The 139,528-nt window shown below is 40.5% G+C and overlaps 2 protein-coding genes and 1 non-coding gene across 11 annotated transcripts; 2 read left to right on the top strand and 1 right to left on the bottom strand.

Moving 5' to 3' along the window:
• Positions 1 to 30,599: 30,599 nt before the first annotated feature.
• Positions 30,600 to 49,019, bottom strand: IDH1 (isocitrate dehydrogenase (NADP(+)) 1). 2 transcript variants are annotated; one of them, XM_047872819.1, is made up of 10 exons: positions 48,880 to 49,019; positions 47,757 to 47,822; positions 44,984 to 45,168; positions 42,067 to 42,358; positions 39,185 to 39,290; positions 37,268 to 37,445; positions 36,098 to 36,249; positions 34,031 to 34,171; positions 32,740 to 32,902; positions 30,600 to 31,546 (listed from the first exon to the last, which is right to left on the bottom strand). In XM_047872819.1, exons 3-10 carry the CDS (start codon positions 45,103 to 45,105, stop codon positions 31,456 to 31,458), a joined length of 1,245 nt encoding a protein of 414 aa, XP_047728775.1. In that variant the 5' UTR covers positions 45,106 to 45,168; positions 47,757 to 47,822; positions 48,880 to 49,019; the 3' UTR covers positions 30,600 to 31,455. The 2 variants fall into 2 exon arrangements, with proteins under 2 accessions (XP_047728775.1, XP_047728776.1); XM_047872820.1 differs by lacking the exon at positions 48,880 to 49,019 and adding an exon at positions 47,992 to 48,205.
• On the top strand, positions 40,845 to 40,949 carry LOC125174167 (U6 spliceosomal RNA). The gene has a single exon (XR_007155297.1). It is a non-coding gene; the product is annotated as a U6 spliceosomal RNA (small nuclear RNA).
• A 152-nt stretch (positions 49,020 to 49,171) lies between the features above and the next one.
• On the top strand, positions 49,172 to 138,859 carry PIKFYVE (phosphoinositide kinase, FYVE-type zinc finger containing). 8 transcript variants are annotated; one of them, XM_047870417.1, is made up of 43 exons: positions 49,172 to 49,521; positions 58,989 to 59,169; positions 61,452 to 61,604; positions 61,871 to 61,906; positions 65,099 to 65,217; positions 65,925 to 66,096; positions 71,064 to 71,271; positions 73,448 to 73,537; positions 76,513 to 76,651; positions 77,940 to 78,097; positions 79,295 to 79,406; positions 80,338 to 80,485; positions 81,027 to 81,194; positions 89,169 to 89,228; positions 91,112 to 91,241; positions 91,658 to 91,838; positions 92,487 to 92,561; positions 94,514 to 94,621; positions 99,329 to 99,469; positions 100,090 to 100,216; positions 100,499 to 101,658; positions 105,066 to 105,166; positions 106,438 to 106,509; positions 107,183 to 107,354; positions 109,370 to 109,548; positions 111,150 to 111,263; positions 112,218 to 112,326; positions 112,437 to 112,591; positions 114,405 to 114,495; positions 117,696 to 117,756; positions 118,834 to 118,971; positions 120,051 to 120,171; positions 122,089 to 122,184; positions 123,896 to 123,979; positions 125,064 to 125,161; positions 126,902 to 127,066; positions 129,504 to 129,563; positions 130,225 to 130,401; positions 131,386 to 131,489; positions 132,492 to 132,620; positions 133,706 to 133,967; positions 134,372 to 134,446; positions 135,548 to 138,859. In XM_047870417.1, exons 2-43 carry the CDS (start codon positions 58,998 to 59,000, stop codon positions 135,661 to 135,663), a joined length of 6,336 nt encoding a protein of 2,111 aa, XP_047726373.1. In that variant the 5' UTR covers positions 49,172 to 49,521; positions 58,989 to 58,997; the 3' UTR covers positions 135,664 to 138,859. The 8 variants fall into 8 exon arrangements, 7 of the variants coding, with proteins under 7 accessions (XP_047726373.1, XP_047726371.1, XP_047726370.1 ...); XM_047870415.1 differs by lacking the exon at positions 49,172 to 49,521 and adding an exon at positions 55,223 to 55,284; XM_047870414.1 differs by lacking the exon at positions 49,172 to 49,521 and adding an exon at positions 55,295 to 55,428.
• Positions 138,860 to 139,528: the final 669 nt, after the last annotated feature.

Here is a 139,528-nt window from a genome sequence, read left to right as displayed (position 1 = left end):
CACCCCTATAGCTATGATACAGGACTCTCAGATTGTGTTCTATTAGGTGCCCAGCCCTTAATAAATTCCCCTTTCAGAATCTCTTACCAACCAGAGACGGATTCTGGTGCTTTTGTTCTCTCCCTGCTTCTGGAGGCGTGCTGGAGCATTGAACATCATCGTCTTGGGCTGGTGCTCACAGACATCAGGAAAACACATGCCTTTTTTTTTTTTTTTTTGGTTGCTAGGAAACAACGACTGAATGAAAATAATTTGTTTTTACCCATCCCCTCCCTTCCTCCAACCCCTGCCATCCTGCAGGGGAAAGAATGTCATATATTTAGACAGGGTTGTGATCCTGACCTGGAGTTCACGTATCTTTTTACCTGAACAGGCTTCGGTTTCCCACCTAAATGATTAATCGGAAAGCCTAGAGGATGCAAGAAGTCCCCCTCCCCTCCCCCAGGGCTTTTTATAGCACTTGGCTGCAGACCCAGGAGTCAACTGACTGAGCAGGGATTTCTGGGGAACGTCTGCCCCGAAGCATTCAGGGTGGTTCCACCTGATGACAGTGCGGTGGGAGTCCTGAAGAACCATCACCTTGGTGCAAGGCATCACCATTTCCCCCCTGCTAGGGGGTCTCCCTGCTCACACACTTGTCTCTTCATCCTGAGTACTTCTTCCCCTGCTTCAAGCTTGCTCACAGTTTCCCACCGCTCTTAGCGGAAGACCAAAACTTGCCACGGTCTGTGTGCAAGTCTCCCCCATACTCCTGGACAGAGCAGAGTTTGTTCTGGCCCACTGACACCTGGGCGTCTGTTATCAGGAGCACTTCCACTCCTCCCCACCGACCAAGTCTCTTGGTTACTTGATGTCTCAGGTGTTTATGAGTGACAGTAAAAACTCTAGATCTGGACTTTTCGAGAATAGTTGTTCACTCCACAATGAATTTATGCTCTATCCAGACCTTTCCAGGTTTTATGAGCCTGAAGTTTATACAGTTTGAATTTTATGCAATTTAAGAAAAATATCGTAAAATTGTGAACACAAAATCGAGTGTTTTTTAGAACCCTTGATCACAAGTTTCACTTTTTTTTTTTTTTTTTTTTTTTTTTTTTTTTTTAGAGAGAGAGAATCTTAATCAGGCTCTATGTCCAACACAGAGCCCCACACGGGGCTTGATCCCATGACCCTGAGATCATGACTGAAATCAAAAGTTGGATGCTCAACCCACTGAGCCACCCCAGGTGTCTCAAGTTTTACATTTCAAAGAGTTGACAAATACCACACATTAAAAATATACAAAAAAAAATCACAGTATTAATATTAACTTTATTATTAACTGACATGCCCTAAAATTCTTCTTCTTTTTTTTTTAACATAATACTCTTTGATTATTTCTTTTTTTTTTTTTAATTTTTTTTTCAACGTTTTTTATTTTATTTTTGGGACAGAGAGAGACAGAGCATGAACGGGGGAGGGGCAGAGAGAGAGGAAGACACAGAATCGGAAACAGGCTCCAGGCTCTGAGCCATCAGCCCAGAGCCTGACGCGGGGCTGGAACTCACGGACCGCGAGATCGCGACCTGGCTGAAGTCGGACGCTTAACCGACTGCGCCACCCAGGCGCCCCTAATTATTTCTCAATATGACCGAGATTTTGGGGTCACCTGGGTGGCTCAGTCAGTTAAGCGTCTGACTTCAGCTCAGTTCGTGAGTTTGAGCCCCATGTCGGGCTCTGTGCTAACATCTCAGGGCCTGGGGCCTGCTTCAGATTCTGTGTCTCCCCCTCTCTCTGCTCCTCCCATGCTCATGCCCTGTCTCTCAATAATAAATAAATGTTAAAAAAATTTTCTTTAAATACGACCGAGATTTTATATTATTTTCTATTGAGACATTAGAAAGACAATTCAGTCTTGCCTCTAGTGTGGCTGTTCACAATTATTTTTAATTGTAAATAAAATACTAGAATAAACTAGAATTTGTTTTTCAGCTTACTGACTCCTGTTGGTGATGCCTACTCTATAACGTTTGCCTCAGTTTTTTGCTCCCAAGATGCTCCTTGCCAGAGGGCAAACCCTGGAGAACTCCAGCCTTGACCTTGCTAGGTCTGTTCACCCCTGCCTCCCTTCCCTTCTCCCTATCACCACAGCTGAAGTCACTGCAGCTGGTCCAATAAGACTAAGATCTATCAATTGCAGTGCTCTCCTCCCCAGCTTCAGTCCTGGAAAACCCAGATAGGGTCTCGGTGCTCAATGGACCAACAGGGATTGCTTGTTGCTAAGACCCAGCATTGGCGGAGGTAATGGTAGCAATGTGCCTTGCACCAATGCCAGGGCAGCCACCAGGAGGGCATGGAGGGTGGTGCCTAGGCTGCCTAGGTTGCCCCTGCTCACTTCCCCCATGGGGAACTCGTGCAACCTTTGAAGAACCCAAGAAAGTGAGGAGACCTCCACATTGGCTGCTTTAGCTTTGTGAGAAAACCCACCCCTTCTTATATTTCTTATTCTCAAGACATTAAAATCAAAACAAAACGCAACAGCCCAAAGCACTTTTCTACCACATCAAGAAATTCTCAGTTCTCACAGCACATCTTTGAGGCAGATATAAAAATAATATTCATGTTTTATACATAAGGAGACTAAGGGATAGAAAGGGCAATGATTTGTCGGAGGAAAAATCCACTTGGGGTCTGACTCCCCAAGGCAATGCATCTTCACCAGACTTTTTGATGTATTCTTCAAACTTTCTAAGATTCCTGTAGTATTCAAGATATCTGCATGTAATAATATTGACTTGATGTTGTGGAACATTTCCACAGAATGTAGATAGGAATTTTTCATCGTCATCAAGACTTATATTTAAATTACTGAAAAGTAATACTATTACACAATAGACAACGGGGTGGCAACTATGTGATTTTGGGTAAGCTGCTCAACTTCTGTACTTTATTTCCAACTTCTGTAAAGTGCAATGAAAATCTATCTCATAGGTTTCCAAATGTTAGAAATGTCATATATTTGGCCTAGACCATTATAGGTCTGTTATAGGTTGTTGTTATTATTATTATAGTTTTACAGCTTAATCAATTAAATTTATTCATCCTTTGTTCTTTAAAATGTATTCTTAGCAGATTTGTATTGAATCCCTTTAGATAGATGGTAAGCTCCCAAAGTGTAAACATTATGTTTTCTATCTTTGTGTTCCCCAAAAGAGAGGCACAATGATGCTTTGCACATATCACGATTCACTAAATATTGTCTGGCATGGAGAAATTTTTTATGTCTTGAACGTAATGTAAACTCTGAACACATTTAGCAAATAAAAGCTCTGCTCTCTCATCTGTAGGCATGTTCTTGCCCTTAGTGGTCGAACAACTGGGGAAGGGGGTGGTCAGCAGGCGTTGACCAGATGGTAGTGTTTTTAGCAGTTGCATTTGGTAAGGAGAAAAACCTGTATGCACATGTAAATAGCTTACGGCCAGCCACCATATGTGAGCATACAGGTTTTGCATGGGGGGGAAAAAAAGAGATGAGATTTAGTAATCTTCTCTGTGAACACAAGAGACCAGACATTGGAGAGTTACAAAGCTCTGACTCTACTCACCCTAGGATTTAGACATGTCTGAGCAGATCTGGGCAAGTCAGGAGGACCACAGATTTGTACACCAAGATTCCATTTGCATCAGTGGTTCTCAACATTGACTGTACTTTAGAATCACTCGAGGGGCTTTTAAAACTCCCTGGATCAATTAACTCAGAATCTCTGTGGGTAGGACTCAGGCATCCATATTCTTCAGATTTCTCCAGGGTTTGCAATATACAGATCAGGCTGAGAATTACTGGCCCGTGAAAGACTGAGGAATAGCCTAAGTATTTGGGGGTGCCATATTCAGATCCCTTTCACCTTGATAGTCACTGTGAGTTGAGCAGTGATATTTCCTTTGGTGGGCACCAGCTGCCATCTTTCCTTGGGGGCAGAGCCACCATTTTATTTTATTTTTAGTAAAAAATTTTTTTTTAATGTTTATTTATTTTTGAGAGAGAGAGAGACAGAGCGTGAGCAGGGGAGGCAGAGAGAGACACACACACAGAATCTGAAGCAGGCTCTGAGCTGTCAGCCCAGAGCTTGTCGCAGGGCTCAAATTCATGGACCATGAGATCATGTCCTGAGCCAAAATTGGGCACTTAACTGACTGAGCCACCCAGGCACCCAAAGCCACCATTTTAGACTTAGCAAGATATGTTATACAGGACATTCGGCTGCATGTAACAGAAACACAACCTTTACCTATCAACTTTAAACAGGTATCTTATTTCTAGACCAACATGGATCCATATCTTTTTCTTCCTATCATTAGCTTGTGAACATCACATTTATATTACATTATAATTCAAGTATTTTTGGTATTAAATTTCAACAATTAAAATATACTACCATTTTTATAAACCTCTTTTGATTTTTTTCTTCTTATTACGCTACTAGCCTCTAAACATGGAAGTGCTGTTCTATTCTGTGGCTGGCTTCATGAAAGATACACAACAACAGGGCAAGGACCATGACTTCAAGAAACATACAGTGAAGAAGTAATAGGTAATATTTCCACCTTTATTTTTTTTCCGAGCGAGGTTTTGGAAGCGTGGGAGGGATTGGGCTGACCCAGAGGTCATGGTTCTCAACCAACCTAAGGAGATAAATCATTCTGAAATACTGCCTTGGCAATAGTATTTCTTTTTTTAATGTTTATTTATTTTGAGAGAGTGTGTGTGCATGAGCTGGGTACAGGCAGAGAGAGAGAGAGAGAGAGAGAGAGAGAGAGAGGGAGAATCCCAAGCAGGCTCCACGTTGTCAGCGCAGAGCCCAACAGGGGGCTCAATCTCACCACACAAGATCAGGACCTGAGCAGATATCAAGAGTCTGACGCTCAACTGGCTGAATCACTCAGGCTCCCCTGTAGTAGTCTTTCTTGAAACAACAAACAACTTAGAAATTAATCTACTAATCCAATAAGAAGGGATAAAGATCATGCTTCAAGTTACCATTGTTCTCTCATTTAAAAATAGATACTTTATAGAACTTGGTATTTTTTATTTGAGAGAGAGAGTATGTGTGTGCACGTGCAAGCAGGGGAGAGGGGCAGAGGGAGAGAGAGAGCACGCACACGTGAAGAGGGGTGGAGGGAGAGTGGGGGAGAGAGAATCCCAAGCAGTTTCCACACCGTTAGCACAGAGCCTGATGCGGGGCTGGAACTCCTGAACCGTGAGATCACGACCTGAGCTAAAATCAAGAGTCCAACACTTAGCTGACTGAGCCCCCCAGGCACCCTGGACTTGGTTTTTAAATGTAACCTGGGTGTACATTTAACCCAGGGGCTGGGTTAAATATATTTAACAGGGGCCCCATTTAATGGGGCTGAGGTAGAGTTTGTAATAAGCTTCTAATTGTGATAAGGAGCAATGTTAATAGACTCGTTCTTTACCAGAGTTGAGGAAACCTCAGTTTCCCACAAAGCCTCCCCCCAAAGCTCATAAAGTTCCACGGGGGCCTCCTGGCTGACTTGTGTAGTTTTATTCTGCCACTTCTGCAGTTGGTCTCTTGCTTCCCTGGTCACTGCCAACGTTTTCACTTTCACCTCCTTCAATCCATGTGGCTTGAGACTCAGGTCACTCTCAGCTCCTTAGGACTGAACTGTAATGTCAACACCCTTTCCTGGGTCAGACTCATCCTGCAGTCACCTCTCTCAGGTACAGAGAAACCAGCCCACACATACCCAGGTTCATTCCTCCTCACCGCTTACAATGCGTTACAGTCTGACACTCTTGGTGACTCAGATTCTGATTATTTTTACTTTGTTGGATGGTTGGTGTCTTAAATAGCTTTCTCTTTCTAAGCCTCTGTTATAAGTCTGTGTTTGAGAGCAACCCGAGAACTCCTGGGATTATCCATGAATATACTCACGAATGACTGCTCTCCTTTTGCATGGTTCTGTGGAACCCTTGAACTAAGCTTGAATCCCTGAACCAAGTATTTTCACTTGGTTCATGGTATGGATTCTTTCTGTGGTCTCTTCCATTCCTGAAGCAATTAGATCCCAGGATCCTGGGTGAATATTCTCAGGAAACCCTAGGTATGTGTGAATTTGCCACAGTTATGTGATTTAGATTTTTCTCTCTGAGATCCCTGTTTCATAAAGAAGGTCTTTGTAGGGAAGTAAACAAGATTCGGGGAGGATAGTCAAAATAGCCAATTTAATTATTTTTACATTTCTTTTTAAAAGCTATCGGTTAAAATGCTTCAAGCAATGCTCAAACGCGCTCTTGCTAAAAACTCCAATGGCATGGAGATACATTAAGTCATGTGACACAGCCTCCTTCCATCTCCCAGCAAACTTTTTTTCCTCTAGTTGTAAGCATTATAAACATTTAAGTATGTGTCACTTGAGTCATAACACAAAGCCTTTACATACATAGGTAAATGTAGAAACACTTGTGACATGTGTCTCTTTTCGTGTAATGGGATTATAGTGATATTCTGTATAGTTTCCCCACCCCCTTAAAACCTCCTTAGAAAGCTCTCCTTATTGGGATATATAAATCTGCCTCATTTCTTTGAACTGCTGTGTACATCCCATAGTATTACATCGTAATATATTTAACAGTTCCTCTAGAAAGAGACCTTTGGGTTGTGTCTAGTTGTTTGCTGCACTAAGCAATTCTGCAGTGGCATCTTTATATAAATACATATTTAGCTTTGTGAATAAGCATGCCCTTAAGATCGATTTCTTGCAGTGGAATTGCCAACTCAAGGGATAGGTGCATTTAAATATCGATAGAAACTGTTATAATTGTTGTCTCTATTTCCTCTTCCTCTGACAAGTGAGTGTAGAGTCTATCAACTAATTCTTCTGGTGCAATTGGGGGATCACCAGGATTTTGCATGAATAGCCAAGGAGCGATTTTGGCAAATATTTCAGAGTACATTGGACTCTCGGGCAGTCTTTCAACTCCTCGGTTGCGGATTCGGATCCAGACATGAAACAGGCTTTGTGCACTTCTGGTTTCTGCGGTGAGCATTTCCCTTCATGTCTGTGAGGTTTCTTTCATAATGCCGCGTTTTATTAATAATACTTGTAAGGCGCACTTTCTAGCCTCAGCAGTAGTTTGTGTTCCGACCATAGTGTGGTTGGCAGGTCAGTTGTAAACATCTGACCTGGATTGTACTGAGAAAACCCTTTCCTTCCTTGTTAAAGACTCAGGCAGGGGCAACTGGAACAATTTTTTAATCTTAAAAATCATTCCCTTAGGCTTTCCCAGAGCTTACGAGGGAAGAGAGACCTGATCAACTCTCAGTTTACCTCCAGTGAATAGCGTCAACGCTGTTGAGTGTTGGCTTCCCGTGGCTGCTAAGTCCTTCTAAGTCTGCTGTCCTCTGGTCCCTGGAATAACCCCAGTCTCAACTCTGCAGGACCCTCCATGTTTCTTGAGCTGGGGAATTAAAATGCCGTAGCCTGTATGACGCTTTGTGCCACTTTACGACAATACATTTTCTGTAGCGGGGGAAAAAGCTGTGGAAAATGAACGTGCACTCTCTATGTTACGTGGACGGGTGATGGCGGGGAGGGGATGGCGGTAAAAATGCATGGAGTTTAGCGATACTTTAGACTCAGAAGTAGAAGGGTGAGGCAGCAAACATAACAACAGTTTAAGTGAATTAACGGAGCACTCGTCGAATGCTTGCTAGTTGCGGTATATGCTTATTTCTATTTCTGGGAACAACCTTATGAAGTAATGCCATTTCTTCATTTTGAGATGTGACACTGAGGCTCAGAGAGGCTATCTGACATGTCCAGAGCCTCATGACTAGTAAGTCATTTGCAAGAGTCACGCTATATTTGTCTTATTTCAAAATCCTGGCAGATCTCACCACAATGCAGCGTGCACCAGTTTATTGTGATAAACAATAAATTATTTTTTTTAGTATAAGTATATCCCGAATATTCCATCTGGGTATACGTTACTAAAAAAATTATTCATCATTAAAAAATTATTCATCATTTATCTGAAATTCAAATTTAACTGGACACTCTCTATTTTCTTTCTTTTTTTTTTGTTATGTTTTATTTTTTAGATTTGAGAGAGAGAGAGACAGTACTAACAGGGGACGGGCAGAGAGACAGAGACAGAATCTGCAGCAGGCTCCAGGTTCCAAGTTGTCAGCATATAGCTTGACTTGTGACTCAGACTCACAAGCAATGAGATCATGACCTGAGCCGAAGTCGGTCACTTAACTGCTGGAGCCACCCAGGCACCCCAGGACATCCTGTGTTTTCATGTGCTCCCCCAGATGCCCTAACCTATTAAGAGTCTAGCACAGGGGTGGTGGATGGGAAGGCATGGAAATCTCTCTTCCCTCTCTCCGTTTTCTCTTTCTTTCTTTTCTTTCTTTCTGTGCCCTCTTTATACGTCTTCCCCTGATTTCCTCAAGGTAGCATGACCCATACCTTGTGATATTCTTGCCTACACTCCGGGTTTTGATTATAGTTCCTAGAAAGAATGTGGCTGTTTTCACTGACTTTTACCTTAAATCAACTGGCCTACTGAGGGCGGTATGAAGCCTCTCTCACTTCCACTTCGGACAGCAAGTTTAAAGATTGCCAATCTCCATTTTAGATAATGCAAGAGAGATGTTCCTTAGGATTAAAGTTGTCAGATTTTAGCTCGATACAAAAGCTGTTCTGAAGAGAGGATATGCAAGAGACATGGGGTAATTATGCCCGACCATGATTAGATCCAGAATTCGTACTGATTGTAAATCAACCAATATCTGCAACCGTGTGGCAAGCACTGTTTGTGGCTCTCTGCAGGACTCAGAGATAACGTCCTAACCTTGAAAGGAAAATAAAGGCACTAAAAGAGAAATAGGTAGAGGGGCGCCTGGATAACTCAGTTAAACGTCCCAGTCTTGATCTCAGCTCAGGTCACGATCTCACAGCTCATGGGTTCGACCCCCGCGTCGGGCTCTGAGCTGACAGCTGGGAGCCCAGGAGTCCGCTTCAGATTCTGTCTCAGTCTCTCTGTGCCCCTCCCCTGCTCACGCTCTGTCTCTCTGTTTCTCAAAACTAAATAAACATTAAAAAATTTTTTTTAAATAGAAATTTGTGGAAAAAAATGGCGCTTTTCCAAAGCTTGAAGACATCTATGGACACCAATCTGTGTGCCACTGGCACACCACCAAGATCGGGACATTTTAAAATGGTGGCTCTGGATGTTTAGAAGCGGTGACGTCACAGACTCATGTGGTCAGGCCAGGGATGTATCTGGGTCTCAGACAAACTTGTTAGTGACGCTTTTCTGTTTACCATCAACCTCAGCGTTAAAGAAACCTTTGTGATTGCCCGGCCTGTTTTGCTTCTGGCTGCTCTTAGCCCGGTGCCGGGTGAGGCCCAGGCGGGCCCAGGCACCGTGTCTACCCCCTGTGCCTCAGGGGCGAGTGGGAGTGTTGGCTGCATCTCTGTCTGGTGCAGGGGAGTGGAGGACTGGTTGTCCAACCTCACTGCCGGTGCGCAGGGCCAAACTTAGGAAACCTGGGAAACAGGAAGTTGGTCTTCAGCCCGCCTCTGTCTCGTGCCCCACCTCTGTCCTTTGGTCTAGCGTAGCTGTAGCTGTCACGTCTCTACTTCCTCCCTTCCAGGCAGCGAGCTGGGGAGCGCTGGTCAGGGAGGGCACTGGTGGTTCACCATTTATAGGGAACTCTTGGAAGCCTAAGCATCCTAGCAATGCACAGGGAGGCTTCCTCGTGGTGGAATTTTAGACCCCGCGAAACCACGATTGACAACCTTCACGTCATCCTTCAGACGTGGAACTCAGAATCGCTTCTGCGGATCCTGAACATGACAGTCCAGGCCCTCGGGCCCCGAATGTCCCTGTGCTTCCCACAAACACATCTTTTATCCTCATCTCCATATTCCTGCTGCAGTTGGACATAAACTGTCCACCCATGTCAACAATATCAGCGTCTACGATAACATCCCTTTAGATGTGCTTCAAGAATTCCAAAGGACGTGGAAGAAACGTGGCATTCTGGTTTGGAAGGGTGCTATCAAACAGTTCTGAGTTTCCCTCTTTATTTTTGGGGGAGGGGGTCTGTGCCTCCATGCTGCCTGAAAAACTATTGGTAGAAACAGTCTTCCCTGAGTTATGATATGTGTGGACCGGTAAATGTACTTTGGCATAAGGGGCTATTATTGAAATAACATGAAAAAGGATTTGCCAGTCTTGAGCAATAATGCAAGATATTTGGAGTGTTCTGTTTTTACTCTCTTCTTTTCTTTTTTTTTTAATGTTCATTTTTGAGAGAAGGAGAGACAGAGCATGAGTAAGGGGAGGGGCAGAGAGAGAGGGAGAAACACAATCCCAAGCAGGCTCCAGGCTCAGAGCCGTCAGCACAGACTCGGATGCGGGGCTTGAACCCGTGAGCCATGAGATCATGATCTGAACCGAAGTTGGACACTTATCCAACTGAGACACACAGTCACCCCTACTATCTTCTTTTCTAGTTATAGAATTAATGCACATTTATTGGAACATTGTAATAATTACAGAAAAGGTATATAAAAAAAATTCCTGTTCTTTAAAACCTTCTTTCTTCGGAAGGATAAGGACATTGTCCAGGTGTCTTCCATGCCTGTATACTCAACCTACGAAATGTTACAGAATAGATAAAGAACAAAAGAAAATATACAAGGGCTAGAAAAATAAAGAGCTTTATTATTTTTTAATGGAACAAATTTTGACCCCCAAAATGCTTTTTTTTTAATCGTTCGAGTAGGGGAAAGTGTATTTGACACTTGACATCTCTGAAAAGATGAAATTTAGACTTTTAGATTGGCAATGAGGTAACTTTGACCCCTAATCTCCAAAAAAGGTTGTTTTCTTCAAACTAAAAACCTAGGCACTGATAACAAATAACCTTAGCCCACGTCAATCTATCTTTGGAGGTGTGAGTTTAGGAAACAAAGTTGGAAATAAATTCTGAATAACTTCAAATTATTACGCTGGAAACGCTATGCAAGGCTCATCAACAGGCTCCAAAGGGAGTTCTATAAGAATTTGCCTACAGGGGGCGCCTGGGTGGCTCAATCAGTTGAGCATCCTACTTTGGCTCAGGTCATGATTTTGCGGTCTGTGGGTTCGAGTCCCGCATCAGGCTGTGTGCTGACAGCTTTCTGTGTCTCTGTCTCTCTCTCCTCCTCCCTGCTCGTTGTCTCTCTCTCTCTCTCTCTCTCTCTCTCAGAAATAGCCATTTGCAGCAACATGGATGGAACTGGAAGGTATTATGCTGAGTGAAATAAGTCAGTCAGAGAAGGACAGATACCATATGTTTTCACTCATATGTAGAACTTGAGAAACTTAACAGAAGACCATGGGGGAAGAGAATGGGGGAAAAAATAGTTTCCAACAGAAAGGGAGGGAGGCAAACCATAAGAAACTCTTAAATACAGAGAACAAACTGAGGGTTGATGTGGGGGAGTGGGGGATGGGGGAAAATGGGTGATGAGCTTTGAGGAGAGCCCTTGTTGGGATGAGCACTGGGTGTTGTAGGTAAGTGATGAATCATGGGAATCTACCCCCAAAACCAAGAGCACACTGTATACACTGTATGTTAGCCAACTTGACAATAAATTATATTTTAAAAATAAATAAATAAACATTAAAAAAAAGAATTTGCCTACATATGTGTGATGATGGCACTCTGAGAATATTATGGCGCTGTTTCAAAGGGGTCTATTTAATTTTTTTAATGTTTATTTATTATTTTTGAGAGACAGAGCGTGAGCAGGATAGGGACAGAGAGAGAGGGAGAGACAGAATCCGAAGCAGGCTCCAGGCTCTGAGCTGTCAGCACACAGCCTGACGTGGGGCTGGAACTCACAAACTGAGATCATGACCTGAGCTGAAGTTGGACGTTTGACTGAGCCATCCAGGCGCCCCATGTTTATTCATCTTTGAGAGAGAGAGAGCGAGCGAGAGAGAAAGAGCGCAAGCATGAGCAGGGAAGGAGAAGAGAGAGAGGGAGACACAGAATCTGAAGCAGGTTCCAGGCTCTGAGTTGTCAGCCCAGAGCCTGAGGAGAGTCACAAACCCACAAATAGTGAGATAATGACCTGAGCGGAAGTCAGACGCTTAACTGACTGAGCCACCCAGTTGCCCCAGATCCTGTTGAAATAATTAATGGCAAAATGAAAGAATCTCTGTTCTTACACTAGCACCTTATCGTTGATTGACTAATAACTGTCTATGCTAGTATTCTTTATTCTTTTACCAAATTTTCTGGACTATTCTTGCATGTTTTTCTTCCCAACAGAGTTTAATTGCTTTTTCAAATTTTCTCCCCTTTTGGCTTTTGATTGAAAAATGCAAGGGGCACCTGGGTGGCGCAGTCGGTTAAGCGTCCGACTTCAGCCAGGTCACGATCTCGCGGTCCGTGAGTTCGAGCCCCGCGTCGGGCTCTGGGCTGATGGCTCAGAGCCTGGAGCCTGTTTCCGATTCTGTGTCTCCCTCTCTTTCTGACCCTCCCCGGTTCATGCTCTGTCTCTGTCCCAAAAATAAACGTTGAAAAAAAAAATTAAAAAAAAAAAAAAAGAAAAATGCATTCCACCTTTAAATTTGTGAATGCTGGACACTTTTATAGTATTGACCTACCATGTGCAAATACACTATATCTTTCCACTTATTAAAAAATCTTCTCATGCCCTGTGCCTTAAAAAAGTGAGTTCTCATTTTTAACAGCAAAAGTATAGGCATTAAAATTACTGGAAGTAACTACTATAAGAATGTGAATCTTATATAGAATGAATCTATAAGAAATGAATTAGTTTCGGATTGGAAGCCTGGAGTCGTAGGTACTAGTTCCAATTTTACCATAGATTGTGTGGCTTCAGGATGTGGTCAAAGGATAACCAGAGTTCAAACTAACCTAGTCCATTATCAGCGGCTGGACTGGAAGGAAGCTGTGTCTGTAACGGTTGGATAAGCTTTAGGTAATCATTATTTTCTTCAAGAAGAGATGAAATACCTCCGTGTCTACAATACCTCTTCAGCAATTTTTAAATCTGAGCAGTTCTGAAAGCTGAAAGGTTTTAATAATGTAATCTGAACGGATATGAGGCTATAGATTTTAATCTGTCCCATAATGAGAAGATTCATGTCTGGTTGTAAATGTTTTGTGTTTGAGTACAGGCAACGAGACCCTTTTGCAGGTGGTTTGTAATATGCAGAATATACCCCTTGTGACCTTTCTAACACCTAAAATCTTGGCTCAGGTTTCAAATAAAGGATTCAGAATCTTTAGGGGCGTCTGGGTGGCTCAGTTGGTTAAGCGTTTGACTTCGGCTCAGGTCATGATCTCACAGTCCGTGAGTTCGAGCCCTGCGTCGGGCTCTGTGCTGTCAGTTCAGAGCCTGGATTCTGTGTCTCCCTCTCTCTCTGCCCCTCCCCCACTCACGCTCTGTCTCTCTCTATCAAAAAAAAAATGAATAAACGTTAAGAAAATTAAAAAAAAAGAATCTTTAGTTTAACAGATCGCCACACTTTAAATCTTTATGATGATTGTTTTAAAACCACAATTTCTGGGAACGGCTGTTTCTTGATTCTAAAGTGAAAAATTTCATTGAATAAATGTTCTTCGACATGGGCTTTGGTAAAGTTAATGAACTAAGTCTTTTTCTGGACACAAGCTCTAAGTGTTGAGTGCTGAAGAGTGCTTAAATCAGCCTTTCTGTATAAAAATAAATACCACCCAGTCTATTCAATGCCTCCACGATTTCTTCTAGACTTGATGCTAATTCTAAAGCCACATACTATTCTGGGCAATGCTCTGAAAGTGGAATTCTATAAAGAAGATCATTCAGAAAGATGACAGAGATGATAAATACTCTACTGTAACCCTCTCCACCACAGGGTTCAGACTGAACGAACTCACTATTATAACCACTATAACATAGCAGTATACAAATTAATCTGAGGAAATATTTAAGAATTTAGTGAGAGGATTTTTTTCCCTCTAAGATTCCCATTTCCTAAGTTTCTAGTTACACATTCTCTAATTTATTATTTGTTTGGTTAAATCCAACTTCTCTGTTACCATTTTTTAAAGTTTGTTTATCTGAGACCGAGAGAGTGGGAGAGGGACAGGGAGAGAGGGAGAGAGAGAATCCCAAGCAGGTTCCATGCTGTTTGTGTGGAGCCTGATTCAGGGCTCTATCCCATGAACCATGAGCCGAAACCAAGACTCAGATGCTTAACCTACCGAGCCACCCAGGCACCCCTCTGTTACCATTTTTTGAACAGCGCTTAGTCTCATTTCTGAGTGGGTTCCAACTCAGAGTGAAAGGTTGGTAGGTTCTGTAGGTTGTTTTAAAGGATACTTTTTATTGGTCTTCAGAGTGAGAAATGGATGTAGCAAGTGATGAGCACAAGCCCTGGAATAACAGAGACTGGCATTTTCATCGTAGGTCCACCCGTTACCGCTGTAGGGTGGGGAGGCAGAGCTCAATTCAGCAGGGCCAGGCCTACTGTGATGCATATACAAGTTGTGCCTTGTTCTAGGTCCCACCTCACTGAGAGGGGTGTAGCGGGTTGAGCTGTGGTCCCCCAAAAGATGTCAAGTCTTAACTTCTGGTATCCATAAATGTGACCTTGTTTGGAAAAAGGATCTTTGCAGGTGGCACTAAATAAAGGACTTCGAGATGAGATCATTCTGATTAACTGGATGGGCCTTAAATTCAGTGACAAGTATCCTTATAAGAAGAAAGACATAGAGAAAAGAAACATGGCAAAGTATTTCTTCACCTAAAGACATGGGTGAGGACTGGAGTGACGAGTCTACAAGCCATGGAAGGCCAAGGATTGCTGGAAGGCACCAGGAGCTAAGAGGGAGGCAGGGAATGATTCTCCCTCAGACCTTCCAGAGGGAACCAGTCCTGTGGACAATTGGATTTTAGACTTCTGGCTTCCCCAACTGTGAGAATAAATTCTCTTGTTTTAAGGCACGAAGTTTGTGGCGATTTGTTGCAGCAGCCCCAGAAAATGAATACAGGTGCTTTTTCTAAGGCATTTCAGGGGGCAGGGAAGCCTTTTTATAAAATTGTACAAAAGTTTCTGTAGACCTAGCAGTGGTCCTGAGTCCCATTCTGTGACCCCTGCCCACCTCTATGGTCACTGCCTGGCATTCTCTCTCTTCGCCCCCATTCTCTTGGCTAGGTCCTTTTTGCCAGGGACTTAACCTTCAAAATTCAGCTCAGGAAACTCCTCCTTTGGGAAGTGTTCCCTGAGTGCCATTTCCCTACCTCTAGTTACACATCCCCCTGAGTACCTCCAGGTCGCGTCTGTTCCGTCATCTACTTGCAATATCGCGTTGGGTTCTCTGTTTACCTGGCTTGCTCCTCCTGCGGTCTATGAGCTCCTTATGGACAGTGTGGATGCTCTTGGAGCTCTAGCACCTGGCAAAGCTCTTGCCTCATGGTAGGCACTTCCATGTTGATGGAACCAATGGAAGAAAGATTGGGTGGCAGGGCTACCAGGATTGTGAGTTGAGCATTGGCGAAAGCAACTCCAGCATGTGTTCTTGTCTTTCCACACCACCAAGCGATTCTCCACGTCTCAGCAGACACTGACCAGGTGTCCCACAAATTTAACTCAAGTCCGATACTATCTGCCTGGAAATGGTATTGGGTCTCATAGGTTAGAGGCTTAGTCTCACAAGACTGCTGTCACTTCAGATGCCTGTCACCACTCCAGTTGTTTGTGACCTGTGCTTCTGACCGACTGGCTGTAAATCCACGACCCCCTCCCTGAATTCTATTAATTTGCCAGTGTAGCTCACAGAACTCAGGAAAACAGTGTATTTACTACATTACCAGCTTACTAGGATATAGGTCAGGAACCACCAGATGCAAAAGCTGCAGAGGGCAGGGTATGTGGGGAGAGGCACGGAGCTCCCATGACTTCTCTGAGAGCACCCCTCTCCCCAAATCTCCATGTGTTCACCAGTTGAGAAGCTCCCCAAACCAGGTACTTTGGGGATTTTTATGGAGGCTTCATCATAGAGGCATGATGGCTCATTAACTTGATTCGCAGCCCCTCTGCAGAGAATGGGGGCGTGCAGCTGAAAGTTCCAAGCTTTGGATCATGGCTTGGTCTTTCTGGGTACCGGCTCTACATACAGGAGCCCGACCGAAGTCGCCTCACTAGAACAAAAGATAGTCCTATCATCCTGGAAATTCCAGGGAATTTAGGAGTTCCTCATTAGGGATCAGGATCAAAGACCAGAATTAGAACAAAAGATGTTCCTGGTATTCTTTTCACTTATGAAATTACAAGGGTTTTAGAAGCTCTGTGCCAGGAACTGGGGGCAGAGACCAATACATATGTTTTCTATTATTTCACAGCAACAGAGGCTAAGCCATGAGATGCATCTGTCCAGTGGAAGGAGTGTCTTTTTCCAGTTCACTATGGAAGGTGCCTGTGGGCTAGAGATGGGCACATGGTGAATGGAGGATTGATTTATTTGGGGTAGTAACAATGCTGTGGCTCCAGAATTTTTTTTCCTGTTAGTAAACTATCCTGGATAATTCACCAAGCAAAGATAGGACCCTTTAGGAAATTTATAGACTAAAAGTGTGGTTCCAACTTCAGTAAGTATGGAGATTTTCCTCAGTAGTAAACATTTGTGGAGTATTTCTTTTTTTAAAAAAATTTTTTTAACATTTATTTATTTTTGAGACAGAGAGAGACAGAGCATGAACGGGGGAGGGGCAGAGAGAGAGGGAGACACAGAATCGGAAGCAGGCTCCAGGCTCTGAGCCATCAGCCCAGAGCCCGACGCGGGGCTCGAACTCACGGACCGCAAGATCGTGACCTGAGCTGAAGTCGGACGCTCAACCGACTGCGCCACCCAGGCGCCCCTCGTGGAGTATTTCTAATAAACAGAAAGTTAGGAGGTCAGAAGTTCTGTAGAAGGAGAAAGGAATGATAAGCCTTGTTTTACTTCCAGGCTGCTTAACTAAATGTTTCCTACCAGCACTTTTCCCCAGTGAGCAGGTAGGGTTCTGATGTTGCCAATCCTTTCCTATTCATCTCCAAATTCTTTAAATTAAATTAACGTTGTGTATTTAAACAGTACTTATAACCTTATTCTTCAGTTAACTTTGTAATGATTTCATCCCCATCATTGTGGCAAGAAACCCAGGTCGTCACCCTAAAAATATGGGCTCTAAGTCAAACTACCTGGGTTTGAATTCTACCTTTGCCACTTACCATCTGTGGTGGCTTATATTTTCCCAGATGGCCACAACAGTTCTTCTGTCCCTTATGCTCGTCTTAGAAGGAGATCTCAACACGTCTTACAAGGAGATCTCAACAAGACTCTCATCAAGGTTGGGTGGGGTGGGGGAGGGGCCAGGCAGAGGGCGAGGGGGGAGATTTCTCCCCTTGAATCGGGACAGGACTGTAATTATTATAGAAGTGAAATTGTATGACTTCCAAGATGAGGCCTTAAAAGGCACACATGGACTATTACTCAGCAGTAAAAGGAACCATCAGCCCTAACTATTGATGTGTGCACAGTTGGATGGATCTAAAGAGCAGTGTATGTACTGAAAAAAGTCAGTCTCAAGAGGTTACATACTACCTAATTTTATTGAGGTAACATTCTTTTTTTTTTTTTTTTTTTTTTTTTTTAGGTAACATTCTTAAAGTGATAAAACTATAGAGATCGAGAATGGGTGGTTGCCAAGGGACAACTATGGGGCTGGAGAGAGGTAGGAGAAACTATAAAGGGATACATGAGGGAGTCCTTTGGTGGAACAGTTTTTTAGGTTGACTGTGGTGATTATATACATCGTAACATGAAATCAAATTGCACAGAACACAGACATACACGCATGTACACATGAGTACACGTAAAAACTGGCAAAACAGAGTAAGTTCATAATCTAATTAATAGCATTGGGCAAATGTCAATTTCCGGGTTATGATACTGGTCCACAGTTCAAGAAAATCTCACTACTGGGGGAAACTGAGTGAAGGATTCATAGGACTCTATATTTGCAGCTTCCTGTTAATCTATAATAACTGAAAAAAATTTAAAGGCAGTACAGCTTAAAAATTGTTTTTCTTAACATTTATTCAGTTTTGAGAGGTGGGGGGCACAGAATGCTAGCAGGGGCGGGGCAGAGAGAGAGGAGACACAGAAACCGAAGCAAGCTCCAGGGTCCGAGCTGTCAACACAGAGCCCAATGTGGGGCTCGAACTCCCAAACTATGACATCATGACCTGAGCTGAAGTCAGCGCTTAACCCCCTGAATCACCCAGGCACCCCAAGGCAGCACGGCTTTTACTTGTTCTCTAGAGACGCTTGCTTTTAAAGCCCAGCTGGGATGCAATGGAGGAAGGCCAGGCAATGTGGAAAGGTCATGTGTGGGGTTCTTGATGATGACCTCATCTTAGGTCCTAGCCACCCGACGCACGAGCGCGGGAACACGACAAGAAACGACTTCAGCCACAGCCACTGACTGCAACTGCACAGCAGACCCCAAGCAAGAATCCCTAAGTGAGAGCTGCCTAGCTGAGTCCAGAGCTTTAGAACCAGGAGAGGTAACAATGAAGTAACTAATGTGGTCTTTACAAAAATGTTTCTTTATTCTGAGAGAGAGAGAATGCGGCGCGCGCACATGTGAGTAGGGAAGGCGCAGAGAGAAAGGGAGAGAGAGAATCCCAAGCTAACAGCACGAAGCCCTACTTGGCCTACAGGGGACTCACAAACTGCAAGATCATGACCTGAGCTAAAGTCAAGAGTCAGACGCTTAACTGACTGAGCCACCCAGGCGCCTCTAATCAATGTGGTTTTAGACCACTGTGTTTTGAGATAATTCACCATGCAACAAAAAGATGAGCAGAATACCATCAGTGTGATCCAGGCACATCTGTGCCTCAGTTTCTTTATTTCTGAAATAAAGAAAATAGTAGTACCTGCACCACAGGGCTATTGCAAACATGAAACAAGTAAGACTTGAAGGCAGTGTTTAGTGAGATTGATAAATATTAGCTATGGTTATTATTACTGTGGATCCAAATGATAACAAAAGGGCAAGCAAGATATGAAATAGCCCATTTCGCTCTGGGTCAGCTCCAGAATGACACTAAATGACTCGTCCTCTCTTATCCCCAGAGATTGAGAGTGAACAGAGAGAACTTGGCAATAGAGTGGCTTCTATCTTGAGCACATCCTTAGATGACCTCTATCCTCTGGTTTGCCTGGGGGATAAATATAAATATAAATGATGGTTTTATTAAGTTATCCCCTCCCCCTCAGCCTCAGAGGAAGTAACTTTTTTTCTTCTATATGGATAGAAACCTTTAGAGCTAAAAGTGTTTGTGGGTGCTAATCTGCTCCTTGCAGTCAAGGGATGTTCTTTTATGGAAAATATCTGCTGCTTGAACAACACTTGGACTATTTGGTAATACACAGCATTATGAAAGGCCTTACCAGCCTTTGCCCGATATGTCATTTTGGTTAGAGAGGGAGGGAGCCAAAACATAAGAGACTCCTAAAAACTGAGAACAAACTGAGGGTTTATGGGGGGTGGGGGTGGGCATTGAGGAGGGCACCTGTTGGGATGAGCACTGGGTGTTGTAAGGAAACCAATTTGACAATAAATTTCATATTAAAAAAAAAAAAAAGAAAGGCCTTACTTCTCTTGTTTTCCAAGTTGAGCACAGGGTGTGCTAAATAAGATTATCTTTAAGGTGCCCTCTTCACTATACCATTTATTTTAAAAGAATTACAATTCCCACCCTACCCTTATCTCCTGGCTACATAGTTCCTGCCAGTTTCCCTATGGGTCAGGCCAGCAGACAACTTTGGAGAGAAGAATCTGCAAAAAAGGGAGGCAGGATTGATTACGAGGAGCCTGGAGCCCGGGGTCCTGAGACCACCCTACCTAGGGAATCTGAATTTCCTTTCCAGGGCTAATGTCTGGTCAGAAAGTAAGGAGGGGCCGTTTCACCCAAGGGTGCTGCCTGCAGCCGTCTGGGAGGGCAGGGGTGGGCTGTAGGAGCCCTCAGGAAGCATTTGGAAAAGTACTTAGACTTCAGACTTTGGAAAATGCCCAGTCATTAATCCTTAGGTGGCAGTTCTTGCCCCTGATCTGTATGTGTTTTTGGAGGTTACCTTGGAATCTGGATCCACTCTGGCTAACTCAGGCCAGTCAATCTTCTCAGTAGTACTTAATCCCTAGATAGAAATGAGAGAAAATTGATGTGTGGGACTGAGGGGAAGTGGGGGGATGTGGAGACGAATAGTGGGGGAAGCAGAGGTCTAGACACACACACACACACACACACACACATGATGGAACAGTTTCTGCATCACCAATTTGAACCCTGTTTATCTGAGTTATCACAAGCCAACATTAAAATATAACCTGGGTTTACTACATCTTCCCGCTGTAGTTGTCATGGTATTGATAATGTATTTACTGATGTATCTTTAAAAAAATTTTTTTTAATGTTTATTTTTGAGAGAGAGAGAGAGACAGAGTGTGAGCAGGCAAGGGGTAGAGAGAGAGGGTAGAGAGAGAGGGAGACACAGAATCTGAAGCAGGCTTCAGGCTCCGAGCTGTCAGCACAGAGCCCGACACAGGGCTCGGGACCACGAATTATGAGATCATGACCTGTGCCAAAGTTGTATGCCCAACCGACTGAGCCACCCAGGCGCCCCTCCTGCTGTATCTTTGATTAATGACCATTATCATTAAGGTTTTCACATCCAAAGTGGCCTTATTTTTTAAAATTTTTCAAAACATCTTTTAAAAAGTTTAGTTATTCTGAGAAAGAGCATGCAAACAGGGGAGGGGCAGAGAGAGAGGGAAAGAGAGAAGCCCAGGCAGGCTCCACGCTATCAGTGCAGAGAGCCTGATGTGGGGCTTGATCTCACGAACAGTGAGATCATGACCTGAGCCGAGACCAAGAGTGAGATAACCAACTCAGCTACCCAGGTGCTCCCCAAAGTGGCTTTAAATGCAAATGTGCATTTTATCCAGGAGATTCGGGGGTGGGGGGTGGGAGATATCATAGAGTTGCCTGCAAATGAGGACAAATATCCCAACAGCTAGAGAATCAAGAACTCCTGACTTACAAATGACCCTGCTTTACAAAGGACCACAGCTGGCCCTGCCACTCTCCTGACCCCAGTATTGGGAGTTCTTAAAGGAATGACAGTGACACCAAATCCACTTTATTATTTGAGAGAGTTTCTGGGTCCAGAAGTGGAAGAAAGGAAAGAAGTTGAAAACAGGTTGGAAAGTGGACCTTAGAGAATCTCCCACAAACAAAAGCTGCCGATGCCAGCAGGGGGGTAAATAATACACCTTAAATCGGATCCATCAGGAATTACTAATCATCATCATCATCCTCTTTTTAGAAAGAATGCTATTAGCCAACCAAAACCTTGTGTAAATTTACTCTAGCTGGTGGCCTTTTCCTAAACCCTTTCCATAGTTCTCGAATTTTCCCATTCATAACAATCACCTAAGATGTTTGTTAACCTGGAGATTCCTGGAGTGCTGCCTTCAGAGGCTGGTTCACTAGGTGGGGCCCAGGAATCTGCATTTGTATATTCTATTGGGAGTCTCCAATTAAATTCTCCAGTTGAGTGTTCTGCCCACCCTGGTGAGTCCTCTATGGGCCTTTGGTTCGTAATTTGGGAAACGTTTTATCTAGATGCACGGAGAAAATGGTAGTTTGGCTTGTATTCTGCTACTTACTAGCTAACCCTGGGCACCTAAATTACTTTTATTCTCTGGGCTTCAGTTTCCTCCTGAGTAAAATGCAGTAAAAGATTGTGGTGGGAATGAATTAAAAATGCATGTAACAGACCACACACACAAATGTGAATTCCCTCAACCTTTACCCCAGCTACAGACTGAAGATTTACTCCACTGCTTCTGCAAGAAATGGTGTTCTAGTGCCAAACAACTGATTTATCCAAACGTTTGAAACGTGGTCTGATTGCAAGCTTGCTACTTGAACCCGGGACAAGGTTAACCTTATTTATGGAATCCCATGTGTCCAGAAACAACTTACTTTCTCTTTTTTTAAAAAATGTTTATGTATGTATGTATGTATAAATGTATTTATTTATTTATAGAGAGAGTGAGCAAACAAGCAAGCAGGGGGTGGGGCAGAGAAAGAGAAGAGAGAGAATTCCAAGCGGGCTCTGTGCCTGTCAGTGCAGAGCCCGACACGGGGTTTGATCTCATCAACTGTGAGATCAGGACCTGAGCCGAAACCAAGAATCACCCAAACAACTGAGCCACCTAGGCACCCTGAAACAACTCATTTTCTAATGCTACAGATTGTCAGCATAAATGCTGAGGGCATTTATTTTGCAAAGAACTGTCTCTCTACTGCTTTTCCATAACTCGTTTCCATGGGGCATTTCCAATTATGCCTCCCCACCATTCCCACATGCCTGGAGTTTGTCACCCTCTCCCCCTCTCAGAACTCTGTAGGGATTCACTCTTTTCTTTGTATTTCTTTCCTAGTCCACCCTATCTCCCAAAATATTAACTGATTTATTTTCCATAAGGTTAACACATATACTTAAGACATAATCATGCCAATTGAGACTAAAAGTTCAAAAGTGCCTTGTCACTTTGTAGCCCACTGCCTAGGCCGGTGCCTGGCACACAGTGGGCCCTCAGATAGTTTTGTCGAATGAATGCATAAGTTTAGAGTTTCAGTAGGAGCCAGGGTTCTCTTAAGAGCTTTATTCACTTGCTCAGGTGATGCCCTTTACTTTGTTCCCACACCGATAATGATTTATTTCATTGCCTTTGTTCAAGGTCATTCCTAATCAGAGATGGCAGAGAACGTCAGTTCTGAAGATGAGAATGTTGTAAGCTTCATACACATGAGTGAAACATTTATTTAAAAACCTTGGGATGAGGGATACAGGAGTACTGATGCATAGGGGCACTTGCACCCCAATGTTTATAGCAGCACTCTCAACAATAGCCAAATTATGGAAAGAGCCTAAATGTCTATCAACTGATGAATGGATAAAGAAATTGTGGTTTATATACACAACGGAGTACTACATGGCAATGAGAAAGAACGAAATATGGCCCTTTGTAGCAACGTGGATGGAACTGGAGAGTGTGACGCTAAGTGAACTAAGCCATACAGAGAAAGACAGATACCATATGTTTTCACTCTTATGTGGATCCTGAGAAACTTAACAGAAACCCATGGGGGAGAGGAAGGAAAAAAAAAAAAAAAGAGGTTAGAGTGGGAGAGAGCCAAAGCATAAGAGACTCTTAAAAACTGAGAACTGAGGGCTGATGGGGGCTGGGAGGGAGGGGAGGGTGGATGATGGGTATTGAGGAGGGCACCTTTTGGGATGAGCACTGGGTGTTGTATGGAAACCAATCTGACAATAAATTTCATATATTGAAAAAATAAAATAAAATAAAATAAAATGTTATTCAATTGCAAAAATAAAATAAAATAAAAACCTTGGGATGATCAAGAGTTGCCAGTGATTTTTTTTTTAGTTTATGTTCACCTCGATCTCTAACATCTGAGTGCCTACCCCTTTCTGTGTGAATTAGCTGTTCCCTTGACTTTGACACTGACCTACCCTGTCTTTCAGATTGTTCCTTCTTTGTCCTTCACAGATTTTTCTTCTGGCTTCCTAAACGTGGCCAACCAGTGACCATCTATTGTCCTTTTGCCCCTTTTTTCCTACCGTGGATCTGTTTGCAAAACTTCAACTATTGTCTGCACCTCTGGCCCTGACTTCAATCCTTCCTCAGATGCTGCTTGAAACTCCCCCGCTGGGTGTCCTGTCTCCAATTCACTGTCCATGACTGAGCTCGTCTTTGGTTTGGAAGCAGCCATCCTCTTGAGACTTCTCTTTTTTGATGGTGGTCCCTTAAGTGACTCACTCATCCAGCCTCAGAAAAACAGATCTTTAAAATGCATTTTCTTCTTTTTATTTTGAAGACTATCAGTGAAATCTCTGCTGATTAGATAATGTAGAATCTAATATACTGCCACTCCAAAGACATGTCAAACAGCTTCTACCAAGATAGAAGATGTACTGAATGTTGTATATTAACTCTAAAAACACAGTTGAAGGGCGCCTGGGGAGCTCAGTCGGTTAAACACCCAACTTCAGCTCAGCTATGATCTCATGGTTTGTGGGTTCGAGCCCCACATCGGGCTCTGTGCTGACAGCTCAGGGCCTGGAGCCTGCTTAGGATTCTGTGTCTTCCCCTCTCTCTCTGCTGCTCCCCTGCTTGCACTCTGTCTCTTTCTCTCTCTCAAAAATAAATAAACATTAAAAGAAAAAAGATTAAAAACAAAGCTGATAAAGAGATTAAACAAAATGGTTCAGAGCTCTAGACTATATAATACTTACTTCTTCCTAATATGTTTACAATAGACATAAACTAAATAAGATAGATGCTGGATGTTTCATTGGGATATATCCATTGGCAGGTTTTTAGGCTGAACAGACTCTGGTAGCAAAGAAGGGAGTTCAACAGTAATCCAACTACCCTCAGAAATCATTCCAATTGAAAGTCATTCCTACATATAGATTCAACTATTCTCAAGTGTATCAGGGCTATTTGAATATATCAATCCACTGCCTTCCAGGCTCCATGACTTCCGATGAGAAATCAGCTGTTAATCTTGTTGAGGATCCCTTCCTTATGCATGACAAGTAGCTTCTCTCTTGCTTTCAAGATTTTCTCCTTGTCACTGACTTTTGATAGATTCTTCTTAACGGGCTGTGGTTATAGCTATTGCAGGACCAGATGACCTCACAGTTATTGCAGTGGCCTTATATCTTTAATCCACGGCTTTGAACCATATGAGGTTTACATCAGAAAAAGCACACGGTATTAGCTGCATAAAAGATAACCCACTGACTGGATCCTCCTATGCTATTTACATGCAAAATAGTTAGTGGCCTGCTATACCTCAAAGGTGACTGACACTTCGTGTAATTAAAATAACCACCTGCAAACTATTTCAAGTGGAAAGGCTTACGTCTTCTGACTCTGAGAAGGTATGCCAGGCGTGTCTTTGTTTCTTATGCAAGCACTAAAAGCATTCCAAATGTACTGAGAATCCAAATGGGTTACTGTCTCATGTACAATGCAAGCAGTAAGATTCAAATGCCACATCTGTATATAAAATCACTAATGAGTCCACTGCTGGAGACTTTGAGAAAGCTGTGGCCTGCAACCATTTCCCAAAATTGGAGAATTGGACTAGGAGTAAATGTGTGGGCAGGGAAATTCCATCCTTTGTCTCAAATCTCCTCCCATGTTCAGCTTCGAGTTTATGAAGCAATTGCATCAGGCCTGACACTTTTCCAGCAACTGACTGAAGAAGTGAAGCATCACCAAACCAGGTGAGTTAGTCACAACTGTGCTAAAGGGCAAAGATTACAGCACTCATAGTCCAGATAAAGATATTGCTTGTCCTGCCATAGCTTTAGGAAATCTGGAGAATATATTCATGGAAAATGAGACCCAAGTTAACTCCAAATAAATTCTAAAAGTCATCCCCATTTTAGTAGTAGAGAATCTTACTAAGACACTGTAACAAAGTCAGTGACTCAAAACCCAAACTGCTTGGCTCCTAGAGCTAGGACAATGTGAGTACCTGGTATAGCCTGACCTGGAGGGAAGTACCCCCATCTAGAGGTTGTGGGTCTTTGGAGACACTGGTACACGAGAGATTGTCAGGATTAGAAGACATACTCCAATCTGTTTGTTGGGTGAATTGTGTTCAAAGGTATAAGAAAAAAAAAGGCATATAGAGAATTTGATCCAGATGCCAGAACCAGATGAAAAACTTTGGCTGAGATCTAAGTTGTAAGTCTGTATGGAATAGTATAAGTAACTAATTTGCAGCAATGTGTAGGCTGCCTCAAACAATAAAAAGAGCCACGTGATTGAAAAAAATAAAGTCACTGAGTAATTCTAGCAAATGGGGTGACTGCAACCAGAAGATACGGCACATTTTAAATGGGTGAAAGTAGCTCTACGGTATCAGAATCAGAGTTCAGAGTGAAGGTTAAATGTTTAGTTTCTATTGTACGATGTAAACATTTCAAGGCTTACTTGGGAAGATCACAGTATTAAAACCCTGTGGGACATGCCTGAAAGGCTCTTGAAGTAGGAAGGAAAGTAGGAGAAAAAAATTTCTAGGGATTTGAAAATAGGAAAATGGGATTCAGTTAGAAAATGTCTCTAAGCTTAGTCTCTGAACATGTAAATAGTGCACAAGCACCTTGCAAAACAGAGCAAGGCCCACCGGCAAGAGGGGAATTCTTAAAAAAACAAACAAACATTTATTTATTGTTGAGAGACAGAGCATGAGCAGGGGAGGGGCAGAGAGAGAGAGAGAGAGAGAGAGAGAATCTGAAGCAGGCTCCAGGCTCTGAGCTGTCAGCACAGAGCCCAAAGCAGGGCTTGAACCCACCAACCACAAGACCATGACCTGAGCCAAAGTCAGATGCTTAACAGAATGAGCCACCCAGGTGCCTCTAGGGTGAGATGAATTCTTATGCAGAGATCACATGAGCGCTTTACACCCAAATACTCCTAACAAGAAAGTGTCATGGATTCATCAAGGTGACAGAAGGAGGGTCCCAAAAGCCAACCAAGGATCCTCACACATATCTGCTCTTAATTCTTAGTGTGTGATCCAGGTGAAATTACAGGGAAAGAGCACCTTCTTAGAGAGACACCTCATAGCTTATGTTTGAAAAGGTTAGAGACAGTGTGACCAGCATATGTCACTCAGAGGCAAACCAGAGGCTTTGACAGGAGGGTAAGTGGACACTGGAGAAAAAGTTCTTGATTTGCCCCAGGAGAATGCGGCCCTGTGCAATTTGTCCAAGAGATTCAGAACAGGTTTCCTAATATATTTGTTAACCTTCTTATTGTGAAATAAAGTTGATAGAGTTAACCACATAAAGCAAATAGTTTATTACAAGGCACTCTTCTAATTATCACCCATGTCAAGAAACAGACACTGGAAGAACCCTTCAAGCTCTCCAAGTGCCTGCCACAATCATACTCTGCCCTTGCCCCCATTAATTATTACCCAAGTGTGCATCCCACACACTATACTTTAGCCTTGATAACAGAATTTAAAAATATACCCATCTCCCCAAAGGATCCAGGAATTAGTGACCCTCGCACTCTACTGCCTTCATTTGCTTCTAACCCACACCTGTCCCTTAATGCTAGCATTAAATTGTTAAATAGGTCTCTAGCATCCAGAGAGCCATTTTGAAAATGACAGTATTCCAACACATTCTACAGAGCCAGTGGGGGTGGGGTGCTGTGGGGTCGGGGGTAATGGAAAGGAAGAAAAGGACCAATACATTCTATTGGTAGAAAAGGAAGATCGCATCTAAAGGCCCATCTCAGAGACAGTCTCACGAGAAGTCTTCATACTGCATAGCAAGCCATATCAGTGTCTTTCTCTACTCAAGTGAATTGCTCGCAAAATGCTGTTACAATGCCAACAGGACCTGGTTTGATGAGATTGCCAATGGCCAAATCTGAGGCAATTTAAATATCAAAATATATTATGATAGTGTTAGATTATAACCCATTGAATAACATTTTATTTATTTATGGGCTCATTAGCCCATATTGATATGACTGAATGAAAAAATAAGTGGGGATGTCTGTGTGTGCCTGGGTGGCTCAGTTGGTTAAACATCTGACTCTAGATCTTGGCTCAGGTCATAATCTCATAGTTTTGAGATCAAGCCCTGCATCAGGCTCTGTGCTGACAACATGGAGCCTGCTTGGGATTCTCTCTCCCTCTCTGCCCTCCTCCTGCTTGCATGCACGCTCGCTCTCTCAAAATAAATAAACTTAAAAAAATAAGTGGGAAGAAGGGACAATTGCTCTTTACAGTCAAATGTAATATTTATAATATATATGACAATTACAGAACACATGATGGAGTTATAAAATCATCAATGGATGTTAAACTATGGGCACACTGTGAGAATGAACAGTATAGTTACATAGCATCTCCCTACATGTAACTTCTGCTCAAGAAGGGGAAAATAGTAAATTCACAGTGGAGAAGAAAGGCCAATGACTACCTTATCCTAATGAGCAAAGCCAGCTTCACCAATATTGGGACAAACCAATATATGTCCTTCTCCCTTTTTCCCACTGTAGTCCACTGTGGATACTATTATCACTTCAATGGTATTTCTGCCAGAAATGCAGAACTTGAATCTAATTACAAGGCAACATCAGATAAACCCAAATTGAGGGACATTCTACAAAATAACTAGGCTGTACTCTTCAAAAATGTCAAGGTCTAGAAAGACAAAGGAAGGCTTAGGAACTGTCATAAGCAAAAGGAGGCTTAAGGGATGACAACTAAATGATATGATCCTGGATTGGACCTTCAAAGGAAACCTGTAAAGATTATTGGAGCAGTTGCTGAGATTTGAATAGGGACTGTATCGTATTATATTAATGTTACATTTCCGGACTTTGATAATCATATTGTGGTCACATTAAGAGAATGTCCTTGGGGCGCCTGGGTGGCGCAGTCGGTTAAGCGTCCGACTTCAGCCAGGTCACGATCTCGCGGTCCGTGAGTTCGAGCCCCGCATCAGGCTCTGGGCTGATGGCTCAGAGCCTGGAGCCTGTTTCCGATTCTGTGTCTCCCTCTCTCTCTGCCCCTCCCCTGTTCATGCTCTGTCTCTCTCTGTCCCAAAAATAAATAAAAAACGTCGAGAATGTCCTTGTTCTTAGGAAATACACACTGGATTATCTAAGGGTAAAGGGGCACAATGTCTTCAAATCCCTCTGAAATGGTTCAGGAAAAAAAAAAGTGTGTGTGTGTGTGTGTGTGTGTGTGTGTGTGTGTGTAGGAAGGTGAGAAACAGAATAACAAGTGGTGCAAAAGTAAAAAATAGGCAAGAGATTATGGGACTTCCTCATACTATTTTTCTGTAAGTGTGAAATAATATCAAAATGAAAAGTTACAAACAATGCTATGCTGTCTGCATACATTGAGTCTGAGATACCATCCAGAGTTATTCAAGTTTCTTGTTCCAGAGGAATTAGCAGTTTGGATGCTGTCTCCCTAATATTAAGAACGGGGACTGTGAAATAAAATTTGATAGTAGACAGGTAATAAAAGTACAAAATTTTTATCAGTATTTGTATAAACAAAGTCATTCTTAATATTTTTTATATTAGTTTCCTATCTTACCTCCTGAACGGGAACAGACAAGACCCTTAATTTGGAAGAACTTTTCATGATAGAAATATTCAAGTGCAGGATGGGAAACCACTCGTCAGGAGTGACTTAGGAGGACTGTATGTATCCGGGAAAAGTACAGGGGAGCTGTGATTCTAACTGTGAAGATTAATTTTTAAGTATTCTCAGTTAAAATTCTACTTAAGAAACAGTGCTTGCAATTTAGGGAGTTTCAATGTCTGGAACCCCTGCTTTCTGTCCCTGCATCCTGCCGCCTTCAGTGTTCTGCAAAGCCAACAGTCATTTTCCAGGTCAACAGTTCTGATCCTGATGTTGTTACAAAATAAACCATCAGCCTCTGGATGTATTGGTCAGCAGCTGTTCATTTGCTAATTATTTTAGGACATTAACTGGTTCATGGCCAAATACAGATCCTGATAGATAGACATGGGGGCGGGGCTTTGCAGCCATGATCACTCACCTGATCTTCAGGATGTTTGTGAGTGCTGGAGGGACTCATCCAATCCAATGCCATCACTCTGTTCCATGTGATGCTTTCTTTCTCCATCTAAACCTGCAAAAGGGCAGGTCTAGGAGAAAGAGCCCGAGCTTTGCTACAAGGATTCCTGGCTTCCAGGCCAAAATGGCCATTGATGTATGGTGTAAGCCTGATCAAAGCGCCTCTGGAGGCCTGTTTCCTTCCCCATAGTACATGGGTAATGCTGGGATGCTGACCAGCCTTTCTCCAGGTGGGAAACCTCCTTTCCCTCGTCCCCTGGGACCCACCAGTCCCCATCCATTCTTTCCTCTTCTTGGAGACCCTGCTCCCTCCATCCCCAGTGCCATTGCCCCAGTTCAGAACCTCATCATTTCCCACCTGAAGTATTACAATACCCTTACAACTGGCCTTCCTTCCTTGATTGTGGCCACCACTCCCTCCTCCACTACTATCCGTTCTTCATAAAAGCTGTGCTATTTTTTTTTAATTAAAATATGATCACGTCCCTCTCTGGCTTCCTATTCACTTCACTGGCTTCCTATTAACTTACATGATCATACCTATACTCCTTACCATGTGCCCAGACTGGATTCCCTAATATTCCAGTTACCCCTTTGTTCTGTCTTTGGTCTTCTTTCCCCTTCATGGTAGGATCTACCTCTTACTGTTCACATACCCATTTTCCCCACAGTAAACTCCTTCAGGGCAGAGACTTTTTAAGATCGAATTCCTGTGCCTAGGACTTAGCACGGTGCCTGGTACCTAAAATATACTCGGTAAATAAAAACCCAAGACTAGTCGTTAGCACTTGATTTTAATTAACATTAACAGTTCAGATGAAGAACAGACTAGAATAGTGTTTAATAATCAACTTCTGAAAAATCACATTTTATAGAAGGGAAATAAAACAGGCCAACAGAAGTCCAAAAAAGGTACAGCTTGTATTATTGCACTTGGAAGAAATACGCTGCTCAGGGTGGCAGAATACTCAGGCCACACAAGGCTGGGAGGATGAGACAAACACAGGGGACAACCCCCAGGTAGTATTTATTTTGGATTACAAATGCTCCGGTGGCCTCAAAAGTATTTAGCTTTTTCCAAACATTCAAGAAGAGCTCATTACAAAAGTGACTGTGGTATCTCCAACACGTTTTAGTCACACCTATGCTCTTCGTCCCAAATTACAGCCAAGTTTAACATAACAGCTCTACCTCCCGTAATGGGACATCTGATACACCAAAACCACCCAGCGCCCGGGCCAGGGAGAGTGGAGAAGGGAGTGAATTTTTACTTCACATATGTTTTAGGGAACGATACTATGACTAGAGGTTACCCTTTCAAGCACTCTTCATTTTGGTCATTTGTATGGGAACATGAGAAAAAGTGACAATGAGTACAAATGAGTATTAAAGTAATTCCTAGGCTACTAGTAGAAAATAAAATTTAAAAAAGTCCCCTGCCACGTTCACGAGGGTGGCCTAACCATATGTGTAAGAAAAAGGCTGTAAACTTATAGAAAAGATACACTCTGGCTTCTAAACAAATTACAAAATTGATTTTACCTTTACCCTTGAGTGTTACACAGGAAAATGTAAACCAGTGGACCTAGTTACCAAAAAAACCACATATCCTCCTTAGGTGAGGGACGGCCTTAAAGTTTGGCCTGAGCTAGTTTTATATTCAAGTTTTCTCCGAGTTTGTCCATGAACTCAAACGTATTCAAGTAGTCAGAACGCTGCACGCTAATAAAGGAGGAAAAAGAAAAGAAGGTTAATTAGTTGGTCTGTGATCTGGGAGCAAGTAGAGGAAAAGTCCTAGAAATGCTACGTAGGTGACATTTTATTTATGTCTAGAAGAAAACTATTTAATATTAACAAGCTATAAATGTATGGCTGATGACTGTGCCCAAGGCAGATGGGGCTGACCCAGGCTATAGACAGCAGGCCCGCACGCACCTTCATAGGATGTCTCTTGCCCTGAGTTCTTTGGGGGTGAAACTATCAGAGAGGTTCAGTTCAGACTAATGCTTGGGAGACCGAAATCATCCCACTTGTTATTCCTCTTCTTAAAAATAACAAAACCACTGGCCGCAGTCACTTACTGGATAAGGCATGAGCCTCCTTAAAAAGAATAAAACCTATTCAGGGTACAGCCATGCTTTTATCTACATTCCCACAAATTGTTACATGTCTTGAAAAAAGGTTTAACGCTCTTATTTTTATCATTGTCTCTCTTAAAAAAAATGTTTATATAAGGGACTGGCTAACATAATCATGCTGATAGGCTACAAAGATGGGGCGCCCGCGTGGCTCAGTCAGTTAAGCATCTGACTTCGGCTCAGGTCATGAACTCGCGGTTCGTGAGTTCGAGGCCCGTCTCGAGCCCTGTGCTGACAGCTCAGAGCCGGAGTCTGCTTTGGATTCTGTGCCTCCCTCTCTCTCTGTTCCTCCCCTGGCTCGCACTCTCTCTATCCCTCTCTCAAAAATAAAGATTAAAGAAAACAATAGCCTTGGAGGTCCCTTTCTTTCAACCGCCTATACTTTCTTGTGAAATAAAAACGGAACCTTGTCATCCAGTAACTGTCAACTAGATCAGAGGTCAGCAAACTGCAGTTTGGCCCATGGACTCAATCCAGGCTACAGCCTGGTTTTGTACATAGTTTAATTGGAACACTGCCACATCCATTAGCTTCTGTGTCATTGGTGACTGTTTTCCTTCCACAGTGGCAAAGTTCAATAGCTGTATAGTTTTGAAAAGGCTCTATGTTCCACAAAGTCTGAAATGCTTACGGTAGACACTTTACATATAGTTTCTGTTGACCTCTGAACTAGGTAGTAAATAACAATTTGTATATTTCTGAAAAGCACTGATGTTTTTGAGCCCAATAAAGATAAGTGGTAATTTGGCCACGGGGCTCAGGGAATCTCATACTTACTTGGGCAAACCTTTAATACAAGCAGCCAAGTCCTTGGTCATGAAGCCAGCCTCAATGGTCTCAATACAGACTTCTTCCAAAGCCTTTGCAAAGAAGCTGAGCTCTTTATTGTTATCGAGCTTAGCTCTGTGGGCTAATCCTCTGGTCCAGGCAAAAATGGAAGCTAAAAAAGCAAAACAAAACAGCACTCAGACCAGACCAAGAGGGATTCCCAAATGTTTCACAGTTCTCAAAAACAGAACAATTATTTTTTCTTTTTGTTTAGGTGACTGATTCCATTAGATGTTATCCACATAGGCTATAAGTTTTATAAGAATTGGAAATATTTTGGGGTGCCTGGGTGGCTCAGTCGGTTAAGCACCCAACTTCAGCTTAGGTAATGATCTTGTGGTTCATGATTTTGAGGCCTGCGTTGGGCTGAGAGAGTTGGAGCCTGCTTCGAATTCTGCATCTCCCTCTCTCTCTGCCCTCCCCGGCTCGTGCTCAATCTCCCCATCTCTCTCAAAAATAAGCATTAAAAAAAAAAACAATTGGAAATATTTTACTGAATAGAAACTTTAAAAAATGTCTGTCTTTTTGTAGAGGAGATGTCTTGGGTTTTGTTAGAGCCTTAAAGCACATTTTCACAGTGTGCTTGTAGCACTTGAAGCTTAAGGGATTTACTAATTTGGAATAGGTCACAATCTCTTCTCTCTCTTGTCTATGTTGGCCTCCCTTCCTCTTTCCAAGCTTTTGGAAAGAGCTGACGGAAAGAGCTCTTTTTAAAGAGCTGCCCTTGAAACCCAGTTAGAAGAATCTATCTGTGTGGCTTTTAGATTCTTAGCCATCTGGGACGTTTCGCTGTACCAAAGGAAAAGGAAAATGCTTGCTGACAACATTCTTCTCTGTAATGTGCATTCTACCACAAAATGGAAAAGCATATACTACATTGTGTATATTTCAAGAAGCACATTCATGGGCGCCTGGGTGACTCCGTTGGTTAAGTGCCCGGCTCTTCATTTTGGCTCAGGTCAGGTTTGTGAAATTGAGCCCCATACCGGGTTCTGTCCTGACAGTGTGGATCCTGCTTAGGATTCTCTTCCCCACCCCCACTTCCCCGCCTCTCTCTCAAAATAAATAAATTAATTTAAAAAAAAAATAGTACATTCAAACAGCTCTTACTAGAACAGACCCGATGCTTGGTGAGGACTTCATACACAAAGCATTGGGTAGCCAAAGGAACATGTCTGATTTCCTTTAGAGATCTCCACTCTCTGGCTGGAAATCAACGTAGCAGAAAACACTATCTTACCAATGGGATTGGTGGACGTCTCTTGTCCTTTCTGATACATGCGGTAGTGACGTGTTACAGTCCCATGGGCAGCCTCTGCTTCCACTGTCTTGCCGTCTGGACAAACCAGGACGCTGGTCATCATGCCAAGGGAGCCATAACCTGTATGTGGCAGAGCGTGAAGTACTGGGTACAAGTGCGGGAAGAACACTGGGTCTCTCGGAGAGGAGAGGTCTCAGCAAAGCAAATAAACATAAGCATGTGTAGTCATCACCGATCCTTCTGCCTTTCAGAAAGACGGTCCCTGCTCCACACCCCAGGATCAGGGAGTCTGGAGGGGCTGCATTTCTTCCTCACTTATCTATCTCAGAAGCACCTGCCCCATGATGGAGAGCTCAGGGTCCACCTGCTTATACTGCACCCTAGTGCTGGGACTTCCTCGCTACTGGGGCTTGATTTTCTTATCTGTAAAATGGGAATAAAAGCACCTCCTTCATCGGGTTGTTGTGAGAATTAGATGAATATACATATATTTGTGAATATATGTGAAAAGACTATATATTAACATTCCTTAGAATAGTACCTGCCACAGAGTAAGAGCTCTCAGTATATTGCTGCTATTCGTATGTGCAGATGCTCTGCCGTTCTGGGAAAATAAAGATTAATGGAATTTGTGTCCTGCCATCTTTCTGCTCAGATTCACTGAGACTGGAAAGAACAGCAGGTTGAAAACAGGATGAGATGATCCAAGCACATCCCTCTTGCCCTTGCTGTCTGTAACAGCCTCACAAACAGTCCTATTCTGTCAGAGAAGGACATTGCCACTTTTAAGTCCAGAAAATTGATTTTCCATCTTTTATTCATTTTTTTTTTTACCCTTGAATTCAAAGAATATTTTTCTCCATTTTTGCTACCTCCCAATAGCCTCTGTAGAGTTAATAATGCAAATGTATCATAGGCTGTTACTTTTGTTTTCTGGCTTGACAGTACATAAATAAACAGTGGTTTTGTTTGTTTTCTTTTAAACTCATCTTTGAGTATTGTTACAGACTTCTGCAAGGGATTAGTAGCTCCTTTCATATCATTGTGTTGGTCTGAGGCTTTAGTAGACTCTAAAATGTTTATTGGTTGGAGAAGGTCAGGAACCATATCCATAGTGAGTCTGTCGATCTTTAATACTAGGAGACACTCAGTACCACCGTCAAAACTGGGGACAAGAAATGGTGTGAGTCCAAAGTAGTTCATACTCTAGAAAAGAATGCACGTGAGGACGGCCTTGCTGCCTTTTGACTGTTCAGCTGCACTGAGGTCTCATTTATCTATAGGCTCTGCTCCAGGTATCTCGTCAGTGCATTAATGGACAATACACTTCAGAAGTCCTATTCCAAAGTCCTTTGAAATATCTTGACAACATCCCTCCAGAGACACTCTTCGCTGCTACAAGGACATTTAGAAACAGTGGAGAGATTTGGGTCCCTTTCCAAGAAATCCAAGAAAACAAGGAACAGTTTCCCTTATCCACCGTGGAAGCCTCGTAAAGCACCACTCCTTCCTCTATGTACTCAGCACAAAGGGTTATGAGGATGTGGAGAAACAGAAGGAGAGTAAAGAGAGTCGTCTAAGTCATTTATCGGACATCAAACTTCTCTTTAACTGGGTTCATCTACTGATTTTCAAACTGGTAGGAGATACTTAACTTTTCATAAGAGAAAAGAAAAAGTAGCACTTCCTGGGGGAAACGCAAACATAATTAAGGTTAACACACCATTTATCAGGGAAGATTCGAGTTTGCCATGGGTAACTGAAATTGAAGGGCAACTTGGTACTGAAGCAATCGGGGCAGAGAGAGTTTCTGCCGATCTGGCCCTTCCCTCTGGCATGGAGCCCCCGGTTCTTGGAATTTCTGTGAACAGCCCGGGGGCTTCTCTGCTCAATTCCTCGTGTCAGCTGAGAAGATGGAACAGAATGGCCTGCACTGCTAACACTTCGTGATTTTACAAACAATGGGCTGCGAACTAGAGAACTACCCCGCATGACCAACATGATGCAGGCTGAGTTCCACCTCTACTTGGTCCTTCAGCTCCTTACCTTGGGCCACGGAGTCCGACTGCACATCGCCGTCATAGTTCTTACAGGCCCAGATGAAGCCCCCCTCGGATTTCATAGCTTGGGCCACCATGTCATCAATGAGCCTATGCTCATACCAAATATTGTGGGCTTCGAATTGGGATTTGTACTGCCTAAGAAGCAAGAGAGAAAAGGGAATTAAAAAGGAACTGGTTTTGGTAGGGACAGCACCTGCTTCTCCAAAGGGGGTGGGGATGGGGCTAGAAGCAGCATTTTTTAGTGGCAGCAGCACAGACTTGAGAAGCTGATAGACCTAAGCTCAAATCCTGCCCATTTTCTAGCTGTGATCCCCCAAGCCCCCTGCCTGTCAGAGCAATTTCACCTCCTTTGCAGAGATGTGAGAATGTCCCCAGCATTATTTTTAGTTTTCACTACACTGCTGATCAGATTCTAGAGACATAGCTTACTTTAAGAATGTAATAATGTATCTCTCAGGAAACTAGGACAGCTCCTGGAGTTGGTATGGATGGGTAGGAGAAGAGGAATTAAGATGTCTTAAGAAAGATACCTAAAATCTAAGCCCTGGCCTCAACACGTGCACCTGAAAGGGAGTTGTGCCATCTTAAAAGTTAACACATACTCCCGTGTTGTTGAACCTGAAGCTGTTATAAAAGTAGACTTGAGTTCAAATAGCCCCCGCAGAGTTCTAAATCACAACAGGCTTCAGAAAGAGTGAAAATGTGCCCAACTTAGAAACTCATATGTTTGAAAAATCAGAATTTTCTTTCTTTCTTTCTTTTTTGTAAAGATTTTATTTTTGAGTAATCTCTACACCCAACATGGAGATTGAACTCAATCCCGAGTTCAAGAGTTGCATGCTCCACCAACTGAGCCAGCCAGGTGCCCTGAAAAATTAGAACTTTCTATCGGGCACCTGCATTCAAATACTAAACAATTCTGGCTCTGAAAAAAATAAATGTGGGACCCTTATTTGAAAACATTTACCTTGTAAAAGCAACTCAGAAGTGCTTTTGTTTCATGTCTGTTAAATCTTAGTTTGCCCTTAACTTTATGAGACAGAGATGGTTTTCATTCCATTTGTCCCAGAATCAAAGGGATAAGGATGCAAATTCTATACTACAAATGCCAGCTTATTATAGAAAAAAGAAAAAAGGAAAGAACTGTAGTTACTTGTCATATATTTCCTGAAAGATGTCTTTAAAACGTCCATCATATTTCTTCAGAATAGTGTTTTTGGTGCTCAGATACAAAGGCCAACTCTTAGACAGAGCCATCTGGAAAGAACTGTGTGCAAAATCTTCAATTGACTTATCTTGATTGTACATCCCCATGGCAACACCACCACCTTCTGTTGGGGGGACACCAATGAGAGGAGAAAGGAGAAGGGTAAATGGGGTAGAGTTGTAACAAGTCCAAATCCACCTACCACCACCCAAGCACCCAATCCCCAGCTCCCGTGTCTGGGCCCAGGCTTCCAAAAGTCCCAGCCAGGCTTCAAACGTGAATATTCCATGAGTTCCTGGGGCAAGTGATTGCAACAAAGTCACCTCTCAGTAAGGACATTCTAACTTGTTTTGAAAGGGCAATAGAAGAGAGAAAAACATGGTCTATAGGATCCTGAAGATATCAAGATACGAAAAACTACTGATATGAACCAGAAATACACTCAAGAGGGGGTGAATATCTAGGCTGTCTTTCACACTTTTATTATTTTTTTAAGTTTATTTATTTTGAGAGAGAGAGAGCAAGAGGGAGCACGAGCAGGGGAGGGACAGAGAGAGAGAGAGAGAGAGAGAGAATCCCAAGCACTGACAGTGCAGAGCCTGATGCAGGGCTGAAACTCACGAACCGTGAGATCATGACCTGGGCCGAAATCAAGGGTCAGATGCTTAACTGACTGAGCCATCCAGGTGCCCCTGCGTTTCACACTTTTAAAATTTCATGTGTTTTAAACTCTAAGTGTGTGCTCCATCCTCAGCCATTGAAAAAAATTTGCATTTCAAATACTGAATGAGAATTCTCATAATTTCCTGGAGGACACTGAAGATTCATACCCCACTGGCAGAAATAATTATGTTACATGTAACCACTAGTGTTTCACAACTCTTTATTAGTTGAACTCTGTAATTACCAGAAAGTTAGAACTTGAATCTGTGCCACTGCCCAGGGCCAATTTAGCCTCAAAATGTGCAAGGCCAAATCCTGCAGGACTAGATTCTGTTAAAATGATATTATTTAGAGGAGGCAACAAGAACACAGGCTAAGTAGGCTTTGAGCTTTTGTTTGTGTGAGTGCTTTCAACAACTTCAATAGTGGAGAAAGAGGGTTCTCTGTTCTTTCAGCAAACTTTGGGTGGCATTTGCCATAACGAACCTTTGAGACAGCAGGTGGGCAAGAAAAGGCACAAGACAAACGTTCACTTAAACCGAATAAATACTCGGACCAAGAAGAAAATTCAGCACATCTATAACGCAACCATTTTCAATACAAACCCTACCAGAGCAAACGGGCAGATTACATGACAGGTGACATGGGATTATTAATGTCTGATTCATACAATTTATGCACAACAGATTCCTGCCAACCTTCCCTCCATGTTTTAAGAGAAGTGCAAGTATCTACCTGTCTTTGCCCACATGCGTTTCCAATTAAGTGGCTAGTGTCTCTTGTGTCTTTATTCCACACCGTGGGAAGGCACGGAAGTCAATTACTTCTCCATGCTAGATTTTGGGTCCTATAGAAATGTTGTAGCTTCCAGGTTGTATTTTTGGCAGCCACCTAAGTTTTTTTTTTTTTTTTCAACGTTTTTTATTTATTTTTGGGACAGAGAGAGACAGAGCATGAACGGGGGAGGGGCAGAGAGAGAGGGAGACACAGAATCGGAAGCAGGCTCCAGGCTCTGAGCCATCAGCCCAGAGCCCGACGCGGGCTAGAACTCACGGTCCGCAAGATCGTGACCTGGCTGAAGTCGGACGCTTAACCGACTGCGCCACCCAGGTGCCCCAGTAACTAAGTTTTAAGAAACAGCAATGACATTGTCTAAATGATCTGTAAAAAATTAAAAGAGGGAGCTCGCGACGGACCTACCTTCAAAGTTATGTACCAGGTATGTCATTTTTTTGGATCCATCACTTGACGTGTAGGTTATCTCTACTTTTCCAGGCCCAGGAACGACAAAATCAGTGGCTCTATACTGTGAAGGGGGTGGAAAAGGTATAAAGAAAATAAAATAGCCTTTCAAGAATTATAAGAAAAACAAAAATCACAGAATACAGAGCTGGAAGATACCTGGACAAAAAGGGCAGTGTGGCTCAACCTTCATATATTTGAGAGATGGGAAAAAAAAAGGTCCAGAGCTTTCCCAAAGCAAGTTAATCCTAGCGTACATTGAAAACCAGTATTTATTGGCTGCCTACCATGTACAGGGCAGTTTTCTGAGCATTGATAAAAAGAGGAGAATAACATCAAGCATTTTCTCTTAGGAAGCTTATAACTCAATAAAGACATACGAAAGTGAGAAGCAACATAAGAGCTTTCAAATGGCAGAAAAGGGACTTAGATAAGAAATGCAACACGATGACAGAGAGAAATGACCATGACCTGGAGGTCAGGGAAGTCTTCCCACAGGGGGGTGACAGCACACTAGCTACAACATTGATGGTGGTGAGACACAGCTAATGCTTTGTCCTCACTGACAGGTGCTTTAAGTGACTGACTACAATCATCTCATTTCATCTGAGTATTACATTGGTCCTACAAGGAAGGAACTGTGATATGGTAAAAACACATCTAACACATCTAGGGTCTAAAGACTTGGGATCCGATCCTTAGACCCACAGGACTCAGTCTACTATAATTCATGGTTGTTATTACTACCAACACCAGTCCAGGATTTATCCAAAAGCAGCAGTGATTGCGGAAGTAGCTGCGACACTTTGGTGGCCCTTAGGAAAGGACCTTACGAGGACAGTCATCTTGGCTCACCAGAGTGAGCTACTCTAGGGAAACACGTGGCCAGCCCATACTGGGCATCTGTCAACTTTTGCTGCACTGTACCCTCTTTGATGATTTAAATTAGAATAGTTTCACAGTCAGGTACCAGTCAACCCTACTTACTTACGTTTGTATAGAGTAACACTGACGATGGCTGGTAGAAGAGCTGTAAATATCTTTTCTACCGAGAGTGTGTTTCTGCCACGTAAAGTCCTTCCCTATGGGTGGTCATTTATTCCCATTTCTCCAAAGGAAGACATGGAGGCACCAAAGCACCACGGATACTTTGTAGAGGTTTATGTACAGTTAAATGATTAGGGTTGAATCAACCTGAGGCTTAGAATTTTCAATCTGGACTTTAATAGAGAATGACCATTCTTCCAAGTGACTGATACCAAAACAATTGAGACAGGCGGGAGGAGGGGGATGGGGGAGGTGAAAAAGACACCGCTGCGCTCAGAAGAACTTAAGAGCAGTATTCCCAGGATTGGTGAGTTTGTAGCGCTGTGGTCTACATTTTCTCTCCGGGGCCTCCAGGAGGGACCTGTGAAAGGTTTGGCCAGGACGAAGGGGTAGTTTGAACCACAGGGTGGAGCAGAGTGAACTGACCCTCAAGGACTGACCCAGTGACTCTGTCCCCAGGAACAGAGTGGTCAGCCCTGGCCACACTGCTTTTGAGGATGGCTATGTCGAAGCCTCTGGATCTCAGTGTTCGAGGTTCTTGTTTGAAAGGCTCTTTCAAGACATAAGCTGTGCCTGCTTCGGCAGTATGTATACTAAAATTGGAATGATACGGAGAAGATTAGCACGGCCCCTGCGCGAGGATGACACACAAATTCGTGAAGCTTCCGTATTTTTACAGAGGGTTTCTGGAGGGGGATGGGCTAAATGGGTAAGGGGCACTAAGGAATCGACTCCTGAAATCATTGTTGCACGATATGCTAACTAATTGGATGTAAATTTAAAATAACAACAACATAAATAAATAAAGCTAAAAAAAAAAAAAGACATTAAGCTGCTTTTTATGAAAGACTGAAACCTCTCTTTCAGCACCGTGTTTGTTCAGTTGGCAATTTTTCTGTTTAACTTGGCAATGAGCCGACTTGTGTGAAAGTACAGAAACTATACTTTTTTTGTCCCCCATGTAGGAAAAGGAATATTTTAAAGAGAATGCTTTCAACTACTGCATCAGTTTTTCTTTTTATGTATAAAGTCATGTTCAGTACAATCTTTGGTGGTTCTCAACCCTGCCTGCCTTCTGGAATCGCCTGGGAGCTTCTGATTCAGTTGGTGTAGGGTAAAACTCATGCACTGGAATTAAAACAAAAAAACCACATTTGTTTAAAAAGCAAAACAGGGGCGCCTGGGTGGCGCAGTCGGTTAAGCGTCCGACTTCAGCCAGGTCACGATCTCGCAGTCCGTGAGTTCGAGCCCCGCGTCAGGCTCTGGGCTGATGGCTCAGAGCCTGGAGCCTGTTTCCGATTCTGTGTCTCCCTCTCTCTCTGCCCCTTGCCTGTTCATGCTCTGTCTCTCTCTGTCCCAAAAATAAAATACACATTGAAAAAAAAAAAAAAAATTTAAAAAGCAAAACAAAACGAAAACTGAAAAACCCAGAAAGGGATCTTATTGCATAGCCAGGGCGAAGAGCCACTAAACTGGTTGAACCATGGGAAAGGACACAAAAATGGCAATATAATACAGTTTAAGTGCAAAAACAGATACAGGAAGAAAAAAACCCATCTGAAAAAAAAAATCACTTGTGTTGACACAGGTACCTACCTGTAAGTTTATCTATATTTAGGTACACCTAAATATGCCTAAATATACAGATATACACATACATATTTCTCAATTTGGCATCTCACTTAAAGGGACTAGACACCAAAAGAATAAAACAGAAAATCAGAACTTCTAGGCAGCCACAGGTCATGAAAAAAAAAAGGCATGGAAAACCAAATCATGCCAACACGACTTACTTGATCCCCATAAGCATGACGACCTATGATGATAGGTTTTACCCAACCGCTCACAAGACGGGGGATATTTTTGCAGATGATAGCTTCCCTGAAGACAGTGCCGCCCAGAATATTTCGGATGGTGCCATTTGGTGACTTCCACATTTGCTTCAACTTGAACTCCTCAACCCTCTTCTCATCGGGGGTGATGGTAGCACATTTGACACCAACGTTGTACTTCTTTATAGCTTCTGCAGCATCCTTGGTGACCTGGTCGCCGGTGGCATCGCGATTCTCTATGCCTAAATCATAGCTGGGAGGGAAAAACCGTGAAGTGTAACTCTCCAGGCAAACTGATGAGTGATGGAGGTACTATGGTCTAAGGTAACTCATTAGTTACCATTCTATCACCACGCACCATTCTATGCATGGTGATGGCAGGCAGAGCCTGCCCCGCAGAACGTGATGGTTCAAAACACACCCAAATCTGCCAACCTTTAGGGTCAGTGCACCCTGGACACAGAAGATGGTTGTCAACCAAACAAAGCACAAAGAGAGGCTAAGACTCTGGGCCTCACCTGCCTGTGGTGTGGGAAGACGTTTAGAAGGCACCTGAATAGAAACCATTGTGCTCTGGCCCTTTGTGTGCTCTTTACCATAAAGAGGCAATAATAGGACAGGAGCAGACTTCCTTCCATAAAATTAGCATAAAAACAGAAGCCTAAGCACCTTATTTTTTCCTTGGTAAATATTGTGTGTAAAAATAAGGGGGTCAGAGGGTTTAAAGGATTTTTTGTATTCAAGTGCTGGGAGCTATACATGTGACAGCTCACTCAGAGAGTTATAGCTTAATATACACCAACTCCCAGGCCGCAGGTTATTCAGAACTGGAAAGAGTGCTGATTGTTCATCAGGCACAGAGAACAATTAAAGGCTTATCTAAAGTATGAAACAGTTTGTCAAAAACAGGAGAGACAAAACGGTGACATAACAATTCGTGTTGTTTTCTGAGGCTTTACAAACGTTTTTCAGCTTTCAGAACTTGTGAAACCATTAACACTTTGTTTTTCAGTTCCTTTTAGTTTTTGTTTTCCTTTCCTTAGCTATCCCAACTTGCAGTGTAAACGCCAAGGTAGCAATCTTAAGGTATTTCCAAATAAAAATTATTCCAAACTGCTTTGACCTTGGGTAATTCACGGAAGTCTAACAAATCCATGGACTCTCTTATCTTCTGGCATAGGAAATGCTGAATGTTTACAAATGTCTAATCCTAACTCAACTAGGGACTGCAGTCAGCACTTTTCATGTTCGTAGGAACCATTTTTCATCAGCAGCATCTACCAGCAAAGTAGTGGAATTTTTGCTTCTCTTTTAATATTTCTAACAGAAAAGAATGAGTAAGTGGTCTGGACTCCTGTATAGCCTGCAGAAAACAAAACAAACAAATCACTCCACTCCCCTCAAAAAGAACCCATGATGTAATAATAATAGCAATTTTGAAACAACTTAAAACTTGTTTGAGCCTCCCAAAATTCTTCACTCTGCAGACAGTCACTGTTCTCCTTCTAGGCATAATGACTGTCCTCAAAAAAATTTTTATAATGTTTATTCATTTTTGAGAGATGGAGAGAGACAGAGTATGAGTGGGGGAGGAGCAGAGAGAGAGAGAGAGGGAGACACAGAATTCGAAGCAGGTTCCAGGCTCTGAGCTGTCAGCAGAGAGCCTGATGCAGGGCTCGAACCCATGAATCGCTAGATCTGAGCCGAAGTCGGATGCTTAACCAACTGAGCCACCCAGGCGCCCCCATAATGACTGTCCTTTAAAAGTCCTTATGCCCCTAAGGCTAATGAGGCTTAAAGCTTCTTTGCAGCTATTATACAATTTGCAAGAACTCTGCAAATTCACTTATTGCCATGTCAAGTCCTGAAACAGGAGAGTGCTCATAAAATGCTTCTTTAACCCACTTGGATGATGTTTTTTATGCTTCATTTCCTGTATGCTTGGTGGACCTCTGCAGGTATTTGCTTCTTCTCATGGTTGCAATATAGACCTTATCAACGGCTGAGGCTTAGAATAATTAAAAAGGGTGTCTAGTGACACCACGTGAATGAAGTATCTACACCTAAGCAAACAACAGGTCCTCAGGATACAGTCTTATGAATAATTCCGGGTCAACGCAAACACACTTAGAAGTGCCAGCAGTCCAGCTGAACTGTGTCGGTCAACATTTTGCCATGCCAGGCTTCAGCCACGGCCCCGTTGGAAAAATTCTGTCTCTACCTTGTTCAAATGCACACAGAGCATGAGCAAGGTTATGAAAAATCACAGGGAACAAAGCAGAAAGAATTCCACAGAGACTTTCATGCCTATTTCCAAACATGGTAAAGACAGGGCAAAGGCTCAAATCTTTAGAACACGAAAGGTTTAAGGGATTGTCTACTGAAAGGTGGGGGTTGTGTTAGATAATTTCAAGGGTTCTTTCTGTGCTACAGTTGTGTGAAAAGGGCAAGAGCCAAGGAATGAACAGGGGGAGAGGTCCACTGACTAGTTAAGCAGAGTGATAGAAAACAGCGACAGAAAGGACAAAACTGTGTGAACTACATTTACTTTACTGTTCAGTAGAGAATGTACCTCTATTATTTTCCTTTCCACTGATACCTTGTGCTACTCTTAACCACTGATTTATATAAATAGAAGAGGCTTAGAAAGAGCTGAGAATCTTTGTTCCCACCACAATTCTCTTCTGTGGAAAAATGACAAGTCCAGTTTTTCTAGCAATATGTTAAAATTAAAACAGAAGATTCACGCATAGGCATCCCTCCCTCAAAAGTTTTATTCCTAAGATACAGCGCTAGCTCTGTGAAACAGCTAGTTATATCCTGAAATCACTTAGATTATGCTTTCTGAGCTTGCTGCTTAGAAGACTGATTCATTTACCTGTGTAGGTCCAGTTCCACGTAGGGAAAAATGAGTTTTTCTTTAATCAACTCCCAAATGATTCGTGTCATTTCATCTCCTTGCATCTCTACCACAGAACCGCCACGGATTTTTTGAGACATTTTGACTTCAAGAAACCTCTCAGAAGAACAAAAGATAGGACACAGGTCTTCTCGTTTATTTCACTATAGTATAAAAACAAATTCAAACATTTTGGTGACTCCTAAACACGAAACTGCATAAAAAACTATAACAATATATTTACCATTAGAATTCAGCACGTTCTCTGTAAAAAGCACTGTTATGTGCTTCGTGTGTGGTTTTTGAGCCAGCCCTCACAACCCTGTAAGCTGGAAATTATCTTCCCAATTTACTTTGACAGAAGGAAAATAACTTTCTCAAGGCTGTCCCATTAGAGCGCGGGGGAACCAGATTCTAACATGTCCTTAATGATGTAATCACCACTCCTGATGGGTCATCTTATAAAATGAGATTATTTCTGCAATACCATGTTTAGTTGAATCCTTCTATCCAACTTCTTATTTTACTGTACCCTCAAAATGAGCAAAATGAGAGGTGCTAGTATTTCCCCTCCTTTAAGAGGCTATTTTATTTAAAAACAAAACAAAACAAAACAAAAAACAAAACAGAGGCACTTGGGTGGCTCAGTTGGTTGAGCGTCTGACTCTCGATTTTGGCTCAGGTCATGATCTCATAGTTTGTGGGATCAAGCCCCATGTCGGGCTCTGTGTTGACAGTGCAGAACCTGCTTGGGATTCTCTCCCTCTCTCTCTCTGCCCCTCCCCTGCTCATGCTCTCTCTTGCTCTCAAACAAATAAATACACATTAAAACAAACCAACCAAAATAAAACAACTATGATTGAAGGGATTCAATGAGTTCTTTAAACCACGTTTAAGACTAAAATATGAAAAATTTCTGGTGGAATTATGTTTTCCTAGAGACAAAATGGATATTGGGGATGTCACACTAAATATAGAAGTGATTTCTCAATTCAGAAAAATCTGTATATAGAAGGGCTGCTGCCCAGGACCCAAGCATGTCCTGTCCTGTTCCTCAGTATCCTAACTCCTGGACTGTTCCTGGGCAAATGTAAGCTGCCAGAAGGTGGGACAGAGAAATGGAAATTTTCCAGGAAGAGAGGTCTTCCTGGGATGTGAGGGTAGCAAATGCAAATTAATCTGATTCCCAGAAGGAACAGGGTACACCCTCTGGAAGAAGTCAAACTATGAGGCTTAACGGAAAACCGTGTCCTGGGTGTGTTTCCAGAGAGGAGGAGGGGCCCTGAGTCCACTGCAGGTAGGTATCTGTTCCCTTTCATGATGCTCTAATGGAAACTCTTTCCCCAGTACAATATAACTGAAAATGGCTTTTATCCTCTGGAGTTATCAATAAGACTGAGGCCTGAGAACTATTTTAAGCAACTATTAGGTAAGGGGCTTATAAGCGGTATCACTTGACAAAGTTGAACTGAAGTAATTTGACCTTTTTTTTTTTTTTAAGTTTCTTTATTTTTGAGAGAGAGAAAGCACAAGTGGGGGAGGGGCAGAGAGAGAGAGAGAGAGAGAGAGAGAGAGAGAGAATATCCCAAGCAGGCTCCACATTGCCAGCATGTAATTTACAAGTGTAATTTACAGTGGAGCTTTATATGATTCAGTCATGCTGAGCCCACTGTCACATCTGTCCTTGTATTTAAAACAAAACAAAACAAGAGGCAGGAAACTTATCTTAGTCTTGATACAGCTCCATGGCCACATTCCTACATAATATTATATAAGAGTTATGACTTGGCTATTTTTTCTTAATGGCAAATACAATTGATAGGTCATATAGCATCCTTGAAATTTTGATACTGAGTAAATTGCATTTTTAGAACTACTTCCTTCTCAGTCAAAACAAACATTTACTGCAGTAATTTTTCTGTATCTTATAATGCATAACTGAAACATTTCAGGAGTTCCTCACATTATCCATTAAAATTTTACCACGTCCTAACTAAAAAAGTAAAGTCTTTTTGGGGTGCCTGCATGGCTCAGTAGGTTAAGTGTCCAACTCTTGATTTCAGCCCAGGTCATGATCTCATGGTTTGTGAGTTCCAGTCCCACATCAGGCTCTGCACTGACTGTGTGGAGCCTGCTTGGGGTTCTCTCTTTCTCTCTCTCAAAATAAATACATAAACTTAAAAAAAAAAAAAGGTAAAGTTTTTTTTGTAGACCATTGTTTCTTTCAAGGTCGGATATTATTTCTTTTAGACTTAAATTCCATGGGGGTAGGCTTCAGGCCCCACTGGATTCATTTCTCTAACCCTTGCTCCCCAGATTCTCCCTCTCCACCCAAACCCTGACTTCAGAAGGAAGGACTTTTCCAACAGGCCAGTTTAGTGACTCTGAAAGCAGCTGAATTCCCATCTCCTGACACACTTGAGTAATTGCACAAGATACACCTGGACTAATACAGAGTAGTTTAAGGAGAAAGTTGCTTGAGCTTAATTTTCTTTTCATCAACCCCAAATTTTTAGCCACATTGTTTTTAAAAAGCAGAGTTCATGAACTACAGTAATTTCTCGGCCAAAAATTGTCTCTTGCAGAGAAGAGCTGCGCTGAAAGAAACAAGGAAGCAGTTGCAGTTTGTTGTTGGAAATATCCCTGACTCATTCCCTTGCAGTGCCTCCATCTACTCAAGACCTCCAGGACCAATTAAATGCAGCATTGTCACATCAAGAAGTACAGAAGGGGAGAAAGTACTAATTCTCACCTTTACAACTTCTAATCACCCCAACTTCCTTCAATCTTGCAGACTCAGATGAGTGCAGTTTATTTCCTAAAACAAAACAAAAGAGGAATAGAAAAACTTAACGATCAAAATACGCCTGTCAGGAGGACTTAGCTGTTTTTAATACCGGCCAGACAGCCCAGTTTATCTGGTTTAAAGTACAGAGCTGAGTGTACCCAGTGGACCAAAGGCCAGTTTTAGGCGCGCGGGCACCTACCAAATAAAGGTTAAGAGCGCACAAATATCTCTGCCTGCCCACACACTGGAGGGCACGTCAGTGGGCGCGTCCCGGGTTCGTCGTCCGTTAGCTGGTCTTGGGGTTTGCACGTCCTTAGGTGACGCTGTGACCAGCGGGCTCTAGGCCTGCATGCGTCCTTGTGGCCGTTGTGCAAGAGGGCTGCAACCACGCTTGCTCCGCTCCTCTCTCCAGGTCTGCAAGCCCACCCCTTCCTTCTGCTGCGCAGGAACCTTTAAACCTCTGGCGCCAGGAGCATGCCGGGGGAACTGGAGATCCGCTTGGGGGCGGAGGGGTCTCCTCCACCTCCACTCCACCCCCTCCACGCCCCCGAGAGGACGCTTCCACTCTACCGCACTGCTAGTTCCAGCCACCTGAGTTCGCTGCACACGCCCAAGTCCATGGCTTCCACCTTTCTTTGCATGCAGCTCCCCACTGCCGCACTTTTTCTTCTCCCTAAACCCAAAACTTAGTCTTCCACGCATACTGGCATTCTCCCACCGCTCGATTTTCCTTTCTGCATGCAAACCCGGCCTTCTATGTGTCACTGCAAGCAACTCTGTGCCGCTCAATTTCACCATTCCGAGACCAAGAGCGGGCCTTCTCCACATTCTGGCATCTAGGACCTTCTTCCCCACGTCTCTTTCCCATACACAGGGATCCAGCACCTTCCTCCTCCCCACGTCTCTTTCCCACTCCCAGCCTGGATTTTCCCCGCTTCCTTTCGACCAGGGCTCGCCGCTAAATTTCTCCCTCCAGACCCAAGATCCGAGCTTTCTTCCTTTTTTCCCCACTCCAGCTATTGGCGGGCTCTCAGAGCCTCCCCGCAAAAGCCAGGGGCCCGAGCTGCCCCTCGAAGTCTGCGGTTACCTGCAGGAGAAGGTACGCGGGAGATAAGCCGGGGGCGCCACAGCCACTCACACGTTGAAGCTCACAAGGGTCTACACTGGTAATGCCAGCTGGGCCCCAGCTGTTTCGGCTTCTGACACCGCCTCCGCACCAACCCAGGAGGCGGCCGACAGGGCGGAGCCTTGGCACGGACACGCTTTTGTCCCCTCCCAGGCCCGCCCCCTCAGCCCACCCTCCCGGAGCCCCGCCCTCTCCACACCGCCAATCATCGCGCGCCGATCGCTCTGGGTGGGCAGGGCCGGGTCCCGGAACTTCTGGGCGAGATCTGCGGCTGCCTTCTCTGTGCTCGCGGTGTGGGAAGGGGTCGCAGCGCCCCCTAGATTCGGCCCCGGAACCCGGCCGCGGAAGGACGTGAATGCCATTTGCAGTCCTGCGACCAGGGAGCGCCAGGGCTGTAGTCTAAGACCCACGCCGCCTAGGGCCTTGCGGAGTGAGTTTCCAGGTTCTCAGTGACTGCAAAGGAAAGACTTCCGGCGCTACTTCGGTGTGCGGTAGACCGGAACGAGCCTTTGGCAGAAGGAGGAGTGTGGGCGGGAGTAGGCAGTATGGGGTCGCTTTGGGGGCTTCTCGGAGCAACTAGAATGCAAAGAATTAAATACACAGGTAGGCATGCCACGGTAAATTTCCGCTACTACGTCTTCAGAACTTGTGTACCTATATTTCTAATTACTGCTAAGTACATACTATCAATAGGCCCAGGTGTCATTTGCATTAGAAGATAAATATAGGAGATTATTGTCTGGATTCCAGTGAAGTTGGAATAAAGATGCGAAGCCTTAGGAAACACTGGAATAAAAAAATTCTGTCAGCTACAGGAATTATTTTTGTGTATTCCTTACTCTTGAAAACATGGGGGAGGGGCATTTTAGACAGTGATTTGTAGTGGTTGTAATGCTTGTATATTACTGCCCAGGATTCAGTGTCCCAAAACTTATTTTAAAACATTTTCTCGGGGCGCCTGGGTGGCTCAGTCGATTTAAACAGCCCACTTTGGCTCAGGCTTAGATCATGATCTTGGGGTTGTGGTCCTTGGGTTCCAGCCCTGCGCTGGGTTCTGTGCAGACAGCTCTCTGCCCCTGCGTCGTTCTCTCTCTCTCTCTCAAAAATGAATAAACATTAAAAAATAAATAAATAATAAAACATTTTTTTCTCTAATATCGGATTACAATTACTCTGAAGATAAACCGGTATGAAGGTCATTACACAAGGTACATTTTGAACACTAGAGGGCACTGGTATTTTTCCCAAGAGAAAAGTAAAGGGGGGGGGGGGGGGGAAGGGATACATAGCATTGCATGTGCTGATTTTTTAAAAAAATATATTATTTTCAAGTAATCTCCACACCCAAGGTGGGACTCAAACTCACAACCCCTAGATCAGGAGTCACATGCTATGCCACTGAGCCAGCCAGGTGCCCTGCACTTGATTTTTGAAGTGGATTAATGGAAAGTAGCAGTTACCTCCATTTATTCTTGTAGAAATGATTATAGAGGTATATAAGCTTGTATTTTCATCTAGAATCTGAGACCCAAAGTCACCTGAGATTGTAAACTTACTCTCATTTTATATCAGGTTCACCCTTTGCCTACTACTAAAAGTATATTCTTTCTTGTTTCAGAAAGGATTTAGGGAAGCCTTCAAAATAACACAATATAGCACGATAAAACACATTGAATATATGTGAGGAAAACGACGAAAAAATAGAATACATATAGGAAATTATACAGAACCAAGATGAATTGAATCACAAAATGTATTCCATCAAATCCTAAACACTTCTGGAGATGGGCTGCAAATTTGGCTCTGAGCCACTGTGGGACACTTATGGATGGGAATCTCAGCATCCTAAAACAGTGTTTCCTAAGCCAATAACATAGGGACTCCTTTTTCATTGAAAATATTTTCTTGTAGATCCCTAGAATTGATTTTTTTACTGCAAATATGTATATGCAAAACTAGGTATATATATGCTCCTTATGCTGATAGCTCTTATACAACTAAAAAATAAATTTATAGACAAAATGACTAGAAACAAAACTATAAGATAATACATTACCCACTGACAACGTTAACTAAATGTAACACATGATGTTTGCTTACATTCTTGCTGTTTTGAATTTAGCTTGCCTATTCTGGGTGTCGTGTGAGAATTCATTTAGCACACCATTTTTCTGTTTTGTTAATATTGCATGCCTTGACATCATTTGTTTTTCATTTGGCCAATGAAAAAATCTGGATATTTTAATAGGAGCTGGTCCTATTTACTGTTGTACACACAAATAGAAACATGGGCTATGAAATTTCTGTCCGTATTTGGGTTATGAGACACTCATCCAGATAACAGGATTGTCAGAAATAGTCTAAGGCATTTGTGTTTTCATTTTGATGATCTAAAAAAAAATGCAGTGAAACATTCTACCCTGTGGAAATTCACTTTATTGACATTTATTGGCCATGAAGATTATGGGAGAAAGGACAGTAAAGGTGATCTCTGGGCATAGGGTTTGGGTGACAGGGTGCCCTTCAACAAATACAGACAGAGTCACAGATTTTCATGAGTTGAGTTTAAGATGTGTTAAATCTGAGATGCCTGTGGGACAGCCAGATAGAGATGTTATGGAGGCATTTAGCTGCATCTGCAGTTCAGGAGGGGTGTCTGGGCTAGAGAGAGAAATCTGAGACTCTTTAGCATTGTTATGGGCTAAAGTGTGTGTCCTTCTTTCCCTCAAATTCGTATGTTGTAGCACTGATCCCTAGTACCTCAGAACGTGACTGTGTTGGGAAAGAGGACCTTTAAAGAGGTAATTAAGGTTAAGTGAAGTGATACTGGTGGACCCTAATCCAATCTGACTAGTGTTTTTTTTTAAAGTTTATTTATTTTGAGGGGGGAGGGGCAGAGAGAGAGAGAGAGAGAGAGAGAGAGAGAGAGTGTGTGTGTATTAGAGCACTGTCATAGAGCACTATCAGTGCAGAGCCTGGCATGGAGCTTGAACCCACAAACCATGAGATCATGACCTGAGCCAAAATCAAGAGTCAGACGTCAGATGCTTCACCAACTGAGCCACCCAGGCGCCCCTGGACTAGTGTCTTTATAAGAAGAGGAAGTTGGGACACATGTGCATGCACGGAGGGATGATCATGTCAAGAGGCTGCAAGAGGGTGGCCATTTATTTGCAACCAATGACAGAGGCCTCAGGAGAAAGTAACCCTTGCAGGCACCTTGATCTTGGACTTCCAACCTCCAGAACTGTGAGAAGTAAATTTCTGTTGTTTAAGTCACCCGATCTGTGGCATTTTGGTATGGCAGCCCTAGCAAACGAACAAGCATGTGTTGATAGTCGAAGCCATAGAATTTAAGAGGTCATAAACTAGAAGTTTACAGTAAGAAGAAAAGTCTACCTCCGTAGAATTCTGTGGAATACTCAATACCTTTAACAGCTAAGTGGAGGAAAAGTGGCCCCCAAAAGACAATGGCAAGGATTATCTAGGAGGTGGTAGAAAAATCAGCACAGACTGATGGGAAACAAAGAGAAAGTTTCTAAAAAGGAAGGGGTACTACAGAGAGGGCAAGGAAGACAAAGCCTGAAATTAATTTTAGCAAGTGGGAAGACCTCACGAATGCACCTTAAGAAGCATAAATCTTATCAGAATGATTCTGATAGAAGCCTTACTATAGAGGATTGAAGTTTGGAAGGGAGACAAAACTTTTTCAAGAAGATTGATCATGAAGAATGCTCTAGAAAGTCTTGGCATAATTTTTAATGATTGCCTAATTGCCCATCATTTGACTATATTACTTTCATGTTATTTGTGTTCATTGGAAATTTGTTTCCTTTTTATTTATTACTGTTTTGAATAATTGTGAAAAACATATTTAGCTATACTTTGTACTCGACTCCGTTCCTTAGGCACGACTGATAGAATTGTAATTGTTGGATCAAGGAGTATGAACATTTTAAAGGCACTTGTTAGATCTGTCAAAGCATTTTCTAGGAGGGATATACCTATTTATGTTTTCATGTGCAGTGAATGTGAGTGCCACTTTCATTACTTCCTAGCCAGAACTGAATTTCATGATTTTTTTTAAATGTTTATTTTTGAGAGAGAGAAGGAGAGGGAGCATGAGCAGGGGAGGGGCAGAGAGAGAGGGGGGACACAGAATCTGAAGCAGTCTCCAGGTTCTGAACTGTCATCACAGAGCCCGACGCGGGGCTCGAACTCATGAAATGCAAGATCATGACCTGAGCTGAAGTCAGAAGCTCAACCCACTGAGCTACCCAGGTGCCCCTGAATTTCATGATTTTTAAAAATATCTTTGTGTTCCTACTAAAGAGAATCAGGGATCCTTACAGAACTAATTTTAGATGAAGGATAGTTCAAGATGAGTCTGGCATATTTTATTGGGTAAAAAAGTAAGGAAGTGCTCAAAAAGTGATGAAGGCATGTCAAATGTACACAGGAGCTGCTTGAAGGGGCTCTCACTGGGCAAATTAGGGACAACTTGACTATCAAAAAGAGTGGTGGCAGTAATGAATTATAACAGTGTAAAAAAACACAAGTCTGTACTGATACTGTTAAAAGATAAACTGAGGCATATTAAAATTTCTAAGAGTTTATTTGAGCAGGAATGGGACATTGCCAAATGCGAAATGATCGGAAGCACTCCACCGACAGAAGCTAGGGGAAAGACTTGTAGAGGCAGAAGCAAAGCAAGAACATTATTTGACTGACCACATCTTAGGCGGTTGCATATTTAGGAAAGCCTAGGTGGCTGTTGGTGATTGGTTGTCCTTAGGTTTCAAATTCATAACTTTTGAGGCATTCTAGGCTTCGGTTTTGGTTTACTTACAGAGGCTACTCAATCATTAGAACCATCTCATTCTGGGGCCTTCTAGGTTGGTTGAGCATCCCAGTCTTGATTTCTACTCAGGTCATGATCCCAGGGCCCTGGAATTGAGCCCCGAGTTCGGTTCTGCACTGGGGCCTGCTTGGGATTCTCTCTCTCACTTCATCAGCCCCTCCCCAACACATGGGCATTCTCTTTATCTCTCTAAAAAAAAAAAAAGAAAAAAGTCTCAGACTAATGGCCTGATGGCCTCCTTGTTTAATGAATTGGACAATACGAATCAATATAAAAAAGAAGAAAAGGAAAAGTTATTTTCAGTACACATACAACTAATACATAATACAGGAAGGAATATAAGCATAGTACCATCATAATAATAGACTCAATCATAAATATGTGGGAGGTTTGTTAGAGGTCACACCCAATAGCTTGTGCCTTTTGACTCAGGTAGGTGAGATTCTCTGCTGAGATCAATAGTCAAGGTAATGGGGCACGAGGAACGGTGTGATGTGGAACAGTAGTGACGGAGGGGAGAGGGGGCAGACTACCCACTCTGAGGATGATTGCGGAGGGACCCAGCTGAGGATGGTGATCGGGATTTCCCTGTAGTGGTATCAGCCTTCGGGTTTTGACGCCATTCTCCATCCGCTGAGGAGGGCAACTCGAGGAAAACTGGGTAGGGATTTGCCAAAACTTTTGAGGAAAGGGCCTGGAGAATTGAATTAAAATAGCACCTCACTTTGGGTTTCATTAACTTTCTGACCTCCCTGCCAAGTCCCACGATTGGGGTCAGCAGGTTTTGGCGTGTTGTCCTCAGCTAAGGGCACAACGCTCACAGCAGGACAAAAAGATGGATTAATGCTAGACAGGCTGAGCAAGACCAGGCTCGGTAATTTTCTTGGCACCCAGTCTTGGCAACACACAACTTGAATGAAAACACTAGCTGTAGAGCTCCCATGACTTACTCTGGGTAAGGCGCTGTGCCAAAGGCTTTACGTGCCCTGTTTTCCTTCATCTTCAAAAAAACTGCCCGTGAAGTGGGTATTGTTATCAGCCCCATTTTACAGTTAAGAGGGCAGGGGCCTAAGGAAGTTAGTAATTTGCTTAAGGTCACCTGGCCAGTTATTGACGGAGTCACTTAAGTGTGACAACAGTCGTCGCTCTCCTGAGTGTCAATCCCTAGGAACGCTGAGCGCGGTAACATATTACGAGAGCCCATGTCATCGAACACATACGGTAACCGCGGTGGCCCAGCCAGCACCCGTCCGGTGACCCGACACGCGTGATGCTCACGCATGCAGTCGCCCTGCCTTCCTCTGGGAAGGAGGAGGCGGCCTAACCAGCCAAGCTGTCGAGGACGACTCTATCTGAACTCGACTCTTTTTGCCTGGGCGTCTGATCCAAACGTGGCGCGGACGGGAAGAAGAGGGCGGGGCCGGCGGCCGGGAGAATTGCGGATTGGAGAGAAGGAGGGACAGGGGGCGGAGCCTTCGGGGGAAGGGAGAAGCCGCATCAACCATGTAAGTGGCTTTGCTTCCTGCAGCAACCGCCGGCGGCCCGAGTACCCCCGTCGCTGCGCTCCGGAGCTGGCTTTCCGCGCCTGAACGGGGTGAAGCGGCGACCGGGGTGGAGGGTGGCCGGCGGGGCCCAGGCGGGAGGCGCAGGTAAGGGAGGGGGCCTGGCGCGCGGCCGGCTGGCGCTGAGAGTGAGGAAGAAGGCCGGTTTGGGGAGCTCCGGGGCCAGAGCCGAGGGGAAGGCTGAAGTGAAGGCGAGAGCTGAAGCTTCACCACCGTGGCTGGAGGCCGGACTGTGGCCGAGGCCGGGCAACGAAGGGCAGAGAACCGGTACCCGCAGCAAGCCGGCTCCCCGATTCCCCGGTTGCCCCTGGTCTGGGAGCCGGGTGCGGCTGTTCTTGAAGAGGTTTCCTTGGAAACATTTGAAGTTCTCTTGCCCCTCTCTTGTCCCACGTCTCTCAGCTTATTTCGGAGGTGCACAGTCCCGTTCCTCCTCCCTCTCTGATGGATCAGCTCCTAGTCTGTGTGTCAGAGGTGCATCCGTAGACTGAAAAAGAAAGTTCTTGAGCTGCAGAAAACGACACCAGTAGTGGGTTTTCAAATATGAACATACCTCTTTAAAAATATTTGTTTCTTCTACTTGAGTCCATCCCATTACTACCTATGTTTCAAAGTCTCTTGAGGAGGAGACTTGATTTCCCATTTAGTATTTTACCTTTGCTTATAATGTTCCCAGCAAAAGGGTGAGGATGAAATGCGATGGATGTTTTTAGAGAATTAAGATGTGTCCAATATAGAGATTATTTTTAAGATATTCAAGAAATATGAGAAGTGCTAGAATTCTGTAGAAAGCAAGTTATTTATGTTTATCTGAGATGTGTAGGTATGTGTTAAATTATCATTTACTGATTCAGTGCATACTCTGTTTTAAAACCAGAGGTAGTGGTTTGGTTTTGCACTCTCTTATTTCAAACTTACTTGAATCTCCTTTTCTGCCACTCCAAAACTTTCATTCTACCAGGATTCAAAAATAACCTTAGTTGTTTGTTTGTTTGTTTTGGTTGGGTTTGGGCTTTTGAGAAAGATTGGGCAGGTCGTCTGTTCTGTGGAGCAAAACAACTTTCCCTTTTTCTTTTCCTGTGGGCTCCCATTTTCTGCTTTCTGGGAAGAGTAATGTGGATCACGTTGTGGTCTTCCTTTAGTGTTTCTGTTGGCATGTTGGTCAAAAATTGAACAACAAAATCTTTGTTGATGGAAACTGACAATTCTAGTATTCAGCTGGCCTGCATTATTAGATATGTCTTGAGTATTTTTAAAAACTGTATTTAGAGGGGCGCCTGGGTGGCGCAGTCGGTTAAGCGTCCGACTTCAGCCAGGTCACGATCTCGCGGTCCGTGAGTTCGAGCCCCGCGTCAGGCTCTGGGCTGATGGCTCAGAGCCTGGAGCCTGTTTCCAATTCTGTGTCTCCCTCTCTCTCTGCCCCTCCCCCGTTCATGCTCTGTCTCTCTCTGTCCCAAAAATAAATAAATGTTGAAAAAAAAGAAATTAAAAATAAAAAAGAAAAAAAAATAAGAAAAAACTGTATTTAGAAATTATTCAGCTGATACTTGGATTTTTTCATCCACTATATTTTGAAATTGGCTAGTGGATCTGGCCTGTGTTCTACATGTAATACCTGATTAGCCTTCACATTGGCTTCATCACCGAAATACTGTGTGGTGGGGTAGCCTTGAAATAAGAGGCAAAGTACTGGCATTTGGAAGGCCAGGTTAATATTTCTAATTGCCTGTCAGCAAGGAGGCCTAGTTTATATCCCAGACAGTAATTAAGCTGCCAGAGAATAAGAGTTGTAAGGCAGTTTTTTCAAGATCCTGGTGTCATTATGAAATTGTTAAGATTAGCTATGTGATTGTGTTTATGTTTCAGAGACTGCACTTGCTGAGCGTTTTCATGGTAATTTTTATGCTCACATCTCCAAAGCTTATTAATAGTTTTGTATATGGGTGACCCTCAGTAGTAGCGCTGAGATTCTTCATGCAGATTGCTAACTCTGCTTCAGATGCTACTTATGTCACAGTAGAATGTGGACTGTTTTTCCAAGCCTGAGGGTGGTTGTTGCAGTCACACAATCCTTTGTCTTTAGTACTTTTTTCTTCCCCTTTTTCTCCCTCCCCCCCCCCCCCCCCCATTTTGAGTTGACACGAATTCGTTTAGCAGCTTGCTTCAGAATCTTTTATGCTGGAATATGGATTGTCATGATGATTTAGAATTGTTGACTATTCTCCCCAATAGAAGGTGGTATTAGAGACCCTTTCTGTCTCCCTCCATCTCCCTCACTCCCTCCCACCCTCTCCTCCTTTCTCCCTCCTTCCTCTCTCTTCTCCATCTCTCTCCTTCCTCCTTTTCCTCAACACTCCTTCCTCTTTTTCTTCCTCCTCTACTCCCCCCCCCCCCCATACCAATAAACATTTACTGCCAAATCATGTTCAAGTCCATGGTTTCATTTCTGCTTTAATCAATTAAATTATTAATCAGGAATTTAGATAGGCTGGAATTGAAGTCTGTGAAGAGCTACAATAATAATTTCGATCTAAAGAGGAATTCTGGGATAAAACTTGGGGTGTAATTACAGTTCTACCACTGACTGACTAGTTGTGTGACCCTCAAGAAAGTCACTTTAGGTTCAGTGTGCATTGGTTGCCTCAAAGGCAAAGTGTAGTAAGGCCAGCTCTGTGCGCTTTCCAGGATTTTTGTAAAATTAAAACAAGGTGGTAGATACGATTTTGAAACTGAAAAGCGTTTTGTGGGAGTGTGATGTCCTCTTTGTAAGATATAAAGTAGATGACAAAAATCAAAAGTCATCTGTAGTACTTTAATGACTACAGTTATGCATAGTTCATGGTTGTCATTAATTTGAAGTGTTAAAGAGACATCAGTGTTTTTCTCTACCCTCCATCTGGTGATGTGCTTACCTTTACTACTTTGGTTGAACTATCATTTTTGGTTATTTAAAAAAAAAAGCTCTTTAAGATCTTCATTTTAATGTCTATATGAGGTTATGCTTAAAAGGAGAAAAACCAGACTCACGTGCCTAGGAGGAGAGATGACAGGAACAGCTTGGTGATTTGAATAGTTCTTGAGGAGATGAAGCATAGTTTGAAGAAATCTTTGAGGTTGTACAGAAATGTCATTAAGGGATGACTGTTTCATTTTCTTTTCTTGGAAATATTTATGTTTTATATTTTTAAAAGAAAAATTGAAATAAAAATTTTTTGAGGAATTAATATGGTTGTGTAAAACCAGTTTTCCTTATAACTTTAAACAGCTGTTGAGTTATCTCTTTTTCCAAAAAAAAATGTTAAAATGGAAAAGATATAAATTATGTGAAAATGCTTTTTATTTCTTTTTTCCTGCTCACATTTGTACCTTACCTCCAAATTACTAATAATTTTTATATTTTCTGTAGATTAAATAGCAATGTTGAAAATTAGATTGGCTGTGTAATCGTAGTTTCAGTTGTCTGACACCCTTCCTTATGATCTAGACTGCAGTGTTTTTAAGCCTTAATTTGCAATATATACTAAACTAGATTTATTTACTCTTTGGTTTCGGAGATCAGAGTTTTCAGAGTCAGATTTCCAGATATTTAGGTATGCTGTTTGGAATCAAATTTTGGGCTTCCTTAGGAACTCCTATCTTTTGTTTTTTAGACTCATGAAATGGCCACAGATGATAAGACTTCCCCAACATTGGACTCTGCTAATGATTTGCCCCGATCTCCTACTAGTCCTTCTCATCTCACACACTTTAAACCTTTGACTCCTGATCAGGACGAACCTCCTTTTAAATCAGCGTATAGTTCTTTTGTAAATCTCTTTCGATTTAACAAAGGTAAGACTTGTTCTTATGGATCAGAGAACCTGTAATTTTGATTTTCTAAAATTCTCTTGTTCAGCTCAGCTTTCATGCTGTGTCTTTGCAAGAATGTGAAATATCAACAAGGAGATAGCTTTAATCATCGGTCACTGGGGTTTGCTGCTCAAGAGAAGAAAGCTAGAATTTTCCCTGTAATCTTATTAGTTATTGGTAACTGAAGATCTGAATTGAAAAATAATGTTAAAAGGAGATCCCTCTTTGAAGGTAGCATTTTTTTTCCCTTTCTTAATATGTTTCAACTTTCTTAAGTTCACAGAATGGACTTTGTTTTTATGGGGGTAAATAGCCAAAAGATTTTAATTAAAGCCATAAAACTAGAAGACTCAGCACCTGGGAGGAAAGATTCCTATTTTTCCAAAATTGAAACTGTCAGCACGCTTTTTGACTTAAACCTGTTAGATTAAGATGTAAGTGTAACAATATCAAGTGAAAAGATACTTTTTACCTATTTATATAAGGAAATTTAACATCATGCAGGACTTTTATTTAATCAACAGTCTATTCCAAACAAATGCATTGCCCTCAAAACTTCCATTCCAGGATCAGGTCCAGGATTACATACTGCATATAGTTTTCATCTATCTTTTGTCTCCTATTCTCTGTCTTGTGAGATGGACATTTTTGTAGAGAACACGCCAAATATTTTACAAAATGTTCCTTAATTGGGATCTTGCTTATTTTTATTTCTTTAATTAAAGTATAGCTGACGCCTAATGTTACATTAGTCTCAGGTGTACAACATAGTGATTTTGACAAGTCTATACATTATGCCCCGCTCCCCCAAGTGTAGCTGTCATCTGTCACCATACAGCTTTACTGCAGTACCATTGACTATATTCCCTATGCTGTATCTTTTATATCCATGACTTCTTCATTCCATAACTAGAAGGGAAAAAGTACTTTTTAAGTGAGCTCTTTTGAAGTAAGGTATTTTTTTACCTGGAAGAAAAATTTTAAAAAATAGGGGCGCCTTGGGTGGCTCATTCAGTTAAACATCTGACTCTTGACTTCAGCCTAAGTCATGATCTCACGGTTCCTGAGTTGGAGCCCTGCGTTGGGCTCCGCACTGACAGCATGGAGTCTGCTTGGGATTCTCGCTTTCTCTGCTGGTGTTTTCTTTCTCTCTCTGTCACTCAAATTAAGTAAATAAACATTAAAAAAAATTTTTTTTAAATATGGCCTATTATCTCTGCTTTATATTTGGCTGTATTATTTGAAATGCATTAGAAAGTAATCCCTCTTGTAAGGAACTTGAGGGTTAATAGTTTAATTAGTTCAGAAGAAATTTTAATAGTATTAACAGACTTTTTTTTTTTAAAGTTTGTTTATTTATTCATTCATTCAGAGAGCAGGGGAGGGGCAGAGGAGAGAAGGAGAACGAGAATCCCAGCAGGCTCAGCACTGTCAGCACAGAGCCTGACAGGGGACTTGATCCCATGAACTCGTGAGATCATGACCTGAGCCAAAACCAAGAGTTGGAACTGACTGAGCCAACCCAGGTGCTCCAGTATTAACTGACTTTTATTAGTAGTCAATTTAAAGTTCTATGAAATCTCCTCCTGTTAGTCCATTTTTAAGGTAATGACTTTTTAGAAAAATTTTATTGTTTGCTTTTAGATTTACAGAAAAATTGGGAAGATGGTACAGGATTCTCATATCCCCCCACACCCAGTTTTCCCTGTTATTAACATCTCACGTTAGTATAGTGCACTTATTACAATTAATGAACCATTATTGACACAGTATTATAAACTAAAGTATGTGTTGTATTCATTCTTCAGTTTCTACCTAAAGTCCTTTTTCTGTTCCAGGATCTCATGTGGGATTACACATTATATTTAGTCATCATAAGACAATAATCTTTTTGTTTATTCAGCAAATATTTATTGAGTACCTATTATCCACTATTGCACTGTTTTAATAGTGCATGGGATCTATCCCATAAACAAAGCCGATAAAAAAAAATTTCGCCTTTGTGTGAAGCTTACATTCTATTTCCTTTAATATGCTCAAGGTATTTCTAATGAAAAAGTGAAACAAACTGAAGATCACATGCCAAGGAAGAAATATTGGCCCATAATTTTGCCACTTTCTTGAATATCTTTTTTTAAGCTAATTTTTAGTTATGCATATATTACGTATATACATTATCTTCAGAACAGTTTTATCTATTCCTTCTCTTTGCTGAACTCTGAGTCTTAGTTTTGCAAATAATGCCAAGCTTTCCTTTGCTACAGAGAGAGTGGAAGGGGGCCAGGGAGAGCAGCCGTCTCTAAGTGGAAGTTGGACCAGCCCTCAGCTCCCTTCAAGAACACAGTCTGTGAGGTCACCTACACCTTATAAAAAACAGCTTAATGAGGAACTCCAGCGGCGATCTTCAGCAGTATTAGGTGAGACAGTGTTCTTATTTCATTCATTTCTGTGTGTTAGATTTTTCCAGACATTGTGTTTCCCAGGTTATTTAGTGACTTAACTTTTCTGCTGTTTGGAATAGTCAGGTGCTCTTCAGAATTCATGAAACTGTTACCTAGATAGTGAAAGAATTTGTTGATACCTAAAAAAAAAAAAAATTCTTAAGCATTTTGTTAAATTTTAACTTAGGCCAAGCACAGATATCTTGACTGTTTTTTTGATTAATTACTTGCTTGGGTTTCAGAAGAGAACAGTTTGCAACATCCCCAGGAGAATACAGGTTAGTTTCAACTTTGTGAATTAATTCTGCATCTGTTCTTGGGATGGCTAGTGTAATGTGGTGTGCATGCCTCTGGCTGCAGAACTCTCAACTCCGTTAGTGGGCTGCCCCTTGCTCTTGTCCTCTTGTCCTTGTTGGGATGCGGACTGTCAATGTGGCTGGATAAGCTGAGCTCTTGCCTGTTTGTTCTCTGTCCTGGTCTACTGTAGTCATCTCCTTCATTTTCATGCTTTTCTGATGAGTATAGGCTGGGGATCAGTGTCTGAATGAGAGACTAGACAAAGTCAGTTCTATGTTAGATTCTATGTTAGAGTTCTATGTTAGTCAGTTTCTGTTAGATTATTAAACTCAGCACAGTGGCTTGCCCAGCTCAAGGGGGCAAAAGAAAGGCAGTGAGAGGTGACATAATAGAGGGGGCAGCATTGGAAGTCAAGTGTCCCTGAACACCAGATCTTGTCTTGTCTGGCCAGTCTTCCCCGTGAGATCCTCCAGTGAAAAGTGGGCAGGCACAGGTAATGGTGGTTGGCGAGAGAGCTCTTCTAGCTAGTTCAGACTCAGTTTACGACCTCCTAAGGACTGGAGTGGGGCGGGCTGCATCACCACTGCAGGTTTCCCAGAGCAGTGAGCCTCTGCCTGGGTTACATCAGCCATTTGGAAGGAAGAATCAGAAGGTGGGAAGTGGGGGAGAGAGAAAGGAGGCCATCCTTGCTTTAACCTTTAAGCTCAGTAAGCTCCTTTGCTTTTGAACCTGACCTCTGGCAAACACTACTGTGTTTGTGGAGGGGTCTGACTAAATCCTATGCTGAATTAAGCATAGAATTTCTTTATTTGTCAAACTGAGGAGTTGGGCTAGAATCTAATCTCTTAGGGGTTACAAACTGACAGCCTACCACACCTTGTCGTGGTGTTTTGATGAACTTGAATTTAAATATCACAAGGTGGAGCTTGTAATGTCTAGTTTGCTGCAATCCCCACTACTCCTTACTTTCTTTCAACTCCCTTTGATTCTTTGATTCTACCTTAGCTGCTAGAAGCATTTAAGCTTCAGAAGCCTGAGACTGACCGATCAAGTTTATTTTTCTTTCTTTCTCTCTTTTTTTTAAATGTTTGCTTATTTTTGAGAGAGAGAGAGAGGGAGAAAATGAACATGAACGGGGAGGGGCAGAGAGAGTGGGGGCCAGACGATCTGAAGCGGGATCTGCACTGACAGCAGAGAGCCCCATGTGGGGCTTGGACTCAGGAACTGTGAGATCATGCCCTGATTTGAAGTCGGACACTTCACCAACTGAGCCACCCAGGTGCCCTCAAGTTCCTTTTTCTAACAAAAGGCTGCAATTCCACAATTTACTTGCTATGTGACTTTAGGAAAGTCATTTAATTATGCAATATCCATTTTACAGGAGAAACAACTAAGGTTATTTAGGGCAGAGTGCTAGACCAGATTTCCTCTCAGATCTCTGTCACCTCCATCGGATACCTGTGATTCTGTTGGTTCCAGGAACAGTGCCGCTCTTCCTTCTCCAGTGAATGATGCTATTAGTACTCTCTTATATCTCTAAGCAGCTAGAAGGGGCTTCACGATTATTTGTTGTCCCTGCATGGGAGCACAGCTATTGGAATTCTAACAGCTTCGTCTGCCTCTTTTTTTCAACTCAAATTACAGAGAGTTGCTTTTTATTATATTGTGATATTCACAATTTTGGTCATTCTAATACTTGTACCTTTTATTCTAGTAACAACACATCTGAGTTATCTGCTGAAATTAGGGTAATACTATTTATAGAAAGGTAAAGTTTTTAAGTTTTCTAACAGGTACAGTTTCCATAATCACTTCTGTGATTCAGTTGTCTTTAGAGTTCTTTGTCAGTTTAGAGGCCAACCTCTCATTTCTTGGTAATCCTTTCTGTCCCATCCAGCCCAGACAAAGAACAGCTAAGGTAACTAGCAAATAAGTGAGTTTGAGAAGATTTAAGGTGATGTATTTTCCATCCTGATCTGCCATAGGTTATTAGGTTAATGAGTTTAAGCTAACAGAGATGTCAGCCTTTTTGTCAAGCCACCTTCGCTTGACTTAGGTTTTGTAACTGCCAGAGCCAGGAATAGGTGGTAGCTTCAGTGGTAATCTGGCTCCAAAATGAAATAACATGACAGCTTTGGTGGGCACACCCGTTTTGGCTACAAAACTGAATTTGGGTTTGTTTTACTGTTGATAGGACTGGCATAAGTATTGCTATTTAAAGTGTAAGTGATCCCTTCCAGTTGGAGATGCAGGGTTAAGGAGGTGGCAGGAAAGGGTAGGATTGGAGTTCTAGCAATTCTTTGGCATTTTTATCTGTTTAGACTTGAGGGAGGGACTTTTGTGGGTAAATTACCACCCTGGATGTTCTGAACTATGTCAGAGTCTTTGGGGGCTGGGTTATTAAACTTTCTGATCATCTGCTCAATGAGGCTTAGGTGGTTTGTGTGTAGACTGAACTGGACTGTTGCTTACTGTTTGACTATAGAGGCTAAGCTAGGTTAACTCACAGGGGTTGCCTTTTCTTCTGCTAAATTTCTAGCCGGTATTGATTATGGCTTGGGACCAAAGAGCCCAATAAATCATTAATGAATTTTGGGGCCATTTAAGCAGTACATCTGGCAGAGGCCTCAAAACTCTCAGTGGTCTTTTTAGACAGTGCTTGTGTTAGGTAGCCCTTACTGGCCTATGAAGCAATGTTTTACATGGTAGTAAGAAATACTTTCAACAGCCTCTTACCTTTATAAAGACTAGTTTTTGTTTTGTTTTTTTAAATGTTTGCTTATTTTTGAGAGAGAGGGAGACAGAGCACGAGCGGGGAAGGGGCAGAGGGAGAAGGAGACACAGAATCAAAAGCTGGCTCCAGGCTCTGAGCTGTCAGCACAGAGCCCGACACGGGGCTTGAACTCATGTACCGTGAGATCATGACCTGAGCTGAAGTTGGATGCTTAACCGACTGAGCCACCTAGGCACCCCCTATAAAGACTAGTTTTAACTCTCAATCCATATCACTGGCTGGGAGAACATAAATTTATGTTAATAGTAAAAGGCACTATACATCACATATATATCTTCATATATGCCTTGTTTTTGCATAGACAGTAAGGACTAATAACACGGTTGCTTTTTTTTTTTTTTTTTTTTTTTTTTTTTTTTTTTTGGTAAATCTGACTCAGACACAAGAAGGAAAGCAGAGCCTGCCTTTGGAGGTCATGACCCTCGTACAGCTGTTCAGCTTCGAAGCCTCAGCACGGTATTAAAACGCCTCAAGGAAATCATGGAGGGGAAAAGCCAGGTACTTGAGAAGATCATTTATCAAATATTTCTATGGGCCTCATGCCATACCCACTAAAACTGGCATAATGCTGCCTGAAAGAATGTCCAGTTAGTACTTCCTTCAGCTATGAATGTGTATTTTTACATGTAAGTTCTTAATTTTATAAATTTTTTTCTCCTTTATGGGTAGTGCTTTTTGTTTTAAGTTAGTGCTTTTCTGTTTAAGAGGTATTTATTTAGCTCACCGTCAGTGAATAGTCTTCCATAGTTTCTTCAAGAAACTTCATTATTCATGTGAAGTTTTGGGGTCAAGCTTTATTTTTTTCTCATGGATGTCTAGATGGACCCAGCACCAATTTTGGTTTTGAAAGACCATTCTTCACTGATGGCATTATAAATCTTGTCACGAGTCCACATAACATGTGTGCGGGTGTACCAGGGCTCTCTTTTCTGTTATATAGCTCCCGTTTTTTTCTATCCTTGAACTGATTTTCTGTCTAAAATTACCATAGTTTCAGAATAAATTTTGATGGCTGGTAATGTAAGTCCTTCAACTTTGTTTTTGTTTCAGATTGCCTTGGTCATTTTGGCCATTTCCATTCCCACATGAATTCTCGAAATGGTTTGTCAGTTTCTGCAAAAGAAACCTCGTAGGGTATTGATTAGCACTATATTTGTCATTGCATCTTTTCATATTTCCGATTTCGCATATTTTTATTGTTACAGGATAGCGACCTGAAGCAATACTGGATGCCAGACAGCCAGTGTAAAGAGTGCTACGACTGTAGTGAGAAATTTACAACCTTTAGGCGCAGACACCATTGCCGCTTGTGTGGGCAGATTTTTTGCAGTCGTTGCTGTAATCAAGAAATCCCTGGAAAATTTATGGGCTATACGGGTAAATGCATTTCATTGAAAGTTTTACAGTTTTTAAAGATCGTAACTGTAAGTCGTTATAATACAGGACCAATGTGAAGACAGTTTTTATTTTGGAGCTTCATGTGTGAGACATGGGGGACACAAGTGAGGGAGATACAGCTTTGTTTTAAAGGACTTTACAGTCAAATAATAAAGTAGGTGGACATGTTCATAAATAACTAGGGTAAAAGATAGTGTGCCATAGGTGCTAGCAAAGACCATAGGAGTGTTAATATTTGTTAGACAAGATGGTTAGGGGACATTACTAGTGTATATTACCACAAGAGTTTTCATTTTACAAAGTGCAGATCTTCCTTGAGTTGTATGATACTGTGCTTTAGAAAATTGCATCTTACTCATGTTCTTTCATGAGTTGTAGCAATATGGAGATTTAAAATTATATGTTGAAGCAGAAAAAAATAATGATGTGTGGATTTATACAGTGATTTGGGAGTGCAAGGTGGACAGAAGTTTCCAAAAAGAGAAACCCTCTCGGCGTCTCTCAAATTATTTTTGTTACCATGCAGATCTTCCTCTTAGCTTTACTCATTTTTTTTCCCATCGCTAAACTGCTACAGATTTCAGAGTTCAGTTGTCTCTCATCAGGTTTATGGCTATAGCCTTTAAAAGATTTTTTTTTTACCTTTAGTTTTTTGCTTTGTCTAATTCCTTTTCCACATTCTGGTCATTATTCTTTGTTAAATGCTAATTTGATCATGTCAGGATATTCCCCTGCCTGAAACCCTTTCAGAGCGACCATTACCCTTAGGATAAAATCCAGTCTTGTTAATATGGTTGGTGTGTCAGTTTCCCAGGGCTGACATAACAAAATACCACAAACTGAGTAGCTTACAACAACAGAAATTTACTTTCTCACAGTTCTGGAGGCCAGAACTACCATAATGGCTCTCACTTCACAGGTCAGGGAACTAATGTAGAGATTCTGCCATTTGCTGAGTATGTTTATTCCAATTATATATTTGAGAACTGAGGAATAATGACAGAATAACCACTGAACCCACTAGAAGATGGATCTCAGCTAAAATGCTGTTGATCAGCTGACCTCTGTAAGCCCCTACTCTGACTGGCAGACTACAGTAAAATGTTGGGTCCCTTGGAATTAGTGTCACTTAAGAGCCAAAGTCCAGTAACTTCCCCAAAGTTTGACTGTTAACGTTTTTCTCAATGCACAGTCACCCTGATAAAAGACTGTAGGTCCCTTTGGGGAAGGCTGTATACATTTTTGGCAGTGTAGCGGAGTTCTTCCTCAAGGGGACCCAGCCTTCCTGCTTCATTCATGGAATTCTAGGTCTATAAATGGCTCAAGTCTGAGAATTGAAGGGCCATGACTGTTTTTGATTTAAGTTAGACTACTGTCCACTTGATCTAGAGTTCTTCTACAAATCAAGTAAGAATTTAGTGGACTGCCCATTGAATTCGCTTCTAGGAACACCATGATCAATGCCACAGGTCACTATAAGTCAGACTATTCTGATTGCTGCTTTGACTCTACTGTCTATTGTGGTATGCATGCCCACCTTGTCATTGGCGATGAAGTGCCACCACTTGGCCCCCGCCACCCTGGGATCTAATGGTCTCCATTGCATTTAGGTTTTCCAATTCAGTGGCAGCAGTTTTCCCACTGTAATTTCTGACCTACAGAGAACAGTGACCACAAAGCTCTACAGGGATGCTGGGGCTCCCCTCACAAATTTATTTCTCATGGTCATGAAAGGCATAGGCTCCAGATCCTCCTGGGTGAGTGAGCAGGTCTTGCTCACTCTTGACATTATAATCTTGCTATTTCTTTGCATCCCTTCCTTCATTGTATACCAGGGCAGTTCTGGCCTTTCAGCTTCTTTTAGTATAAACTGCTTTTGGTCCATGTTTCAGCCAGGCAACCAACCAACCAACCAACCAACCAGACTCTTAGAGCCCTTTTTTTTACCCCTTAAGCTATGATATTCCATCCAGAATCTTTGCTTAGTGGGCTCATATCAAAAATCAGCTTGGTCCTACTTTATGTTCTTTCCACTATTCTATATCTTTGATGTCTGCTTCCACACCTATTCCCTGAGTTTCTGTCCCTGTAAGTTAGAAAAATCATGTAGTTCTTTTGGAGTGTAGTGCACCTTCTCATGGGTCGCACTATACCTTACCTTTCAGGGCTTGTGGGGACTTGAGTCATGTTATAACTCTAGAAGCAAAGAGGGTGGTGGGAGTGGGTCCTGAGGAGAATAAAGCAGTGTTTGGTAAGGTAGCAAACTCAGGCCATTTTGGATTTCTCAGGCAAAGCAGGGTTAATCTCTGACAGGGTGCGAAGGCTAAGAAAGGCAAAGAAGACTCAGCAGAATTTTGGGGTTTAGTGTCCCCTGCTTCATCAGGATCTTTTCATATATCCCCATTCTACTTTTCAGGATTCCATTCCTTCCTAATCAGTGCCCTTATTTTAGTAGCCGTCATACTACAAGATTAATAATTCAGTGTGAGTTGTAATTTAGCCACTTGCAGGATGAAACTCTTAGTTTGATTTTCAGCTCTTTTGCTATAGGAGATAGTGGTTTCTTTCAGGGAAGACATAGGAACTTCTAGGTAATTTGTACAGTTCTTGACCTGGGAATTTGACTTTCTGAGGTCATTCTTTTCTTTCCCCCACTTTGTCTAGTGCAGTTAGGAGCAACCAGTCTATCTCATTATACCTGCTAAATTGACAAAAATCTTTTAAGATAGGAGGCCCACCCACTTTATGGAGGGTAATCTTAATGTCAACAGATTGTGTACGTTAATCATATCTATAAAAACCCTTCGCAGCAACAACTAGACTACTATTTGACCAAACATAAAGTTGACACATAAAATTAACCAACCCATTGCGAATGGGATAAGACATGCTGGATGCAGTTGTATGTTGTAGTTGTGAATAAACGTAAAAGTACCCGGAATAATGTATGGCACATGGGAAGGGATGAATGAATATCGAACAGTTATTGGTGTAGTAGCAGTAATATCTCTGTATCTGTCATGTAACTTCTTCATTAGATGTGTCTTTCACCGCAGCCGACTGCGTTCTTTGGCGGGAGAGCTGTCTCATCGATCTTTGTATCCCATCACATAACACAGGCATGTGTTCAGCAGGCACTTGCTGATAAAGACTCTTCATGAAATGAAAACTTTCAAGTTCAGGCTTGGCTGTGTTGGTCTGGTCACTTTTATTCTGATCGCTGACTGGTTAAGGGAGCTCTCCTTAGAGTAAGAAACAAACCAAGCCTTTGTTGTGGGAACTTAAAGACCTTTCTGCAGGATGTGATTTCACTTCCTTACTGCAATTCTACTTTGGTCAGCTGATGGTGGTATGTCCTAACACTGTCATTTATCCCAGACTGGAGGTCACTTTTTGTAGTCCTGTTTGCAGTGGATATATTTTTCTTTAGTTTTAATGCAACAAGTGGTATTTAATTTTGCTTAAAATATATGCATAACTTAACAAAAACTGAGCACTACATAGTTGTAGTGTTAAAATGAAAAAAACCTAAAACACTATTTATTAATGTTTATTTATTTTTGAGGCAGGGAGAGAGCATGAGTGGGGGAGGGACAGAGAGAGAGGGTGGTACAGAATCTGAAGCAGGCTCCAGGCCCTGAGCTGACAGCACAGAGCCCGATGCGGGTCTTGAACTCACAAACCATGAGATCATGACCTGAGCCGAAGTCGGCCGCTTGACTGACTGAACCATTCGGGTGCCTCATAAAACACCATTTACTATACTTGGTAGTAATTATGGTAAAAACAGAGTACAGGTGCTTTTAAGAAATCTTCTGTTCCATGTCACTTCAGTTTTCTAATGCTAATGGTAAAAAAAATTAAGGTAGAATTGTTAAATAACATGTTATTTGTGAAGTTTAGTTATCTTTTTTTTTTTTTTTTAGTACACTAAACTGTTACAAAATCAATCACATGAATAGTGGTTACAGAAAATCAGGGTAGAAATGAAAACATTTGGGTGGGGCTGTGTTCTAAAAAAATTTACAATGTACGAGAGTATTAAATTACCTTGTTTGTTCTCTGAAGAATATTTCATTTCCATACTAACGTTCATTATAAGAATTTCTGTAATAGTTTCACCTATGTGCTTCATACTGTGTGTAAGCCCATTTTCTGTTTGTTTTTACAATGGTGCCCCCTTGTGGAGGCCCCTCTTAGGACTTCACAATGGAGACCTCCGTAATGCTTTCCTCTTTTCCTCTTTTCCTCTTTTCTTGCTGAGGAAAAATATGTTGTTTTCATTTGTATTGGTTATTTAATCTATTTGAATTTTTTTTCCCTTGAGCCTACTGCCCCTTGTTTCACTTTTAGAATCTTGAAAAATACATTTTTTTTTTTGAAAAATACTCTTTTTTTTTTTTAAGTTTATTTGTTTTTGACAGAGACAGAGTGCGAGCGTAAGCTGGGGAGGGGCAGAGAGAGAGGGAGACACGGAATCTGATAAGCTGGGGAGGGGCAGAGAGAGAGGGAGACACGGAATCTGAAGCAGGCTCCAGGCTTCAAGCTGTCAGCACAGAGCCTGACGCGGGGCTCAAACTCACGAACTGCGAGATCATGACCTGGGCCAAAGTCGGACGCTTAACCGACTGAGCCACCCAGGCGCCCCGAAAAATACTCTTTTAAAAATAGAGTTTTCTAGTATCAGAGTGCTATTTTCTTAACTCATTAATAAATATTTGAGGTAATTTGGATGCGTGGGTGAATTTATCATAATGATGGTTTTTAAAATATATAAATGAGCCAACAAAATTATTTTGCATTTTTAAAACCTCTTTTTTGGTGGTCTTTACTTGAAGACGTTTTCCTGTTACTCGAGTAACTGTTAACCCAAGAATTTAATGTGTTGTGTTAAATTGTTATTGTTATCTTTTGAGTTAATTTTCTTTTTTTGTTTTCCCTCTTAGGGGACCTCCGAGCTTGCACATACTGTAGAAAAATAGCCTTAAGTTATGCTCATTCCACAGACAGTAATTCCATTGGGGAAGACTTGAATGCTCTTTCAGATTCTGCTTCCTCTGTGTCTGTACTTGATCCAAATGAACCTCGAACACCGGTTGGAAGTAGAAAAGCCAGCCGCAACATATTTTTGGAGGATGATTTTGCTTGGCAAAGGTACTATCACTTAACTACAATTTTATTTATATTTGAGAGCTACAGATAGTCTTGTGACCCATGAGAGCCTTCAGTTATTATTTATCTTCTTTTATTATTTCCTACAAATTCCCCACCTTTTTCTTTGGCTTTCTTCAAAAGGATCACAGAATGTTTATTGTGATTATATTGACTAATTAGGATGTAAGCTCTGCAAGAGGAGAGACTTTGTATCATTCTTGCTCACTGTTCTACCCACTGGCACGGAGAACAGTGTAAGGTGTATATATGATCTTGATAATATTTCTTGAATAGGCAACAGAAGTTATTGGGATTAATGATTTCCTTTTGTTTTTAAGTTTATTTATTTTGAGAGAGGGAGAGGGGGAGACAGCACGAGCCGGGAGAGGGAGAGAGAGAGAATCCCAAGCAGGCTCTGCGTTGTCATAAATCTTGAGATCATGACCTGAGCTCAGATCAGAAGTCAGGTGCTTAACCAACTGAACCACCCAGACGCGCCCTGAGATTAATTTCTAATGTAGCTTTCTTAGAGAAAGAGAATGCTCTTAAGGTTTGTTTTTATAATATGTGTAAATGGAATTATATTGCCTTCCTAAGGAACATTTCATGTTTTTCCATAGGTCTAAATATGCAACATCGCCTGCTAGTGAAGGATGTTATTAACTCTTAGAAGTTACCTGGAATTGTTTGAATTAGAATCATAAATTCATCAGTTTCTGATTGTTTTTTGTTAGCTAAGTTATATTCTTATGCGTAACACTAAATCTGGCCATGTCAAATAGCTTAGAGTTTTAATTAACTTCTTTCTTACAAGTTATTTTATCAATCACCCCTTAAAGGTATGAGGAATTAATACATAGCTAATGAAGTTAAACAGAAGTCAAGAATTACTATGTTATAGCTACATTCTATGTGTATGAATCTTAGGGACATAATGTGGAGCACAAAAGAAAGGCCCATATATAACAGTGATTATTTATGAGGTTCAAGAATATACAAAACCACACTGTCTAGGTATACAAACGTGGTAAACTTAAAGAAAAGGAACAAAATGCTATATACAAAATTTACAACCATAGTTTCATTCAGAGACCAGAGGGGAACGGGATTGGGTAGGGGAATATAAGCATCTCGGAGTCAGTGCTAATGGTGCATTATTATTTGTGGCATCATGATTCTTTATACATTACATGTATTTTATAAATTTTAAAGATTGATTCTACATTTAATAGAACAATAAAAAAATGTAGGAATTCTCAGTTCTTGCTTACGTTAGCTAGTAATGCCTTTTAGTTGTACCTGGCCCTATTGTGTGAGCCCAGAATTGGCAAGTATCATCTAATAAACCAGATTTTGAAAGCTTCTTGAGAGATGTAGGATTAATGTCAAAGGTAGAATAATTTTAGTTCTGTGCTGATTGATGTTCATTCTCTTTTTGGTTTTCCCATCTCTGAGATAGGCACTGCTTTCTCCTTTTGACAGATGTAGAAGCTGAGGTTCAGAGAGATTGAGTGATGGACCCAAGTTCATACAGCTAGTCAGATGGAGAGCCTGCATTTGGACCTAGGTTTGTCCGATTCTGCAGTGCTATTCCAGTGGGTTATGGGGACTGAGAATAAAATACATGAATTCAGGATTTCCCCCCAAGGTAACTTCAGTTTTGTGTATATGATTGATGAAGGAATGCTGGGAGTACCCATCCAAGCAATGTATTATTTTAAGGGCATACTATATACTTAAACTACCAGTCTTTTGGCATTTGATGCACTTAATGTAAAAAAACATAGTTTCTACCTTAATTAAAATAAAATAAAACTGATGCATAATTTCATCATTGCAGGGGAAAACAATCAGCTTTTATTAAAAAAAAATTTTTTTTAATGTTTTATTTTTGAGAGAAAGGGAGACAGAGCGCAAGTAGGGGAGGGGCAGAGAGAGAGGAAGACAGAATCCAAAGCAGGCTCCAGGCTCTGAGCTGTCAGCACAAAGCCTGATGAGGGGCTCCAATGCATGAACCACGAGATCATGACCTGAGTGGAGCCGAAGTTGGGCGCCCAACCTACTGAGCCACCCAGGCGCCCCACAATCAGCCTTTAAATGTTAAAGCACTTCATTGAAATTGGATTTGCTTGTTACTGTCCCAAAGCATCTCCATATTTTTCTACTTTCTTTATAGTTTGATTCATCCAGACTCCTCAAATACTCCTCTTTCAACAAGGCTTGTATCTGTTCAAGAAGATGCTGGGAAATCTCCTGCTCGAAATAGGTAAGCTGCCAAATGAAAGCTTTATATTCTGTGTTTGAATTTTTCTTTTTTTCATAGTAATGAGAAGAACAAACAGATGAAAATGGGTGAGATTGATTGTTATACTTTCTTAGCTCTAAAAGCTGAATTAAACTGTTGTTTTCCCTTTTGCTAGTTAGCTCTGGCTTGCATTCTCTTCAGTGTCTCTTTTCTAGTATTTTCCACTGGCTTCAGATCTTGGAACCCACAGCCTCCTCTGTCTTCTAGCTTAGCAGATGGCCTTATTTTCTATTTCATAGGGAAGAGAGGAGGTAACAGATGGGCACTTCCTTAACTCTTACCACCACTTACCAACTTGATTACATTTGGAGCTCATTTTTTTTTTTTTTTTTCTTTTCTACCTCTTGACCAAGCTAATTCTCCATTTGTATTCTGGATCCCATCCCTGCTCATTTTTTATTAATTATCCTATTGATGTTTGTACATTAATAGTCATTTTGCTGACTTCTTACTGTTAGCATTTAAACAAACTCAGGTCACCTGTTAAAAACAAACAAAAATTTCTCCTTTATGGTTCATCTCTAGGACCTGTATTCTCAATTATTTCCTTTCTTCTTAGCCAAAGTCCTTGAAATAGTTGCCTGGATGGGGCGCCTGGGTGGCGCAGTTGGTTAAGTGTCTGACTTCAGCCAGGTCATGATCTCGCGGTCCGTGAGTTCGAGCCCCGCATCAGGCTCTGGGCTGATGGCTCAGAGCCTGGAGCCTGTTTCCGATTCTGTGTCTCCCTCTCTCTCTGCCCTTCCCCCGTTCATGCTCTGTCTCTCTCTGTCCCAAAAATATATAAACGTTGAAAAAAAAAAAAAAAAGAAATAGTTGCCTGTAGTCATTCTATACCTGCAAACTTCCTCCTCAGTTTTCACCTTACTGGATCTTACTAATGTTCACACCTCTTCACTGAAAATGCTTTCTTTTTTACAAGCTTAAGTGTTGACTAAGTAGTTATAAACCTGGAGAACTAGACATCTGAATGACTATGGTTTAACATACTTTCAATTTGTTCTTTCGACAAGTATCATTAAGTACCCATAAACTAGATAGTGGAATACAGCAGAGAGTCAAACACAAAAATTGAAAGCACAAATAAGCAATAAAACATAGGGGTAGAGGTTGAGATGTTAAATAGTGAGGTCAGGGAAGACCTCACTGAGAAGGTGACATTTGAGCAAAAACCCAAGGATGTGAGGGAATGAACCATGTGGAATGTTCACCATGTAGAAGAATGTACCGCAAAAACAGGAAACGACAAATTCCTAGAAGGAGCACACCTGGCAAAGGGTAACAAGAGGTCCCGTGTACCTGGACTACAGTGTTCTTACAGTTAAGTGTAAGGACTTTGTCATTTACTCTGGGTGAAATGGGAAGCTACTGGAGAGTCTGTTTTAAAAAACTTAAAAAAGAATTTTTTTTTTTTAATGTTTATTTTTGAGAGAGGGAGAGAGAGAGAGAGAGCATGAGCGGGGAAAGGGCAATGAGAGAAGGAATTAGAGGATCTGAAGCGGGCTCTATGCTGACAGCAGAGAGCCCAATGCAGGGCTCAAACCCGTGGATCCTGAGATCATGAACTGAGCAGAAGTTGGAGCTTAACCAACTGAGCCACCCAGGTGCTCCACCCCTTAAGTTATTTTAAAAGGATCTTTATCTTTGACCTGGGGAGAGCAGTTTTTCAGTTAACACCTGGTTTTGAATGGCAGCCTTGTTATTAGCTGAGTTCTCTTAAATTACTTAATCTCTGATTCTTGATTTCTTTATATGTAGAATGGATTTACTAGTACCTACTCCATAGTGTGCCTGTGCAGATTAAATGAGTCATATAGTATCTAACTTACTGTAGATGCTCCTGCCTTTTTACCCTTTACATAGAAGCTAAAATTCGGGTTCAGTTTTTCTAAGTAGAAGCTAACTAAATTTTTAGCTATAATTTTTTAATAAATAGAAGCCTGCTTGATGCTGTTGATATTCCACTTACAAATCATTTATCTGGTAACTTTGCCAAGAGACAAAATTAAGGATATTATGTCAGAATATAAGAGAGGAAACAAATTTTCACTCATTTTTTAATTGATCAAATTCAAAATATAATTGAAGATAACGTAGGTCTAATAAGAAAGGAATTATTTTGAGGGGGGTAACATTTGCTTAGTGGGGTTCAAAGTTAGTATTTTATCAGAACATTATAGATGTTCATCTGAAGTCACTCTTAGTTTATCAGTTATAACAAAAACCGTTTAGTCTGTAGGCCATAGTTTGCTGTCGCTGATCTGCAAGATTATTTTTGCATTTAGTCTGTGATTCTTTATATTTGTCAGCTAAAAAAACAAAAACAAACAAAAAAACCGCACACGAATTTTCAGCATTTTAACAAGAATTTGTATATGTTTTCTTTGAAATATTACTGATATATGAACTACATTTGACATTACTCTCCTGTAATCTTTTCCATAGTGCCTTTCCTTTACACTTATTCTGAAGTAGTTTTAAACTAACATAGAAGTTGGAAATACAGTATAGAGAATTTTTAGATAACTCTTCTGTCAGCTTCTCCCAATGATAATATCATACATAGCCATCATAACTGCATTTAAAAGTACCCTTAAGGGGCGCCTGGGTGGCGCAGTCGGTTAAGCATCCGACTTCAGCCAGGTCTCGATCTCGCGGTCCGGGAGTTCGAGCCCCGCGTCAGGCTCTGGGCTGATGGCTCAGAGCCTGGAGCCTGTTTCCGATTCTGTGTCTCCCTCTCTCTCTGCCCCTCCCCCATTCATGCTCTGTCTCTCTCTGTCCCCCAAAAAATAAATAAACGTTGAAAAAAAAAATTAAAAAAAAAAAATAAAAGTACCCTTAATGTTGGCAAGTAAGCATTTATTTAAAAATGAATTTTCACTGTAATTGATCGATGAAGAATTTACAATTGTGTTTTCACTTTTTGTTTTTATTTCCAGATCAGCCAGCATTACTAACCTGTCACTAGATCGATCTGGCTCTCCCATGGTGTCTTCATATGAGACATCTGTTAGTCCCCAGGCTAACCGGACATACGTTAGGACAGAGACCACTGAGGATGAACGCAAAATTCTTCTGGTACTGGTCCAGTATCTTTGACCCATTGCTAGTTTGAGCATGAAGATTGTTTATTTTATTGATTTTTCTTTTTAAGAAACCTACAAAAAGCCACTTAGCATATAAGTTAATAGAGGAAATAAAGTTTTTATTATAATCACCTAAGAAAGTGGTTAAGCATTGCATGCTCACATATTTGTATTAATATTTGCTTGACCCCTTTCATCTGGTAAGATCAGAATTCAGGTATCTATATAATAAGAGTTCCACTTTTAGTTAGGTCCCAGATTGCTTTTAAACTTTGAAAGATGTTTTGCATACACATGAAATGCTTTGCGTACATTTACTATTGTATGTTTATATGAGATAATAATCAGTTGTTTATTGAATTTATCTGTGTGTCAGATAACCGTGTTTAATCCTGTGAGTGACTTAAAGAAATGAAAATGGCTTCTGTTCTCAAGCTTACAATTCAGAAGGTAGAATTGAGGCTGATGGACAAGTCCTAAATAGTAAAACAAGTAATACTTTAGTAATAAATACAAAGATCCTTAGTAGTGAGGGAGTCAGGAAAGGCTTTCAACTGAAGGGCTTGACCCGGACCTTGAAGGATGGAATGGATTTAGGTAAGGCAATGAGGAAAATAAATCTTGTTTAAAGGTGTGACAGAGTATAGAGGTGAAAAGGAACATGACATTTTCCATGGACCAACGTAGGGTTTATAAGTTAGGTGAGGTTGGGGGAGAGATTAAGTTAGAGTCTGTGGGCAGTGAGAATGGAAGTTACTTGGGGTCACCTGGTAGAACATGGTGAATTCAGCCTTTACAAGTTTAGATTTGAATCTGTAGGTGCTGGGAGTGTTTTTGAGCAGGGAGTAATGCACTGAAGGCCTTTCTTCAGGAAAATTCACCAGACAGCTAGGTATAGGTGAGAATGGTGAGAAGCTGGTGGAGTGAAGGGCACAAGAAACAGATTAGTGTGACTGATGATTGTGTCCTCTCCCTTGCCCTGTCTCCAGTGAGGAGTATGCAGTGTTGTACTTAGATAACTAGGGGACTGATCATACACGCCATTGACTGAAAAAATTGATTAGGAATGGTGGTTTTTAAGAGAAAACGTTATGTTTGAAATTAGATGAGCTGAGTTCAAGCTGTTCCCCATGCACGTCATTTCTATTAAATCAAGGGAGTTAGCTCTGACAAATTCAAGTTGAATTTCCTTTTATGAGTCTAAAAATCACAGGAGAGAATTTGAAAAGGTATGTCATATCCTTCTCAGGAGTAATTATTTGCTTATAATGTGATTTTAGGACAGTGTTCAGTTAAAGGACCTGTGGAAGAAAATCTGCCATCACAGTAGTGGAATGGAGTTTCAGGATCACCGTTACTGGCTGAGAACGCATCCCAACTGCATTGTGGGAAAAGAATTAGTCAACTGGTTGATCCGCAATGGGCACATTGCTACAAGGTAATGTAATCTTAGGAAAGACTTTTTGACATTTATTTATTTATTTATTTATTTATTTATTTATTTATTTATAATGAGGCTATAACATTGAGATATAAGTAAGAGGAGCAAATGTTATGTTTTGTGAATAGGGTGCTATTTGTTTCTGCATTTGGTGCTTAGGGTGCTAATTAGTCACCCCTTCTCCCTCCTAGCTTTTAGATAGTAGCAGATAGATGCAAGGAGCCAAATGGGGTCGCAATTTACCTTATTTACTAAAAGCAGAAGTTTGTAGTAATTCCCACAACACAAAGCTCTCTGATTAAGCAGGATTGGGGAATGTAGCTAGATATTAAAAGCACAGTGGATTCTCCTGCTACTGTTCCCTAATCTGGACATTACAACCTATCTTGGGAATTGAGTCCATAAGTCATGCCTGGAGTATCCTAGCTCGCCTCATGATTCATTTGTGAAGAAGAGACAGGTCCTGTTACCTTTCAAGATATCACATCCCTAAGCTGTTCTACTTGATTAGATTAGCTGCTGCTCCTTTCCTGGGAAGAAACAAGTATGTAGGAAGAGAGAGTAAAAGGGTTAGCAGTGAAGCCCTGGGTTCCAGTTGTGCCTGTATTTCTCTTAGTTTTGTGCCTTTACTCAGTTTATTTAATCTCTCTGAGACTTAGAGCTCTCAATTCCAATGTGAGGAAAATATATGGTCCTGTGAAGAAGCCCTGAGGATATTATTTCATAATATGGGCTAAAGAGCTTTATAAATTGCGAAATGCCATATAAATAAAATGTGTCTATTTCATGTATTTATGTATATATATTTCATACCTATGTCTGTAATACGTGGTATTGTCATCTCATCAAGACTGTAAGCTCCTTGAGGGCAGGAACCATGTTATCCTTTTTTTTTTTATTCTAGTAAGTACAGAGGTATGCTCGCACTGAGCACTTGAGCACTTCATACATGTTTGTTGTAAATAAAATTAGTTTTTGGTAGGACTGCCTTATCAGCAGGTTCTCCTTTATTCTGGTATCTGGAAAAATCTTTTAATATAGCTCCAGGTCTTGCTTCTTTTACCCCTCACCTCTCCATGGACCATCTGAAATTTCAACTGATTAGAATGGAAAGAAAATTCATCTTGTGTCTCATCTTGTACCTGTGAAATTATCCTAACTTTTAAAAGTTTTAATTTTTTGGTCTTAATTCAGGGCACAAGCTATAGCAATTGGACAAGCCATGGTCGATGGACGTTGGCTGGACTGTGTCAGTCATCACGACCAGCTTTTCAGGGATGAGTATGCGCTGTACAGGCCATTGCAGGTAGTTTTCCGTGTCTGCCAGTGAGCACATAGCTCGCTTGGGAAGTCGTTCTTGATCAGTGGGAATAAAAAGTAGTTGAATTACTCACAGATACATTTTCCTAACATGTTTTCTCTGTTGTTTGAAAGTTAAACACAGGTTTACTTGGTAGCAGTGGTATGAAAAACCAATTGGAATGAGACACTTTTCAATTGGTATGGCTTTTCTTAAGCTTGACCCTGTATTATCATTGCCTGTTATTTACCTTTAATGGTTTTCAGTTTTACTGTGCCTGTGGTTTTAGGACTAAGAGAGAGTATACGTAATTAAACGATTGAAAAAATTTAGTATCACCCATGCAGTAGATTTTGACGCATTAGCAGTATTGTATAGCAATGGTAAAATGATGGGTGTGTATATGTCTTTTAATTAGGGAAGTGGAAATTATTTAAAATAGAACTTTTTAAGCAGATAAGCTTTCACTTTTGGTTTATGTTAATTTGTTGTGTATAATGTTTAGTCGTACCTTTGTGAGCTAAAAGTGGAAACTCAGAGGTCAGAAAAGACAAAGGTATGGTATTATTTGTTAAAATTTAACAGTTGCTTTCCAGAATGTGTCCTAGCATTGACATAGGATTAGAATAAATTCTAAGCCATGTTCACTCTCAGGACTAAAAAGGTGGAAATGAAACACTGTAAAATCTGTATATTATGTTCTGCTCATAATGTGCTGCCTAAATCTACTGATTAATGAGAATTATAATTTTAAGAGTGGAATTGTCAGCATAACGTTGGTTTGCAACTTAGTTTGTATTAATTAGCTTATTTTTATGTAAATCTCTTGAGTGGTTAGCTTTGTAGAAGTATTGGGCTAGCGTTTATTTGTAGTGTGACAGCCTCACAGCGTTGCCGTTGAAAGTGAATGACTTGGCTCTTGTCTTGATCTTTCCAGAGTACAGAATTTTCCGAGACCCCTTCTCCAGACAGCGACTCCGTGAACTCTGTGGAAGGACACTCTGAGCCATCGTGGTTTAAAGACATAAAGTTTGATGACAGTGACACGGAACAGATAGCTGAAGAAGGTGACGATAATTTGACTAGTGAGTTTAAACTTTCTAACATTTTAATTTTTATGACTCATTACTGTGTATGTCTGATAAAATGAATGTTTTGTTTGTTTAGTTGAAAGAATCCTACTTTAAGTATTTTGGCTCCAACTAAACGTAAACATCTGATAGCAATCCTTGTTCTAGATACAGTATTTTCTTAAGAAACCAACTTGTTAGGCTACTGGCGTTTTCAGATTTTGCCATAGTCTCTAGTTTGCAGCAGCTTAAAAATAACTCTGAGCTAATAATATCGCAGCAGACAACTTTCTCACCTCTTCACTATGATATCAGACTTTCTCTCTGCAGAACCTCCAATATATTTCTCCATTTAAAAAATTCATTTTATATTTAATATGTTCAAATTTTATTAAGGCTACACAGAAGTACGTGAAAATACTGTATCCATTTTGGTATTGCACATTGGGCTTGTATATTAAAAAAACATTTTTCTCCTTTCCTCCAATACCCTGATGAAACCCGTTTTTACTCCCCTCCTCTCCCTATATTTCTTTCCCCTCCCCAACACTAAAAGATTCTGCCAGTCCTAGCAAGCGCACATCAGTCAGCAGTTTCCAGTCCACAGTGGACAGTGACTCAGCCGCGTCCATCAGCCTGAACGTGGAGCTGGACAACGTGAACTTCCATATCAAGAAGCCCTCCAAGTACCCACATGTGCCCCCTCACCCTGCTGACCAAAAAGGTAGGAGGTAGTCACCGTCTGGAATCCAAGCACAGGCTGGAGAGCTGGGCCGTAGGATCTCACGCCAGCCTGTCCTTCTGGCTTCGTCGGTCCCACACGGCGGAGGGGACGTGGTGTGGGTTTTGTTCCACCCTTTCTCATTTTCCCCACACCCCCTCCCCACACTTTTTTTGGTCGGTTCCTTTTATTTCTCGTTTTCTCCCTCAGTACCACCACACCCAATTTAAATAAAGCTTGTAGTCTTTCAAAGGAACTACATCAGACTGCTCTTCCCTGTAGCATAATGTGCAACTTCCAAGGTGGCATTTCTTGGCATTTATAACATGGACGTTCTGCTCTATTTATTTCTCTTTCTTTTTTTAACGTTTTAAAGCCTATATGCTTGTGCTATTAACCAGTAATGTAGTATTTCACTAAACCTTTTCAGGTGCTTGAACTATATTCGGTGGGGGGCAGGGGGATATTCACACATTCCAAAACATCTTTCTACTAGAATTTAAAATGCTTATTATGGAAAGAACAGACCGAGGATGCAAATTTATTTCCTGATATCATTGTATTTTTTCCATGGTTTCTAACTGTGAAGAAGCTTCTCACAGATATTTGTTTGCAGGGAACGATTGTGTTGATCATACTCGCACGTGTACTTCCAGGCCACGTACTAGTTATTATTTCCCTTTGTTAATAAATATCATTCTTGTGTCCACCTCAGAAAAAACGCTTGTTATGTTTATGCCATATTTGTGAAAAAGTTTTCTTCTCTGAGTGATACAAAATGAATGCATTATTTTTAGCTGTCTTATTTGAAGCTGTATTCTACTGACTCACAAACAATAATGGCCATATTCAAAAGACATTTGATATAAAAGGAAAAATAAGGTAAAGCATTGCTAAAATCCATTAGTGGCAGTACCTAAGAAATGAAATGCTTTTTTAAAATGGATGTTGAGGTTTACTCTTTTGGATATAATTAAAGGCCAAATTTGAGGTGCCTGGGTGGCTCAGTCGGTTAAGCATCTGACTTCAGCTCAGGTCATGATCTCATGGTTTTTGGGTTCGAGCCCTGCATTGGGCTCTGTGCTGACATCTCAGGGCCTGGAGCCTACTTCACATTCTGTGTCTCCCTCTCTCGCTGCCCTTCCCCTGCTCGTGCTCTGCCTCTCTCTCTCTCTCTCTCTCTCTCTCTCAAAAATAAATAAACATTAAAAAAATTTTTTTAAAGCCAAATTAAATTTTAGCCCTAAAGAGGCATTATGTAAAAGTAAATAAATTATGTAAAAGTAAAAAATAGGTAAGTAAATAAATAATTGTGAGGTTTCATTATGTTGTAGTAACTAGAAAATCATTATTATAAAGATGAAACAATTTGTTCTATGATTTCACCTGAGGTTTGGATTTTAACATTTAGCTCTCTGAAGTTGAATTGTTTCCTCAGATTGGAAATGCTTGTGTAATTCCTTGCTACTTCTTATTTTGAGTGTAAAAATATGGTCAGAAAAGAGAAATTTTTGAACCTAAACATCTATGCTAAAATAATTGGAAACAAACCCCCATTTCTACAACAAATTTCTCATGGTTGTCAATATTTTTTTTTCAAGTTTATTTATTTAGTTAGAGAGAGAGAGAGCATAAGCAGCTCCGTGCGGTCAGTGCAGAGCCTGACATGGGTTTGAACTCACTAACTGTGAGATCATGACCTAAGCTGATATTAAGAGTTGAGCGCTTAACTGACTGAGCCACCTATGTGCCCCTCATCGTTGTCAATATTAACCATTATGCTCAAGGAGTGGTAAAATAGCGTTTAAGAGTTACAGTAATAGGGGGGAAAAAAAGGGTAGCAAACCATAAGAGATTCTTAACGATAGAGAACAAACTGAGGGTTGGTGGGGGGAGGTGGGTGGGGGATGGGCTACATGGTGATGGGCATTAAGGAGGACAGCTGTTGTGATGAGCGTTCTGTGTTGTATGTGAGTGACGGATCACTAAATTCTACTGAAGCTCATATACGCTATATGTTAACTAACTAGAATTTAAATAAAAACTTGAAACAACAACAAAAAAGTTACATTAATAAAAATGTTTGTCTTATTCAAAAATAGAAGTTTAGAGAGGATGCGGTAAAAGAGGAGACCTGACTGGCATTGAACATGAGTAAGATACAGGTCTTTATGGGAATCATCAAAAATTATAAAAATGGTGGAGAGCATTTGGGCGAGTGTGAAAGGACAGTCCACTAGACACGGACGTTCGGGTGACATGAACGGTAGTCTGGTCCCCTGGAGCACACTGGGTGATGCATTTGTATTGGAAATGACAGGCGTGGGTCAGAGGTGGCATCTGTTGTGACAGAGGATAGCTCTTCTCTGGACGAGTGTGTTGGCAATGCAGTCTTGTTTTGCTGAAAGTAGAATGTGAAATACATGTTTGACTTGATGTTGATTTCACACCTTGGAAAGTTAAGGAAATTATGAAAACCATGAAGAAAGTGACCGGTCCTTATAGATTTCATTATAGCAAAAGGTGGACTGCTGGGCAGTTAGACAATTTGCTTTAGATGCCTGACCTTGTAATGTTGGGAGAGGAATGAAATAAGAAACTTCGATAATGAAATTTGTACAGTATTTTTACAACCTCAAATTGTATCCCTAAGGAATTTTAAAGGGGAAGCATCTGCAGTTGAAAAAAATCACCATGAATCTTTTGCAACCTCTCTGCTCTCAACCCTTTAAAAAGATGGTCTGCAAAACTTGTGAGAGATAACCTTTATATGAGGATGAATCTGAAAGTGGGGGCTAGCACTTAAAAAAGGGATAGTAGAAGTCTAAATTGTGCTGATGGATGGACTAAATGCCAAGGACATCTCAGAAAAGATTTGGTTTTTAATGTTTATTTTTTATTTTTGGGGGGGAGACGGGGGGGAGGGGCGGAGAGGCGGGGCAGAGGATCCAAAGTGGGCTCCATGCTGACAGCAGAGAGCTGGATGTGGGGCTCACAAACCGTGAAGATCATGACCTAAGCTGAAGTTGGATGCTCAACTGACTGAGCCACCCAGGTGCCCCTCAGAAAAGATTTTTAAAATTGTGGTGTAAAGAAAGAAAAAATAATGCCAGCGATACGAGGAAGTTTATATAATATTAATTTAAGCTTCCCCCCTCGCCTCCATTGAGATAATCTTATCAGGAAAGAATTTACATGGTTAAAAGGAAAGTGAAGTCCAAGATAATGAGAAGATAGGGAATGCCAGGTTTTTAAAACAATTTTTTAATGTTTATTTATTTTGAGAGAGCGAGAGAGAGCAAGCACAAACAAGGGAGAGGCAGAGAGAGAGGTAGTCGCAGAGTCCAACATGGGTCTCCGTCCCACAGACTGCAAGATCATGGCCTGAGCTGAAATAAAGAGTTGGATGATTAACGGACTGAACCACCTAGGTGCCCCAAGAATGCCTGGTTATTTTAGTCTTTTGTCAGGTTCGGTCAAAATATATACTAGATTATTTAAAGAATTTAGAGCTGTGATCATGGGGGCCAGAGTTCGTTATCTTAGAATTGTGGAGAAAAGGAGAGGGTGGAGAAAAGGATGACTGTAGTGACAGAGGCAATAAACTTTTGAAAAAGTAGGTTCTTGATTTGACATTAGAAGTTGGCAAAATTGGGGGCGCCTGGTGGCTCAGTCGGTTGAGCGTCCGACTTCGGCTCAGGTCATGATCTCGCGGTCCGTGAGTTCGAGCCCCGCGTCGGGCTCTGTGCTGACGGCTCAGAGCCTGGAGCCCGTTTCCGATTCTGTGTGTCCCTCTCTCTCTGCCCCTCCCCCGTTCATGCTCTGTCTCTCTCTGTCTCAAAAATAAATAAACGTTAAAAAAAATTTTTTTTAAAAAGTTGGCAAAATTGTAGAAAAATGTAATGAAAAGAATGTACTGTTGTATTTAGAAAGGGGAGTGGTGGTGAGTGGGCACCAGTGTTGGTTTACTATAATAAGTCTTTTCAAAACAACCCTATTTCCTTCTTTTATGGTAGTAGGAGATTGGTAGGTCAGGAGACTGTGGTGGATCCTGTTGTCTTTGATGTTAATAAGACATTTAATGGTCTCAATAACTTTGTGGACAAAGAGGACAGTTTTGCACTTATATACTAAGGAGGTAGTTATAGACAATAGTCATGTTTACCTGTTAATAGCACAGACTCGAGTCTCTATGAGTCTGTGTACAAAAAACACACATAAAGAGATTAGTGTGTTTGGCAAATGTAGGAACTTAAGGATGTCACTCTTAATATAACACATGGATTTGTACTTTAATGGTTGTGCCAGATATTGAAAGAGTAACCTGATATCAACAGAAAAGGGATGCTCATAGGTTATGCTGTAGGGCTGTCTATCTGTATTCAGTTCTTGCTCAACAAGCTTGTTTTTTTTGGTCAGCACTTTTAATGTTTTCCAGATTCACAAATTTTTAAAATATGGAAAGAATAACTAGCACATTGGATAGCAGAATTTAAATCTAAATATCTTGATTTTCTTAAGCAATCGACTGAGGCTAATAAGATGAAATTTAACGCCTTTAAACGTAAAATAATGTAATTAGGCTTAAAACATCTACTATTAATACTCTGGAGAAAGTTGTCCTTTTTTTAAAAAAAATTTTTTTTAATGTTTATTATTTTTGAGAGACCAGAGAGAGCGTGAGCAGGGGAGGGGCACAGAGAGAGGGAGACACAGAATCCGAAGCAGGCTCCAGGCTCTGAGCTGTCAGCACAGAGCCCAAAGCAGGGCTCAAACTCACGAACCGTGAGATCATAACCTGAGCTGAAGTCAGATGCTCAACCGACTGAGCCACCCAGGCGCCCCGAAAGTTGTTCTTAATAGTTCGTGTGATGTTGTCTGAGAGAAATTATATTTATTTTGTATATGGCTGAAGGAGAAGCTAGGTTCAGGAGTTAGGAGTAGTGAGCTCTTGCTGCTGGGCGCTGGGGGTGCCCAGGTGGTGTTGATGTCCACCTTTCAGAGTTATTGAGGATCGATGCCTACATTGGATGAAAGGTTAGGTACCTTGGTGACTTCTAAGTTTCCTTTTAATTCTGAATCTGAAAAGAGAAATCTAGATTTGCCATTTTAAAAGAATGGTAAGGAATGTAAGGAATCCTTCAGCCTATTCAGTAAGAACAGAATAGAAGAGATTCAGCATCAGAAAGAAGGTAATTATTAAGGTCATTTGCAACCTAGAGAGTCTAAAATTTAAGGACTTTCTAGGTGTTTATGGACTTAATAAATGTTTCTGGCTTTCACAGTTCTCTCCTGTTAGTTTTTAGCATACTAACAAGAATTATCCTTTGTCTGCTTTTCTTGTGAAGTTGAAATACAGTATTGTGTTTCTTCTGCATTGTGGTTAAGATTGACACTGATTACCAGAAAGTAAATATCGTCAGAGTGAACTGGTAGTAAAGTGAAAGAATAAAACACTCCTCTCCCTCCGGTTTTCATTCCTCTAAAAATACAAATGGGAATGGGTGGTTTTTTAGCTTTCCATTGAAGTTAAAGGTAATATTTATGAACTCTTTTCTTAGGAATCATCCTCTATCTTCCGAGGCTAAGGAAATTTGGATTTCTAAAATTGATTGACATATCTGCACTTAAAAAACAATCTGCTGTTTTTTTTTTTTTTTTTTTTTTTTTTTAAATGATCCCTCCCTTCTCTGAAGGAGGATTCCCATTTTATTTTTTAATTTTTTTTTTTTAACGTTTATTTATTTTTGGGACAGAGAGAGACAGAGCATGAACGGGGGAGGGGCAGAGAGAGAGGGAGACGCAGAATTGGAAACAGGCTCCAGGCTCTGAGCCATCAGCCCAGAGCCCGACGCGGGGCTCGAACTCACAGACCGCGAGATCGTGACCTGGCTGAAGCCGGACGCTTAACCGACTGCGCCACCCAGGCGCCCCTGCTGTTTTTTTTATCTTATGTAAGCAAACCCCTCATTTTCATAAGCTCATAAAACTGAAACAGTGGGATCTTGTTTGATTAATTATTCACTGGTGGTAAAATTTGGAGAGTAGTACAATTAAAGTACATTTTATTTTGTGTTGAAGCAGGATTCTGAACGAGTCTTGACAAGTTTGTGAGTAGAACCTAGAGAAGTGAAAATCATAGCTTCCATAAGCCTCTAGATCTAACTTCCCATTTACAGGAGAACATAGCAAGTTAAACCGCCCCATGAGGAAGCATTCCGATCAGATCCGGAATATGGGACATTCCACAGGACCTTTGGCCTGGGTTCTTTCAAAATTTAATATCATGACTAAGTAAAAAGGTAGGGAGTTTGCTCTGTTCTAAAAGAGAATGAAGGGAATGCAATGTGTGAATCTTAGTGGATCCAGGTTTGAGGCAAAAAATTTATTAAAGCATTTTAGGAACAGATAAATTCAAATGTGCACTAACTTGACAATATTAAGACATTGTCAATTTTTTTGAGTGTATAAATGGTATTGTGGCTATGAGAAGAATGCCCTTATGTTAAACATTTTTTTAGTGTTTATTTTTGAGAGAGAGGGGGAGAGCGAGCAGGGGAGGGGCAGAGAGAGAGGGAGACAGAATCTGAAGCAGGCTTTGCGCTGTCAGTGCAAAGCCCGATGTGAACCCCTGAATTGTGAGATCATGAGCTGAGCTAAAGTCGGATGGTCAACCAACTGAGGCACCCAGGTGCCCCCAAGAATGCTCTTATTTTTAAGAGATGCACGCTGAAGTATTAGTGGTCAAGTGTCATGATGTGTGTAATTTCAAATGGTTGGGGAAAAACATACATATATGTGGAAAGAAATCAGATGTGGTTAAGTTAACAGTTGTTGAATCTGGGTGAAGGGTATACAGGATATTCTGTATGTTTGAAAATGATCACTCCTGGGGGGGCAGTTAGGAAGTATATATTACATATGTACATATATATAAAAGTAAATGTATATGAAAAGTAAAGCTTGCAAAGCCAATATATTAGTTGAACAAACAGGTTGGCATTATTCATTCTGTGTGGGAGGTACAGAAATGAAGTATAACATCTATTTTTATTTGTCCACATACTTGATTTATTGTATTTGAGTTGGTACACATGAATTTTCTATGTAAAAATTTTTGTCTGCTTTCTTGTTCAAAGGATGATCATATTGGCTTATAAACATAATGACTTCTGAAGCTTGTTTGTTATAAGTGAAATCTATTTAAAAGGCTTAAAATACGTTGTGGTTTAGTTTGCATAGTAGAAAGAACCTAGAAAAGTTACAGGGGAAGTGAAGAATAAGTTTCACTTGTAAGAGAAGTATTTAATATTCTGAAAGTTCTAAAAGCACACAGCATGTGTTCAGTTACCTTCTGGCAACTATTTGGCAGTGTTTGGTTAGAATTTTGAAAAACTGAAACTCTAATTCAGAAACTCCTAGAAATCCTGATGAGTTATCTCTATTCCCTGCCAGTGTCACTTGTGTATTACATTTGCTTTATAGCTTGTAGTCTGAAATTAAAAAAAAAAACAAAAACACCTTATATATTTTTTCAGGTGGCTTCTCTACCCAAGAACTACTTTGTGTATAGACAGAGTCATTATCTGTGAAATCATACAGCTGTTCATGAGAAAAATAGTGTAACTTTTTTGGCTTTTCATGCCTAAATTACTGAAGATCTCAATTTTCATAAACTGGTTCAGCTTTGATAAGGGAAAAGCAATCTGTTAAAAGATTATCTGACTTTACTGCTTCAAGGTTCTTTTGAGTTATTATTCAAGTCTTTCAAGTCTGTTAAGTTTAGTATGAAGTGTGTGGAATAAGTCTAAAGATGCTTTTTAGCCTAACGCTCTCTTGAATTGGCTGGGCAGTGTTGGGTTTAGTATGAGTAATACTTCGTGTGTAGGTGTGTTCTCTGTATAATTACGCTGGCAAGTTACAGTCATAAGTCTCTGCTTTTCTTCCCACTCTCTCTGCTCTCTCCCTGGTATGCAGAGTATTTGATATCTGACAATGGAGGACAACAACTCTCAATAAGTGACGCCTTCATCAAAGGTAATTTTCTCAAAAGCTGTACACGGGATATTGTGTCTTGTTTGTGAGGATGTGCTTAGGGCCTAGCACACTGATTGGCACAGAGTAGGTACCGCAAATAAATTTGATTGTTTTAATATAATGGGAACACAGTTTTTGATACGTATGGTGACTCTGAGAATGTTGGGAGTGAAGAATATAAACTTGGACTTGGTTTGAGACAGGCTATCTGATCTGAAGGGTAATTGTTTAAAAGCTTTTAAATAGAATTTGCATTTTATTCTTTTTTTTTTTTTAATTTTTTTTTTTCAACGTTTATTTATTTTTGGGACAGAGAGAGACAGAGCATGAACGGGGGAGGGGCAGAGAGAGAGGGAGACACAGAATCGGAAACAGGCTCCAGGCTCTGAGCCATCAGCCCAGAGCCCGACGCGGGGCTCGAACCCACGGACCGCGAGATCGTGACCTGGCTGAAGTCGGACGCTTAACCGACTGCGCCACCCAGGCGCCCCTAGAATTTGCATTTTATTCTTTTAAAGGCATACATAGCTTATGCTTTCCAAATCATGAATATAATATTAAGTATTGACATACATATCATCAAGGATTCTCAAACCTGTCAGAAAGCCTCCAAGGAGATCTCATCCAATTGAGGACGCTGCTTGCCCTGTGGAACTGGGAAGAGAAGTGGGCAGAGGAGATAAAGAACTGATTCTGCTGGTCCATATCTTGGGGACGGAAGGCAGTATGGAAGAGTACAGTCTTCTCTTACACCTTCCCTACTTAGCTTACTGTGGAGTACTGACATGCTTAATTAGTTCATAACCCTCCACAGCCTAGACCTTAGTCAGTGGGAGGGCTTCAAATAAAAGAGAAAAGGTGGGGCAGGCTGGTGCATGGGGGGCCATTCGCAGCTGATCTCAAAATTTAGCAGGGTTTCTATATTCACCTCTGAACACCTGGTTCAACCAGAAGTTGATAGGCCCGCTGTTTACATAATTAAAATGTACAGTTTTTGTTCCTCGCATGTGGACATGTTCTTTACTTTATAGTGCTGGACCATTATGTTGGAAGCTGTTTTGTTTGGTTGGTTGGCTTTAAGAGGGGGGAAGGATGAGAGAATTTCTGTAAACGTTTCCCACCTCTTTCTATTTATTCAGTCACATTTTTCAGTAGTTATATAGTGAGCATTTTTTTTTTTTTTGCCAAACTTTTAATGTTACCTATTTATTGTTTAGATCCACTTTCATTCTTTTTAAAAATTTAAAGATTTTACAAAATTTTACATAGATTGTTACCATGTTTTAATGTTTCTTTGTAGTTCATTTTTGGGTCTGACTTACAAAAATTTGGCTTAAAAAAAGGCCTTTGTTTTTTATATTGAGAAAGAAACACTATTAAGAATTGTCTGGATAAACTTTCTACACTGTCACATGCTGGTTCAGACGTATCAGAGCTGAGCTTTTCTCTTTCAAGTTCAGCACCCACGCTATCACATGTTGTTCTGCCAGCATTCAGAGTTGTGCTGAATGTAGTTTTTAGTTTGTGTTTTATAAGGAAAGCTGGCCTCCTTTTTTAATGTCCCCAGCTGAATAAAAGGACTATAAAAAAATCTCATTTGTTTCTCAGAAGCCATATTTAAAATTGTTGGCTTAAGAGTCCTAGTCACTTACGTAAATTTGCTTTCTGGTGTTCTGTCTCTGATTTTGGCTGTTATGAGTTGATGATCTAAGTCAGACTTAATTTTTTTATTTGTGTATTGACACATGTCCTTGCCTTTTTATACCAATAGTTTGAACTGACAGACTTTAAAAAATTTTAAAGGATAACTTGGCACTTTCTTAACCTGTAAGTATATGGTATAAAATGCAACAGCGAAAGACAATTTCTTATTTTATACTTAGAATCCTTATTTAATCGTCGAGTTGAGGAAAAATCCAAAGAGCTGCCTTTCACACCTTTGGGTTGGCATCATAACAACCTGGAGCTGCTGAGGGAGGAGAATGGAGAGAAACAAGCCATGGAGAGGTTGCTGTAAGGCAGTGAGCTTTTTGATTTTAATTTTCCACTTTTATAATGTTCGGTGACTTGGTGGGCATATGCATAGTAGTTTTTCTTCCTCATGAAATCAAAAATACTAAGATTACTTAGGAAATAAAGCCTATTCTGATGAACTTTCTTGTAAGAGTCCTCAACTGTGATTGTCTGTGCCCACTGTAATTTATGGGGTAAAATTTCATTGAATTAAAGGGGTTATCTTAATTGAATATACTCACAGATTTCATTCATGTGCAAGATCATTAAGGCGCAGATAAAATAAGATTGACTCAAACAGATCTTCAAGCCCTAATTCCCATGCTTATTTCTTTGTAGAGTGCCTGTTGATTTTCAGAATTCTTGTCTCTGGCGGTATTAACTCTGCAAACTTCTTTCTTGTGACATTTTTGTAGCTCAGCTAATCATAACCACATGATGGCACTACTCCAACAGTTGCTCCATAATGAGTCATTGTCACCATCTTGGAGGGACATCATTGTATCACTGGTCTGCCAGGTTGTTCAGACAGTCCGACCTGATGTCAAGAACCGGGATGATGACATGGACATCCGTCAGTTTGTCCATATTAAAAAAGTGAGTTCCGCTAATGCTTTTCTAATGCTAGGTGCTGATCGGTGGGCCTGGCAGTAATTTGGCTCTTAATGGTCATCTAAAGGGGGTTCTCGGTGAGGAGGGGAAGGTTTTTCTGCCTGATATGTTTGTTAACAATGAACTCAGTGGTCATGGAAGCCACTCATAGGAAGTGAGAGGTGAATGGAAGGGGTGAGTTGGGCGTGGAGTGAATTGGGAAACCAAGCAAATATGGTTTCTTCCTTTCTTGCTTCCTTTTGCTTGATGTGTCGTCTATGAGAAGACCTCTTCCCACAGATTACTGTCACTGTTCTGAGGAAAAGCAGTGGGTAATTGCTTTATTTAGCTGGTAATGGAGTCCTGTATGTATTTTTTGCCTATGACGTTTGACTTAGTAATGGTTTTACTTGCCAATTTGTTCGGTCAGATTAGTATTTTAGAGCACCAGCTAATACTGTAGAGAGTGGGAAATGGGTAAATAGACAGTCGTGCTAGATGCCATTAATTATTGGTTGAAAGGAAGAGCTATATTCTGGAACTTCTGTTCTGATTTGATTACATAATAGTTAAAATTAAAAATGGAACTAAATAATAACATCCAAACGACTGGATTCTAAGGATATATTATTGAGTTTTGTTTTATTTCATTAGATTCCAGGTGGAAAGAAGTTTGATTCTGTGGTTGTCAATGGATTTGTTTGTACCAAAAATATTGCACATAAAAAGGTAATGTGATCTTTTCCGACAGTGAAGGTCAGCAAACTATGATTGTGTACCAAGCCAACAAGTTGGGGTACTAACTTCTAATCATAGAAGAGAAGGAGAATGGATATCAAGGAGTAGTTTAGCAGTGTCTGCTATAGGGGTGAAATCTTGGAGGTTCAGGAAAGGTCTCCCAGAGCTGATGATGATTAGGATTTGGATAATAGGAACTCATCGGACAAAAGGAGGTAGGGGGAGGGTGGGTCAGGCTTCCAGACCAACAGAATGATAGGATACTGGTATCATTTCTCCCTTGACCCTGCCACATCTTAGGGAGACAAGGTTTCTCTAATAGCCTGGAGTCCTTCCAGAGGCCTAGAATTTTAAAACTTTGCTGTTTTAGGGCTGAGCTGCAGAATTATCACTGATATTCTGTTATCTTTCTTACCTTCTATCTCTGCCTTCAGGCCTGAGGTCTCTTTCTAGCACTAACACAAAGAAATGGGGTGAAATAACCTGGTGTGTTAAGGAATCTCTGAGATCCTAAGGTGCAAGATGAGAAAGGAGATGAGGTTGGAGGAAGCAGGCAAGGGCTTTGTATCCCAGTAGGGGCCTTGAACTTTATTCTGAAGGCCACTGATTCTCAAAGTGCATAGTACATTAGGGTCACCTGTGGACGTAGTTAAATATGTAGAGTCCTAAGCCCAACCCCTAGAAATTCTCATTCAGTATAAGGGAGTTGGTGGGGTGGGGAGGTGGGGTTGCTTTTAAAGTAGGCGTTCCAGATGTTTCCAGTGTCATTTGTTGCTCCTCACGTTTTGAGAAGCCATCAGTCTAGCAGTGCTCTCAAACTTGCTGTGCTTCTGAATCACTATGGGAGCTTACTTCAAATAGAGATAACCTGACCCCCCACCTCTGGGAATACTGATTTGGTTACTATGAGAGCTTAGGCAGATTTCTAGCCTGAACGACGAGGTGGGTGAACTGCAGTCCTATCTTCACTCTTTTCTAAGCAGAGACTAATTCATTTTTGGTAAAGGCATTAGGCTCCTGAAAATCATTAGTGACCATAGATAAATAAAAGTACGCTTGGATTTGAACTATTGTCAGTATTTATACATAGAATCTTATTAAACCAGGCACATTACCCATCAAAGTAGTAATTTAAGCCAAATGAAATGATCTGTGTTGAATTAAAAGGTAAGTATGTTGAGATTATCTCCAGAATTGAAAGTTATATGTGGGTGTGGTAGAAACATAGGCATGAATGACTGTCTTGCTCCACTGACCATATTTAGAGGTAGTCTTTAATTTGTAGTTGGTAAAAAATCCCTAAATGTAGTTCCCCAACTGATGAGTCACTGTTTCAAGATCATTTGCCAGTTTGGAGTCTACAAGCACGGTCAGTCTGAAACCTCCATTGCAGGACCCAGGCTCTTCTGCCTGTGGTTTTAGTTACATGGATAGGGTGTATTGTTGGAATCTGTGCTTCTGGATATGCTTTAAGGTTTTCCTTTTTAAACTTTTTACCCACTTTGGCTTGCCAGTTTATACTTTCTTGGAATCTATTCAGGGGGCATTTTCATTCTTTTCTCCCTCTGTCCTTGAATTTTAGAAAGGTTAAGTTAGGCTTTCAAAGTTGCTGATTTCTATGAGTTTATAAAGTATCCTGTCTTTAAGCTCCTCTCCTCCATACCCAGGGCTTGATATCTTTTCTTGCAATATTAAAAAAACAAAAACCTTTTAAGAGAGTATAGAGCCAAGTTTTTAGGAAGTCTGCATTGCTCTGAGCTCATTATTTGTTTTGAAAAAATATTTAAGAGAATACCACAAAAGAACTAAATGAGAGTATTTCATTACAGATATAAGGAAATAATCTATTTAGGAGGAATTATAAACTGTGTGAGTTTAGTGATTAAAGGAGGTCTGTAACATAATAGACTTTAAAATCTTTTAACAAACTTCATCTTTTGTAGATGAATTCTTGTATTAAAAATCCCAAAATTCTTCTGTTGAAATGTTCCATCGAGTATCTCTACAGAGAAGAAACTAAATTTACCTGCATTGATCCCATTGTGCTGCAGGTAAGAACTTCTTACTGAAACAGTGATCTGGAGGGATGTTTGTGTACTGTAGTGCCTGCAAACACTTAGAACTCTTTCCAGCTGCTTAAATTGGAGGGGCAAAGAAACTCGATTGCATTTGTTTCATTAAAAACATTTTTTATAGGGGCGCCTGGGTGGCTCAGCTGGTTAACCATCTGACTCTTGATTCCGGCTCAGGTCATGATCTCATGGTAATGGGATCAAACCTCTTGTATGGCTCCACACTGACAGCGCGGAGCCTGCTTGCGATTCTCTCTCTCTGCTCCTCCCCCGCCTATGCTCCCTCCCTTCCCACCCAATAAATAAATAAACTTAAAAAAATTTTTTTTTAATTTATTAAATCATTATAAAATACATTTTTATGTATTACTTTGGAAGCTTACCAAAACCTCTGTCACTCCTCATTTTTATTTATATTTATTGTTTTTTAAATGTTTATTTATTTTGAGAGAGTGCATGCACTTGCAAGCGGGGGATGGGGCAGAGAGAGAAAGAGAGAGAGAGAGAGAGAGAGGAGAGAGAGAGAATCTTAAGCAGGCTCTGTGCTGACAGCACAGAGCCCAACACTGGGCATGATCTCACATGCTCACATGTGAGCATGAGATCATGACCTGCGCTGAAATCAAGAGTCAGATGCTTAACCAACTGAGACACTGAGGCACCCCTGTCATTCCTTATTTTTAGAGTTTCAAAGTGTTAAGGGGAACCTAGAACTTTTTGGGAATATACGGAAGAAAAAGTGAAAATCTGAATTCTGGCCTCTGTGTGCACTTGGGTTGTTGATTTACTTCAAGTATTTTTCTAACTTACCAGATTTCCCAGTGGCAATACCTGGCTTTTCATATAGTCTGTTGTACTAAAACACTTGTTTCTGGAACACCAGTTACCTTGTACACAGCTGGTAAAGGGGAGCAGCATCAGATGGAAGTTGTGTTGGTTTCTATGTGATTTTTCTTAGCTAAGGGGACCCAGCATGGCTGCAGTAGGATCATAACCCTCATAACCCTCAACTGGAAAGAAGAATCCGCCTCAGCTTGGCTGCTACCAAGGCAGGAACCCTTTTGGCTCTTTTTAAGAAATTCAAAGTGCTCTGCTGTTGGAAGGGCTCTCTCCCTGGAGGGAAGCACCCCTAGCCCTGGGTGCTTCTTAATGGCTCCACTGCTCAGAGCTCCTTTTGTGGTTGTACCGTTGCAGTTGCTTTTGTACACTTAAAATTTCCCTTGAGGCATGAGGCAGCCTCCAGCTGTGCTGAGCTACCCATTGGGGCTGCCCACATTCTCTCTCAAGGTACTGATTACTTTTGTTAGTGCACTGGATATGAAGTTATATTGGTCTAAAAAGTTTTTTGCCCCGACTTCTTTTATACCATAAATACTATTAATTTTAATCAGCTGTTGTTCAAAATGGGAGGTTTTCAGGAATGTGTCTGTAATGTTATAGTAGAAACACATTCAGGGGCGCCTGGGTGGCTCAGTCGGTTAAGCGTCCGACTTCAGCTCAGGTCACGATCTCGCGGTCCGTGAGTTCGAGCCCCGCGTCGGGCTCTGGGCTGACAGCTCAGAGCCTGCAGCCTGTTTCAGATTCTGTGTCTCCCTCTCTCTCTGCCCCTCCCCCGTTCATGCTCTGTCTCTCTCTCTGTCTCAAAAATAAATAAACGTTGAAAAAAAAAAAAAAAAAAAAAAGAAACACATTCAGTTCCAGAAACATTTAGAGAAACTTGAAAATTCGTGGGTGATAGGCACATTTTTCTGAGAGTGGTAGGAGCAGTCACTTTTGTACTGAATTCATAGACACCAACAGAAGAAACTTCGTTGTGGTTTGTGGAACTCTGCTCTATTGCTTAATGAACTCTGTTACTTGGGGCTCTTTCCTCTTTAGAATTCAGTTATAAATAAGGGCAAATCAGGGGTTCTGCCTATATCATACCCTCCCTACTAGCTCTGATGTACTGTGCCTTCTCAGTGGTGACCTGAAATAAGGAATTAGGGGAAACACAATTACTGTTTGTGGAATCTCAGATTCTTTAATGCTGGGAATTTTCTTGATCTCAATGAAGCGGTCCGTGGAAAACTTTTATAGGATCAGATCACAACTGCATTGATTGTAAGGCTTATCCTGATTGCATTTGTTAAAATGTATAAAATTATAGGTCTTGTAATTGATCAATTGGGTAGCTGAAATCCACAGGTAATTATTTACAGAACATTTATACTTAAATTTATTCACTCCATTTTAACTCCATTCTTGCAAGTAGGTTAACATACTAAAGTCTTTTTGTGTTAGAGAAGTTTGCTCTGGGCAAACATGTATCTAAGAGACATGATTTAATTCACATAACCTAAAGCATCTTGGTTGTGCTTTGAAACATAGTTTCTTATACCTCTAATACCTGCCCTATAGAAGTTTTTAGTTTGAATTAATATAAAGCATCAGCTTATTTTTTTCTCCTTTTTTGTTTGGTCCAATCAATGTGGAATAAGCAAAGAAGAAGCTGAAATTTTGGTTCATACAGGTGTACCTCAGAGATACTGCAAGTTCGGTTCTAGGCCACTGCAGTAAAGCCAGTATTGTGATAAAGCAACTTAGGTGACTTGTTTGGTCTCTCAGTGCATATAAAAGTTATGTTTACACCGTACTGTAGTCTTTTAAGTGTGCAAATGGCATTATATCTAAAAAAAAAAAAAAAAGTATACATGAATTAAAAACACTTTACTGCTAAAAAATGCTGACCATCATCTGAGCTTTCAGTGAGTTGTTCAAAATCACGATTACAGAGTACCATAACAGATATAGTAAGAATGAAAAAGTGTAAAATGCTGCGAGAATTTCCAAAATGTGACACAGATATGAAATGAGCGAATGCTGTTGGAAAAATGGTGCCAATAGACTTGTTTGACACAGGGTCGCCACAGACCTTCAGTTTGTAAAAAGTGCAGTACCTGCGAAGCACAGTGAAGCAAACTATAATAAACAAGGTATGCCTGTAATTAGAAAGAGGATGAGTGACAGAGGCCAAGCAGGTAATTACGCTGGGGCTTTACAGTGTCTTCACAAAGCTGGCACTACTGGTGAAATTACGATATTTGGAAGTTTTGGGTTTGAGAACAAATGGCTAAGAAAGAATTCTTGAGACATTTTCGGTGTAAAGAGGTGATTTTCTTACAGCGTGGGGAGAAAGAGGGAAACAGAGGCAAAAGAAATGTAACTGAGCAGAAGGAGCTGCCCTGGAATTGTGAGGAGTGACTGATTATATACTTTTTAATTAGTGAGGGTTAGGGATAGCAGAAGTCTCTAAGGAATTTGGAAGCAAGACTTTCTGGACCTTGACGGGCTAGTTGCTATTAAGATAAGGTTACATTTAGTCTTTAGTAAACCATAAACATTGAGGCACTAAGGCAGCCCTGAGTTCCTTGAAGAAGGTCACACTCTGCATGTTCAGGTATCAGTGTGCTGTAAGCTGTTAGGAAATTTAATTTAAGTTACAGTTCTTTTGCCTTTGTTTCCCTCATCACTACTAGGTCTGTTGGTGTGCCTCTGCTCCATTCCATGCTCATGGCCTACTTCCTGATATTCTGTCCTTGCTGGGCCTGGCCCAAGCCTCCTTTGAACATGGTGCTTCATGTGCAGTCACGATAGCTGATTATAGTTGGGACTGAGAGGAAGTGTATTTGCCATCCCTGTGCCAAAGGCCAGAAATTAAAAAAAAAAAAAAAATCAACTTATTATAGTTACACTTTTGAAGCTGCACAGATAAAATCATTGAAAATGCCATTAAATGACCATTTGGTAAGTAGAGTAGGAAATTAACACGTTTCAAGGGAAAAACTCCATTTCGTTAGTAATTGGAGATGTTGAAAATGTACGATTTCTATCAGTAAACAGAAAACGGTAGAAATGTACTTCATAGTGGTGGGTTCATTGCAGGGAGTAGGCTCATCCATTGCTGGCGGCACTGACCATGAATACAGACTTGCTCAAAAGACACTTCGGGCGTGTGGAGCAGAAGTGACAGACATGCACACACATTCAAGTGTCTCCTTTCTGGAGCCCATAAATTTTATGAAACAGTCAGTGATTTGTATTGTTTTAACTCTGGTCATTGTTGGTAGTATTCATTTGCTTTGAAAATAAGCCTTCGTCAAGAAATTGTATTAAGTGGTATGTTTTAGGTCTTTATAGCTGTTCTAAGTAGAAGATGATCTTCTGGGAGATTGAAATGAGGGAGAAGCTGAAATAGCATCTGTTAGAGAGTTATTTATTCCAATACCCAAAGAAGAGCTACTCTAGTTAATTTCAGAATGTAGAAGGGGGATTCTATATTTAAAGAATGAGAAATTGCTTTCATTGGGGAGTTAGGTTCACTGAGGTTAGGTTTGTTTGTTTTCTTTTAATCTCTAAGAGCAAACTAATTGGATTCTTGGCTTTCACATTATTAGTTATTAAGAATTGAAAATCCTTCAAAGTACAATTAGTGAGTCAGAAAATGGAATTTCTCCTAAAACCCTTTTTTATTAGCATAATCAACAGTTCAGATTTATGAATAATATTCTTGGTTGTGTTTGAAGTGACTTGCTTATAGACTTATTTGGAGATGAAGAGACTTAGTCAAACCCTCCTGATGTTTTAATATTTGTAGATCTTGAATTGAAGCAGGTATAATATTTTTGATGTTTTTTTTTTCCTTAGGAAAGGGAATTCTTGAAGAATTATGTTCAGCGAATAGTTGATGTTCGACCTACATTGGTTCTAGTTGAAAAAACAGTGTCTCGGATTGCCCAAGACATGTTACTAGAACATGGCATTACTTTGGTCATTAATGTAAAATCAGTGAGTCTTCCTATTTTTCTATCACTTAAAAAAAATCTCTGTTTTTAAATTTATATGCATCATATTGATATGCAGGGATCTTTGATTATCTGTTTGGTCTTCCATATATATTGAAAGTAGGACAGTAAGCACGACAGTCGTTTCTTTATTTAAGACTAGAGAATCTCAGACTGGAGGAAAGGGTAATAAATTATATAGCACTCATTATAGTTGTAACACCAAAGATGTAATAGATAATTGGTAATGACTAGTATTTGTTGAGCCTTTGTTTTGTTTGGGGAATTGTACGAGTAGAAGATGCTCTCTCTGCTGAAAAGTTACCCTCTTCAGAATAGAGGCCACCTCTAGGAAATTTCCTGTTTCCCCCAGTCCTGTGCCAATGCACGATGCTCACATGCCTTTTAATAATGTTATTAATATGAGTCTGGTTTGTTTTCGTGGGAACATATTGATCACTGAGCAACTACTTATAGTGTAATCTAGAATCAAAAATTATTATATAATTAAAATTAAGAAAATTAATTGTGAAGTTTATGTCTAAATTTTTCCTATTTTCCAGATAAAATTTACTAAGAATTTTATCCTCTAATTTTGTAATAAAACGTTTTTCTGTGTTCTAGCAAGTTTTAGAACGAATCAGTCGGATGACCCAAGGTGATTTAGTAATGTCGATGGACCAGCTGCTTACAAAACCCCACCTGGGCACCTGTCACAAATTTTATATGCAGATCTTTCAGTTGCCTAATGGTGAGTGATCATTAGATAGATTGACCTGAGATTGGAGAATTGAAGAAATGAGTAAACTCATCAGTACTACAGTGTTTACTTTGTCCTAATTTCTAATAATCCATTAATAATGTTTAGTTATAATACTAACATCTATTAGCAGTGTTTGTTAAATGAGGATTGGTAACTGTGGTCTTACTTGAAAGTTTTTCTTTTGTAGAGGTCAAGATAATGAAATAATTCTGTCTGGGCTTGTGGAATGCCAACTATGTCTTCTTAAACTTTTTATATGTTTATTTGTAGAGCAAACCAAAACACTGATGTTTTTTGAAGGCTGTCCACAGCACCTGGGCTGTACAATCAAGCTTAGAGGAGGCTCTGATTATGAGCTGGCTCGAGTTAAAGAGATCCTAATATTTATGATCTGTGTAGCTTATCATTCTCAACTAGAAATCTCCTTCCTCATGGATGAATTTGCTATGCCTCCTACGTTAACACAAAACCCTTCCTTCCATTCTCTGATTGAGGGGCGGGAGGATGAAGGGACCGCACAAGAGCCGTTCAGCGGAAGCCCCCTCCCCCGGGAGCCTGACTTTCCTTCAGAATTTCTGCCCTCCGATGATAGCAGTTTGCTAGAATCAAGGATTGTGTTTGAGAAGGGTGACCAGGAGAATAGAAGCATTCCACAGGATGTTGCCTGTTTGAAGCATCAAGAGTATGCCACAACGGCTTGCCCCACAGGGATCCCCTGTGCTCTCTTTCCATCGGTCCCAGAATCGTTGTTGCCGCTGCACGTGGACGACCAGCAGGATGCTGTGGGCTTGGAGCAGCCGGAGGCTTTGCAGCACCCAGATGAGCTACAGGATCCCAAAAGCCAGATGAGAGCCTTTAGAGACCCTTTGCAGGATGACACTGGATTGTATGTTACTGAGGAGGTTACCTCTTCTGAAGATAAACGAAAGACTTATTCTTTGGCCTTTAAACAGGAATTGAAAGACATGATCCTCTGTATCTCCCCAGTAATCACATTCCGGGAGCCCTTCCTTTTAACTGAAAAAGGGATGAGATGCTCTACCCGAGATTATTTCGCAGAGCAGGTTTACTGGTCTCCTCTCCTCAATAAAGAGTTCAAAGAAGTGGAAAGCAGGCGGAAGAAGCAGCTGCTTAGGGATCTCTCTGGTCTTCAAGGCATGAACGGAAGTGTTCAGGCCAAGGCTATTCAAGTCTTGCCCTCGCACGAGCTAGTGAGCACTAGAATTGCTGAGCATCTTGGGGATAGCCAGAGCTTGGGTAGAATGCTGGCTGATTATCGGGCCAGAGGAGGAAGAATTCAGCAAAAAAATGCAGACCCTTTTGCTCATTCAAAGGATGTATCTGGTACTTCAAGTGGCAGATCAGGAAGCAAAACTGATGGTGACGAGGAGAAAGGGTTGATTCCGAGTGATGCAGTGTGGTCAACAAAGGTGAGGCAGACCACTTTGGGAGCTTGTGCAAATTTAGAAAGTGTTGAAAAACTTGCTGTAGCGGGGTTAAAAAAAACCCATGAATATGACAGATTGCCTGCAGATTTATTATGTATTTCTTCTTTTAGTTTCTTTTTTTTTTTTTTTTTGCCCGGAGTCTGTTGGCTCATGTATTGCTTTCAAATGTATAAGGTAGGACGGGGCACCTGGGTGGCTCAGTTGGTTGAGCGTCCGACTCGTGATTTTGGCTCAGGTCATGATCCCAGGGTCATCGGATAGAGCCCTGGGTCGGGCTCTGTCCTGGGTGTGGAGCCTGCTTGGGATTCTCTCTCTCCTTCTCTCTCTGTCCCACCCCTGCTCGTTCTCTCTCCCTTTCTCTCTCTCTCGAAATAAATAAACATAAAAAAAAATAAGAGTATAAAGTAATGAAACTTGATTTTGAACGTTTCATGCTGAGCTCATAATAAAGTAGGAAGAACTTTGCCGTAGGGAGAAGGGTGGACCCATGTAAAAATTTGTGGCAGGGTAACTTGGGTGTGGTGTGATGCATCCTTGATCCTTTTAATGATTATGAGGGAGAGCAAGATGAAGGTTACTATAGAAAATTGATGTGTTTTTAGAAAATGTCAGATTTATTTATTTAGCATAAAACACTTTGCATTATTTAACTATGATAGTGCCCTTCTTTTTTTTTTTTTTTAACGTTTATTCATTTTTGAGAGACAGAGATAGAGTGTGAATGGGGGAGGGGCAGAGAGGGAGGGAGACAGAGAATCCAAAGCAGGCTCCAGGCTCTGAGCTGTCAGTACAGAGCCTGACATGGGACTTGAACTCACGAGGGACTTGAACTCACGTAGCATGAGATCATGACCTGAGCTGAAGTTGGACACTTAACCCACTGGGCCACCCAGGCGCCCTATGCCCTTATTCTTTTTAAACAGAAATTGAGGGGAAATTAAGATTTGCTTATGGACATACTGATGGTGGTTGTAATAAAACTAATGAAAACATCCATCTCTAAATGAGGATATGAAGTTGTTTAATAGAATAAATAAGAAGATGTTTAATTTCACTGGCAGTTAGGGAAGTGCTAAATAATAATGGTATATACTATTTTCTGTTCGGTACATTATTGTTTGTGAGATTGGCAAAAAAAGAAAGTGGTAAGAGTCATGGTTAACATGGTGTGGAAAAATAGCTATAATAAATTTTATGTAAATTTGTGTTTATATACATTTATGTAAATTTATAGAAAATGATAGGGAGATCTGTTTTAGTTTCTGTGTGTGTGTGTGTGTGTGTGTGTGTGTGTGTGTGTATGTATGTATGTATGTGTATATACGTACACACATACACATACCTATGGTCCAGGATTCCAATTTTTTAAAATTTTAATTTATATTTATCAAATTTTTATTTAAATTCTAGTTGGTTAACATGTAGTGTAATATTGGCTTCAGAAGTGATTAAGCACTTACATAGAACACCCAGTGCTCATCACAGGTGCCCTCCTTAATACCCGTCACCCATCTAACCCATCCCCACCCACCACCCCTCCATCAAACCCTAGTTTGTTCTCTGTCATTAAGAGTGTCTTATGGTTTGTTTCGCTCACTCTTCCCGCCCCCCTTCCCATGTTTTCATCTGTTTTTCTTTTTAAATTCCACACATGAGTGAACTCATATGGTCTTTGTCTTTCTCTGACTTATTTCGCTTAGCATAATTCACTCTAGCTTTTCCATGTTGTTGCAAATGACAAGATTTCATTCATTTTGATGGCTGAGTAACATTCTCATTTTATATATATATATATATATATATATATATATATACACATATATATATACACATATATATATATACATATATATACACATATATATATGTATATATATATATATATACACACACACATACATGTATACACACATATACACATACATACACACATATATATGTACATATATATAAATAAATGTATGTGTATATATATGTACATATACCACATCTTCTTTATCCATTTATCATTCAGTGGACATTTGGGCTCTCTCCATAGTTTGGCTGTTAATAGCATTGCTATAAACATTGGGTTGCATGTGCCCTTTCAGATCTATATTTTTGTATCCTTTGGGTAAACATCTAGTAGTATAATTGCTGAGTCGTAGGGTAGTTCTATTTTTAACTTTTTGAGGAACCTCCATATTATTCTCCAGAGTGACTGCACCAGTTTGCATTCCCACGAACAGTGTGAGAGGGTTCCCCTTTTCACATCCTTGTCAACACCTGTTGTTTCCTGTGTTGTTAATTGTAGCCATTCTCAGGATTCCCATCTTTTATAACCTATTCTGCAGATATAAGTAAGCATCTTATGTAAGGATGCTTACAGTTTGTAGGAATATATATGCGGGGATGTTTGCTGAAGCCTTGTTTCTAGTTTTTTGCAATAAAAAGGATGAGTTGGATCTCACTGAATAACCCAGGTAGAGCCTGTGATACATTTTCAAGGGTTAAAAAGCAAGTAGTGTTATATGCGGAATCCTCTCATTTTTATAAAAACACTATCACCTGTGTATTCGTATGTGGGTGTTTTTGTGTGTACATGAGTGCAAGCTAGCAAAAAGAGGTCATGTTTTTAACTGTATAATGAAAGCAATCACTTTGGGAGGTAGGGTGGCCTCAACAGAGGAGAGGCTTTATGTACTTCATGAATTTCTTCACTTAACTCTGCACTATTTGATTTTTGACAGAGAGCACCTATTGCCTTTGTAATAATCAAGAACAGGTATAAAGTATAAGTAAATAAATACCTGAGAGTTTTTCTCAGATTGATGTTATATCCAGCCATCAGTTCAGACTTTTTTTTTTAATGTTGATCTATTTTGAGAGAGAGAGTGCATGCGCTTGGGTACAAGCGTGAGCAAAGGAGGGGCGGGGGCGGAGGGGGAGAGAATCCCAGGTGGCTCCATGCTTCAGTGCAGAGCCTGACACGGGCCCAATCTCATGAGTCTGGGATCGTGACCTGAGATGAAATCAAGAACCTGATGCTCAACCGACTGAGCCATCCAGGTGCCCCAGTTCAGACTGTATCATATGGACTATTTAGTCAACTATTTACTTCCAAAATAATTCAATGCACTTTTATAAGTAAAAAAGAGTACTGAAGAAAACAAGCTATACATCTGTTTGTATTTTTAAGTTAGCTTAAGGTTTTTGCACTGGTTTGTCTCAAAAATGAGCTGCTCTTCTTCCTTATATTTAGTTTCTGGTAGTTTTCAGTCCTCTGTGGAACCCTTACAGTGAGGACTGGAGGCTTCACAAGTCAAGAGGAATGTGTTGGATATTAGAAGCTTGCGTTGGGGTTGGAGCGTGGTGCCACTTGGGGTGCTCATCCGTTTCTTCCCTTTCAGGTGGACTGTCTGAACCCTGTTAACCACCAGAGACTGTGTGTGCTCTTCAGCAGCTCTTCTGCCCAGTCCAGCAACGCCCCCAGTGCCTGTGTCAGCCCTTGGTAGGGTTTTCCTCTTGCACTGTTGCATTGTATTTAAGAACAGAATTCCAGCAACTTAAAAAAAAAAAAAAAAATCAGCCATTACGATCTGTTTTTAGGTTCATGGCATGCTGCTCGTTGTATATGAATTGATAGAACTTTTAAACTTGTGAATTAAATATGAAATTTGTGTTGGTTCACGAGAAGTAAATGAAAGGTACCTTGAGTAAGAGTGAAAAGGATGTGAGGGATGGAAAGACATTTGTACTTATAAAAGTGAGAAAGTTGATACATAAGAGCTATATTTTTTTTTAAGATTTTTTATTTTTAAGTGATCTCTACACCCAACCTGGGGCTCAAACTCACAACCCTGGAGATCAAGAGTCACACACTCTACCGACTGAGCCCACCAGGTGTGCCTATAAAAGCTAGTTTTAAGCATTTTGATGATAATGTACAATTTAGGCAAGTTTTCCATAAGGCATCATTTTCAAAGAAGTGGTCAGTCTTTTGCCTTATTAACGGATTTTGTCCTAAAACTTAATTCTCAGTAGATTGATAGAAAAAGGCTAGTTATTGCATAGTTTTCTCTTTAGTTTTAAAAGTACTCTGGAATGTAGCTGCTTGTTTGTGGAGCACCGTTTCCTTGACAGAATGTGTTCTGTATTTAATCTTGGTCTCCAGAAACACTTATTGCTTCCAGTGAGATCAGGGATCCTTCTGGTTCCCGTATAGCTCTAGCGGACTGACTTGTGGCTGGGGAACCCACAGGAATTTTCTCTGGGGGTTTACGGACTCCTTAGGTCAAGGCTTGAATAAGGTTTAGGCTACAGCAGGGCTATAACCAAATTCTCTTATTTGTGGGCATTTATAAGTCAGGAATTGGTTCTCCCGGAAGAATATGAGCTGCTGCTGTTCTTGCTCAGTAAAGGTATGAGGACCAGAGAGCAAGAGACAGGAGTTCTGTTTTATGGTGATAGAGCAGAAGGGCTCTGTGAAGGAAGCTTTTATCTCTTCCTGGCTCATGTCTGTTTTACTCATGTAATGTTATTGTTTATGCATCCTGATGTAGTTTGAGAAGATGCTAATGGACTGGGAACGGATAAGGAGCTAGTCCAAACCTGTTTTATCAGCTGAGGTCAAACCTGTTCTAGAAGAACAGCAAAATATTATCTACTCTAATACTGCCTTCTAGTCACATCTAACAAGTAATCAGTTTGTAGTCTCATGAAGTATCTTTGCTGTGTGGCAATTCTTACGATATGTTCCTGAGAAATGTTGTCTTCTTTTAGGATTGTAACAATGGAATTTTATGGAAAGAATGATCTTACATTAGGCATATTTTTAGAGAGATACTGTTTCAGGTAAGAACAAATTTTCTCCTTATGTTTCATGTATGCTTTTCAGATGCCCGGGATTTCAACCTAAAACGTGAACATTAGTTGGAGTATTGTTCAGTGGCCTTCACTGTGATACCACACTCTGTATACCATACAGAGAAGGAATTTATTTCACATTCAACTCCAGGATATCTTATCCAGTTTGTTCCTCAGTCTTTGTCTAATTACATTGCCATCCCTAAGACTTTATTTTAGGATGTTTATCTTTAGAGTGATTGAAATGAGAGGCAGGAGAAGCATGAGAACAGCTAGACCTGGGTTTGAGTCTTAGTGCTGTCACCTGCCACTTAACATGATCAAGAGCAAGTGATTTTTACCAGCCCCCTTTACAGGGAATAACAAGCTCCAGATGTGTCATGGGCTTGACTAGGTAAAAAAATGAGTTGATATTTTAAAAATGCTAAGCAAATAGAAGGTGCTCAATAACTGGAAACTATCACTGAGCTGTAGCTGAAGACAGGATGCTTGGCTGCAGACTCCAAGCAGTGTGGGTGGCACCCCGTGCGGATCATCCACCGGTCAGCGTGACTCCGGAGAGGATGCTGCTCTTTCTGGAGATGGGGTCCAGTTAGCCAGTATTCATTCTACATTGCTCCTCGGTTTCATGGTTAATGTGAGGACTTTCTTTTTGTCAAAGGCCTTCTTATCAGTGTCCTAGCATGTTCTGTGATACCCCCATGGTGCATCATATTCGGCGCTTTGTCCATGGCCAAGGCTGTGTGCAGATAATTCTGAAGGAGTTAGATTCTCCAGTACCTGGATATCAACATACGATTCTTACCTATTCCTGGTGCAGAATCTGCAAACAGGTAAACGTGCCCTGTTACTGTAAATTTCATACAACATTATTTCTTTTTTTATTTGCATAGTTCTTTTGGGAGGGGGTGGTCTGTATTACTTTGGATTTATTTGTCATTGGGCTCTCATTTATTTTATCTTCCAGTGCTGTGTATTCCATTTAGTGTTTGTTTATTGAAGGTTCCATTTTAGAATTTATCAGTCATTATACAAAATATAAATACCTTGTTTGGTAAAATTATGGAGATTATATTTTGACAATTCTCAATTATGCTTATTTATTCAGCACTTATTTAAGCACCATCTATGTGCCAGGGACTGTGTAAGGGCTTGGCATGGCGTCTGTCCTCTGGGGAGGAGAAAGACTTGTAACACAGTAATTATAGTACGCCAGGATGTTTGTGGCTATTTGAGCCTATATCAACATTTCTATCTTAAGAGATACAGCTGAGACCATGTTTAAATTGATCTCTGCTGGTTTTCATGTGCCATGTGAAAAGGACCATTTTTGAGAAAAAGGAGCATGTGTTTTATTTCTTCTTTTCTTGTTTAACTCTGGAGGATATACTTGGTGACGATATTATGCTTTCAGTATTTACTTTTTATCCAAATTATTTGCAGCAAGCTTATGCCAACTTTAACCTCATTGGCTTATTTTGGAGTGTGTTTTCAGAAGACACATATGAGAATTACAGATAAAATAATAGTGTGATCTATGTCAGTATCAGTGGTTGAGGAAGCCAAAATCAAAGTCTTTTCCTTCTGCAGTAGCACACGTATAGCCGTGAGATCATTTCTTGCAATGATCTTACTTTTTATGCTTGTTCTTACAGGAGCAAGTATGGTTCCTGTTAGACAGCTGGTAATATATTGTTGCGGAATATGTGAACTTCTATAGATTGAGCAGTGAATTAAATGAATAACTTAAATTTGATTTTTATATCTTACATGCTTTGGTGTGTATACTTCATTTTAAAACAAAAACTTCTGCCTTTGGGGCTATGTTAGAAAGGAAAAGGTAAACAGTTTTTGTTACACAAAGATGAAAGATTTCCATGTGTAAAAAAGTTATAATATGACCAAACAGTAATATACTTAATATTAAACTCCTGTAAGGCATGATAAAAAAAAGGGCACAAAGCAGTTTCACACAAATGGCCAGTAGACGTATGCAAATAAATTTGAGTTGTTAGTAGAGAAGTGTAAATAAAACCAGTGAAGTGCGGTTTTATTTTGTTTTGTTTTTAAGAAATCACATTTCAAAGATTTATAATTCCTGAGATTGGTAAGCAAGTGGGGAAATTGGTATTCTCAGATACTGTTGGAGATTGTGTAAACCAGTGCACCAATTTTGGAAGACAGTGTGGGAAAAAGTCTCCAAGACTGCATAAATATTCATGCCATTTGACCTACCAACCCCCACTTTTCTTAATTTATTCCAAGGCAATAATTATGGATATTTGTAAGTGTGTGTGTATATATGTGTGTGTGTGTGTATATATATATATATATATATATATATATATATATATATATATTCATTCATCGGAGCATCATCAGAATAAAGAAAATCTTGTCTTAAATGTATATCAATAGGGATTGGTTTAATGTGTCCATATAATGGGATATTCTGTGGCCATTGAAATCAAGTTGTATGAGAGTATTTTATGTGGGAAAATATTTATGATACATTGTTAAGTAAAAATAATACAGGGTTATGAAACTAATTATAGGAAAGACTTTTTATTTACAAATATGCTGGCTGGGTACCTTCTATGAATTCATTTATGTGTATTTGTATGTATATACATCACGAAAGTAAAAATACTAGCATATTGATGGTGGTGGGATCACCAATGATACTGCATGTCCAGCTATCCCTAACTCTACCCACTTTAAACCTTTCTTTCTTTTTCCAGTTTTCTGCAGTCAAAATATTAGATTTGTACTAGAAAAGAAAAATTATTTTTTAAAAAAGAGATTCTCAGTATGTGGTTGCATAACAAGTGATTTATATGAATTTCAGGTAACACCAGTTGTTGCTCTTTCCAACGAGTCCTGGTCCATGTCATTTGCAAAATACCTTGAACTTAGGTTTTATGGGCACCAGTACACTCGCAGAGCCAATGCTGAGCCGTGTGGTCACTCCATCCACCATGATTATCACCAGTATTTCTCCTATAATCAGATGGTGGCATCTTTCAGGTAGGAAAGTGACCTTATACATAGTCACCTAGTCCCTAAAGGCTTTGTAACATTTCTTCTATAACTAGATTGAATTAATTTGTGGTGTGTGTTGTTCCCCACTCCCACCCTTGCAAATGCAGAGGGTCATACTCTGTGCTAAGAGCTTTCAGTGTTGTCATTTTATTTAATCCTTATTTTAAGAAATAGGTATTATTATTAACCTCACTTTTGAGCTTATAGGTCACCTAGAGAGCTGGCAAGGGATGAAGTTGTGATGTGAACTAGTAGATCTGCTGTACATGTTAATCTTAACCACTGTTTTACATGGAAGCATTGTCAGAATTTTTGTTGAGACATTAGCATAAAGTTAATTGGATATTCCAGATAGAGCTAAAATCACCAGTTCAAAGAATGGGTCCACTGTGGTGCTGAATGATCTGAGAAAGCCTTCAGGTTCTGCCTTCAAAATATATCCAGAATCTGAACACTTGTTACCATCTCCACCACTCCCACTGTGGACTGAGCCTCTGTTGCCTTTTGATAGATGATTGCAGTGGCCTCAACCAGTTTCCCTCTGGCCTTGCCCCCTGCAGTCTGATCTCAACAGCAGTCAAGTGATTTCCCTCAGTGAAAATCTGCTCAGGCCACTCCTCTGCTGTAGAGCCTTCTTCTGGGTGTCTGTTTCAGTGAGGGTGGAAGCCAGAGCCTATTTATGGGCCTGTGAGCTCCTGCAAGCTCTGACTGCTCAGTACCTCCTCTGGGTTCTCACCTCCTCCTCCTGTCCCCTCAGTGCAGCCTCATTCGTACCAGGGAGGATCCTGCTTGGGAGCCTGGTGCTTGCCCTTCCTTCTCTGAACCGCCTACTCCCCAGATATCTGCCTGCTTTTCCTTACTTCCTGGGTCTTTGTTCATATTTTACCTGAGCTGACTCCTCACCCCTAGCACTCCCTGTCTCCCTTTCCTGCTTTATTTTTCTCTGTAGCACTTACCATCTGCAATAATGTATATTTTACGTATTTGTTTATTCCTGAATCTCCTTATTTCTGAATCATGAGGGCAGGAATTCTGGCCCTTGTTGAATGCTGTATCCTCAGCATCTAAAATAACATCTGACACAAAATAGGCCTTCAGGAAATACTTAGAATTAGAGCTTATTTCCTTTGGGAGCAAGAGCTTTAACCGTGAACCTACTGTGTGGACAGGTTATAGCATTTATTAGACAACATAAACTCGTGGGTGGAAAGACTCTTAAGGGACTCATGAGAATAAAGACTGATGAGGAATCCTCAGGAGCTGGGAAAGTGATGTGCTCATGAGCTAATTGTAGAAAGGGATTCCTCTCATTCATAAAGTTTATTTCCCAGCCATTGTTTTTTATTAGCCTCAGGGGATAAATGATGACATCACAGTACAGTGAAGAAATAAACAAGACAAAAACCCTTCTAGAATTGGGGAGGGTATTCTAATGGATGAAGTTGTCTTCAATATTTTTATAATTGTTGTAAAATGCTATTTTACAGAAACTTTTTCTTATGCCTCATAGGATTTATGATTACCTCTACTCAAGATATTAAAGTATTTTTTACTTTTCTACTATTACTTGTATTTTTTTCTCTCAGTTATTCTCCCATTCGGCTTCTTGAAGTATGTGTTCCACTCCCTAAGATATTCATTAAACGTCAGGCCCCATTAAAAGTGTCCCTTCTTCAGGATCTAAAGGACTTCTTTCAAAAGTAAGTTTTAGTTTCTTCGATCATCTTTTTTTACAGATTTAAAAAAAATTGTAGGGGCGCCTGGGTGGCGCAGTCGGTTAAGCGTCCGACTTCAGCCAGGTCACGATCTCGCGGTCCGTGAGTTCGAGCCCCGCGTCGGGCTCTGGGCTGGTGGTTCAGAACCTGGAGCCTGTTTCCGATTCTGTGTCTCCCTCTCTCTCTGCCCCTCCCCCGTTCATGCTCTGTCTCTCTCTGTCCCAAAAATAAATAAACGTTGAAAAAAAAAAATTTAAAAAAAAAAAAAAAAAAAATTGTAAATATTTTAAAATGTCAGGTTTATTCATGTAGCTTTTTTTGAAATCATAAATATTTTTAAAGTTTTCATTTATTTATTTATTACTTTTTAATATAATTTATTGACAAATTGGTTTCCATACAACACCCAGTGCTCATCCCAACAAGTGCCCTCCTCAGTGCCCATCACCCACTCTCCCCTCTCCCCCACCCCCCATCCACCCTCAGTTTGTTCTCAGTATCCAAGAGTCTCTTATTACGATTGGCCTCCCTCACTGTAACTTTGTTTTCCCCCCTTCCCCTCTCCCCTGGTCTTCTGTTAAGTTTCTCAAGATCTACCTATGAGTGAAAACATATGGTATCTGTCTTTCTCTGACTTATTTCACTTAGCATAATACCAACATAAATATTTTTCTAAATATATGTTGCATATATGCCTATTACAAAAAAGAAGTAAGACTGCATAAAAGTATAAAAAAAAATCAAACCATCTTAGACATAAAAACTGTTAAGATTTTGATGTACATCCCTTTAGGTCTTTTTTGTTTTGCAGAATTGTATAGGATTCTTAATTAGGTTAAATACAGTTAAAGTTTTGTGTGTGTGATTTTTCTTTTGATAAGAGATTAGAAGATTTAATTCCAACTTTTCTGAAGTGTTTAACATCCGTGTTTTTATCAGAGTTTCACAGGTATATCTTGCTGTTGACGAAAGACTTGCATCTTTGAAAACTGATACGTTTAGCAAGACAAGAGAGGAAAAAATGGAAGATATCTTTGCACAAAAAGAGGTAATTCGTTTCTCTGACAGAAACTCAAAGGTTAACTGTTAACTGTTAATCAGAAGTTTCTTTTGGGGGTGTGTGTCCTCACCTGCCCGAATTGTTTCTGTTCTGTGTAGATGGAGGAAGGCGAGTTCAAGAACTGGGTGGAGAAGATGCAAGCCAGGCTCATGTCCTCCTCCGCGGACGCCCCACAGCAGCTGCAGTCTATCTTCGAGTCCCTCATTGCCAAGAAGCAGAGTCTGTGTGAAGTGCTTCAGGCTTGGAACAACAGGTATGCTTTGCGCGCCTGGGGCTTCTTTTTTTTTTTTTTAAATTTTTTTTTTTTTTCAACGTTTATTTATTTTTGGGACAGAGAGAGACAGAGCTTGAACGGGGGAGGGGCAGAGAGAGAGGGAGACACAGAATCGGAAACAGGCTCCAGGCTCTGAGCCATCAGCCCAGAGCCCGACGCGGGGCTCGAACTCCCGGACCGCGAGATCGTGACCTGGCCGAGGTCGGACGCCTAACCAACTGCGCCACCCAGGCGCCCCTGGGGCTTCTTTAATGTTTGTGCAAAATTCGCTCTGCCGTGATGTTTTTAATGTAAAGGCCTTTATTAATAATGGATGTTACATTTTGCTCTCAAGTTGTAGAAGGTTTTGTTTTTCTGTCACCACCCCCCCTTCACTATTTAAAATATATATGCTAGTCATGGGGCACCTGGGTGGCTCAGTTGGTTAAGTGTCCGACTTTGGCTTAGGTCATGATCTCGCAGTTCGTGAGCTCAGGCCCCTCATCAGGTCAGGCTCTGTGCTGACAACCCAGAGCCTGGAGCCTGCTTCGGATTCTGTGTCTCCCTCTCTCTCTGCCCTTCCCCCCCTCATGCTCTCCATCTCTCAAATATGAATAAATGTTAAAAAAAATTTAAAAAATATATATGCTTATCTTTAGGTAGTTTGTAAAGATAAAGAAACAAAGATGAGAGCAGCTTTCAGTGATGTTTCAGATACTGAGGAGTGTGTGTGCTTATTGCATGTGATGTAACTGAATTAGTATTCCATGGAGTGATTATTGGTTTTTAGGCCAGGACTTTCAAGTATGTTATTTTTTTTTTTTTAACGTTTATTTATTTTTGAGACAGAGAGAGACAGAGCATGAATGGGGGAGGGTCAGAGAGAGGGAGACACAGAATCCGAAACAGGCTTCTGGCTCCGAGCTGTCAGCACAGAGCCCGACGCAGGGCTCGAACTCACGGACCGCGAGATCATGACCTGAGCCGAAGTCGGCTGCTTAACCGACTGAGCCACCCAGGCGCCCCAAGTTATTACTTTTCTTTTTTAATGTTTCTTTATTTATTTTTGAGAGAGAGAGAGAGAGAGCACAAAGAGGGGAGAGGCAGAGAGAGAGGGAGAGGGAATCCGAAGCAGGCTCCAGGCTCTAGGCTGTCAGTACGGAGCCCGACGTGGGTCTCAAACCCACGGACTGTGAGATCATGACCTGAGCCGGTCGGGCACTTAACCCGACTGAGCCACCCAGGTGCCCCTCAAGTATGTTATTATTTATACCTTTATTTAAATGTTTATTTGGGGAGATATTTCCCTTTAATGCTTATTTAAAAGTCGAGTTGGATTATTATAGCATTTATTTATTGAGCACTTGCATTATGCTAAGCAATAAGTAAGGCACTAGGTGGACGTTTAATCTTTTTTTGGTCTTGTGAATCCTACAGTGTGTATATACTGTTTCCATTTTACAGAGGGGGAAACAGTATCTCTAAGAGACCAAGGCATTTACCCAAGTTGTGTAGTTACTAATTATCAGAGCTGGTTTGGAGCTCAGGTCTGTTGGTCACTCAAGCTAGTGTGTTTTGGTTACATTATGTTGTTTCTTATAATAACTTGCTATTCTTTTATAACTATAGTCCTATCACTAATAGCTCTTGATTAGTTGATTAGAAAAAAACGAGAAACTTAATTATACATAATTTTCATATCTATTGCAGTCAAAGTAGGAAATCTAATTGTTTTGGTTTCACAAAATTTGTAAATGTTATTCAGGATATTAGAAACAAACTATTCTCTTCCCCCCAACTCCTTTAATTATAGATTGCAGGACCTTTTCCAGCAGGAAAAGGGTAGAAAGCGACCTTCAGTTCCTCCGAGTCCTGGAAGACTGAGACAGGGGGAAGAAAGCAAGGTAATGAAATGTAGTCTTTGGTCTTCCATTGATATAAATATTATAGTTAATTTCATTTAAGACGCTCACAAGTAGTAATTTAATACGTAGATTTAATAATACTAAATAGTTTTTCATTCTGCAGTTGTGAGGTTTCCAAGAGACATGACCTGGATGAATTTTTTATCTTGCTTGAAATAAAATTGTTATAATTCGTTCATTTGAAACATTTGTCAAAAGCTACTGTCTATGGGCTTCACTGGAGAGAGCATCATGGTTGCAGTAGGTCTCTAAAGGAGAGATTTTGGACGTCCTGAGTGTATAATAGAGTCCTAATTTATTTTAATATGTAGTTTTGTGTGTTCTTTATTTCTGTGCTTAAGTGGGAAGTTTTTCTTGAGGGTTAGTTTTGCACATTGATTTCATTGGCTTTTCCTAACTGTATTAGTTTTCTCTTGTTACATAACAAATGACCACAAACTTTGTGGCCTAAAACACAGATTTATCTTCATGGAGGTCAGGAGTCTGGCACGGTGTGGCTGGGATCTCTGCTCAGTCTCACATAGCTCCAGACAAGATTTGGTTCAGGGCTGTTATCTGAGGCTCAGGGTCATCTTCCAGGGTCATCCAGGCTGTTGGTAAAATTTAGTTCCTAGTTGTTTTAGGACTGAGGTCTCACTTTTGCTGCTGGCAGTTGACCAGAGCCCATTCTCAACTCCTAGAGGCTGCTTGCTTTCCTTGCTGTGAGCCCCCTTTCGTCTTCACACCTTCAACAATGCATGGAATCCTCATGCTTCAGATTCCTTAGTTCCTCTTCTCTGACCTTTAGACACAGATTTGAAAGGACTTGTGTGATCAGATCACTGCCTGGATAATCCCTCCCCATTTGAAGGTTAACGGATTTGGGACCTTGAATACATCTGCAAAATCCCTTCATAGCAGTATTTAGATTAGTGTGTGAATAACAGTGGATGGGGGATGTGTATGGGGGGGGGAGCAGGATTCTCCTGGGCCATCTTAGAATTCTGCCTATCATACTAAGTAACCATATTTTCAGATAAGTTACTAATGTTAGTATAGTATAAGGACTTAATAATACGATGAGGGACTTTGAAAGAATTTTTTTTTTTTGTACAAGTGTGTAATAATATGTGTAGAGAAGTATTTTCATGGAATGATAAATTCAAGTGCCTTAGATCTTTGTGTTGTTTAGAAATACATAAATGAATTCTTCCTTTTTGTCTCATAGCTGTGTAGGAATTACTTTCCCTGAAAGTTAGGTGAGAGTAAGAGTGAGGGTTACTGAAGGTGGTTTGTGTATTAGTATTTGTGAAGTAATCTGGGGCTATTAATGGCTAACACAGACTGTTAATGGCCTTCCCATTTGCCCACAGAAGAAACTGCACAGCTAGTTGTGTAAGACCTTTGATTATAATACGTACGTGCAGAATTAAAAATACAAAATCATTTAGTAGATGATCATCTTTTTGAAGACTTGAAAGTTGATTTGAAAGTCTGTAGCACTGCCTGTATTTTCACTTGATAACTAGTTTTTGAATACTTTAGGCACTATTCTAGGTTCAAGACATATAGCTATGAACAAAGGCCATAGTTACTATCCTTGTGGAACATTTGTCTGATTAGGAGGAGACTGATAATAAACCAGTGGACAATAAGCTTTTTAAAAAAATGGGAAAAAGGCTATGAAGAAAAAAATAAGGGAGATGGAGAGTATTGCTAAGGGAGTGGGTGGTGGTGGGTTATTTTATATAGGGTAGCCGGGGGTCTCTCTGGAATGGTGAGCAAATCTAAGAATGTTCTAAATAGCCATCTAAGAAATGACTTTGTAAACAAATTGTACACAGGATTTATAGTGATTCTAAATATATTTCACCTATGTGTAATGGAACTTGAGTAAGTCCAGTGGAAAATAAAAGATTACTAAATTTAATGGGTAATCCTAAGTAGTTCTTAGATGCTTTCATGCTAGGAAGTGAGCCACTGTTTAGAGCACTGTTCACAGAGTGTAGTTAAAGGACTCCTGAAGGTTTAAGTTCCTTCCAAGGTCTCTGCAAGATTTCCCTTTTTCAATTACATATCTGTGTGAGGCTCGATTTTCTTTATATTGTTCAGTCATGATAATATAGCTCAATAGATGAAGTGCAGAAGCCAGAGATAATATCTAGCTGTCTGCTAGACATTAAAGTATTTGTAAAAGTGTCAAACAATGCCACTTTTACCAATTTTTTGATAGGTATTTTTAAATTAAATGTTTACATTAACATGTAAGGGTTTATTATTTTTAAATTTTTTTTCAACGTTTTTTATTTATTTTTGGGACAGAGAGAGACAGATCATGAACGGGGGAGGGGCAGAGAGAGAGGGAGACACAGAATCGGAAACAGGCTCCAGGCTCCAGGCTCCGAGCCATCAGCCCAGAGCCTGACGCGGGGCTCGAACTCATGGACTGCGAGATCGTGACCTGGCTGAAGTCGGACGCTTAACCGACTGTGCCACCCAGGCGCCCCTGGGTTTATTATTTTTAAAATGAACTAATAAATGTATATTCTAAAACTTTCTCCGTTTTAATTTTTTTTTTAAAGTTTTATTTATTTATTTATTTTGAGAGAGAGGGAGAGAGAGAGAGCAAGGGAGGGTCAGAGAGAGAGAAAGGGAGAGAGAATTCCAAGTAGATTCCACACTGTCAGCAAAGAGCCGGATTCAGGGCTCAAACTCACAAACCGTGAGATCATGACCTGAGCTGAAAGCAGGAGTCAGATCCTTAATCGAATGAGCCACCCAGGTGTCCCAGTTTTCATTTCTAATAAGGTAAAAATCAAAAGCTATAGCTCACATAAACAAAAGCTGAGTATCTTAATTCTTAAGAGGTTTAAGATAAGGGGCGCTTGGTGGCTCAGTTGGTTAAGCATCTGACCCTCGTAAGTAAGTATCTGATTCTTGGTTTTGGCTCAGGTCACAATCTCATGGTTCGTGGGTTTGAGCCCTGCATCAGGCTCTGTGCTGGTGGTATGGAGCATGGTTGGGATTCTCTGCCTCTTTCTCTGCCCCCTCCCCTTGTGCTCTTTCTCTTTCTCTCTCAAAATAAATAAATTAATTAAAAAAAAAAGAGAGATTAGACAAAAAAAGAGGCTTAAGGTTAGAAAATTTTAAAAATGTGATTTTAATGTTTCCTTAAGAGTAAGGTATTTACTTCTCTGCAGATAAGTGCAATGGATGCGGCTCCACGAAATATTTCTCCAGGACTTCAAAATGGAGAAAAAGGTGGGTCCTGGAGTCTAATCACTTGCCACTGGATTTAAAGAGATTCCTTAGTCTAGAAGTTGTTTCCATGGCTAATTTTGAGAAGATTTTCTGATGCAGTCGTTACAGACTTTTTTCTCCCTTCCTGTATTATAGCACTGTCAGTGTATCTTAGAGTATATTGCAAGAAGATCAATGAGGAGGTAGAAATAACACGATCTGTTGGGGGAAGAGCAAAGAAAAGAAGGAAATTGAATTTTTGTTTTGCTTGTTCCCAAGTCAGCAGGTTTCACTGCAAAAATATTAGAAAGTTTAATTTCTGTTTTCATGTCACTAAAATCTTTTTCTAGACCTAAGCTGTCTTTCACAGTATTTCATTGAATAACTTGGTGCCATCCTAGAAAATTTGTAGGGACATTTTCTTGGATCGTCTTTGTGGAATGTGAGCTCAACTCATAATTCTTGATATTTTTCTATTATGATTCAGTAAACTTTCCCCCTGAGAATGAGCACGTGATTTTTTTCTTCCAATGGTGTCTTGATTTTATTCCCTATTAAATTGAATCAACTGAGATTTAGGTAACCAGTTATGGTCTAGTCGTAAAGAATATTAGATAGGAATCAGACTTGGGTGGCCAGCCACAGTGCTGTCACTAAGAGCTGACTGAGGTCAAGTCATGTAACCTGTTTGGATATTTGTATCTATGTCTATTAAAAAAATTTTTTTTTAAAGTTTATTTATTTATTTTGAGAGAGAGAGAGAGAGCATGAGCAGAGGAGGGGCAGAGAAAGGGAGAGAGAATCCCAAGCAGGTTCCGCACTGTCAGCGCAGAGCCTGATGCAGGGCTTGAACCCACAGACCCACGGGATCATGACCTGAGCCAAAACCAAGAGTTGGAGGCTTAACTGACTGAGCCACCCAGGCGCCCCTGTATCTATTTCTAAAATGTGTGCTAAAATGGCCTAAGTAATTTTTAGGAAGCTAAAATTCTTTGGTTTAGGAGGCAGAAATATGAGTTGGCATTTAAAAAACACTCCTATTAGGTAGACATGGGCTCAGCGTTTTTGAATGACTTACTGAAGTCTGTTTTTCTTTAGAGGACCGCTTCCTGACCACCCTGTCCAGCCAGAGCCCCGCCAGCTCGGCGCATCTGCAGCTGCCTACCCCCCCGGAAGCCCTGCCCGAGCAGCTGGCGGGAGCGCCCCCTGAGCTCGATACAGCCAGTAGTTCCGAAGGTACAGTTGAAGTCATTTTTACTGTACTTCATCCGAAAGAGAACACTGTGAATGCTTTGATACGACGCTTTCTTATCTCTTAGAGTTTGTACGTTTTATCTTTCCTGGAAGTGCTATTTTAGTTTCAGCTTTTTACCGTATCACTTCTTCAGTTGGCGCTCCTTGACATAGGAATATCTAAGGAGCAGAATGTTATTCTGCTTCATCTGTTTTCTGGGAATATTACTTTCTTGAGTCCCACAAAGCGCATGGTTTTTGCCTTGTAAGAAAATAAGAGAAATTGCAGCCATTTCTCCCACAACAACTGTTTATTTCACTAATGGCAAATTTATGCCTCGTTTCTCTCTTTCCTTGCTTTCTGTTCAAAGCAGTAACTACTTAAGTAGTGTAAACTTTAAAAATAACTTTTAGTTTTTAATTTTTTTAAAAGTTCACTTATTTTCAGAGAGAGAGAGAGAACAAGGGTGCGACTGGGGGAGGAGCAGAGAGAGAGAGAGAGAGAGAGAGAGAGAGAGACAGAGAAGAGAAGCCCAAGCAGGCTGCATGCTGTGAACGCAGAGCCCAATTCAGGCCTCGTGGCCTGTGAACTTGAGATCATGACTTGAGCTGAAATCAAGAGTAGGACGCTTAACTGACTGAACCACCCAGGTGCCCCCAAAAGAACTTTTAAACTGCAGTTAAACTCCGATGTCACAGCCACAGTGCATATAACTAAGTTGAAGTGATAATAAGAAGAGCTGTGGCTGCGTTCACGAATGCTCAGGCAGTAATTTCATCATGGCTGCTGCCCGGCCCCTGCAATGATAAAGCATCGATTATGGGATGGTTCCAATTTCAGAGAGGGTGAAATGTAAAACAGTGTGATCTTTGGAGTCAGTGCTATGTATGCTTCACTGTTGTTTCCTCTTTCATCCCCAAAGAGTCCTTATTCCTAGATCAGAAATTTTGTACCATAATTGGTAATTATGGTGTGAATACATGTCTGTATTCCAAAATTGGCAAGAAATAATGTTGATACTTTATACTGTTTTTTACTTGTTCTGAATATTAACTTATAAGTAGAATATTTTTTATCCTAGATGTGTTTGATGGACATTTGCTGGGATCCACAGACAGCCAGGTGAAGGAAAAATCAACCATGAAAGCCATCTTTGCAAATTTGCTTCCAGGAAATAGCTACAACCCTATTCCATTTCCGTTGTAAGTACTGTAAAAGTCAGTGGCTGTTGTTGGGTTGTTTTGTTTTCACTTACTTTTAAACACCTCGTTCCAAATATTTATTCTTTACGTATTTAAATATATTTATTTAACATTATGCATACTTCTCAAATTATATTTCCATCATAGTAAAAGAAGTGTCTTTTGGTGTAATGTAATTTATAGAATTATTATATAGCAACCATCATCATATAGTAGATGAATGGGTGAGAAAAACATTAATGTTGCTTAATGCTTCAGATTACTAGTGTGAAAATAATTGTTTATACCTATATATAAATATTATATCTATCTATCTGTCTATATTAAAGACATACTGCTACATCTATTGATCCCATGGTCATAAAAACATACTGCTGGTTGTGTATGAAGATGACAGTACTGACTTATAACTTTCTGGGACATGGTACTTTTCAGTCAATGAATTACAATGACCTGTACAAGTTTTCATGTGATCTTGTTTGTACTGGGCTCACTGAATAGGAAAGAAAACAGGTTGGCTGTGAGTTTTTTCCCCACTGGTTGATCTGTGTAGCCATCAGATGCTGCTCCTGTATGCTGCTGCAAGTGCATCCAAAAGGTGGACATTCGTTCATAAGACCTTTGTTCTTAACTTTGTATTAATTTATCAGTCAGTATTTAAATGTACTGAGTGCCAGTTCTCGTGCCCCAGGATGTAGAACAAGATTAATAAGGAAAATCACTGCTCTTGGGAGCTCACCGTCTCAGGGAGGAGACAAGTAGAGATTTACACTACAGTCTGTGAAAGTCCCTGTTTTCTCTGCTTCAGACTTGACTTAGTTTCTTGACTAGGTTGTTGTTCCTCCTATTGTATGACCTTTGCCCATGCCCTCACTTTCTTCTTTTGTCATTACTCTGAATTCTTTTTCAGGGAAACTTTAGACTGTCCCCACTAGTTCCCTGCCTCAGCCAGATTAGGTCTCCTTGTTACATGCTCTCATGATTCCCTCGTGGCGCTTACCACAGATAGTGATTGTATTTATTTGCAGGATTATTTGATGCTTTCACATCTTGTTCATGTTAGGTGCTTAGTAATGGTTTTTCTTTTCTTTTTTTTATAATTTTTTTTTTAACATTTATTTATCTTTTTGAGAGACAGAGACAGAACGTGAGTGGGAGAGAGGCAGAGAGAGAGAGGGAGACACAGAATCTGAAACAGGCTCCAGGCTCCGAGCTGTCAGCACAGAGTCTGACACGGGGCTTGAACTCACGAACCGCGAGCTCATGACCTGAGCTGAAGTCAGAGGCTTAACCGACTGAGCCACCCAGGCGCCCCAGTAATAGTTTTTCTTAATATTGTGTTTCTGGCACAGCAAATAGCTGTTAACACGAATGAATGAATGCCTCCCTAGGAGCTTTAGGGTAGAGGTCAGGGGATCAAGATTTGGGTTAAAATGGAGTCACACCATTGAGTTTCCATATGATAAATAGGAGAATGGCTGTGTTATATTATTTCTTGTTGGACTAATACTAGACTTGGAGCTGTGTTCATCTCAAAAAGTATTGATAATGGATAGCAGAAGTGTGAAAGATTTTGTTCTACTATAAGCCTGAACAAAAAGTCTTGTGGCAACTGTGTTACATTATTTCCTCTTGGAAACGTGGAAAGTGTTGTATAGAGTAACTATTCCGGAACCCTCCGATTTGAAAACCGATCTGACAATTTCCAATTACCTTTAAAAACTTTCTGTTGATAACATTTTCCTTGGCTGTTTGGTTAAATTCTACATACATTTTGGCTTATTTAGTTATATTCTTGTAATTATGCAGTATTTACCTAACTTAAAATTGTCATGAGATTTACTTATAATGTGTTAGTGGTTTGTGTAGATGATTTTCTGCTAATTTTGTTCTTCTTTATTTGAAAATTTTGAACAGTGATCCAGATAAGCACTACTTAATGTATGAACACGAACGGGTACCCATTGCTGTTTGTGAGAAGGAGCCCAGCTCCATCATTGCTTTTGCTCTCAGGTATTATTCATGGGACTTTTCACCTGTGATTAGATCTTTATATTTTATGTATATTTACTAACCATCTTATTGTTGAGATCTTTTATAGAGAGTGGGGAAGAATGGTTAAATATAAACCAAAATACATATTCTTAGGGCACAATAGCTTGTTCTCTTTGTGTATGAAAGTGTATTCTGTATCCAGATAATAACAGGATGATTCTTAAGCAAGCTTCTACTTAGTAAATTGACTAGGCAAGTTATTTACTCACCTTTATATCCTCTAAACATTCTCTGTTCTACTGTGTATCCCTTCCTTACATTTACTTACTGATATACTAGAATGTCTTATGTCGTCTGAGTTCCTTTTTGTGGTCTTCCTTTCCTTCTTGCTTCCCACACGTAGCAGGTAGTTTCCTTACTAGAGTAATGCCATTCCTATGCCTTAACCCACTTACATGCCCACACTTATCATATGTTTTAAACAAGCATTCCTCTATAAAAGTATTTATATCTTCTGTCTAAAAAGACAGCACTTTTAATTTAATTTAATTTATTTATTTATAATGTTATTAATGTTTACTTATCTCTGAGAGAGAGAGAGAGAGAGGGAGAGACGGAGCACAAGGTGGGGAGGGGCAGAGAGAGAGAGAGAGAGAGAGAGAGAGAGAGAATCCAAAACAGGCTCCAGGCTCTGGGCTGTCAGCACAGATCTGGGAGATCATGACCTGAGCCGAAGTCAGACACTTAACCCACTGAGCCACCCAGGCGCCCCTAAAAAGACAGCACAGACAATATCTTGGTAGTGACAGAACTTAGTTTAAGTATAATCTAAGATGTTTAATTAAAATTTTTTTTTCTGTTGGAAGACATTGAAATTTAAAATTTTCTTTTTATATATTATTTACAAGAAGGCTGCTTATTCAACAAATACTTAAATGTCTATAAGATGTGGTATACTGGGTATTGGATATGTAGAAGTAAACAAGGTAGATTTATATGCCTTAGCATTTATTAGAGTTCACACGTTTGGGTAATGAGGAATTTCTTTCCTTTAGGAGATTCCATATGACAATTTTTTTTTTTTTTTTTTTTTTTTTTGCCTTTTGGCCTTTATGAAGTTAGTATTTGCTTCTTACTTTATTGCTTAGTCTTGCTCCATTAATAGATAGAAAGGTAAGAAAGCCAACTAAATAAAAAATTCCTATTGTACTGTTAGGAATGGAGTATATTAGTAGAAGTCACTTTCTTCTAATGTCTTGGAAAAATAATACATGCTTATCTTGTTCCCTGACATCTGTCTAAATCAGGGCTCCCAGACTGCTAGTCTAAGAGTTGAATTTTTTTTCTTCAAGTTTAGTACCTCTAAGTAGAAAAACATTCTCACGTCCCTTTTCACAGTTACACTAAAGTCTGAAGTTTTATACTTTAAATTACCTGTTGTATTCCTGAAGATATTTGGTCTAAATATTAATACAAAGGCTTTCACAATCACCGTTTAGGATATTGATACTGGTTGGTGTGTTGGTTTGTATTTTGCAGTATTATCTGTGAAGATGACCTTCTTCATGAAGCTTCTACTTGATAACTTTTGTTAGTTGACTCAAACATGTTTAGTTATGGGTACACAAAACGATTGTATTTCTGTAATGCAGAGCTTATTCTAAAGTATATGAGTTATTTTGAAGAGAAGTTTAACGTTTAACATGTTGCAACCTATTTCTACCCTAAGTTGTAAAGAATACCGAAATGCCTTAGAGGAATTATCCAAAGCGACTCAGCGGAACAGTGCCGAAGAAGGGCTTCCAACAAATAGGTAATCTGTGATTGAGTAGAATTTATTTAATTTGGCTATATGTCATCATTTTTTTAGTTTTTTATTTTTATTAAGTCTATTTTGAGAGACAGAATGCGAGTGGGGAAGGGGCAGAGAGAGAGGAAGACACAGAATCAGAGGCAGGCTGCAGGCTCTGAGGTGTCAGCACAGAGCCCGACATGGGGCTTGAACTCACGAAGTGTGAGATCGTGACCTGAGCTGAAATCAGAGGCTTAACCAACCGAAGCGCTCAGGCGCCCCTATGTCATCATTTTTTAAATGCTCATACTTCAATTTTATTGTAATATATTATCAGCATGAAAGTTTCTAGGATACCGACAGTGGCATTCAAACTTGAGCCAACAATTAACAGAACGAAATTCAAGGATAGCAAAAGGCCTTCAACGGTGCTTTTGGATAGTAGTTTTCTGATCATAGCCATAGAAGTTCAGTGTATATTGCAGATTTAAACTTTCAGCATTTTAAATTCTCCTTATTGTTTTTATTTAAATAATAGTAACTTGTGAAATTAGTAACCCACTGCTTTACTTTGTAATTTAAACTACTTGTGAATTTTCCATAATAATTAAACGTTCTAATAGTTTAAAAACAACCCCCCCCCCCCCCCCCCCCCGCAAACTGGTTCTTTTAGTATGTTCGGTATTTTACACATGTAGACAGAAATTGTTGTAGGCTCATTATTTTCTAATTGACATAGGTTTTTGACTTTCACTAATGTGACACAATTTGATCTGATTTATTAACGTGGTAACTAGACTGAGAAATACGAAATTGGTATTTTCTGTAATTGTTTGACTTACAGGTGCTGATATAGCTCTAATGGACTTGGGGAAAGTATTGTAAAAGGCTCTGCTGTCATATATTTTCCGTATACTTTCATAGTTACAACATTTTGCTTCAGAGGAAGATCTTTCTTCTGTGTTATAACCTGTGTTTGTATGACTTATGAATTGAATTTTGGATACTGTGGGTGGGGTTAGGTGGGGAGTCAATTAATGTAGGAACCATTTTCTGTGTGAATAGTATGAATCTAACTTTTCCTTTTTTTTTTTTTTTTTTTCAGTACTTTGGACAGCCGACCAAAGAGCAGCAGCCCTATTAGATTACCTGAGGTCAGCGGAGGACAGACAAACCGCACAGCAGAAGCAGAACCACAGCCAAGTAAGATTATACATAGAGGAGTAGTTATTATTAGTTTTATTTATAATTATGGTTTGAAGAAGAAAACATTAAATAAGAAATAGCATCTGGCAAGAATTTATTACTTCTGGTCTTTACAGTATTATATGCGTTAATAAATTTTTGTATGCCCTCTTTTATACATACTTTACTTTCGTTTGATCTTTACCTGATTATTGGATTTGAAACTTCTAGAAACTCATAGGTCTTTGCAAAAAGAAGCAGAATCTGCCTTAGAGTTTTTAGTTTGAAGTATACAAGCTAAGGGTGGCTTTAAAAAACTTTAACTTTTGTGTTTGAAACTTAAAAAAGTTTTTACAGTATTGTTAGCATTGTGAAAAGAACTTCTCATGTGTCATGTCCTTTAATCCCCATAATAACTACTAAGAATTATTGTATATATCCTCAGTTTTCAGAAAGTTAAACTTAAGTACCTTGCTCAAGATTACAGAAGTAGCTGGAAGGTGGGATTTGAGCATGGATCTCTTTGGCTTTGTCAGGAATCTATTTACTACAAATAGCAGAAGACTCAAGTGACTACTGGGGCTTAACCAAATAACAGTTTATTTTTCTAAAAAAGCAACATCCGGAGGCAGGCAGTTGCTGGCATTGGTTCAGTTAGTCAGCATTGTCATGACAGTAGAGGGGGTAGTTTCTTTATGATTCTCTTAAATTTTCCTCGTGATCAGAATGTTCCAGTTCATGTCTCCATTTGAGGCAGAGAGAAGGGAAGTAGGTATAAGCTGCAGCTGTTTCCTGTGATGAGGAATGCAGAGGCTTCCCCTGCAGTCTCATTGGCTAGTGAGGAGTCTTGTGACCACCCCTTCCTGGAAGGAACAACAGCGCTGTCCTGGTTGCTCATACAAATCGTGATTCGTTTTCTGGGGTTCTCCACATTGCCACCCCAACCAGAATTGTAGTTCTTTCAGCAAGGAACAAGGTGGGCTTGGATATTAAGGAGGCCATAATGGGGTCTGCCACCCTAAACTAATAAGCACTTTATGAATGACATTTTATCTGGATTTTATAGATGGTAAATTGAACAAGATTAGAATCATATATGCTAAGCTCAGAGATGATACATAGATGATATATATGTATATACCAAATTCAAAACTAGGAATAAAATTACAGAGTGAGCTAGGGCGCCTGGGTGGCTCAGTCGGTTGAACGTCCAACTCTTGATTTTGGCTCAGATCATGATCTCATGGTTGGTGGGATTGAGCCCCTGCCCTCCCTCCCCCCCCCCCCCCGCCTCCGGGATCTGTACTGACGGTGCAGAGCTTGCGTGGGATTCTCTATTTCTATTTCTCCCTCTCTGTCTCTTCCTCTCCCCCCACCCCAAGTAAATACATTAAAAAAAGATATGTAAGCTTTGGCCATCTTATACTAATTTCTGAAAAATGCTGAAAAAATCTTATATTTTGCTGTGTTAAAATATAGGAACACAAATGATACAGAGATATTACCTTTAACTCTGAATTCTGTTTTTCTGTAGAATTTCTCATTTTGATATATAGCTACCTGAACATTGTTCTTCTTTTATGTTTCTGATAATAAAAGTGCTTGACTAATGACCTCCCCCCCAAACCCATAAAACATATGGAATAATGTTATTACCTTCGTGTAATGGGTTCTTGCTAAGAAAGGAATGAGTTGAAAATCGTTTTTTTCTTTTCACCTGTAGTGACCTGTACTTAATATGTTACCTTTTATTTTTAGCCAAAAAGACTTCTGGAATGCTGTCCTTCTTCCGAGGGACAGCAGGGAAAAGCCCTGATCTCTCTTCCCAGAAAAGAGAGACCTTACGTGGAGCAGACAGTGCTTACTACCAGGTTGGGCAGACGAGCAAGGAGGGGACGGAGAATCAAGGTGCTGAGTCTCAAGGTGTGTTAAAGGAAACCAAATGAGCTTATTTTAGCTGCTTGTGTTCTTTCTAGCCTTAAGTAGTTAATTCTTACTGCTGAAACTCAGACATTCGCTGTCTTGTCATGCCTCAGTATGGCAGAGTGGAAAAAGCATGGTGCTGATAGAGGCCAGATGTTATTGCTGTCACTTACTGTGTGGTAGAATCAGAAATCCTTAGTTTCCGTACCTGTAAGGTGGCAAAAGCAATGTCTTCTGAGGCTTACTAGGACTGAGTGACATTACACACGTAAAACATGTAAGTCATAGTATATATTCAGATGTTTTCACTCCACTACCCCCTTAGACATTTCCTTTCTTTTCCAGTCTCTATAGGGTTGAGGGCATTGATGTCTGCCTTCGTTTTGATACTTTAAAATATGTCTGCTTGATTGTGTTTGGATATGAGGTTAGACCAGGCATAGGCAAATCATGCTCCCCTGTTTTTGTAAGTAAAGTTGTATTGGAACATAAGCACACCCATTCATTTACTTACTGTCTGGCTGCTTTCGTGTTATATTGAAAAATTGAATAGTTTTGACTGAATAAAATACTTACCATCTAGCCCTTACAGAAATAGTTCGGTGACCCTGGGTTAGATCATGAATTAGTAGTCTACAAGATAGCATAATATATTTTCATTAGTACTTAAGCTATCTGTTTAGGATTCTGTAGGCTTCTGTTGGGCTGTAATCCTTGGAAGACATTGGTGCTTAGAAAACTAATTTTGAAATGTGAGACATAGAAGATTATTTCTTCTAACTATTAAAGTATGTTCTAAACTTGTAATAATTAGAGTAGATCTAGACACACAAATCAAATATAAAAAATTGCTCTGAGGTAGACACTAGTATATTTTATGTATTGTATATATATCTTAGCGTATAACAAAGAAAGCATCTGGGAATGCAAGCCGGTGCAGCCACCCTGGAAAACAGTATGGAGGTTCCTCAAAAAACTAAAAATATAACTACCCTATTACCCAGGAATTGCACTACTAGGCATTTTTCCAAGGGATACAGGAGTGCTATTTCGAAGGGACACATGCACCCCCATGTTTATAGCAGCACTATCAACAATACCCAAAGTATGGAAAGAGCCCAAATGCCCATCAATGGATGAATGGATGAAGAAGATGTGGGATATATATACAATGGAGTATTACTCGGCAATCAAAAAGAATGAAATCTTGCCATTTGCAGCTACGTGAATGGAACTGGAGGGTATTACGCTAAGTGAAATTAGTCAGTCAGAGAAAGACAAAAATCGTATGACTCCACTCATATGAGGACTTTAAGAGACAAACCAGATGAACATAAGGAAAGGGAAACAAAAATAATATCAAAACAGGGAGGGGGACTAAACAGAAGAGACTCATAAATATGGAGAACAAACAGAGGGTTACTGGAGGGGTTGTGGGAGGGGGGACGGGCTAAATGGGTAAGGGGCATTAAGGAATCTACTCCTGAAATCATTGCTTCACTGTATGCTAACTAATTTGGATGTAAATTTAAAAAAATAAAAAACAAAATAAAATAAATACAAAAACACTAACTTTAAAAGATATATTCTCCCCTATGTTTATTGCAGCATTATTTATAATAGCCAAATTATGGAAGTAGCTCAGTGTTCATCAACAGATGAATGTATAAAGAAGTAGCATCTATACCATTTATATATGTATATATTGCAACAACATGGATGAACGTAGAGGATATCATCCTAAGTGAAATAAATCAGAGAAAGTCAAGTACCATATGATTTCACTCACATGTGGAACTTAAGAAAACAAATGAAGGAAGAAAGAAAGAAAAAAGGCAAACATTCTTAACTATAGAGAACAAACTGATAGTTACCAGAAGGGAGGTGGGTGTGAGGATGGGTGAAATAGGAGAGGGGGATTAAAGAGTGTATTTATCATGATGAGCACTGTGTAATGTAATTGCTGAATCACTGTATTGTACAACTGAAACTAATATAACACTATATGTTAACTACACTGGAGTTAAAAAAAGATTATCCATCAAAAAAAAAAAAAGCATTTCAGGCTATTGGAGAAGCATTATTCCACACACAGGGAAGACAGTCATAAACTGAGAAAGAAGTAATGGAAACTTGATGTAAGAGCGGAGTTAGTATATTACTATCAGAAGCATCAAATACAAGAAAATTATTCTTCAACCTGAATTTCTCTATTTTTCATATGAAAATTGATGTTTCCAAAGGTACCTATATTTTTGTAATAGTCTACACAAGCTTAATTGTACATATAATACTTGCTTGAGAGTGATTTGACCAGGATAACAGGGGGTTGACTTGTTAGTTTTTATTATTATGTCAGGGGTGTGGGGGGGGGAAACAAAATGAACTGGTAACCCATTTAAAACTTTGGCTTAACTAATGATATTAAACCTTGTAGATGAGGTAGATGGAGGAGATACACAAAAGAAACAACTCATAAATCCTCACGTGGAGCTACGTAAGTAAGAGATAAAATACTGATGGTGCAGGGACGGGGACTGTAATTGAGAAAACTGTTATTTAAGGCTTCTAGTTTTATACTAGATAAATATCCTGTTTCTTAGAATAGATATTAAGTCTGTGTCCTGACATAAGCTTTATTTAATCTAGATTTAGTTTATAAAATAAACATTATTTAGTTTATAAAGAAGCTTAGTTTAAATTATAATTTAATTTATAATGATTTGATTTCTAACATTTAAGTAATTATTATGTAGTCTAGAGCTATAGCTGTGACCAGGTGTCTAGCATTTTGTGTGTGTGTGTGTGTGTGTGTGTGTGTGTGTGTGTGTGCGCCAAAACGTATCATCCAGAATATGTAGTAAAATTTAAGATGTAAAAGCACAATGAGGAAAATACAGTAACCTATAAAGTTAGAAATGGGTCTTATTTCATGTTTGATTTTTCTGTAAGGTCATAAGGTGCATTTTAATTTTCCTTGAGGGTTACTTTAACAGAACTGTGATAAACAGGGATGTAGATGTGGCGTGAGAAATGACGTCATGAAGAAAACCAAATGGTTGCATTTGTTGGTGGTGGGAGTGAGCAAGAAGGAAGAGAGATTTTTGGCTCATAAAAGCCCCTCACCCCCCTTTTATCTTTAACACTTCTGTTTATAGAATTTTCTGATGCGAATGCCAAGTTTTACTGTCGGCTCTACTATGCGGGAGAGTTTCATAAGATGCGTGAGGTGATTCTGGGGAGCAGTGAAGAAGATTTCATTCGTTCTCTTTCCCACTCGTCGCCCTGGCAGGCCCGTGGGGGCAAATCAGGAGCTGCCTTCTATGCCACGGAAGGGAAGTCTTTTTATCTTCTACTGACTGAGTAGTAGCTATCTTTTGCCCTCAGATAATTTAGGACTCACTTAAATTGAGGTTGTATGATACTGCCAGTCGTCAAGCAAGGGTTTCTTTTTTTATGGTTGAAAGGATGTAATAATTTTTAAGAGTGTACATATGTGTGGTGTGTATTTAGAGACAGGCATTGATCCGATCCTTGCTAAACTCTGATCTGGTCCTGACTTCTCCAAATGTGAATAGTAACAGAGAATTTCTAGAAGAGTCAAAAGGGGTACCTCAGAGCTGGTGAGAGAAAGATAAAAATACAAATACTTAACTTGAAAATCGGAAGGCCAGGTTCTTCACCTGCAGAGGTATCATAGAAGGTGATGACCGTTTGTACTTTATGTTCCGTCCTCCATACTCTGGGAGCAAAATTATTTGAGAAAATGCCGCAGGAGGAATGTTTCTTGATACAAGCCTTCATAACTGTGACTTACTGCACTGTTAACAAAGGAGTTTATAAAATTTTACTTAGTAGTTAGCACTCAGTAAGTAGTTTTACTTAGTATCTAGTTATGAATTTACGTGTGGTTCTTGACTACATAAATCCTCAGGAACCTGTTGAGCCCTCAATTACTTGAGAACTATATTCTATTTATTTATTTATTTGTTTGTTTGTTTGTTTATTTTTGAGAGACAGAGAGAGAGACAGAGGATCCGAAATGGGCTCTATGCTGACAGCCGAGAGCCTGCTGCGGGGCTCGAACTCACGAACTGTGAGATCATGACCTGAGTTCACGTCAGATGCTTAACCAACTGAGCCACCCCAGGCACCCCATTGAGAACTATATTCTGATTAAAATTTTCTCTTGACATTAGAAAATATCCCTTAAAGCTATGAAGCAAACAAATCATTTGGGATCTTTGGAATGATTTATTATAGATTACCTCAGGAAATACTGTGACTGAATAAACACATGTGACACTTCTACCTTTTAGATGATAGATTCATTTTGAAGCAGATGCCTCGTCTGGAAGTCCAGTCTTTCCTTGACTTTGCACCACACTACTTCAATTATATTACAAATGCTGTTCAACAAAAGGTAGAAATCCCAAACCTTGTTCCGTAATTAGAGTTTTCTGGGCTTTTTCATATCCTGAGAATTCATCCCAATGGCAGTCTTTTCCATGCTAAAATAGGGACAGGACATGACTGGATCTCTGTTATGTTATTTTTTTTTTTTTTTTAATTTTTTTTTTTCAACGTTTATTTATTTTTTTGGGGACAGAGAGAGACAGAGCATGAACGGGGGAGGGGCAGAGAGAGAGGGAGACACAGAATCGGAAACAGGCTCCAGGCTCCGAGCCATCAGCCCAGAGCCTGACGCGGGGCTCGAACTCACGGACCGCGAGATCGTGACCTGGCTGAAGTCGGACGCTTAACCGACTGCGCCACCCAGGCGCCCCTCTGTTATGTTATTAAAGTGTGAGAGAATGTAGTCATTTCAAACCCTCTTTCCTACCTTTGCCAGCCAGGAACCAAGAGATCTTGAGCAGGTTGCATTTAGAGTGTGTGTGTGTGTGTGTGTGTGTGTGTGTGTAGAAACATTAAGATTGAATGCTAATGACTGCACATTAGAATTTGTAATTTTGTTAAGACAGAAACTAGAAGTGTTTGTTAATACAGGTGTATGGATCCTTAGGTAGAGAGAGAGGCAACCAGTGGTTCAGGTTTGCCCACTTGACATTTAGCCATGATCTTCCCAGTAAGTGTGTAAGGGAGTCACATAGATTGTTTTTCACTTATGGTTTATTGCATATTTTAGAGGAAATTATATGTCATAGTAAAATTTGTGATTTGAGAAATTGTAAAGCCTTATCCTTTGGGCAAACATTAAGGATCATTAATGTTTTTATTGGCACTGCTGTTTTACTTTTCACTTGCTTCTGAGATTCAAGGGTTTAAGTTTCTTTCAAGGCCCTCTGGTCCTATTAATAGAACATTAGTTTGGATATTACATGGATAATCCAGATATGGGTATTAAATTACAAATAATTATTTTTGATAAGAGTTGACTTTCATTTTTTTTTTTTTTCTTGATCAGAGGCCCACTGCATTGGCCAAAATTCTTGGAGTTTACAGAATTGGTTATAAGAATTCTCAGAACAATACTGAGAAGAAGTTAGATCTCCTTGTCATGGAAAATCTTTTCTATGGGAGAAAGATGGCACAGGTAAGGATATTGAACTATGCAAGCCACTTAGCTACTGGAAACTTTGGCACTTCTGGTTCCGGATTATAAGGAGTTAGAGAATAACATCTTATTTAATAGTATTAAGCCTTTGTGGCTAGGCCAATTTTAACTTTGGAATTGTTGAACCCTGTAGAAAAGAATAAAGAGGAATATTGTAGATGGGTCCTAAAATTTAACCTCTCCAATATCGTAGAAACACAGAATTACAGAATTAGAAGGCAGATCTGTTTCCATCATCTCTGTTTTAAAGATGAAGAAACTAAGACCCAGAAAAATTTAACTTTTTGACAGTCACACAGATACTACCAGAACTCAAGTTGTTTTAGATTCTAGAAAAGTACCTTTCAAGAGTGTTGGTCCTTGAACTGTTTGTCCCTAGTCTGGTGAGGTAAGGAGCTTATACTAGAATATAATTCAATGCATTGCTTTCTTCATTGAGAGTGTGGTGCTGTGCTGAATGAACAGTGTGCTTAATGATGCAACTGTTTCACATTCTGGCACCAGCTCCTTATGTTGTCATGAGCCAGCGACAATTGACTAGCATTAGTCTGCAGAATACACTTCATGTTGCACTGATCTAGGACCTAAGTCCCCTGACCTTTGAGTGTGTGGCTTTTACTACCCCCAAATTTCTAGAGACCTGCTGTTGCTTCTACATTGCCGTAAGTATTGCATAGGGTTTTGGTATCAAAGCTGTAAGTTTCCTAAGACTGTTTGCATCTGTATTTTAACTGCTTTACGATCCAGTGATATACTTTTGGAGTTATTTGTTAATGTTTCTTAAAGTTGATTGAGTGTGTTAGTGTATTTCTGAAATGTTTGAGTAGTTGACTACCTAGGTATTAATTTTCAATGATGAATCATATCACCATTTATTTTATGTATTGAACAGTTATAATGCATGCATTTAATGGCTTCTATAAGTTATGATTAAGTTTTAAAATTAAATTTAACAGTGTATATAATGGTATGGGCTGTAAAGAGTCTTTCTGCATTTCCAATTTAATTACATTAATTCATTGCACAACTCATGCATAAATAACAGAGAATTTCCTTTCTGCTAGGTTTTTGATTTGAAGGGTTCACTTAGGAATAGAAATGTAAAAACTGATACTGGGAAAGAGAGCTGTGATGTAGTCCTGCTGGATGAAAATCTCTTAAAGATGGTTCGAGACAATCCCCTGTATATCCGTTCTCATTCCAAAGCCGTGCTGAGAGCCTCGATCCGTAGTGATTCCCACTTCCTTTCTAGCCACCTCATTATAGATTATTCTTTGCTGGTTGGACGAGATGATACCAGCAATGAGCTGGTAGTCGGAATTATAGGTGAGTTGGCAAGCATACCTTCTAGTTCATGATTGAAGCCAGAGTATATTTGAAGATTATACTCAGCCTGGTCTCGTAATAGCTTGTTAAATATTTTCACCAACTTACACTTGAAAATTCACAATCAATAGCTTTTAAATTCTAGTTACCTTCTATTCAGTGTCCTCATTTTCATTTTCATTATCTTTACCAAAAACAATCTGTATTGAAAAAGTTACTTGTAAATGAAGCGCTGTGAAGTTGTAATGAGGATTGAATGAATTAATATGGAGACAAACCTTGGGGATAGCACTTGGCAGTATTGTTAGCACTCAGTAAACATGGTAGAAGTAATAGTAATTCCTGTCGTTATTTTCTCACACTTACTAACATAGCTTTACTGCCACTATTGCCTCCTGTAACAGATTATATTCGAACATTTACATGGGACAAAAAGCTTGAGATGGTTGTGAAATCAACAGGAATTTTAGGGGGACAAGGTGAGCAGAATTTTTGTTTATTCTTTAAACTGTTCTTCTGCCTTCCTTATCAGTTAACATTTAAAAAATGGATACTTTTTTGGGGCACCTGGGTGGCTTCAGTTGGTTGAGCATCTGACTCTTTTTTTAAAAAAAAACTTTTCTAATGTTTATTTATTTTTGAGAGACAGAGCACGAGCAGGGAGGGGCAGAGAGAGAGTGAAACACGGAATCGGAAGCCAGCTCCAGGCTCTGAGCTGTCAGCACAGTGCCTGATGCGGGGCTTGAATTCCCGAACCATGAGATCTTGACCTGAGCCGAAGTCGGATGCTCAACTGACTGAGCCACCCAAACGCCCCAAGCATCTGACTCTTGATTTCGGCTCAGGTCATGATCCCAGGGTTGTAGGATCAAGTCCTGTGGCAGGCTCTGTGCTGAGCATGGATGGAGCCTCCTTAAGGTTCTCTCCCTCTCCCTCCCTCCCTCTGTCTCTCGCTCTCTTCCTCTTTCTTCCTCTCTCTCTCCCTCTCTCCCCACCCCCGCTGCCTCCCTCCCTCCCTTTCTCTTCCCGCTCCTCTCCCTGCTCATGCTCGCTCTTTCTCTAAAAAAAAAAAAAAAAAAAAATTAAAAACCCCAGAAATAAAAAGTGGGTACTTTTTTAATTTCTAAAAAAGTAAGTGGTTATCTCTGATTTTATCATTTCCCAGATGATCAAATAATAAAGGGAATTGCGTAGGTGGGGGAATAATTGGTTTTAAATTTGTGTTAAGTTGCCAAGGGTTCTCAAGTTGAGAAGTTACCCAAAAAAGGCCATAGATTCTGAATAAGAGGTTGTCTCTAATTAACGCTTCAATCTTCAAAGTTCTCTGAGCACTGCCAGCTCCATTTGTGCTTTCAAACATTTCGCATCTCTAGGCAAGAGCCAGTCTTTTAAAATGGAACCCCCTAGCAGGAAGGACCTGTCCCATGTCATGGGGCACAGTGAACACCCCTCTGTCCTTTCTGAGACTGCTGTGGTGTGTGTGTCTTTATGGCAGTTTTCGTGAAAGAACATAGCTGTTCAGATCAGTTGTTGATCAACTATGTAACAGCTTTTTCCCTTTGCTCTTTTCATAATCTCAGGTAAAATGCCCACCGTGGTCTCTCCAGAGTTGTACAGGACTAGATTTTGTGAAGCAATGGACAAGTACTTCCTGATGGTACCAGACCACTGGACAGGCTTAGGTCTGAACTGCTGACATAGACCATGAGTGAAAAGGTGCCTGGAACAAAGGACCAAAAATAAGCTACATGTTTTATTTCTTCATCACATTCTCCACAGTATGCCAAGGCCTTTCCGTTCTGTGGTTGTGTGGGCTCCGTGTACCTGAAGTGTTAAAACTCCATGGATTTGCACTTTGGTTTTGATACCTACAAATTAGCTGTCCTTAGGCGGGGAGGTTGCATGAACATTTTTCCACTTAAGCGGGAATATAGACCCATTTCAAAGGATTAAAGACAAATGTGTGGTCAGAGATGAGATAGGGTAAAAAACGGGTTGTCAGACTTGTTAACAATCCTGTTAAGAAAATAACGTCTCCTAGATTGTTTCCTGGCATCATGTTGGACGTATTCTTTACTTAGAAAGCATTTGTAGAGCTGGTGACTTTGTGTTTCTTATGTGACAATGTAATGTTATGTATTATCAGAATTTATGAAATCTTTAAAAAATTCCAAATTATACTATTAATGGCCAGTCAAACAGATTGACACAGTCTGTTCTTGTTTTATTGAAGAATTTGACTTAAATTGGGAACCCTGTTGTGTGTTCTTATCTTGCTCTGGTTTTCAGTATGCTTGATGTTTTTTAGGTTCTCTCTTCTCTGTGGATGACAGGAGACTATAGCTATTAACTCGAAGCCTTCTTTTGGAGCTGTTTTTTAAGCTTGTTTGTAACTTTTTTGCAATTAATATGTTCAACTACACTTATCTGCACCTGCTCATCTTGTAGGGTTTCCTCCACTTTCAGGGAAACAGTAAATGAGTCTATAGTGACTAAATTCCCAAAGGGAGAATTACTAAGGATTTTTTTTAATGTAAAAAATGAATTAGACCTTATCCAAGAAATTGGGTGAGAGGTAGGCACTTGCTTGTTTTTTGTAAAGGTAAAGTGTCTTTTTCAATACAGATAGCAATTTAAGTGGCATCTATAAAACTAAGAGGTTTCTAGTGTGGACATCCCTGTTTCTTAACTTTCTGTGCCAGTTTCTAGGCCAGTTCTGATTATTGAGAAATGTTAAGAGATAAAATATTTGTAGTAAGGAACTTCTTGTTTAATAGAGTTTTGTTTGTTTTAAAATATGATCAGATAGAGTACTAAACTAACTATCTTTGGGGAAATAACAGAACGCCAAATATTTCCTCGTGGCTTCTTTCCCTAACAAGGATACTTGGGGGATTTATAAAGTTTTATATAAAGTTCTATTCTTTTCAGGTTTTCCTGTAAGAGCACATTTCTATTGTAACTTCCCGAAACAAGAAAAAGGAATCTGGGTACATTCCGGTTACAGAGACTTATAAGTATGTGAAATAGGAACATTTTGGAAAGTTTGCTTTAGAGAATGAAAACATTAGTTGGGTGTTTGGTGCTTATTGGAAACGTGGTTTCTTTTGAACTAGAAACAAGTTGGCCAAGGACTTAAAACTGATGATAAGCTTAAAAAACAAAAAAAAACCGCGCAAAAACCTGGGTGTGCCTTTTGAAAACACACAGAACACTGGTGGTTTTAGAGGAGAAAAGGACTGCGTCCTGCAAGAGAAACATTGGAACATTGTTAACTTCTTGTGAGTCCAGGAACAATGGATCGTGCATCTCATTCTGAATGTAAACACGTTTTGTCTCTGTTCCTTTTTTCTGTCAGGATACTTGGGAGTATTTATCTTGTCCGTTTCCTGTACCCCCAGTCACGCACACCTCCACAAGGTATCTTCCCTCAGCTGTAATCAGGTCGTTTCTCAGTTTTAGTCTCAACACTATGTGTATGTGTAGCTTGGATCCTTCACTGGAATAACTCCTGATAATAATATGTCACGTTGATTTTGTTTGGCTTGCTCATGACTTGAAAGATTATTTTTTAAAGCACTGCTGCCTCTTAGATAATTCTGTGGCTAAAAAAATTCCAGGATAATATAATCTTGAAGCAATACTTGCTGCCTTGCAAGGGTGACCTGTCCTTTTAAAACTGTCTTAATGCAAGGGAAATTAATTTGTCATGAGTGGTAGAACTATGTCCTCAGCCCTTGCTGCTTTTGTTGAGGCCACTACCATATATATATATATACATATATATATATATATATACATATATATATATATATGTATATATATATATATATATACATATATATATATAAGGTGTTTCAAATAGCATGCTCTTCAGCGGTAAGCATTGAATGACTGCTCGCCTCTCTTGAATTCCCTTTCGAGGCTTGGAGGATGTCAATGTTGGAAAGTTACGACTGAGGAAGATACCAGAGTACTTTCTTCCTTAGAATAAAATATGAATCCTAAGAATAACTGATAGTAGCACAAGAAAACTATGTGAATGTGTTGCATTGTATAAAAATACTATTTATAAATGTGAAGGTTGTTGATGCCATGAAAACTTTATGGAAAAATAAAAAGGATTTCCTTTTTTCTTATCCAAGCCTGAGAAAAATAAGGGGAACCAGCTATTGCAAGCCCTTTTGTAGTCTGTTGAATAATTTAAATTTCTAGACATTTAAAATTTCCTACAAAATATGCTGCTTATAATTTTTTTCTTGATCCAGTTGTGAGTGCTTTTCTAGCCTTGGCTTTTATTGGGTTTTGTAAATAGGGTCATATTGGTTTTGGTGGCATCAGTGTCTCCTTGGCATTTTACCCATTAGCAGTGGGCTTGTATAAAACTGCCAAGGAAAAGTAACCTACCTGTAGAAAGTTTGCTTAGCTAGCAGAGTGAAACTGTTGTGAATGAGCCTGGTGGGGAAATAGGTCAGGCCATTCATTATTCCTCAAGTGTTAACATACTGACTTATGCAGTATTCAGACCATCTAGTGCAATGCCTTTTTGTTTGTTTGTTTTTGTAACACGGGTGCAGTGTATTATAGAAAAATAAAGATTACAATCATGAGCAGTTTTATTAATGCTGCTGTGCTGGTTTTGTAAAAAATGTACATTATGCCTTTTGACAGGTTTAATTTTAACTAGAGAAATGACATTGTAAATCACAATATCCTCTTTTAATTTAATATGAAAAATTCAATTAACAATATTGAAAATACTTACTGTATTATATTGTATATATTTCTCTACCTTGGTTCTAGCTGTTTTATATGATTGACATGTTATTTAAGAGATAAAACTGCCTTGACCTTTTGGAGACATACTATAAATAAAGAACACTTACAATAAACTGAGAATCAACTTCAGTTTGTTTTGAATCGGCTTCAGGAAATTAACAAGGGGAGATGGAGTTTGGGGCCCAAACCTCGCCCCTTGCCCCTCGCCCCTGGCCTCTAGCCTCAAAGCGTTGCCTTCTGTTCATTCTCTTCCCCATCATTTTTCCCCCTGGAGAATTTAAGTCTTTCACTAGTAAATAGCCCTTCCTTCTTAAGTCTCAGAAAGGGGGTCTTAAACCTGTGTGTTTGCGTCTACCACTAATGGCCTCTCCTCTTCTGTCCTCCTCCTGGTCTTCATGTGTTTCCGTTTTCCTGGCGGGACGCTCAGGAAAGCCAGGGAGGGCCGAATTCGCCTCTCTGGCAGGCTCTCAGCCTTGCTGCTCGCAGACGTGTTCAGACACGACCCGCCTGCCTGCGGTGGATCCGCTGTGCTGCAAGCTCGCAGCTGTGGAAGCGCGCTCCCCTTCACCGCGCCTGGGCTCCCCCGGGACACAGCGTCGCCACCTGGCGGCCGCCGCGTCGGCTCCTGCGCCCCGCCTCTGCCGTGCGGGTAAAGAGACAGTGCAGGCACCTGCCAGCCAGTGCTCTGTTCCCACTTACGTGAAGGAAGTGTCTTGTGTTGGAAATTCATTTCTTGTACAATTCCTGGGTCAGTGCTTAACAAAGTTAAGATTGTTAACCCA

This window comes from Prionailurus viverrinus, chromosome C1 (assembly GCF_022837055.1).
Source record: "Prionailurus viverrinus isolate Anna chromosome C1, UM_Priviv_1.0, whole genome shotgun sequence".
Taxonomy (NCBI): Eukaryota; Metazoa; Chordata; class Mammalia; order Carnivora; family Felidae; genus Prionailurus; species Prionailurus viverrinus.
This window is presented reverse-complemented; position numbering and strand designations above follow the sequence as displayed.

What these genes read in the sequence shown, in the direction of transcription:
- IDH1 (XM_047872819.1), bottom strand. Translation starts at nt 45,105, where the DNA reads ATGTCTCAAAAAATCCGTGGCGGTTCTGTGGTAGAGATGCAAGGAGAT. An exon ending in GTGGAACTGGACCTACACAG is followed by an intron (nt 42,359 to 44,983) that starts GTAAATGAATCA and finishes TTTCCCTCCCAG; the next exon opens with CTATGATTTAGGCATAGAGA. An exon ending in TTTCAGGAAATATATGACAA is followed by an intron (nt 36,250 to 37,267) that starts GTAACTACAGTT and finishes CTTGCTTCTTAG; the next exon opens with GCAGTACAAATCCCAATTCG.
- PIKFYVE (XM_047870417.1), top strand. Translation starts at nt 58,998, where the DNA reads ATGGCCACAGATGATAAGACTTCCCCAACATTGGACTCTGCTAATGAT. An exon ending in GACAGGGGGAAGAAAGCAAG is followed by an intron (nt 114,496 to 117,695) that starts GTAATGAAATGT and finishes ACTTCTCTGCAG; the next exon opens with ATAAGTGCAATGGATGCGGC. An exon ending in ATCATTGCTTTTGCTCTCAG is followed by an intron (nt 122,185 to 123,895) that starts GTATTATTCATG and finishes TTCTACCCTAAG; the next exon opens with TTGTAAAGAATACCGAAATG.